The 144179-nt window shown below is 37.9% G+C and overlaps 2 protein-coding genes across 6 annotated transcripts in view; one reads left to right on the top strand and one right to left on the bottom strand.

Annotated features, from left to right (window-relative positions):
* FBXW12 (F-box and WD repeat domain containing 12) overlaps window positions 1-21500 on the bottom strand; it is a 31091-nt gene extending 9591 nt beyond the window's left edge. Inside the window, exons 1-10 of one of the 2 annotated variants that reach the window (XM_034437660.3) lie at window positions 20876-21500; window positions 19610-19647; window positions 18294-18454; window positions 17285-17406; window positions 14174-14383; window positions 13325-13486; window positions 11815-12019; window positions 10053-10228; window positions 9782-9906; window positions 2564-8959 (exon numbers count right to left, since the gene is read on the bottom strand). In XM_034437660.3, coding sequence (XP_034293551.2) covers window positions 8860-8959; window positions 9782-9906; window positions 10053-10228; window positions 11815-12019; window positions 13325-13486; window positions 14174-14383; window positions 17285-17406; window positions 18294-18454; window positions 19610-19647; window positions 20876-20968 — 1392 coding nt within the window. In that variant the 5' untranslated portion in view covers window positions 20969-21500 and the 3' untranslated portion in view covers window positions 2564-8859. Of the gene's footprint in view, window positions 1-2563; window positions 8960-9781; window positions 9907-10052; window positions 10229-11814; window positions 12020-13324; window positions 13487-14173; window positions 14384-17284; window positions 17407-18293; window positions 18455-19609; window positions 19648-20173; window positions 20416-20875 lie in introns of those variants that run through there. The other variant, XM_087887815.1, reaches the window with a different exon arrangement.
* A 17228-nt stretch (window positions 21501-38728) lies between these two features.
* WNT7A (Wnt family member 7A) lies at window positions 38729-91071 on the top strand. Of its 4 annotated transcripts, none has more exons than XM_034437701.2 (4): window positions 38729-41326; window positions 43341-43567; window positions 67164-67435; window positions 88634-91071. In XM_034437701.2, exons 1-4 carry the CDS (start codon window positions 41256-41258, stop codon window positions 89111-89113), a joined length of 1050 nt encoding a protein of 349 aa, XP_034293592.1. In that variant the 5' UTR covers window positions 38729-41255; the 3' UTR covers window positions 89114-91071. The 4 variants fall into 4 exon arrangements, with proteins under 4 accessions (XP_034293592.1, XP_034293610.1, XP_087743938.1 ...); XM_034437719.3 differs by lacking the exon at window positions 38729-41326 and adding an exon at window positions 41448-42330; XM_087887812.1 differs by lacking the exon at window positions 38729-41326 and adding an exon at window positions 41450-42317.
* Window positions 91072-144179: the final 53108 nt, after the last annotated feature.

The raw sequence follows: 144179 nt of genomic DNA, 5'->3' as shown, positions 1-144179 counted from the left end.
TTTATACCAAGTACCTTCTCCCTATTTTCCCCACAACAGTCCTATGAAGTGGGTTGGGCTGAGAGAGTGGCCCAATATCACCCAGTCAACTTTCATGCCTAAAGCGGAATTAGAACTCAGTCTCCTGCTTTCTATAATGTTAATATTACCTTTTTCAGATAGGTTACTTGTTTATCTGAAAAATGCAGATATTTTCTACATATTTATAGGACATGCTATGATAGGCTCTTTTAATAATTCTACCTTTGTATACATTTTTATGACATAGTCTGTTCTGTCCAGTCCTGGACCTTTTTGAATTCTGTCCCTAATATATGTTCTCTACTATGTATTAATTATAGTTGGAAGTGTCTTAGACTACAACATCCCCTGTAGATTGCCTTATAGAAATTATCAATCAAGCCGGTTAATGCCATCTCAATATCCAAATAAACAATTAGACTCTCCCCCCCAATATATATATATTCAAAGAGAGAAGCTGAAAACAAAGAGAGAAGCTGAGGACATAAAAAAGAGGAAGAGCACATGAGGATGGTGCTCCCTCTACAAAGAAGTTAAAAGTAAGGAAGTAAAACTAACAGCTTCTATTCCCCCATGTGAACTTCTGCTTTTTGTTTTTTTAATCTTTTGAAGAATGACTGCTTTCTTGGGATCTCATGCAAGGAAGAGGCAATAACTGCAGATAAAATATCACATGCTTTCCATAAGTAAACTTGTAAGAGAAAGAAGCATGTACCATTTAAGTGTTGAAAAGAAGCAATGGAACTGTTTAAGCCTTAAAGTCACGTGCTTTGAACATTTTTTTTACAACCAACAGTGAGCCCACAAATACAGAACATAATCCATTGCACATACTGTGTCTATTATGAAACAGCCCTTGTGCAGTAAAGTTCCCTGAATCTGCTATACAGAAATTAATTATTGTGTGGGTGTAAATTATGCAGTATAATTTTTGAAGATTAAATTTAAATTAGCACTTCAGTAGAGTAAATGACTTCTGCTTTAAATCTGCTCCCACAAGATACTTATATGCAAATTGCACAGTTATAGCAGTAAGAAAGCTGCAATCACAGATGAAGCAGCATCACGATTTTTCCCCCTTTTTCCTTCGTGTGGTCACAGATGACTTGAAGGCACCTAATCCATCGAAAGAATCCTACACACCTACATCGCAAAGCAATTTTCTTAGATTGCCGGCCTAAGTGCATCACCACTACCATATTGGCCTTTTATTACGCCCCTTTTCAAAACTGTCAGTTTGCTCGCAAAAGCGTCTGACCCAGTTCCAAACGCGCTTCCACAGGACAAATTCCACAGGACTCGGATTTCTTGGAAGGTTCCATTTTCCTAGTTTCCATTTTCCGCATGCCCGAGGTTGCCATGCCGTGTTATCACGCTGCAGCAAAAGTAATGGGAGCTGCAGTCCTATATACACATTTACCTGAGGAGTAAGCCTAACTGAACCCGAATTACCTGAACAATCAGAATATTACCTGAATAATCGGGTAAAATACAAGCGCATTTTACGCTTGTATTTTTTTACTACCTGATTCTCGAATTAATTTTCTGCCTTAGTGGCTTTCCGATCAGGAAGGCGATCCTTTTTTTTTACAGGGGATCTCAATGCGATTTGCAAGTAGGATCGCGAAGGGCGGGTCCTAATTTGGGGTTTTTTTGGGGGGGGGGAGTGCTGTGTGGAAGAAAAGAGCACAGATGTATTTCCGCGAATGCTGGCATCGAACCTCGCGGGATTCTGACTCATCTTCAAGGAAGGATGGGGTGATTATTTTACGGCGAGATTGATGCTCAGCCTCCCTCCCCCCCCCCCACGTCCCTGTCAATGGGAAGACATTCTCCCGCCTTGGCAAAAGACAAAAAAAAAAAAAAAGAAAGTGATGAATCGAGGTCCGCAGCATTCAAGCCCCAACCAGGTAAGGAAGCCAGCTGCTGCCACAGGAGCGCTCCTCTTGCCCAATCAGAACTCGCAATCTACCAAAGGGGCGGGGCTATCCCGATTCTCCGCCAATGGTTGCATCCAAACGGGATAACGGACAAGTGGCTTGCCCGCCCTCCCTAACTCGCCACACGGTCGGAAGGCGGAGCTTTCTTAGGCGCTTTGGGGAGGGGGTGGGAACGTCATCCGTTTTTTTTTTTCCCGTGATCCAACGCTGTGAAAGGCGGTAGCACTGCTGCAGTAGCGGCGCCGCCGCCGCTACCGAAGACGACTCCATCCGGGTCCTGGATGGTGCTGTAGAGACGGGAACCGCCGTATTACAGGTAACGGTCGTGTGATCGCGAGCAAGGGAGGAGAAAGGCGGGATCAGCGAAAGAAGATGTTGGCCTGTTCGCACGGGAGCGGGATTGTTTCGCCTGCGCGGGAGAACGGCTTTAGGCCTCCAGGCGATCTTTCTGCTACTTCTGAGGCGATAGGAGGGAGGGAGAAAAAGGGCGAAGTTTCCCCGCTCTCTTCCCTCCCGCCCTTTCTTCCTGCCCGCTTTCGCCCTGCATCCTTTCTTCCCCTTCGCCCCCCCTCCCTCTCCTTGCCGCGCCTTCCCTGACAAACCTGAAGGTCCGAGAAGCCCCGCCCACTCGGCGGCGACCGATTGGCCTCTGGGCTGTAGTCCTCCTCGCGATTGGCCGGAGATGCCTCTCCTAGGTGGGCGCGTCACTTCCCGTAGCAAGTTCGAGATGGGCAAGGGAGACCTTGGCTGCCGGGGAGGGATGAGGAAAGGGGGTGGGGCGCGAGATGATGCTGCGGCGGGGACTCCCAAGCACGATGGGCAAGCCCCGCCCCGTCTCTCGAGACGCCCCGCTTCCCGCCTATTGCCGGCCGAGCGCTGTCGCAGCTTCCTTCTCTGCCGCGCGCCTTCGAGCCCCCCCTCCCCCCCCCACTGGCTCGAGCACCGGACCACGAGAGCCCCGGCCGTTGGGGGGCGGGGGAGCGAGCGATGAGGGAGGGGAAGGCCTGCTGCTGGGCGGCGGGGACTCCCAATGGCCCGAAGCCTCTTGGGCCGGAGCGGGGCCAAAAAAAAAGAAAGAAAAGAAAGAGGTGGGGGCTGCTTCTTGGCAAGCGGCTTTGCTACCACGAGGCGCGCCGCCCTCTCCTTCCCGCGCGGTCTTTCTCTTCTGACCGGAGAATTATCCCGTCCACGCTGGCTTGGCGACCCCGCTCCTTTCCTTAGAGGGAGGCTTGCTTCTTTTTGGGGGGTGGATGGGAGAGAAACAGCCAGGAGGATCGGGATCTCCCAAGGGATCTGGCAATCAAATCTTTGGCGCCTCTTTAGCTGATTTGTACAGCCCGTCTCCGGTTGGAAAACTTAAAAGTGGTTTGAATTTGAAGCAGTGTAATAACTTCGTCAGAGACAGGGGGAGGGGTTTCTCTCCCCCCCCCTCTTTTTTTTTCTTTTTTTTCATTTTGTGGCGCTCCTTATTTAAGCCATCCGCTATTTTAATCGGCAGATCGTGTTGGGACTCGTTGGAGGTGCGAAAGCCAGAATGGATTTTGAGTATCGGGTTTTGCTTTTTTTTCCCCTCTTGCTAGCAAGTTTGCTAATTATTCTTTTTGGATTCTTTACCTCCAATTCAAATATTGAGCTATTTATTATACTCTGGCAGTTGTGTTTTCTTAATGGATGCCGGTTATCTTTTTCAGCTGCCCTTCCTGTATCTTCCTTCGGGTTGGAAGTAAAGTTGCAAAAAAAAAAATGTTCTTCTCTACCTAGTGAAATTTCATTACATGGGATGATGGTGGTATTACCTACTTGAAAGCTGACAAGGTGTATCTATTTCTGTGCAGCTGGGCAGGAAAAGAGGAGCATTGTCCTTGGATGGGATGACTGTGTTTGTCTTTGAAAGGAAAAGGCTACAAAACTATGTATTTAAGCCTTTTCTTTTGCCACTCCGGATTTTGGTCCTGTCAAGTTAAACTTAACTTTTCAAACTGACAGTTATAGTGTCTTAATTTGAAATGATGAGGGAATATAGATTTCCCCCCCTTTTTCCAGAAATAAGCCTAAAATGAAGTCTCTCAGAAAACTTTCAAGACAAAACATTAATTAAATTAATTAATTAAATTAGTAATTTGTTCAAAAAGTAACTCTTAACATTCTTTGAAAACTTATAACAGATATTAAAATAGAAATATATTGGTAATATAGTTTCATATAAAATGTTATAGCAATAAAATTCTGTACCACTAAGATAAAGTAACAAACCATGGAATAGACTGATTTGCTTTTACCTTAAACTAAGCCAGTCAGACTTACAAAAAGATTCCTTATTTGTATACAAGGAGGCTAAGACTGCTGACAGCTTTATTTCTAAGTCAGAACTTTCAAGAGTTTGAATATGTGGGGAATATGTTAATGTTAGTCTGAGATTCATGGAATATAAAATCATCCAGTTTACATAGCAATTTTCAAAGCACTTTTGGACCTTTAAATTTTAAAATACGCATTTCTGAGTAAGGATTCACTAAACAAAGCAGTTTGAAAGGGATTTGGTTTCATTTTAATTAGAGTAAATTAGTATATATGTGAAGCTTAGTTCAGGCAACTGTCAAATATGGGTGCTGCTTTCAGTGTGTTTGATCTTTTCCTAGACCTATAAAAGATTAAAGCACTTTCGAAATAACCAAATGGTGGATGGCTTTTGATTGTTTGCTACAAATACTGAGTGATTGCTGCTGCCAATAAACCTCAAGTGTTTATGAATATGTGCAGGTGTTGGTGGGGAAATTGACATTTTGTCTTGAAAGTGAAGCTAGCAGAGTGATGGGTTAGTGCTTCATTGAAATTTATGAATTTCAAGTAACTGGATGGATTAATTCAAATAATGACATGAAATCTGATCTATAAATTTATTAAATCAAAGTATTGAATACAAATAGTTATTTTGTAGGAATAAACTGTCATTCTCTCCTCTTCAGTTTTATATTTGTTCTTAGAAGAAGCAATTGATTGCAACTACCTTAGATCAAATATTTTATAAGCTTTTCAGGACTGTTACATTTGAAAAATAATTATGTGTATTTTTAAAAATTATATGCATCATAGACAAAGCAAATGTATTACAAAGCAAATGTAATATGTTCAATTTATTCCCAATGTACTAAAACACAAGCCATACCTTTAACATAGTAAATTTATTAAACATTTAGGTAAATTTACCAGAATATTGCAAGGGCAACTTGTCACATGGATTCTGATACCTACTCAAAGGAGTATAAGCATTATTCAACTGTTTTGATTATCCCACTCAAATATAGTAAACAAAGTTTAGATTTATTATGGGGCCCTATGGTTTTAAACTATGGATATCTCATAGTTTATGATATTTTCAGTGGACATATTTGGGATTCAAATTTCTGCATGACCCCTTTATTTACTGTCATGTTATTCATTTTCACCCAACTTGTCCCTGTCTATTTCTTAGTTTTGCATCAATTATCTGTTTGAGATAAGAGAAAAAAGTCTCTATAGTTCATTCAAAATTTCCAAAACTTGAATATTAGTATCTACCAGAGCAATTTTCATATAACAAATGCACAAAACATTCTTTATTTACAACCTGTGTTTTATTTCAATATAAAGAATAGTATTGGTTTCCTGTCCCATTAATGTATTGTTATAACATCTGGCATTTCTTATTGCTGAAATTGCAGTTGCATGCTTTTATTTATTTAGGATGGTTTTCATTAACTTTCCTTCCTTTTAGGTTTGAAAGTGGAATAGAATGAGGAACGCTATATAATAGTTGCCTTGCATCAGTATTTGAACTCAACTTAATTTCTTCATCCAAAGAAGTTCCCCAGAGTGAACCATTTGGATATTGAACTAGAAAGAACGGCTTTGAAATACCGCAGATAATTAAACCGGAGAGATGTTTGTTTTAGCATCCTTTTTAAAAAGACATTGCCATCTATTAAATGAAGATACTGCTCTGTGGGATGAGGTAGTAGGTTGTATAGTTTTAGGGTCATACCCACCACTGGGAGATAACTATACAGTCTACTGTCTTTCCTAAGGAAGCAGATAATCATCAGCAACATTAGTCTGATTTTATTCTGAAACTACTTGCAGTGGTAGATAATGTTCATAATTGAATATTATTTCAAGGAAGCAAGAAAGTAAACAAGCAAGCAACCAACCAACAGGGAACTTGCACTGGTGCCATATTTAATAGCATTTAAAGTTGGCTAATGGTATGGGAGACTTGAGAGGGAAATAACTCACGCAAAGGTAATTCAAAAAAGTAAATCTTTTGTGTTCAAGTTACTTTTGACCAGTTTTGGCAGTATTTCCCTATTCCTAGTACCTGTTTTCCATAATTCAAAAGGCCTTGAAGGGGGGACATGTGAACCCAAAAGTTTCCTGCTACATTTTTAGAATCAAATTCAAAGGAATATTCTCTGAACAAATTTACTTTCTAAATACATTTCTCTTATCAGGTTGAGGTAGTAGATTGTATAGTTGTAGGGTAGTTATTTTGCCCTCTTCGGGAGATAACTATACAATCTATTGCCTTCCCTGAGGAGTAAAAATTCTACAGTATTCGTAATGGATTATTTGCAGTTTGGTTTAAAATAAATTACAATTTTTGTTTTTACCGGCAAACTGTTCATGAGGTTGTAAGAATCATTTTGCTTTTATCTACTGAGAGAGATACTTGTTGAGGATGGAATAAATTATGTTTGTGTATTACTCATGTTCTTACTGAATGAATATTTCAAAAATACATTCTTGTGAAACTAAACTGTACTTTAAGAAAGTAACCATTCTTTTGTTTCAGATGGACTGGGGATATACTTATGTGTATACTAATCATTTGATAGGATGTCAAAATATTTAACACTTAAGGATGTTTCCTGTTTACCACAAATGAACAATGGTAATAAACCTGCATATGTTTTATACTGCATAATCTTTAAAGATGTGCATAACTTTTCACAATGACTTTTTTTTTTTAGAAGAATGAAGAAATGGTGGGGTTCCTAGGAAGAGGTAGTAGGTTGCATAGTTTTAGGGCAGTGGTTTTGCCTATAAGGAGTTAACTATACAACCTGCTGCCTTTCTTAGGGCTTTAATATCACAACAGGATCATAGTTGGTCGAATTCCATATTCTTAATCTAAATTATTCTATAAATTTGCAAGATTTACCATTACATTTTTGTCCCTTGAATCAAATAAACCAAATAATGCAGAAGTTCCTTAAACTACCTTGATGAAACATTCTTTCCCCTTTGCCAGAAGAATGTAAGAACAAGAACAAAAAAAAAAAAGTACCTGCATACTGGGGAGAAGTGTTGTGATTTCAAACTCATTTTAAGTCTAGTACTGCTCTTGTATGTATTTTCATAATAAAATAGAAATTCAGTTCTGCGAGAGATTGTGTTTCTTATGTTCCCTTCTAATATTTTCTGATTTTATCATCTAAATATGTCTTTATATTTCAATAAAGTCTCTGTATGTTTTAGAATAGATTAATTGTTGGTATGCCTAAGCAACTATGTTCTATGTAAAGAAGATTGAGATTTGACCTACATATCAGCAAAGTAACTTTCCTAAAATTGTACAGAACAGGACTATAATAGGTGTTAGAGAAGAATCAGATTCTCCTATCCTGGGAGAAAAAGAATCCCAAATTTTTGTTTCTCCTAATTTATTCATCTGGGAAGGACAATTGGACAGATATCTTGAAATGTTGTCAACTGCTCCATTCTAAGTCTTCCTCTTCTGGGTCAGTCTGACTCATGATTCCCAGTGCAGAATATAAATATGCAAACAGAAAACAAGAGAACAGAAATACAGGAAAGCACCCTTTTTCAAGCTCACATAGCTGATAAACTCAAGGAACAAGAACCAAGCAAATTTCAGAAAGCAATTGAAAATACCACTAGGGCAGTGGTTTCAAACTCAAGGACTGCGGGCTTGATCTGGCTTGCAGGGTGCTTAAATCTGGCTCCCGGGGCCAGCCTAGAAATAGCAAAGGACCGGCCCATGGTGCCTCTGGCAACGTGGTAGTGGGAGGCCACATGCAGCTCCCTGTGCCCTGTTTTGCCCAGCAGAGTGCTGCAGGAAGCCATCCAGGCCGAAAACAGTGCTCTGTGTCTCCAGGTTAGTAGGGCCCATCGGATCGCATAAGGTTCTTTCTCCCACACTGCCCATCTTTGATAGGTCTCCGTCAGTTTCCTCGAGGTGTACGCGCAGAGATGTAAAATACCTCTGGCATCTTTCTGAAGGAGGACCACTGCAATGGCCACGTCGCTGGCGTCTGCCTGGATCACGAAGGACTGATCTGGTCGTTCCCATCTCCCCTCCCTCCTCTGGCCGGCCCACGGAGAACTACAAAGCTGATCCGGCCTTTGAAGAAATCCAGTTTGACATCCCTGATCTAGTTCATAACCTTTGGTGATCCCTGTCAAATTAATTTTGAAATACACATTTTTCACGCAGTGAACAAGTTACCTGCTTATTTACAATGACCATATTTAGCCTATGAACGTTTTTTTTCCACAATGCACAGAGTATAATTTGAAGAGTATAATTTATATTGTACATTCAGATATAATTTTTAGAGTAGCCTTTATAAATGGAAAAATAGAAAAAGCAAAACAAGCATATATAAATACAGAATCTAAAATTATATACATGCACATAATAAGCTATAAGATACATTTAATAAAGCTAAACAAAGCTATTGTGGGCCTTTTTCAAGCCAAGTGGAATTTAGTTAAATTGGTTATTGAAAAGGTAATCGATCACTTCAGTCAATTAGTTGCAGTGGTTTCAATTATGCTTTTCATTTGAGTTGGACAACTGTGGAAAACGTTTAGAATGAAACAGAAGTGCATGGAACTCTTACAGATGAAAGGAATATGCTCTTAAAATGTCTTTGCCATCAATTCCAGCCACTATTCCAACAATGCTGACATCATCGCATGCCACAGATGTGAAGCCACTATGTGAATGAAATTTTTGTGTTAGTACTTGATTAAATAACAAGTCACATTGAAACAATTCAATATGTAAAGTACAAGAAATCGAAGTATGGAGCCAGGTTTTACATGGAATAGAATATTTCATTGCAGGCCGAGATATACACCAAAGCCTATATCAGTTGGCTCACTACATGACACACTACGGTTGATTCTGTAATTTGCAGTTGGAAAGTTTATCTTTGAATAATATATTTCATTGTAATCTCCAGATACAAATTCTTGTGATTATAAAAGAAAAAATTCTGTTAAAGAATTTTAAAATATACAGAGATTACTTGACATATCAAGGCTATTCTTGTTAGTACTTGGATAAATTGGTGAATAGATATCACTATAAAGAAAATAAAAGCAGTTCTATACCCTGTTGGAGATACACAATAAGAAATTAAACATTTTTAATCCGCCTTTTAAAGAGAACACCACAATTATCAGCAAATCAGGTTAAAATATTCTCTAAATAATCAGCCTGAAAGGGTCAGGTGAGGTTTAAAGCTGAATAAGAAAAGGAAACTTTCAACCTGCATGCAACAACTTGGGAAGGGATGGAAGAATTTCTCTGTGCAGAATACACAAAAGACTTCTCTGCTACATCTTAAGTAGACATGTTCAGGCAAGAGAAACTGTCAACTAGTTATCCGGGAGTCCTGAACAAGATAAATTGCCAGTGGGTGCTCAATACTATAATCACATTTGAAAATTACTAAATTAAATGTTAACATTGTGTGACTAGGCCATTAAAATGCCAACAAACCATAAAACATTTTTTAAAAGATGAGACTTACCTTGACCATCTGTGAGATCCTCCCAGTAAATGATAGCAGCTTGTCAACAAAGAGGATTTGTAATTTTTCCAGAAGTATACACGGAGTGAAAGGTCCATGGAAGATGTCACGACATGAAAAGGATCCTGGAGTAGGATGGAATGGCGAAAACAAGTTGTTTAGTTAAATACGCCAAATACCTATGCAGAACAGAAAGTAACAACTACTTGGAGGTTGTTGGGTTTTTTGCAAAATAATAGACTAAAATGTCTGTAAATAAGAGTCACCATACCACCCAAATAGATGTAATAATTTTATGATGATCCTTGAAAGCCATCAATACAGTCCCGCTCAGAGAGTATACTGTCAGTTCTGGTCCAGTTGCTATAAGAAGGGTTTGTTTGCCAAATCCTTTCATACTTGTCATCTGCTCTTGGGCTGGTAGTGTGAAGCTTGCAACCTGTTTAGCTTTTGCATAAAAACAACATAACACTCATTCTTGTGTCACATAAACGATTGAAAATTGTATTCTATTTTACCCAATAGTTCTTTGTCAACATTGATTAGGAGTTCTGAGAATTGCAATCCTAATACTGCCAAAGGTTATCAAAGGTGGGAAGATAGTTTCATATGATAGCATTATTTTATTACTAATTTTATTTATATCCTGCCTTTTATTATTTTTATAAATAACTCAAGGCAGTGAACTTATCCAATAGTACTCTTTTTCCCATGACAAAAACTCTGTGAAATGAATTGGGCTCTGAGAGGGACGGGCCCAAAGTCACCCAGTCTTCTGGTGTAGCATGAACAATGGGACTTCCCCATTCCTCCAGAGACATCTTAAAGGCTACCATCACCAGAGCCTCTACACTTGGGGCATAGGGCTGCATGGACAGTCCATACTACCAGCTCGGTCTGTATCATAGGCATTTAGACAACCATTAGTAAGCAAATCTAAGCTTATCTTAACTGAAAGAAATAAAAGAAAAAGAAAAGGCTTAACCAAGACAAGAGAGTCTGTCTGGTAAAAAATAAATAAATTTTATTTATTTTATTTAATACATTTGTTTGCTGCCCATCTCACTGCAAGGTAACTCTGGGCAGCTTACAACAAATTGCAAAGCATCACAATCTGTATATTACCAACCATCAGTTGAATCTAGGTAATTCAACTAATTATCTGCCATAGTTCTTTTACCTTTTTCTTCATTCCAACTGTCATGTGCTCTAGATTACCAACTATTGATTTAGAATCTGTATATTACCAATCATCTAGGCCAGTGTTTCCCAAACTTGACCCTTTGAAGATGTATGGACTTCAACTCCCAGAATTCCTCAACCAGGCATACTGGCTGGGGAATTCTGGGAGTTGAAGTCCATGCATCTTAAAATAGCCAAGTTTGGGAAACACTGATCTAGGCAATTCAACCTGCCAAAATCAGCTGTAGTTTGTTTACCTTTTTCTCCAACTATTACATGTTCTAGATTACCAACTATTTATTTTTTTGTATACATTCCAGGAGACTTTGTGGTAGCAAAGCAGGGTATGAGTATTTTAAATAACAAAGAATGAATACCCAAAAGGAATTAAACGCTAGATTTGCTACAGAACATCAAATAGAGTAAGTCATTTTAGAAGATTATGCAATCTAAGAAAGTATTCTTCTTCTAAAAGCTATCAGAAAGGATTTTTCCCAAAGAGAATTATTCAGGGATTAGGAATGTCACTTGAATGTTTGGCATAAATGATTTAAGAGAATGATTGCCATTTCATAATATTTCCCAGATTATTATCAAATAGAAGTTAAAGATAATAATGTAAAATTATTGATTGAGCAATATATGTGTAGTGGTCAAGCAAATATGTATTGAAAAGGATATATTTTATATACTGTTATCAAAAATAGTAAAAAGCTACTATTTGGATATATTTAGTCTTAATAATGTTACTGCCTGACAATAAATGTTATATTTTTTTTCCATTATGGTCCAGCACATTTTAAATATCCAATGGCACATCTAAAATTACACAACAATTTGATGAAGCCTACCTGTAACATTCTTTTTGTATTTAGACTTCTCAATTACTATATCAAAGCTATCAATGTGAAACATCTCATTTTTGTGCAAAATGGCAATTCTTGCTGATTCAGCTGGTAACCAGCTCATCACCTGACAATGATTTGTAATAGGTAAAGGACTAGATAGCATCACATCATCATCTTCTGGCTGAGTTGCATAATATGTGTTAAATACCTGATACGGAAAAAGAAAATAATACCAATAAGTTGGGATCCAAAGAATTAATTGATACTTTTTAGAAATATCAGTGTAACTTTTGAACTTGTATGAAAAATGTATGTCAATATATTAAACTTTCTAACCCAACTAATTTATCTCTGTGCTGTCTATCCATGAGATAAAAGAATTGGTATATCTCCATTCAGCTCTAGCCAGCATGGGCAATGGGAATTATGGTTCAAAAGTACGAAGGCTATTGCTTAACGCACTGTAAGCTGCCCTGAATCAAATTTAAAAAAAAAAAAGCTTGGGAAAGCACCTGGAATGTCTGGTTTATATTGCTTGGCAGCAACTTTCCAATAAATCCTTTCTAAACGTCTCTAAAATACTGGAGTTGAGCCTTTGATCTCCATGTAATCCATGGCTTCTATTATCTGAATTTGAATTATTTGAATTGCAAAACTCCATTCTGCATCATACATGACTTTTGAAACTTATTCCAAAATGCAAATCTTACCAATAAACTTAGAAGTACAGTTCTATGAGCCTAGGCTACAATCTACAGGTGAAAAACTTTTGACATTCAAGATCTGCTATAGGCAGATTACAAATTCATTAGAAAAATCCAAACATAATTATCCTTAGTTTTCTTTAGCAATTTGTTAAAGAAAGACAAAGAATAAAAATAGAGGAAATACAAATGCTTATTTTATTTACTCACTTAATAAGTCAGAGCCAAAACTCTCAGGATGACACACAATGTAGCACAAGACAGTAAAACTATAATGTTGCCACTGTAACTGTCCTCAGTCCCTATTAGCTGAGATTAATTTTGTGACTGAATTTCACAAATGTTTTTCCAGAAAGAACAACTGGGTAGAAGCAGTAGCAATCAGATTCAGAATGTTGATAATGTGAAGGAAACATAGAATTTAAATATTACGGCCGTTCCAAAATCCACTAAGACTGCTTCATGTCTGAAAGATCATAGAATCAAAGAACGTAACAGTTGCAAATGACTTTGTAAGTCACCAACCCCAAACCAATGCAGAAATCAATTATGTAGTAACCCTGAAAAATGGGCATCTATCTTTTGTATACACACCTCCTGTGAAGAAATGCCTGCTCCCACCCCTCGAGTTGAATCTCTTAACTGTTAAGACATTTTCCTTTCTGACCACTTGAATTCTATTTCCTTGCGATTCTTAACACTCTTGCTTTTTGACTAGCCTTTTGAAATAATTATGAATGCTTTTGTCCTGCTTTGCTGCAATGCGACAAGGTCTCAACAGACACATTTAATGATAATAGAAACCATACCTTTGGTGAAAAAGCAGTATCACTAGGACAAACGAGTATCCATTGCCCATCTGGTGAACACAAAGACAACTGTATACCACAGTTCTTAAACACTTTTTTGTATAAAATTTGGCTTAGATCAGTTGCTGCCAAGGTATAAAGTGAGCCTTCTTCAGTGCCCACCTAAATCAAAGAAAGGGGAAAAGCATGTAAAATACAGTGCCATGAACTTCAGAGATGCTAATGACTTCATAAAAATTCAAAATAACAAAATGGGGATAAGCAAAAGCTGCTTTACTACAGCCAATTTCTGGCAAGTCAGTATCTACAATAATTGCTAAGATAATTGGACCATAATCTAATTCCATCAACTATAAAAGCCTTGAACCACTGAACTACAAATAATGTATTTCTCATAGCTGACCAACAGAGTAACATTTGAGCTTCCTTGCTAAAGTTTCTTTCCACATCAAGTGGAATCCAGCATCTTCAAAACTTCCTGCATTGAGAAAGACACAATCCTATTCCTCCAAACAACTATGGAAAACACAGGATCGCTTTTGCCATTTAGGGAGAGGGGAAAACCACAGATTTTAAGAAGGGAGATGTGGGAGTTCCAAACAATGAGAAACCCCCCATGCTTCAAGAGGAAATGCTGCTAAACTGTGAAGTAAGAAAAAGGCTCAACTTCCCAAACTCCATGGATGCCCCAAAGCGTTCTGGGCATACCAAGGGATGGTACTGATTTCAGACTGACACAGCTGCCACAGGTAAACAGGCTACTTTAAAATGTCCTATTTTGTAAGTATCTGGCAATCAGAAGAAAGCTTCCTTGAGGATGGCAATCAACTCATTTAGTGTGCTATTTACCATCAAGAATGGGTTATTCTTTATTGTGTAGGCTACCATACAGCATGATGTGGATGACACTGAAAAAGTTGAAAGTTCTTCCCCTGTAGTCCCATGCCAGAGTTTGATTGTCCCTTGAGTGTCTGCTGTAGCTGCCAGGTTAAATGCAGGAAATGTGATAATATTCACTAGTGGAAATTCCTGTTGGGGACTAGACCAAATCTGTTTACCCTGATAAAAGCAAAAAAAGAAAAATGAAAATTCATTATATTTGATATGTATTTTTTTTTAAATACTCATCTTCCTGTTAGTGCAATTAAAGTTAGTGTACCATGCATTCTTTTCAATCTGAAATACTTTTCCATGAAAAGGTATCTACTTTCTGTTCCGATAAACTTGTTTGGTGAAAAAAACCTATGTTTTTATTGGTGTTAGGGGGAAAAAAATCTCAACCCCAAATCACGTTGCTTTTATCTTGTTGAAACTTGTTCACTTTATTTATTTCTCTATTATATCATGATAATGAGTCAGACTTTTCCATTGTATTTCAAAGCCCCAAGCTGTGGCCAAAAATTCCTAAAAGAATTTAGTTCATTTCACATAAAATAACAACTTCCTTTAGAACACAGTTGTGATATCTATGCCCCCCAAAACCATTCAATCTCATAATTTAAAAATAGCATTGTTGTGAAAACAGACTTGGGGGGTGGGGAAAGTGTCTAAATATCCAGATTTATAATACGTTATTTCCAATCATGTGATTTTTTTTGTTGTCTGTATCAGCTATTTTTCATGTACTGCATTCTTCAAGAAACAGCAGATTGTTTATATAGCTCACATTACATCTTCAAAATAACATTCCACTTTGAGAACTTTATTGGAATGTTATTTAATGCTGTTTCTTGAATGTGTTGAACAGAGTGGGTCAGCTTTCTCTTACTTGCATCTTAACACTATTATGAAAGAACTTCACAGAACTTATCCTTTCACCCGAATCTTGTGAGTCTTTTCTTCCTCTTCATTTGGTTCAAACAATTCCCTTGAGAGTAAATTTTCAATTTAGGGAAAAAATGGAAGTCATGTGGTGCCAGGTCTGAACTGTATGATGTATGGCATAAGACAGTGAGGTCCAACCTTGCAGTTGCATTTTGGATAGCTGATGAGGAGTCAGCTTTAATATTCCAACAAAATTTATTTAATGCTTCTGGACTCTGCTTAATTGGTTCAAAGTTTTGAATGTTACAGTGTAGCACTGAATAGTACAGTGTCAGGTTCCAGGAAAACTCTGTGAATAACACTATCCAAGTTCCCAAAAATTGTAACCATGAGTTTTCTTGCCAAAGCCAGAGTTTTGATTTTTTTTTTTAAGCAAGTGAAATTTAGTGATGATATTCCCTGAATGGGTGTGTCATTTCTAGGACACAATAATGATCCTGAGTGTCATCAACTGTCACAATGCTCTAAAGAAAGTCATCTTTATTCTCATAGCATGACAACATTGCTGGCAAAGTTCAACTCTTGACATTTTCATCTCTTCCATCAGCATACAAAGGATGCATCTTGCACAAATCTTGCAATGTGGAAGAGCAGCAATAATATGACCTATGAAAAGCTTGACATAAATTTCTCTTTTATCTGTTGATTGTTCATCAACTACTGCTATCAGCCTTTCTTACCCAAAACTCATCAGTTGCCACAGATCATTTGCCTTGTTCTTGATAACAAAATTCAATTTTCCCTGATTCACTATCTTTAGATTTTTCATCCAGCAATGCACAATGCTCATTTTACCATTATCCCCATAAACAAATCTATATTCAGTGGTGAAATTCAATTGGGGGGGGGGGTGTTCCTTTGGCAATCAAACATTTAATCATGTATATTGTTTAAGTGCATTGATGAGTACTCACTGTAGAATTCTGTTTCATGAACAATAGTAACACAACCTTTATTCACAGTAACTTCCTGCCAACTGAAGTAAAAGAAAAGATTTATAGGTAGTTCTTGCTTTATGAACGTAATTGGAACTCTAACTTTCATCGGTAAGTGATACAGTTGTTAGGTAAGTCACGTTTGATTTTACAATCATTTTTTTGTCATGGTCACTAAGCAAACCACAGTTGTTAAATAAATCTGCAGTCATTAAGTGAATCTGGATTCCCCCATTGACTTTGCTTGTCAGAAGCTAGCTGAGAGAACATTGAGGATGGTGATCATATGGTTTTTTGTCTATAGAAGTTAAGAAACTGAACAATATATATGCATACTACAGATACATCCCAAAATGTTTCCTTTTGTTCTAGAATATTCTTATAAGCTATAAAACAATTGTAAATACCATCTCTTCTGAGATCTCTGAAATTTGCCCAAGAGCATTCATTTCTACAAGAACCATCTTCTGATCTACCCAGGCCAATATTTTTTTCTTTTAGGATTTATGATTGTTGACTATGATTGATGTAGCTTTACCTTTTCTTTCATAGCACTGATCATTTGCATCTTACTATATAAAACTGAATAAAGTGTCTTATATTTTCTTTTCTTCTATCTTTTCTTTTGTTTATCTTTAGAAGCTGGTTTGCTTCTAAAGCAGGGATGGGGAAAATGGGCTAAATTCTCTATTCACATTACTGTAGATTACGGGCCAGGAGATGGAACTATAAAAATTATTTCTATATTTGCTTTTTGACCTTTCAATCATCAGAAAGGAAGCACATTAGGGGTCAGGGATAGACACCAGATGAGCCACCCCTGAAAGATAGGTGGTAGCAACAGGAAATTATCGAGCCACTACCCCAAAACAGGAAGTGTGTGAGGATGCAGAGCTCTTCTGGAAAAGGAGGTTTCAGACAGGAGGTTATTGAACAAAAAGCTCAATAATATGTATCGATGTTTTTTAAAAATTTTATGTACAGCATTTTTTAAAGTCTTTATATATTTATTCAATTTGATACCTCCTGACTTCAAATGACTTTGTCAGCTCACAATACACAAAAACAATACTGAATAAAAACAATACAATAGAGATAATCAAACACAATCAGACGCAGACAAAGAAAAAGACAAAACATCTTTATGGCTCTTCTCTGCAAGTCTTTGAAGTTATTTACTCCATATGCTCCTTTTTCTTACCTCTTGGACATTCCATGCCCTGACTGTGCCATCAGAAGATACAGTACATATAGTGGAATTTACTTTTCCTGTTGCAAACATATGCTCGTTTTCTGATAGATAAGCCATTTCATGTATCACTCCTGCGGCAACACAACAGATCTTTGTTTAAAAGCAAAGTATTTGGGGGCTTGATTATCTAGTTCAATGGCTGCAGAAGAACAAAGTTTCCTTATGAAAGCTAAACTATCAATCCCATGGTATTTTTACTTTGCATAATACACTGTAAATTTACAATCAACTATAAGTATTAGCAGTTGGATCAGCTCCAAAAGTTTGGATCACAAATGAGTAGAAAATTTTGGATCACAAACGTAGAGAACGTTTGCAATTTATTCGTTGGAATGGTCTGCAATGGTGCAATTGCAATGGTGGAATTGCATCCACAAATGCAATTGATTTTTCTTCCCTCACTCAATTTCCTAAATAGAAAATTGATTCCAAGCCCTGCTAGGTCATTCCAGCCAGGTTAGAACGTATTTTGGTAGATGATTTCATTAGGCTTTTTGAGTCAACAAATGTTTGCATTTAGAGACCATGACAGTAATGGAGGAGCTGAATTAGACCCATCTCGAGAAGCTATATAGGTTTCTACACTTGTATGAATGTAAGAGGATGGATGGACGGATAGATGGATATGGATTCACAATTTTCCAGAAAACTGATTTAAAATTCCATGGAGGCCCAAAACCTAGGATTGGCAAGCTACTGATTGGGAAAATATTTGGTAACTATGGTACATATATCAGGTGCATTTTCTCAGACTATGACCTTGTTTTCTAAAAATGCACACATAAGAGTTTTATAGGACCTTGTGCTTTTCTATTACTGCAGAAATGGAAGTTCTTAACTTTCTGAATACAAATCATATACATAAGTACAATATAATGCAAGTTGAGAATTAGAAATGATTTCAATATATTTTTTCTTCTAAAAATATTACTTTGGTGATCTACCACATTTCTCATACCATTGTGTCCTCTTATAGCTTTACATGTATAATCAACAGAAGGCTGTCCTGATGTCATCTTAGATTCAAGATTTGAGCGATGAAGATAGTACTTTTTCCAAGAGTGGATTCCTGGGATCACAGAGATATTGCAGAAAGCCCACCTTTTTAGACACATATTTCTATAAATATAAACAATTGCACTATTACTGTGAAATTTAAATTGCTTTCTCCAAATCTGCTTTAGTAAATATAGCAATTCTAATTTTTTAACAACTAACTTCTGTAAATATCATTTATTAGATTAAAAAGAATGTTGGAAGGTTTATTTTATTGTCATTTCTGAATACTTCAAATCTCAATTAGTAATAAGAAAATTAAAGTACTGTAAATATTGAGAGCGCAACAAAATATGAACTCAATAGTTACTAATTATATAGCAATCACCTACATTTCTTAACAGTCAGTGGAATAAACAAATATTTATATTTCTTCTTATATTCTTCCGAAGCTTTAAAATCATAAGTTTGATGCACAGCAATAAAATGTTAATTACACATTTAAGGAAATAAAAATAGCAAATATAAGCTGATTCAGGAACTAAAATGAAATTGACATTTCTGATAAAATGAGTACTTATTTGAACAAGATAGCCTTTATCAAATGCTGAAATGCTGTTAAATAGAAGACCAAGAAGGCCTTTTTCTTTTTGGCATCATCTGTATCTGTTAAATGGAGGCTCCTCAAATGGTGATCCTGTATTTGTATTATATGAAATATAATTATGTCCTTGATACAACTGGCTCAGCTTCCCTATCTAGACATCACCATGGAGTTCCCAGGCAGTGAAAGACCAATCAGGTTTGCCTAGTCTCAGCAGGTGGCAGCACCTGGCTAGCCTTTCTTATAAAAGGAACTTTTAAGGCTTAGTAAGCAAAAAGGTATGATTATACTACTTCCATGGCATTTACCAGGTACAGCTATTAACTGACTTTTAAGAGTGTACAGAGGTTTTCTCAGACTGAAAGCCTAGCTAGTCTAGCATTTTGTTGATACTGGGCACTTCTTATTGAGCCTGCAGATCTGGGCTACAAAAATGCAGGCAAATATAAGATGGCCTTTTGCTGGTCTGAACTTTTGCAGCTGAGATCTAGTAACCCTACCTCTAGGAAACCCACAAGCAGGATGTGGCAAAAATAACAAGTCACCCTTCCACCTAACAACTAGGAATAAATTGTTAGGAAGAAGAAGTGTATCTTCATCCAACAAGCTGTATCCACTAACATCTACTCTCCAGTGAAATCCAGACTTTTCCCATCATTTCTTGTTGCTCTCACCTCCAGAGAAAGGTGGTCTCTGCTGCTCCGTTCCATGCCTAAAATGGGAAGGAAAGGAATGGCAGGTTTCAGAAACAGCTTCTTAAGATTCACTGGACCAAAAGATAGAATTCACAGCTTGCACCAACTATGATTTGATTTAACCATGACAGAATAAAACATAACAACATGGCTCAGGTTTAATGCTGACTGAACTGCAATTCACGGTATACATGCCAAGTACAATAGCTGAAACCAACCACAATGCTTGGGTTCATGCCACACACTGAATCCCAAACATGCCTAACATACTGTGCCAACCCAATCCCTCTGATTAGTTTATGGTTGTGTGTGTCCTATAAACCCAAATGAGATTGAATAATTCATGTTTTAGTGTGTCACGCAACTAAAGCCATTAGCTATGGCTTAGTAAAAATTTAGGAACTCAACCAGTGATTGAGAAACTGCAAGATAGCTCAATAAATGTGTTTACTCAAGGATCCAAGCCTATTTTATTAAATATGCACCTAATTCCCAAGAAGATGCTACTTTAGGGAGAAACAAGAAAGTTTTGTTGAATTTTACCCTTAAAGAGTCCTACAAGTGGCATCAACTCAGCTGGTAAAGCTATTCCTGGCATCAGGTCAAGTGGGGCCAAATGCTTTACTGCCTTATAAAAAGCTCCGAAGCCCTCAACATAATATAGAGAAGCATGCTTCCAAAGTGAGCCCTCTCACGCAGCATCCAATGCTGAAGCACCCAAACGGGATCCAGCATGTAAAACCAACCAAAATCGGATATGCCGTCACGGTCAGCCGGGTTCCCTAGAAAGGGCGAGACTTCCGGCTCCCTTCTCCTTCTCTTCGGCAGCGACGCGTTGGGCGTGTCGTGACGGCGCAGTCAAAGGCTCTTGCGGTGATCGCGGTGTCCTCCAGCCCTCTATTAAACTAGTTGAAGATTTGTATTCGGAACTCCCTTTCATTTTCCTTCGACAATTTTAAGGCCCGTTTGGGATGTGTCCCCCCCCCCCGCCTTGAAAAGGCAAGAGCATTCTTGTTCGCAAATGAACGGATGATACGAAGGAAGGGTCGAAGTTAGCCTGATCTACACTAAGCAACCCGACCCGTGGATTGCAAATCTCGTGCCCAACAGCCAAGAGGGGATTTAGGTAGCTATAATATCAGCAGGTTGGGAAAACTGGTACTATATTGTCCGTGCCTGGACCACCGCGGTGTATCAGCCAAGTACGCACCAGGCTGCGGGGTCTACATTGGGGAGCGGGTGTACCTTATTCACTTGAGCTGCTCTGAGCAAATCCGGCACTTCCAAGTACGAGAAGAGATGGATAATGCAATCCAAAGTCATCGACTCGGCGCTCATCGTACTTTCAGGCGTCCACACAACCAACCTACGGATACGTTTTTCTTTTCTCCACGCCCCAGCCGAATGCAGCGCTGGAGCACTTCGAGGCGGGATTAAAGTTTCGGATTCCCCCGTGACTTGTTTTTGAGCTGCCCGTCAAGAATCAGAGCGGCAGACTTAAAATATTGTGTGCACCGAGGGGATGTGGAGGAGAACTGATCCGCTCAGTTACCGTATATCATCATTTAATAGTTCTTTTCAGGGAATTGATCACTTTTACAGGAACATATTTCTAATACCAAATAAACATTAACAGCGTTTATTGTAAAAATAAACCGTCATTATCCTGGAACTCTCTAAACATTTGGAGACTCCCACAATTTAAGACAATGGGGGCCTGGGAAAATGCAACTGCAGTTCATCTGGAAAATTGAAGAATGCTACAATACTGTCTTTTCCTAGTAATTTTTGTAAAAAAAAATGATGGATCTTATTTCTTTATTGAAAATATATAGTCTATCAAATTTTTCTTAACTGAAAGTCAATCCCACAGCAAACTGGCTAAGGGAAGAGGAAAAGAGACTTTAGATGTACTTTTGAACATAACAATTCTCATGGTTGAACAACAACCATGAGATGATGGTTCACAGTGGGCTAACCCAGAGTTTAATTATGATTTTATTATAATTTGCTGGGATCAAGCAATATGCTAGGCATAATATGTACAAGTTTTGAAAGTCTTGGCTCTTCAACTGTGTTGTACAGTACCTCCCATCCCCAATCACCCAACACTTTCATTTGTTTCCAGTTTAAACCAATGGAGAATCATGGTATGTAAGCTTTATTGTATTCTGTATCATATGTAGATGGGTGAAATCATGTCACTAGACTTGCTTTAATCAGTCATTGCCACCTTCCAGGGGAGGTGCTCCTATTTTCATGAGAAACAATTAATACATTATAATACGTATGCTTGCTATTCATCAGTCAGTCTGCATGTTCTTAATATATTCTCCCAGTCACTACCAATAAGGACAACTTATTTTGCTAGGTGGTAGGGCAGCTCCATAAATTAAGATAGTACATCATTAATATAAAAACAAACATAAGCCCCATAAATAAATAAATAAATAAATAAATAAATAAATAAATAAATAAATAAATAAATATATATATATATATATATATATATATATATGTATATATATATATATATTTTTTTTGATATAATAAAAGTCGAGTCACACTTTGCAGTGTTTCCTAACCTGGGCAACTTTGAGATGCAACTTCAGTTCCCAGAATTCTTAGCAATGGCCATGCTGACTGGGGAATTCTGACAGTTGAAGTCCATAGTTGCTGAGATTGAGAAACAATGCTCTACAGGACAGGCCGTAGGGAATAATAGATCTTGCTTTTGAGGCACTCACGCTTCTCTGGCGAGAGCAAATCTCTGCCCTATCCAAGCTCTTTTTAGACCGACTCTTAGAAATTCTTGCAAACGTTCATACCCACCCAGGCCCTTCGCTCAGGTGGGCTATCGTGCATCTGCAAGAAGCTGTATCTGCCTGTTTGCCGAACTTTTGCAATCTGCGGGAGGACGCATCCGGTGTCTCTCCCCCCCTCCCCCGCCCCTCAATCAGCCACTATATACATATTCTGAGCAGAAGTTGGTGCTTTCAAAAGAGATCGGCTTCACCGTCGTTTACAACCCCTGGCCTCATCTATTGAATTGCTGCAGGGGAGAAGCGGAAGAATCAACCCCCCAAAAAAATAAAGCGCGGGAGTCCTGAATACTGTTAGAGAATCGAAGGTATTCTGCATATTGTTGCAGATTCCGAGGTGCGCGCCTGCCTTCGAAGTGCTTTTTCGCAGACGGAAACGGGACGCAGGTTGGAAGCGGAAGTATTTTTTACAGAGCCAGGCCGATCACCTCTCCTTAAGCTCACAATTCCTCCCCTTCCGTCGGGCTTCCTCGTAGGCGATCCTGATTTTTTTTTTTTATCCGGTTCCCTTCTTTGCGACTCCTCGTGGCTCGTTGGTAAAAGTTGCAGGCACTCTGGGAAATGTAGTTTGCGTTGAATTGGGGAAGAGGCTGCGCCCCGCTTGATTTCTGCTCTGATCTATGTTTAGAAAGTAACGGGCGTAACCTCCAAAGGAAACCACGCCCTCATCCTTAGCAACAAGGCGTGGGCAGTAAAGAGGCATCTGCTGAGAAATTGCTTGTTGATTTACAATAGCTCCATTAGTTACCTTTCTTAGGGACTTAGTACGATTTTCTGTTTTCTTTTACTGTTGGTGAGAAGTATGGGGAGGACCACGTTGGCTGTGTTTGCAGGACGCTCTGAACCACGACAACCACATAGGGAGAGATTTTCTCCATGATGATCTGTCCCCTAAACTGGTCTTTCAGGTCTCCTACTGTAACTGAGTCCATCCTCTTTGGTTCTGGCGGTCCTCATTTATTTCCTTCCACCCTTCCCAGCACTGGAGCCTTCTCCAGAGAGCCAGGGCTTTACATAATGTGTCCAAAATAGGATAATTTGAGCCTGGTCATATGTGCTTCAGGTGAGAAGTCTGAATGTATTTGTTCAGTAATGCATTGATTTGATTTCTTGGTATTCTTAGGAATAATTAATGTGCAGTTCAGGGCATTTTGCAAGCTTGTGAGTTTCTCTACAAAACTGATGAGTGAACAGAGCCTAGGAAGGGATTTTTTAATTTGCAAGAACACTGTGGGATACGTTGGAGAAAGCTTGATTGGCCCTAAGTCACCCTGTGGGTTTCCATGGCGGTAGGTGCACTTGTTCCTGGACCTTTCCACTTCTTATCCAAGACCTGAACCGCTCCATTACAATTTTCTAAGAGGTGTGTTTGTTTATTTCTAATGTACATTTGTATGGCCACCTAATCCATCATAGACAATGGATGGCATATAATTAAAAACCAGAGAAAAACCTAAAAAAAACAATAAACCTAAAAAATTAAATTAAATATAACAGGGAGAACCACATATTACATGCATAGAGTGCCTTGCTCCATTCAGTTGCAGACCTCTGTTGCCCAGATTGACTAAATTTTGAATCCTAGGCAAATGAGGTTAAAAAGATAGACTATATTGAGTACAGAATACAGAGTTGGAAGAAACTTTGGAGGTCATTTAGTCAAACCCCCCTGCCCAAGCAGAAGAATGGCTGCCCAGTTTCTTCTTAAAAACCTCCAGTGTTGAAACACCCACAATTTCCGAAGGCAAGCTGTTCCACTGATTAATTGTTTTCATTGTCAGGAAATTTCTCCTTAGTTCTAGGTTGGATCTCTGGTATGTTTCCATCTGTTACTTCATGTGTTGTGCCCTTAAGAGCTTTGGGGAATAGGTTAACCCCCTCCTTTGTGACAGCCTCTCAAATATTGGAAGACTGCTATCCCTAGTCCTTCATTAGACGAGGCATACCCAGTCCCTGCAACCAGTCATTGTATGTTTTAGCCTCCAGGCCCCTTGAAACTTTTACAAATAGACAATATAGAATATTCAGAAACCAGCTCCACTAGAAAGTTAAATGTGATAGGTAATAGAGCACTTGTCCAATGGGAATGTACCAAATCCAGATGAAGTGGCTCTGTTGCAGGAGAAGAAACATTTTAACTGTTAATAGATTTATGTGAACACTATAAAACAAATGTGAGTTGTCTAAATTCTCCTCCTCTCTCTCCTTCTTTCACACACACAAATACCCACACACATTTTCCCTCACACCCACACAAATAAACCAAAGAAAGCAGATGCACGAGAATTGCACATTACTGATCTTTCTCACATAGCTTCCCTAGATCAGTCAGCCAATACTTTCCACAAATGCAGAAAAGGGAGAAAATAGGATCAAAGGCTGTTTTACTTATCTTATTTTTAAGAAGTGTATTTCTTAGAATCTGGTTAATAATAGCAGTAGCTATTAACTATCATGTTTCTCCAAAAAGAAGGCCAGGTCTTATTTTCTTCTGACCCCTGAAAAAAATGGCTAGGCCTTCTTTTTGGAGGGTTCTAATTATTGACTCACCTCGCGGCAGTGGCATCGACAGCCCCGCTCAGCAGGAGCCCGCTGCTGGCCCACTTCTTCTGCAGCCGCTTGCCGCCGCTGTCATGCATTGCCTCTGCCTCCGTTTCGCCTTCAGATGCCTGCTGGAAGCTGATAATGATTGATCCAGAGCTCTGTTATCAGCTGCAGATGCCTTCTGGCAGGCATTTGAAGGCAAAATGGAAGCCAGGGCGAAGCGTGCGAGTGGCAGCAAGCAGCCGCAGAAGAAGGCAAGACAAGTGTCTGGGTGTGCGAGGCCTGGTAAGTAGGGCAGCTCCACTCCCCCATCCCTACCTTAACTTATTTTTTACCTGTGTGCCTCGCCCCACCCCCTGCACCCTGGGGTGGGCGGGGTCTTAATTAGGGCTAATTTTGTGGGTGGGGCTAATTTGATCGTATACACTCAAAACTGATAGGGCTTCTTTTCAAGATGGTCGTCTTTTTGGAGAAACACAGTATAATAGGTCATAATTCATAATAAAGACGTTACTATCAATATTGGTGTTACTTTTTGCTTCTAGATAAGATTATAAAATTCAGATTAATGGATTTTGGAGGGAAAGAAGGATGGAAGGATGGAAATATATATTTGTGCCTTCAGGTCAGCTGGTGATAGCTGGTGACTGGACCACATTTTTTTCAGCAGCATTTTCAGAAGTGATTTGCCATTGCTTTCTACCTAGGGCTACAAAGAAGTGATGGGCTCAAACTGATTTCGTGCCTAAGGTAGGACTAGAACCCATGGTCTCTCATTTCCTAGTTTGATGCCTTAAGCACTGTACCAAACTGGCTCTCAAGGGTGGAAAATAATGTGTCAAATATCTTCTTATAAACACTGATGTGACTTTTTCATGTGCAGCTGAGAAAATTGCCCTAATGCCCACCTTCAACAAAGATCATAGTGAACCAAAATGGATTTTAATGCTACTACATGTTTAAAACTAACTGCCCCAATTGGCTAAGGTGGTGATACCAACCTACTTCTGCAGAGAATAAATTCTAATAAATTTAGTGAAACTTTTTAAAATAAATATATAAAGGCTTGCATTACAAAGCTTGCAGATCTACTCAATATGTTAAAAATTTCAATCTCTGTTATTTTTTCCTTTATGCATGCTCTGTTATGGAAACTGGAACAGAACACAAGTCTATACATTTATCATGATAATTATTGTATTTAGTAATTCTCTGTGCTGCTTAGGGAAAAATCTGAATTATATTTTATCTAGCTCAGTTTGATACATCTCAGTTTGTGTGAGGAGAAGTTCTTGGTTATATAATGTTTCCTTAAAGAACTACAATCCCCCGTACCTACTTTAGTGCTTATTGTGCATTTCTAAGTCAGTGCTAGACAATAATAAATGAGGCAAATTACATGTCAGGATGTGTTAGTGATAACTTTTTTCCACTAGAAACAGAAACAGTGAAATTTTCCAGCACAACAGCAGTACTATTTTCCTCTGGCCTTCCTCTGTGGGCCAACAATAAATTCTGCCTCATGCTGACTACTGGCTTAATTCCTGAAAATACCCAGTGATCTAATAACATCCTATTAGCAGCTCTTGAAATGACCTAGACACCAAAGAGGGGTTGGTTGACCTAGGGGAGACCGAACCTTTAACTTAATCTTTTCTTGTCTCTGTGTCCAAAAAAGATTTGCATGTATGGCTTGAGTCTGACCCAGAAATTATTACAGGGTGTAGAATATTTTGTGCAAATAAGGAAGGGCAGGGTCCACAAGATGAATCATTAAAACATCCATTATCCTAAGGAAAAACCTTTATGGGTGGATGTACAATGATAACTGCCTTTCCAAGGTAAAAAGCATGTTCTGTTAACTACCCAGTACTATTAGACAACCAAAATAAAATATACCTTAGATATTGATGAAAGAGCATTTAAAACCAGTCTTTAGAGCAAATCTTTTCGCAGCGATCAGGATATGAGTGAAAATAAATTTAGGACCTTGTACAGAAAATAAATGAAAAGAAAAACACTTGTTACAGTGGCAGGAAATAAGATTTTATAATAATTTATTTTTTGGCAAAGCAAAATTATTTTTTGGCAATTGAACTTCCTGAATGTGCATGGTTTTTTAAAAGGTAAAATCCTAAGGATGGCTTCTCTCTTTTCAGTTTCCACTGAAAATATTTGCAGGTGAAATCTAGTATAGACCACTTGGAATCAGGGGTGTTATTCAGCAGGTTATGACAGGTTCTGGAGAACCGGTAGCGGAAATTTTGAGTAGTTCAGAGAACCCGCAAATACCACCTCTGGCTGGGCCCAGAGTGGGATGGGAATGGAGATTTTGCAATATCCTTCCCCCAGGAGTGGGAAGGGAATGGGGATTTTGCAGTATCCTTCCCCTGGAGTGGGGTGGGAATGGAGATTTTGCAGTATCCTTCCCCAGCCACGCCTACCAATACACACCACGTCCACCAAGCCATGCCCACAGAACCAGTAGTAAAAATGCTTGGAATGCATTTCAGTTTTCTGAATTGAAGTGTGTCTTAAGTTGAAACTTTCAGAAACCAGGAGGAAGTTTGTAAACAAATGGCATGGAGCCCTAGGAAAATTTAAAATATTTGGTTTCTTTTGGGAGAGAGAATTTTTAAAAGAAACATAAAATAGAGACAAATATAGTAAATTGCCTAGTGGCAACATGATTCTATCCTGTGTTTTTTTAAAGTGTGCTATACATAATACTTTCTGGCTTATCTTCAATATTCTACATGGAATAGAAGGCATATTATCTATTTCCATCCAGTTTCAAGCCTGTTATTAATTATTTCATTTATGCTGGGAACTCGAGAGGAAGATGATCATCAGGTTCGCCTGATCTGCCAGTTGCGTCCCTTTCTGGATCGGGACTCGTTACGCACGGTCACTCATGCCCTCGTCACCTCCCGTCTGGACTATTGTAATGCTCTCTACATGGGGCTCCCCTTGAGGAGCACTCGGAGGCTCCAACTGGCGCAGAGTGCGGCCGCGCGGGTGGTGATGGGAGCGACGTGGCGCTCCCATGTAACGCCTCTCCTGCGCGAGCTGCACTGGCTCCGGTGGTCTTCCGAGTGCGCTTCAAGGTTTTGGTCATCACCTTTAGAGCGCTCCATGGCTTAGGACCTGGTTATCTACGGGACCGCCTGCTACCACCAATAGCCTCCCACCGACCAGTACGCTCCCATAGAGAGGGGCTCCTCCGGGTGCTGTCGGCCAAACAATGTCGACTGGCGGCCCCCAGGGGGAGAGCCTTCTCTGTGGGGGCACCTACTATTTGGAACGAGCTCCCCCCCGAGATACGGAGGATTCCGGATCTGCGTACCTTCCGTCGCACGCTGAAGACGTTCCTATTCCAGCAAGCCGGCCTGACCTAAACTTCTCCTCTTTTAAATGGGAATTTTAAATTTGGTTTTAAATTATTGGGGTTTTAAATATGGTTCAGCCAAATTTATTTAACTTGTTTTATTTCTATTTTAAATTTTGTATTTATATGTTTTATTTCATGGCTGTTCACCGCCCTGAGTCCTTCGGGAGTAGGGCGGTATACAAATTTAATAAAATGAATGAAATGAATGAAATGAGAGCCAGTTTGGTGTTGTGGTTAAGGCACCAGGTTACAAACTGGGAGTCTCTGAGTTGTAGTCCCACTTTAGGAACAAAGACAGCTGGGTCTCTCTGGCCTAGGCTTATCCCAAGTCTTAGAAAGGAGTTAATGGCAAACTATTAACTCCTTGTTAAACCTTACAACACCTTGTAAGTAAAAATGCAGAGATTTGTACAGACAATCAAAGTGAATGAAACACAGTTGAATGGGGGTGGGGGGAGATGATACTATAGTTTTGTTGGGTCTTTGGGGGTTTTTCCAGGGGCTTTAGATCTCATCCACAAAGGTATCCTTCTGGAACAGTCTGAGATAGATTTAAGACATACTCTTTTATACTTCTTCAAGAGGAGGTTTCAGAAGTTAATTCTGGGAAACATTTGATTGATATCATGGTCTTTGGCTTTTTATATCCCTCAAGGTTATGTTCTGTCCTCATCCCCGCATTGACCCTGCAACCCTTAGAAGATAATTTTTTTAAAAAACGTTGCAGTACTTGCTGTTAAAATTGCCCATTTTTTTTAATAACAAAAGATACTTTTAGTTTTGAATGTCTTAGGCATGAAAACCTTTTCTTTTCTTTCTTTCTTTCTTTTTCTTTCTTTTCTTTTCTTCTTCTTTTTTGCTTTAATTTATATGCCGCCCTTCTCCGGAGACTCAGGGCGGCTTACAGTGCGTTAAGCAATAGCCTTCATACTTTTGTATATTTAAACAAAGTCATCTTATTGCCCCCACAATCTGGGTCCTCATTTCACCTACCTTTGAAAGGATAGAAGGCTGAGTCAACCTTGAGCCTGGTGAGATTTGAACTTGCAGTAATTGCAAGCAGCAGATGTTAATAACAGTGCTTTAGTCCACTGTACTACAGGCTCTTCCAATGTTTTAAAATGTTTTAAAAACATTCTTTTTCCCAATATTCTGTTTTCATTCTTTTAGTACTTCCATTCCTTGACTCCATGTAATGGTATACATGCATGTACATATGTCTATAAACTCTTGCAAATATATATGCAAATAAGGACCAAGACTGGTGGAAGACATTTTGCTGCTTGAAGGGAAGACTATGTCTTCTCCCTCACTTAATCTTAAGTGAATTGGCTTGAGAGTTGAACCTTCCTTCAAAAGTGGTACTCCCACAGCATCCTCCCCTGATCTCTAGTAATGGAATACAGGGTAGGCCTTGGGGCAATTCTACTTTAGGCTGGCTGCTACTATTACGTCTGGATTAGTGTTTCTCAACTTTGATACCTTTAAGCTGTATGGACTTCAACTCCCAGAATTCCCCAGCCAATATGAATTGTGGGAATTGAAGTCCATACAGCTTAAAGTTTTGCAAGGTTGCAAAACACTGCTCTAGAATGTTGCCTCATAGTGTCTCACAGTATGTTATATGGAACTATGAGCTCTGATTCCTTTACAGTACAAATTAAAACTGTAGGTATTATTTGTGATACTGCAACAAGGTGGAACACTTGTACATGTTACTGAATTATCCCTCACAGAATCTTTCACCATTAGTCATGCTGCCTGAGGTAATAGGAGTTTTAGTCAGCAGCATCTGGAAAGCCACTTGTTTTAAACCCTTCTTTATGGTTTAATTATACTTTAAAATTAATTATTTAAAGAATTTATTTTAAGAAACTTCTTCCCGATCCTCCCTTGAAAATTGACCCAAAACAATAAGAGCAGCCAGCAACCGCAATTGCATCCACAATGTTTAAAAGGTATTGCCTTCTCGAAAATGGCTGCTGTGGAAAAAGATCTTACACGAGTGATCATCAGATATATGAAATACATGATACAAGGTATGACATCTTGGGATACTGATATCTGGTGAACCTTCCTTGCTGTCTTGAAATGTGAATATTTTCTGAATCACAAAGGGACATGTCAGTACTTGGCTTTTTTTTTTTATGTGGCATTAGATTGACAGTGTTCGCAATGATAGGTGATGCTTTCCTTTCATTTTCTTCTAAATTATTGTTTGGAAATAGGCCTTTTGAAAAAAAAACAGATGCAAATTAAATATCCACACAAGTAACTCTTGGCATAAACAAACATTAGTTTTACAGTTTTGTCCAGAATTTCAAAAGACATACTTTGATGAATCAGCAAAGCTGCCATCTGTTAAAGCAAGATTCTCAATTATCTTACATCATGGCCAATGTTTAATTATACAAAAAAATCCCCACAGTACTCTTTATAGAACAGGCATTCTGATGCTAATTTACAGTGGATGTAAAAGTATAACATATAAGCTCTGCAATTCAATTGAAAAACAAACTGAAATCTTTTAAGGGAAAGATAACAGTAAAAATGTACAATAATATGGTTGCAAAAGTGTGCACACATTTTTATAACTAGGAATGTGTGCAGAATTAACCTATCACATTCAAATTGATGTTAAATAATCAGGACACACCTGTCATCAATTATAGTGATTATAATCAAGCCCATATAAAGTTCAGCTCTTCTAATAGGATTTTTCTGACATTTACTCAGTTGCCTTGTATAGTAAAAGCCATGGTCTGCAAAGAGCTTACAAAGCATCAAAACAATCTCATTATTGGAAGGTATCAGTGAGGAGAAGGGTTACAAAATTTTTCCAAGGCATTTGATACATCATGGAACACAGTGAAGACAGTCATCAACAACTGGAGAAATCTATAACAATGACATTACCAAGAACTGGATGTCCCTCCAAAATTGATGAAAAAACTAGAAGAAAACTGGTTTGAGCGGCTACTAAGAGGCCTACAGCAACATTAAAAGAGCTGCAGGAATTCCTGGCAAGTATTGATTGTGATATATGGCAACAATCTTATGTATTCTTCATATGTTTGGGTTGTTGGGTAGGGCTGCAAGACAAGCCTTTTCTTACAAAGAGAAACATTCCAACCTGGCTACAATTTGCAAAAACCTACATCAAGCCTGACAAAAGCATGGGAAAATCTGCTATGGTCTGATGAGACCAAGTTGAACTTTTTGGCCATAATTCCAAAAAGTATGTTTGGTGCAAACGCATCACCAAAAGTACACTATACTCATAGTGAAGCATAATTGTGGCAGCATTATCTTTGTGGCTGATTTTCTTCAGCCAGAACTGGGGCTTTATTCAAGGGGGAGGAAATTATGAACAGTTCCCAATATCACTGAATTTTGGCAGAAAACCTTCAGGCCTCTGCTAAACTGCTGAAGACGAAGAGGAATTTCAGCTTTCAATAAAACAACGACCCAAAGGATACCTCCAAATCAATAAAAGAATGGCTTCACCAGAAGAAGATCGAAGTTTTGGAATGGCCCAACCAGAGCCCAGACCTGAATCCAATTGAAAATCTGAGGGGTGACCTGAAGATGGCTGTGCATAGAAGATGCCCTCACAATCTGATAGATTTAGAGCACTTTTGCAAAGAAGAATGAGCAAAAATACCCAAGGCAAGATAATCTGCTACTCCAAAAGACTAGATATAGTGATAAAATCAAAACATGCTTCAGCAAAGTATTAGTTTAAGGTTATGCACACTTATGCAATCATGTTATTGTGTTTTTGTTTTATTATCCACCCCCCCAAAGATTTTAGCTTGTTTTTTCAAATGACTTGTATAGCTTACATGTTATATTAAAGGTGGAGAAAAAATTCTGAAGTGATTTATCTTGGTCTGATTTTTTTTACACCTCAAAACCCTGGCATGTTAACGGGTGTGTAGACTTTCTATATCCACCATACGTATATTCACATTGATTGTATTAGGTAGTGATGGGCTGATTCTGCAGGAACATGTTGCTATCCTTGTACAATAAGACAGAAATAACTTGAAAAGGAAATGAGATCAAAGGTGAGCCTCTCACCCATTTTAATTTGTTTTCAGTGTGGATGATATCAGCACATAAAAAATAGTCCTATGGAGTAAAACAAAAAACCCTGCAAAAATATTATGTGTGTAAGAGAAGGATTTTTTTTTAACCTTCAGAAACTGAACTTACTTTCTTTTTAAATAAATCTATGTACTGTATTACTTTAAATAACATTTCATCTTTTTTATAGCCCTATATTTATTTCCTGGTCCTAAAGCTACGGTAGTTGCTTTTTATTGCTGTACCACATGAGGAAAAAAACTGTAGTCCCAAAGCTAAAGTCTGGCGTTCTTTTAAGACGAGCAATGTTGCACATGACATGTGTCCCTGAGAAATCTTGAAATATAAGGATCTTTTGCAACTTTAAAAAACTGAAAAAAGGTAGAAAACCTAAATATGAGGCATTTCCTTGGAATCTGACTATTCTGTGGACAATGCTAACCATAGAAATGAGGAAGAGGGTTTAAGGGAAGAATTAAAATATTTAGCTAAACAAAATATAGCTTCCAAGATACTTGGGTTATTGCTATTCTAAACACTGTTAACTGCATTGGCATTTAACTTTAACAGAAGCAAAACTAAAATTTAAAAAATCCTGCCATCTTGCTATTGCTATTTTAACAATTATAGGGCAATCGTGTTAAGGCACAGTGTCATGTCCATCAAAATCGGCCATTAGAAGTGATCAAATTTGCTTCCCTCTGGTATTTGTCCATATTTTTTCAGCCCACATATACCAGCTCTGGATCTATAGATGGAAGAAGAATAGATCCTGATACATACTGTAGATATGGATATGAAGCAGATATATTTTTTGTAATTATAATTGAAGATTATCTTTTGTTGAAATGGAAGGCAGAAGGGATGGATTGCGCCAACTAAAATGTCTCTTCAGCTGTACAGTACAAGAAGTTATAATAAGGTCAAAAAGAAATAGCATCATTGATTCCACCTTACAAACAAAAGAGGATTAGAGTCCAGAGAAATCTATGTCAAATTAATATTTTCATTAAATATTTCAATATTTCAATAAAATGTATTTGCTATAAAAGATAGATGTTACTTTAGCATATATTATCCCATATTCAACAAATAAGATGCCAATAAAGCACACACACACACACACACACACACACACACACACACACACACACAGTAGATATAACTTTATAGATGGAAAATTATTATGGCTGAACTTGACAACTAAGTGATCATCCCCCTTAATGTTATGACTCATCTATACACCCCTTGACTTCATCTTACCATTTATTTATTTATTATTAAAATTTATATGCCGCCCTTCTCCCGAAGGACTCGGGGTGGCTCACAACCATCAAGTAAAGTAAAAACCATAACAATAACAATAAATAAAGTTTAAAAATACAATTAAAATCCCACAATTTGATTACTACTCATTGCCATTTTTTCCATTAACTATTATTTCCCCTGTACATGGGAGAAATTATTATTCTGATCAATTCTCTTCTGAGTCATATTGTTATGTTAGGAGATAACTTTCACTGTTGCTTTCAAAATATATGGAGTTTCCAGATTGGACTTTTGTGACTGCGTGTCCAGCCTGTTGTTTAAAATATTAGAAATTGTAAGCTTTGTAAGACTTGCAAGAGAATCTCTATTAATAAGTTATACATTTTCTAGATCTAGCCAACTCTCATTGTACTAATATAACAGTAATGAGAACAGAAGTTACGTTGCTTCAATATTGGCTGGGTGATAATAGAAGGTTTTGTAAGTCATTAGAGTCCTTAGTTCTCAATGGTGTCACAGTGGCCCAGATAGAGCTGGTGTACAATTTGGAAATCTTCCTTGACTCGTGGGTCCTGTTTAAGGCACAGGTGCAGCCATGACAAGGAAGGCCTTTGCAGAAATTTATCTTGAACTTCCTATCAGGATTTTTTCAACTCTCCTGTTATGGTCATATACCTTCTTGTTTGATTCTTGTTTATTCATCTGTGATGTGTGTTTACTGTGGTAAAATACAAATTAGCTGAAATAACTATCAACATTCAATGAGAAAAAGATAGTTATGTGTATTTCAATGTTGCCATTTTCAAAAAGTGAAAAGAGTCAATATTATTAAACAAAGGATGATGGGAGAAAATAATTTGTTGGCATTTGAATTAATGTATTATTTTCCTTGATTCAGCAAGTTCAATACGCCTGTGGATTCAAACCCTGGTTAAAAATTGTGACGTGAAGTTCTGAATTGAAAACACACTTGCAGGAAAAGTCAACCAAAAATAAAAATCAATATGGCGAGACCTGACTTGAACAGAAACTCTGCTGGATAATCAGATTGGCATAATTCACAACTTTTAGGTTTAGACAGTATCAATTTTTATTGCATTCCTGTGTATTCTCCTTCTGTGCATTCATATGCAGGACTGAATTGCATGTCTGAGTATGTGTTTATTCTAACCAAGTTCATGAAGAAGTCCATACTTCATGTAAATGTGAAAGCCAAGGCTTCTATTCAGATTTCTTCTATTGGCACTTGGTCAGCAGAAGTGCCTGCCTCTCTCTCCCCTAGGCAGTAACCTAACTTCTCCAAAGCTCAAAATCTATCCAGAGACTGAGAGCAACGCATAATCAGCTTGGAACTGGAAGTACCTACCTGAGATGACTTCAGAGTCTGGTTAGAAATAATATTTGGATTTAGGCTGTTCTCCAATTAAAGATGTTTGCTTCCAGTCTTGGGATAAGAACAAACATAGCTTCTGGCTGCTTCCCCAGAAGATACCATTTCTGATATCATTTTTAAAATATCAACAATTTTTGGGAATGCTTGTTTTGGTATATAACAGGCCATGATCTAAATTGTCTGAGTTTATGTTCTAGAATTGTACAGGCATGTAATCCAATAATTGTGTTGATTATTCTCTTTCAGATGGGTGAAAAAGAGGGAAAGGAGATAGTTCAAACACCCAGCAACATTGGTGATAGCCTCCCAAATCCCGCCACTGAAAAAAAAAAGGCTTTCAATCTTAAGGAGGTGTTTTGACAACAAAACAGAAATGCTATGATTAGCTTGATAAAAGGGAAGGCCATTGATGGGAGGTATGCCTAGGATCCAGTTACAGAATGGGGTTTTAAAAACATTCTCTCTTGAATTCAAAGTGCAAGAGGCCAGTGCTCCTGAAGGATTTTTCTTTTTCTTTTTTGGGGGTGGTTTGGTTGGTTCATGTTGTTGCTGTTGCTTGAATCACTCTTCATACATATGAAAAATAAGACATTAATAATCCTGCCCAGAGCTAGTCATTGTCTGGGAAGTCATTGTGCAAATTTCCTTGTTCCTTGTACGACCAACGGATTTGCATCTTTACACTTAACAGCAGCGAAGAATCCCTGGTAAAAGAGGGGAACAAACTATTTCGTTAGCTACTTTTTAGGATTTGAGTTGCAATTTATTAAGGCTGATGTGTCTCCCAACTCAATCTAAGCATATCATCCTGACCTTGTAGCACATTAAATGGTTACATAGCCTCACCTCAAAGGCAACCCTGATAGAGAATTAACAATAGGGATACAAATGTGGAAACAAATGATAAATGACTTTTGGGTGTAGCTTTGGCTGGCTATCTTTGTTCAGGAGAAGATTATTGCTGCTAAATAAAGAGATGGAAAGTCAGTCTTGGAGAAGCCTCTGGTGACCATGCATATATGCAAGAAATGTCCCTGTCCTTGCAACATATCTCCTTTTTCATTTAAAAAGAACCTTTACAAAATAAACAAGTGAAGTTTGCTGCTAATACTGCTGATAGTACACTTTATTTCTTTCAAAGTTCTTGGAGAACTATCTTCTCATTATTAACTAGATTTTAAAATACTTGAACCTGCAAATGTTACACTGCAGTAAATAAGTACATTAAAGCCACAAAGGACTTCTAATAAATCCCAATGAGTTTAATAGTAAAACAAGTTTCTATGAGTAGCAGTGGGACTTAATATTACTTAGCTTTGGTAACACTCAATGGGCTTTACCCAATTTGGTTACTGGTGGTTGCTGCTGGAGACTGTTTCCCCCCCCCCCAATTATTTCCATTTATGAGTTCTAGATTATGATTTCAGACACACCCAACTCAGTATTCAATATTTTATTTATTTATTTATTTATTTATTGGTTCAATTTATATGCCACCCTTCTCCGGAGACTCAGGGCGCTTACAATGCGTTAAGCAATAGCCTTCATACTTTTGTATATACTTGCTTAGTAGGGCTTTTGGACCCCCCTAAGCAGTGTTCTTTTTTATACAAAGTCAGCTTATTGCCCCCACAATCCGGGTCCTCATTTTACCTACCTCAAAAGGATGGAAGGCTGAGACAACCTTGAGCCTGGTGAGATTTTAACTTGCAGTAATTGCAGGCAGCTGGTGCTACTTAATAGCACTTTAATCTGCTGTGCCACCAAGGCGCTTTTAATATTAAGTCTTTGGGCACGATCGACAGGCCATGTATCTAGTAAAAGTCCCCTTGAAATGAGCTTGTATTGTGAAGGGCTGCAGTTCAGTAGCGTAGAAAAGGCTGTACAAAAGTGTCTGAACAACCCTTTTTTAATGGTTTTTATGGTTTATGGTTTTTATGACACCTGAAGGCAAGACGAGAATAATGGATGGAAACTGGAGGAGAGATTCAACCTGGAAATAAGGAGGAATTTTCTGACAGAGCAATCAACCAATGGAACAGAAGTTGCCTTAAGAAGTTGTGGGAGTTTCATCACTGGAAGCTTTCAAGAAAAGATTGGACTGCCATCTGTCAGAAATGGTGTAGGATCTGCTTGGGCAGGGGTGGGTGGGTTTGGACTAGATGACCTACGAGGTCCCTTCCAACTCTGTTAATTTGTATCTATATACTTGGAAAAAGTCCTCTCTGAAACTTTGCATGCCTTTTTTTAGTTATTCCAGGCAACACAGGCTTAGAGGCAACAAGCTGGTTGGTTTCTCAAGGCAGCTTCCAGCATAAAAGGATCAGAGGAGCACCTATGCTCATTTTTACTTATGAGACAAGCGTATTTGATTGGTTGATTGAATGATTACGGGCTACCAAGTTGGTGTTAATTCTTAACAATCGCATAGATTTCCTTCGTCTGGCCTTCAATTTCAGGTTTTGCAATGATGCTCTTGTCCCTACTGTAACGGAATCCATTTATTCTGCTGTTAGTTCTCTTCGTCTTCTATTTCCTTCCACTTTTCCCATCCTGAGATTTTTTTAAAATTTTTTAAATTTGTTTTATATGCCGCCCTTCTCCGGAGACTCAGGGCAGCTTACAATGCGTTAAGCAATAGCCTTCATACTTTTGTATATTTATACAAAGTCAGCTTATTGCCCCCACAAACTGGGTCCTCAATTTACCTACCTTAGAAAGGATGGAAGGCTTTTTTCCCAGAGCTAAGTCTCTGCATAATGAAGAACAGATCTGGTTTCTTCCCAACTGTTCCTTGAATAATTTCTGAAGTGTTGATACCATTTTAGGACTTTGGCATCCAGAAGTGACTGCAGTATTAGTCTTGATGAAAGTGAAACTACCAGGCTTGCTTGTGCACTTGTGCACTGTGAAAACAGACAGCTGAACTACATGGGTCAGGAGTCCCTTCCCAGCAGGGTACAGTTTATGTTCTTATATTAAAATATACAATTTCCCAGGTTTGGAAACAACACTTCAGACAATTTTAAATATTATTTTAATAGGTTTGCAACATCATGTTCATTGCAATTTTTTTCCACCCACTCCTATATTTACACACTTTGTCCTTGCATTATGAATATTTCTCTTATTCCAAATATTTCTTTGGGGTGAGTGAAACTACAGTTTTAGTCTGGTCTCCTATTTGGGGGAAATACAAAACCAATCAGCACAAACCAAAGAAATAACCAGGTTTTTGTTAATTAATATTAACTGATAAAAGAACAACGTTGCACAGAATTCATTTTCCAACTGTTCAATCTGAATAAAGGGGTCTCATCAAATTTGCTTTTAATGCACCTTTATCAAAGGTCATCTCACCGATTCATCTTTAATTCCGCTAGATGGCGTATTTACAAAAACGAAACAAAGAAATCACTTCTCCGAATCATCTGAACAAACTTTAGAGCGCATCTTATGCTCTGAACATTTTTTTGTTTATTTTTATTAACGTGTGATGTTAAACAAAAAGTTTGATCGCTGGTTTGAAGGCAAATAATTCCCCCCCCCTCCGCACACTACCAAAATGTGATATCTTAGGTCTTAGCTTTATTCGAGATATAGACTGAAATAAACGTGGCAACAGGCAGGCAAGGACAGAATAAGGAAGTACTTGGCGAGCACTTTATACACTAGCGATTTACAGAGACTTAAAGCGTCAGTCAGTCACCGGCAAAGTTTCTGCAGCCAGGGTGAACTCTCTATGTAGGATTCTAAATAGGAAAAGAGCCCCATTTTCCCCGTCCCGCAGCCTTGACCGGCGGAGAAGACGGGAGCGGAGGACCTGCGGCTTATACACGCGTGTTTGGGACACGGACTTCTGCAGTAGTAACAGCTCGTCTTCGAAAGAAGAATGGAATATAAGCCTTCGCCAAGTGCTGCTTTTGTCCTAACTCTTGTCGAAACCCGCCGAAACTTTCATTCTGGTTCACCTGACTAGTTCACCCGAGGCGCAGCTCTCGTGGACCGAGGCTATTTCTGTTCTGTTGCCCCCCCCCTTTCAAAACCATTTACTTCACCGCACCCCCCTCCCCGGTTGTTCCCATGTGGCAAATCCTCCCTTCTGCGTGTGTGATATAGAAATCGGCCTCCGAATGGAATCATCCCCGGAGCAGCGTCCCGCGGTTAGCATCATACAAAAGCCCGGCGCAACGACGCCGGTGGCCGCGCGGTCTCCCTGGAGCGCAGGGCGGGAAAGCGGAGCAAAAGGGGGAGGCGGCTCCGGCGCTTAAGACCAGAGGGCAGGTAGTTTAAAAAAAGGGGGGGCCAAGAGGGAAGGCCCCCAAAGTTCATCGGAATCAGGGACTGGCGGCCTCAGGGGGGCGCCAAGCTTAAAGGTGCGTCCGGAGGCATCTCAGGTCTTGCTCCCTTCCCCAAGCGTTTCTCCCGACTGGGAAAGGGAGACGCCGGAGGGGATTTCGATAAACTCCGGCAGCAGCGCCACGATCCGCACCTGCGTGACACCCGGCCCAACGGCAGCTCTTTGGGCTGGGCCACAAAGAACCCTGCGGCGGGGTAGCGGACTGGCTGCAGTTGTGAGCGCCTATAGGGAGAGGGTTGGCGGGTAGGGGCAGAAATCTCTCCAAGGACAGTCGGTGGAAAAGCCGGCCGAGAGTTACACAGACCAAAACAGGGAGGCAGTGAAAGTCTTTTTCTTTGGGAGCTGCTGTCCGAGAGGTCTGGCAGCAGCGGCAGATAGGACTCAAAGGGTCCCCAGAGTCAGGCTTTCGGCAGCAGCGCTGAACAAAACTGACTTCAAACTTCCTAGCTTGCATTTCGCGGCGCTGCCGCTGATGCCACCTCCCCCCCCTCCTCCTCCTCCCCGCCCTTTAGTTAGTTAGGTGATGCTATGCATATTGCGGGGTGTTCATGGGGTGAAGCCGAAGCAAAGATATAGGCACTGCCAAGTCAGGCACAGGCTTCAGCCGTCCAAGAGGAACCCCTGCAAACTTGCTTCCAGGTGCTTCGCGCGCAGAAGGCGGTGGGTTTTTCCCCCCCTCTGCAGGGCGCCCGCGGGTTCCTAGGCAGGTAGAAGCCGCGCGTCCACCGCCAGGGAGAGGCGCGCTCCTCTCCTCTCCTCTCCCCCCCACCTCTCCCCAAAGGCGTGAGAAAATCGGTCAGCTTTTGGGACAGTTCAGAAACAGGAGAGAGAGGGATGGAGGGAGTAGGGAGAGACGCCAACCTGAACCGGCAGAAGAGAGTGGAACTGGATAAAGGGAAGCTCGCCATCAGAATCAGAAGCCAAGCAAAACCGGGTCTCGCTTAGAGGCTGGTCAGTGACTGGCTCCCGTTGCGGGGCGAGGAAGCGAGAATCGATCAGAAACCGATTCGGCGTTTAGGAATTAGAGACTTGTCTCGCTGCAGAAACTCAAGCGAGAGAGAGAAGGAAGCCACTTTCAAACAACTCCGGGATCGTTTATTATGATGGCTTTGGGGGCAAAGCGGGAGGAGAAGGCGAACAGGTGATCGGCGCGCGATTCTTTTTCCCGCTTCCACCCTTCGCCCCCACCCCAAACCATTTAACTTCTTTCCCTTCCCACCCCCACCCCACCCGGGCTGGACTACTCCCTCCTTTGGAGAACACGCCCCAGTATGCTGAAGGAGAGAGAAAAGCGTTCGAGACACCAACGCTGAACCTGCGGGGAAATTCGCTCGAGTTGCTGCTGCTGCTGCCGCCGCCGCGAAAGGGAGAGGAGACGGGAGAGTCCTTTGCATCCTTCCCCGCGCGCGCGCGAGCGAGCTTTCCAGGGCTGCGTGTGACAGGCATACAAATCCGGAATCGAGAGGGAGCGAAGAGAGACCCAGTGGAGGGCGATGGTGATTGCCTCTTGGGATTTACAAACACACACCGCTCGCTCCGGGTGGCTCCGAGCGCAGGAGGGCTGGACTGTTTTGTCTGAGCTACTTTGACCTGGCGTTGCACTGTCTGAGACACCGAGAAACCCACCAGGGCGCAGAGAGCGTGCAGGGGGGGCAGGCATTATTATCACTACCATTGTTATTTTAAATACACTTTAAAAAACAAAAAAAGACAGAACTTTCGCATGTTGATCTGAAAGCCAACGACGATCGAGGAATATGAACAGGAAAACCAGGCGCTGGATATTCCACATCTTTATGAGCCTAGGGATTGTCTATATCAAAATAGGGTAAGTCTCTCATTCTCTCTCTCCTTCCCTCCCTCTCTCTTTCTCTCTCTCTCTCCCTCCCTCTATCTCCCCCCCCACCCCTCATTTTTTTAAAGGCAAACACGCTGCGGTGGCTCAACCTGTCCAGACCTGTGCTAGCATTTAACTCGGGGGAAGTCTGAAAGGATTCTCTCTCCGTCTCTCTCGCTCGCTCCAGGGTGAGGCGACTATTTTTGCTACTCTCGTCCCCAGCGGAATTCTAAATGTGCGTCAGCTCTGGGGAAAGGCGAAAGTCCTCGCCTGGCCAGGCGAGAGGCATGACCAGAATGGCAATGAGCGCCAGGCAGGGAAAACAGGCGGTTTAGGGCAGGATCCGCGGACCTTGGTCCTTTTTACCCTTTCTCGGTGTCATCGCCTGGCCAATGAGGGGCCTGGACCGAGGCCTGCTTTTGGTACCCAGAAAAGGAACTGGGCAGCGGTCTGCGCCTGGCCACGGACTCCACGTTGTCCCACGTGCCACGACTAAGTTTCAGAACTGAACCCGCATCCCAGAGCCGAACTATTTCTGTGCGGAGGTCGCTCAGCGGAAACCTGCGCAGGTTCATTCAGCCCTTCTCCGGGGAGCTGACTTGTGCGGGATCTCGGGCCCCACTTTGATTCTTTTTCCCACCGCCGGCGGCGGCGGGCTGAGCACCTCAGCGCGCGCTTCCAACTGCCTGCACAAAAGTAACCTGGTTACCTGTAACCAGCTCCCAGGCATTTCAGAGGCTCTCGTTTCTAACTTCGCCGCGCCCAGGTTACTTGCGTTCTTCCCGTTCAAAGAACCCGCCTACGAAGTGCCGTGAAAAGAAAGCACCCCGCCCGAAGGAGTTCACGGCCAGGGTTAGGGTAGAGCCTCCCCGTCCTTTGGTAACGTCGGAACAAATCTTGTTGGGAGAGGAGAACCCGAGAAGGGGCGCCTACTCGCCCCGCTGGCCAAGCTTGGGATCATCCCTAGCGCCGACTTCGTGAGGTGGGACTGCCAGGTGCGTGGGAGGAGGCCTACAGCTCTCGGGGGGTGGGGGGGGTGGGTGTATTTTCGAGGCAAGGGAGAAGGCTGTGGAATTCCTACGCGCCGATGTTTGGAAGGGGGTTAGAAGCAGGATCCTGAGCACCTCCCACCCACCCACCCCCAGTCTATGCTTAGACGGGTTGCTAGTTGTCTTAAATTGAAAGAGAGGCCGGGAGGAGGATGGTCACGCATTGGCACCTTCCTCTCCCTTTCTCAATCCTGTAAGCCCCCTTCTTCCCACTAGCGTCTTTCAAATACTCTGGGCTACCATTTCCCCCAGTTCCCAGTCGCGCGATTCGTTGTATCTGGAGGGCCCCCGGTTGGGGAAGTCCGGAATAAGAGAGCAAACCCCCCCCACCCCCCCACCGCACGAGGAGATTGGGAGAGAGAAGGGAGGCGAGGCTCTCCTCGCTGTTAAATTGACCCAGCTCCTTTTTTCAGCGCCGTAGTCCGGAGGGACAGCGGACGCCGGCAGACGAAGCAGCCGAGCCGAGCAGCGCTGGGCTGGCGTTCTTGGCCGTGGGGGGCTCTTTGGTGGAGCAAAATGATGCTGCTGGCCCTGCTCGAGTATGTGCCCGATGGTTTTAGGGACACTTGTTACTGAGGATGCCGGAGAACAAAGGGGGGGGGGAAGGGCGGGCTGGCCGGTTCAGTGCCCCTTACCTATTTCTGCGAGGGAGGGTGGGAGTGGGGGTGGTTAGAACTCCCCCCCGCCCTTTCCCCCACCCTTGGGCTTGCTGAAAGCTCGCTCTCGTAGACAATCGGTGGAATAAGCGGCTGTCGAGCCTTGATGGGCAGATGAGCCGCTCGGAGGGCTTAAGCGGCATCCGGGCGGGCTTTGATGTTGAGAAACCTGCCACTTCCAGTTCGTACCGAGGGGCGCCTCAAAGAAGAGCCTTTTAGAGAATCGATTGATCCCGACTCGGATGAGATGATTCATTATCGCTCTTCTCCCTCTCCCTCTCCCTCTCCTTTTCTTCTTAGGGGTCTTTCTTCGGTCGTGGCTTTGGGAGCCAGTATCATCTGTAACAAAATCCCGGGATTGGCTCCAAGACAGAGGGCGATCTGTCAGAGCAGACCCGATGCCATCATCGTGATCGGGGAAGGCTCCCAAATGGGAATCAACGAGTGTCAATTTCAGTTTCGCAATGGTCGGTGGAACTGCTCTGCCTTGGGCGAGAGGACCGTCTTTGGAAAAGAGCTGAAAGTGGGTATGTTACCTCCTCCTTATAAGCTGTTCCAGGGGTGAGCCTGAAATCCACTCAGAGAAGAGTCCTTAGCTAGGGAAATAATGGAGCAGGTCCAACTGTTCAGGGAAATTACTTTCAGTGGTAGTTCTAAAACCTTGCTTAAAGCTTCCTTTTCTTTGCAAACATATATACAAGGCCTGGCCTTTAGAAAAGTTCCCAATGTGACTTCACTCCCAAGCTTACCTTTTAAAAAAGAGTTTTTTCCCAACTTTAAAACTTAAAAAAAGTTTTAAAAGTCCATCCTACAGCAATTCCTCATTGGAATCAAGATACTGTAAGTTGTGTCCAAACTGTAAGGCTACAGCTGAAACTCTCAATGTGTGGCCCTCCAGATGCTGCTGAACTGCTGCTGATACTAAGTCTAGTATCTATCACTTTAACCATTTAAAATGGGGATGTCAGGAGTGATAATAGAGCAACATCTGGAGAACTGACTATAGGTTCCCCACTCTTAAGACAAGGGAATAGATCTCCCTGACCCCTGGTATCTCCAAATAAATATGATTAGGATTGAAATGATGCTATTAATCAGGTTGGCTCAGGTTTGCACTTTTTTTTGTCAGTGTTGTGATCATGATGCACTTAGATAGAAAGTCATTAAAGTATCACAGACAAAATTCAAGCAGTGCATGCTTTACAATTACATCACCAACCAGTTTCTAATAATACTGAAAGATACAGAAGTTCTCTGTGTGAAAATGCCATGTAAACTTGGCACATTAAACATAACAGAACTTTTCATAGTCTTTGTGTGAGACATATAAACATCCTTCCAGCTAATGGACATTTCAAATTTGCATTCCAGGATCATAAAATGCAGGAAGGGAGTGGGAGTAGGGAATGGTGTAAATATCATGTGTGAAGATAATCTGAAACTCTTGGTCAGCCAAAGTAGATAGTTTTTTTTTTTTAAAAAAACACTAATTTGTGATAGTCAGAATCAGATTTTAATGAAATGGTAGATGACAGTATTGATCTTTAATTAAGTTGCCTATTATATAGTGGTTTAATTGTTGATACATATTTAAGAACAGTCCTATACATCTGAAAATGTCACTTTACTTTTTCTCTTTTCTAAAAGATTGCTTATTTATTCTTGTTGCTTGACTTGGAAGTCTTTGAAGTTGGTATCTGCCACATGTGTCCAAGAAACTTTTCATTCAAAGAGGCTGATTCCTGAACCATGTCAGCAGCCTGGGTCCATCAGTAGGAATTAACTAGAGCTAGGGGTGTTCCATGCTGAATAAGGAATGGTTATGTTTGCAAATGTCAAATGTTTGTTTGATATCCAATTCAGCAAAATTCTGAAAGTTTCACAATAGATTACATTTGAATAAACAGGAAGGTCCCAAATATAGGTGAAAATTGAAATTTGAGGACCTGTATGTGATTTGTCATCAATAAATACCAATAGTTATACTGTATAGTCTTCTATATGAAATAGTCAAGCTGTTTCAAAAACGAAGTGCACTTTTTTGTATATACATGTGAACTAGTTTGGGACACATGACAAATTTTCTTAAACAGATGTTCTTTGAATATATTTGATTATTAAGCTGCAATTCCCACGATTTCCATCTAGGTGGATCAAATATAGTGGCCATGCATAATGGGAAGGTATTTGAAAGGTGCCATATTAGGGAAGGGGCTATATGGTGCTCCTAACTAGGATTTATTTGGGTTTATTTTTTTTTATTATTATACAACTGAAAGTTTAACTTTAGAAAATCAATGGATATATTTCAATACTAATGTGGCTATCTTTGTAGAAGTGCTGCTATCTGTATTGACTTGCAGCCAGTCAGTCTTGAATTCCACCAAAATGCATCTACAGGTAGTCCTTAATTTATGACCACAATAAGTCAGATTTTTTTGTTGCTAACTAAGGTGTTTGTTAAGTGAGTTGCACCCAATTTTATGACCTTCAGCGAATCACTATAGTTTTAAAGTGAATCACACATTAAGGCCATCAAGTTTTCCCTATTGACTTTGCTTGTTGGAAGCTGGCTGGGAAGGTCACAGATATGATCACATGACCCTGGAATGCTGCAGCCTTCATAAATACATGAACTTTTTGGGGGGATACCTTCGTGACTTCAAATAGTCACTAAATGAATGGTTATAAATTGAGGATTATGTGCACGTCATTAACTTATTTACTGAAAAGTGGTAATCTACTGAGTTATAGTCCTATATACAGTGCAGCCCCACAAGAAATAATTCTATAATTTTATGCTTCTGAGTAGATAGCATGGATGTTACTTGTGCTAGTGCCACTTTTCAAGGAAGAATGTAGGTTTAAAAATCATAGCTGAAAAACATTGCAGATTTTTCTTAGTACTTCCAGTGCAATTAATGACAACTATTGCTAATGATTATTTTTTGTGTAACAAAGCTCCCTGCTGAGTACATCTGAGGTAAGGAATTCCTTGAGAGCATCTGCATTCTTTTCTCTTTAGAGGTGAGGTGTATTTGTTTGCTGTTCATGATTTCAGCCACTTTCTTGCTCATGAATAATCAGGTGGATGCATTGACTTTCTTTATTTGATAATTTAGCCTCCTCCCATCAATTTAGCATATGAGAAACATAATTATACAATGACTTCATTTTAAATGTGATGAAGCTGCAATTCAATCATTCCATGGTTTGTAACACCAAAAGATTCCTTACATGTTCTTTTCAACTGACAACAAGACATGCTAAGGGCATGGTTCCAAACATGTAATTGTATGATGCTTTTAATCCTTTATTCACAGCTGTTATTTCTAACAGAGATGACATGCTTACATCCATGTCCTCAGATTTAAGTATTCTTGGAAAGAAGCCAGTCAAAGTTCAAAGAGGATTTGGGAGAAAGAGCATTGACAGAGTCCTATAGTAGCCTAAGGGGCAGAATGTAAAGGCAACACTAAGAGGAAGGTGTGTCTAAGATGCAAGTTGCTTTGATTTGCTGGAAGAACTGATCCAGACCCATTTAGTCTTAATTCACCAATACTTAGATGTGCATTGAAGTCAGTACAGTACTGTGAACGGTGTATGTTTCTTATATACTGAAACAAACTATTGTACTAAGGACAGCCTAAAAAAAAATGCTTTGGCAAGTTTATCTTAAATAGATGTATGAATACTCCAAATTGCAACAGAAGTTTAAGATCTTCCTGAGTTCTGAAGTCATGCTTTATCTTTCAGGTAGATAGTTCTAGGTTCACCAAATGTAGCATTCCTGTTTTTTGTAGAGAAAACTTCAGAATAATTACACTCATTAAAATATTTTTAAAATATCTTCATGTATCTGTCTTGTGATTTAGAAGCTCAGATCGACTGCCTTCTTATACGTATATGTTACAATTTTATTTTTTATGGTTAACATATATATTTGGGTCCTAGAAAATACTGCTAGAGTGAAAGGTGAAAGGCTTGGAGTTTGTTAAGAACTAGAAGCTATTGGGGATAGTGTGAAAATTATTTGTTAGGAACTAAAAGCTATTGGGGATGGTGTGAATATTATCACCTACTTGACCAACTCTCTGCTATAAGTCAAAGGGAGTTCCATGTCGCCCTTTGAAGAACTTGGAAATACAGAATAATGCAAATACTTTCCAAGTTATCAAGATATAGCATAACCATGTGGATGCTATAACATCTCTGAAGATTTGGAGAAACATAATCTAATTCTGAAGCAACACCACCTCAAGACAAATAAACAGGCGTGTATTCTTTGTAGGAACCAATCTTTCATTCCTGTCAGATCGATTCCCAAGTTTTTATCCCTTTTATAACTTTCTTAAGCATTCATACAGCTGAAAATTAGCCTAAGATCACTGTGATTCTGAGGATAAAATTTACCATCAGATTCTCTGCTGCCTTGTCGTGAGTTTGTCACAGGATTTTGTGGATGTACGCCATAACCTTATTCCTAGCATAATGGTTTCTTCTCTTTAATTGCCAGATCTGTTCAGTTTTCACTAAATTTGAGTTACCTTCTGCTTAGGGAGCATAAAATGGCTATTGGGGATCCATCTGGGACCCTAACCCTTAGGCTAGAATAGTATAATCTCTAATTAGCAGTTAATTAAAGATTTTAAAAAAACTTTTGTTGACAGCAAATTTTAAAAGAGCTTCCAATGATATCATTGGAAAGTGCCTAAAACATGAAGGGTTGTTGAAGGATGGATTGTTCATTCCTAATGCGGCAAATCTGCTCACCTGCACTATATTGTATTATTGAATATATATACACTATATTGTATTATCCAGTTTTGGTCACCACACTATAAAAAAAGATGTTGAGACTCTAGAAAAAGTGCAGAGGAGAGTAACCAGGATGATTAGGGGACTGGAGACTAAAACATATGAAGAACTGTTACATGAACTGGGCATGGCTAGTCTAGTAAAGAGAAGGACCAGGGGAGACATGATAGCCATCTTCCAATACTTGAGGGGCTGCCACAGAAAGAAGGGGGTTAAGCTGTTTTACAAAGCACCTGAAGGCCAGACAAGGAATAATGGATGGAAACTGACCAAGGAGAGATTCAACCAAGAAATGAGGAGGAACTTTCTGACAGTGAGAACAATCAACTAATAGAACCGCTTGCCTTCAGAAGTTGTGGGAGCTTCATCACTTGAGACTTTCAAGAAAAGATTGGACTGCCATTTGTCAGAAATGGTGTAAGGTCTCCTGCTTGAGCTGTAGTTTGGACTAGATGACCTATAAGGTCCCTTCCAACTCTGTTAATCTGTTATCTGAGTAAAAAGAGCTACAGGTAGTCCATGATGAACAACCACAACTGAGATTGGAATCTCAGTTGCTAAGCAAGGTGGCTGTTACATATTAATTAGGCTGTGCCTAATTTTTTGCTATGGTTTTAAAGCAAATCACTGCAGCTAAGTGAATCAAATGGTCATGGAAATAAATCCAGCTTTCCACATTGCTTATAGGAAATCAGCTGGGGAGGTTGTAAATGGTTATCACATGACCCTGGGATGCTGTAACTGTCATAAATACATGCCAGTTGCTAAATGCCTGGATTTTGATCATGTGACCATGTGGAATGGATACTATGACAGTCATAAATGCAAGACTGGGTGTAAGTCACTTTTTTCGGTGCCATTGTAACTTTGAATGCTCAGTAAATAAATAATAGTAAGTTGAGGACTACCTGTACAGTATTTGAATTTTGGCCTATGTGTGTGATTTAAATAATCACAGTAGAGAATCTTCTAATACATTTTCTGAATATTTCAAAGACAATGCTTTACATCTTGCTACATAATCCTTTTTCCTTGCCCTCAACTCAAAAATATGTTCTCCAAGTGGATTTACTTAAAAAAAACCCCAAAGGATACAAAAATAGGAATTGGTAATCTTTCAAGCTTGGTCCATACTTTTGGATGGGTTTTCTGAGTTTCTGAACATTAAAAACATTCTCCTCATCTCTGATGCGTGCAGATGAAACCCATTTTGGTTAGAAACAGGAGTATATGAGGCAGCTGGATCTTGCTTCAAGGAAGCTTCTTATGATGTGGAAGGGACCAAGTTGAGCAAGAAGTTTCACTTGAAAGTTTTTTCTAGTGTTTCCAGTGGTTGACATGTGCAGAAGCCTCTGTTAGCCACCAGAACCAGAGATGAGGCCTCACAGTGACATGAAAGGAATCAACATGGCTGCTGGTTTATAAGTATGTGTCAGTATGTCTTGTCTGGCCAAACAGCTTCAAAGGGGCTCTTCATGCTTTGAAATGAAGCCTCCTTAAGAGCTTTACAAAACCCTAATACACAGACTGGAAAAAGTAGAACAATGGTAGGAACATTATGAGTTATGTAAATCCATCTCAATAATCCAGGGTTTTTATGTTCAATTTGTGAGTCAGGGTCAGAGGAGAAGAGTGTACCTTGTAGAATTACCCAATGCTGTTAGTCAATCCTCTATTGGGCTGAGATTGGCGGATGGGGTAGGCCAAAGGGCTGAAGGTAATTGTAGGAGCAGTGCAATTATTGAGTAAAGAACTTTGTGATATACCTACAGTATTCTATGTGATACTGTATACCTATAATGCTACAAGGTATGCTTCTCCTGACCTCTTCCCCCGATCCTTCCTAAATAAGGGTCTCACCTTCTCAAGTTAGGCAATTTGGCACGCAACTGCTTAAAAGTTTGACTGAGAGGCTAGGGCACTCAAATCTAATAAGATATATAAATGTGGCCTTTGTAAACTCTTTTCCAAATATGCCATTTATTTTTCAATGAATAAGTCTGGAATCTAGAGAGTTGAATGGGAATGATGGGCAGTTCAAAACAAATTAAGTTCCTAACCAATCAATATAGATTATGTTCTTGTTTCTTGATTTACCTTTTGACTGATCAGAAGTACCTCATGACTAATGTCAGACATTCTTGTGTAACTTGATCAGCATCTTAGAGAACACCATTAACTGAAGATCTAATTAACTGACTTTATGACCAGATATTTTATTATTAAATGTACAATTCAGTATGTAATCTGCTATTCCATGAAGACATCTGGATTCAAGAGAATTTTTGAAGTTTAAAATTTAAATATTGTAGAAAATATTTTGTGTTAGCTGATGAAGAAAGTAGCTAATCAAAATTATGGAAATAAAGTGAGTTTTAAACTATAGCCAAATATATCCATTTTTCCTCCATCCATATGCAAAAGCTGTTCTCCATAGAGTCTAGTATGATCTCTCAGAAGGCTCCTAAAGTTTTCAAAATGCTTGAAGGGTTGCAGATCAGTTGCAGAGTCCCGTTTTGTTTGTTGGACAAATCCCAGGTTTAATTTCTATCCTAACTCATTGTGGTTGGAAAGGACTCCAGTCTTTAATTCTATGCACAGCAGACAGAGACACTACTGATCTTAATAGACAAATGCTTTTTGATTCAGCGAAGGTACCTTTCAAGATTCTAGTCCTTTCTTTCTACAGTTACATACTTAACTGGATGTATATATAGTGCATTGTGGCTTTGCCCATCACTGAAAAATAGCTGTGGATGTTCATAACCTGATGTTTGTTGTTGTTAGTTGCGAACAGGGGTGGGTTCTAAATTTTTTTACTACTGGTTCTGTGGGCGTGGCTTATTTTGTGGGTGTGGCTTGGAGGTCATGTGACTAGGTGGGCGTGGCTAGCTGGTCAGAGTCATTTCTGGAAGGTCCTCGCACTTACGACCCGAGTCATTTGTTTGCTTTTAACACTGATCAGCTGTAGGACGGCCCTTTGAAGCCCCGCAGCAAGAGTTTAAACAGTTTTTTTCCCTCTAGTCATCAGCTGGGACTCAGGAGGCAGCAATAGATTGGGGGTGGGACCAAATAAAAGGTAAGAATAATGGGGGTGGGGGGGATGGGAGGGCAGGGGGGGAGAACCGGTTCGGTGAGGTCATATCGTCACCACTACCGGCTCGGCCGAACCGGACCGAACCAGAAGGAACCCACCACTGGTTGCGAAGTCGTGTCCGACCCATCGCGACCCCATGGACAACGTTCCTCCAGGCCTTCCTGTCCTTTACCATCCTCTGGAGTCCATTTAAGCTCATGCCTACTGCTTCAGTGACTCCATCCAGCCACCTTGTTCTCTGTCGTCCCTTTCTTCTTTTGCCCTCAATCTTTCCCAGCATTAGGCTCCTCTCCAGTGAGTCCTTCCTTCTCATTAGGTGGCCAAAATATTTGAGTTTCATCTTCAGGCTCTGGCCTTCTAAAGAGCAGTCAGGGTTGATCTCCTCTAGGACTGACCGGTTTGATCGCCTTGCAGTCCAAGGGACTCGCAGGAGTCTTCTCCAGCACCCTAGTTCAAAGAACCTGATATTAGACTAATCCAAAAGCCTGTTTAATAAATTAAAAGAACCAGGCAAATCTAGCTAGCTTCACGCTTGAGGATTGATCATTATGTTACAAATAAAAAGATCCAAAGGGGAAAAAAAAGTCTGTGGAATTTTGATTCTACTCCTCATTGGGGATGATTGAGTTAGATTTATAAATGACTCCATGGTTTTCAGGGAACCCCAAACACTGGTCACTGGCTTCCCAATGGAAAGTGCAGCGGGAGGATTGAAACCCTGCCTCCTTTTACATGCATGTAGTGTGTTTGACACATGTTAAAAAGGGGTGAAGCTTCAATTGCCTGTTTGTGTTCTCCATTTTGAAGCCAGTGACCATTACTTTGGATGCCTCTGATGCCTTTAAAAACTCTTTTAAAGATAAAGGGAGATATTTCTTTAATGAAAGAAATGTAAGATAAAAATCTATTTCAATTAATTATAAATCACACTGGTGAAATTCTAAATTAATTTATTTTATAATGAAATGCTTTCAGCAGAATATTATATGATAACCTATTAGCACTTGATGGATATGTAAACCAGTGTTATTAGAATAATTGACCTAGGATGAGGGTCATATACCTACAGTAACTTATTAAGTTACTTTAATTACCATTGTCATTCACGATACTGTTCACTATTTGGGATCGATTTACAAAGTTGGATTGTAATTCCTGATTGATATGAAAATCACTACCTTATATCTAGACGCAGTTAACACTGACTTACTGAGTGTCATGAATGAGTAAAATGGGTTATACTGTGGCCCAGTACTGATAATAACATACAGAATAAAATTTATCTTGCCCCATTGCACCAGAAGAGAGTATTTATTTATGGAGTGTATGGCATACAATGTCAGGGAGATCTACAAATGCTAGATACAATGCAGTCCTGAATTGCCTAAATTGCTAGTTCATTCTGTTCAACACTTGCATGCCTATCCTTGGTGCACCTCAGGAGGCAAACCAGCTTGTACCAGCTGACTAGAGGTACTGATGCTGTTTTGGGCTCCGCCACCGATCTCGCCTTGCCTTGTTTTGTGTTACCTTATGTCCAGCCAGGTCCAGCACCGTCTTCTGCTCTCTGCACATATGAATGCAGCTATGTTTTTCCCACTGAAGTGGTACCCATTTATGTACTTGCAATATTGCAGGCTTTCAGACTGCTGGGTGGGCAGGAGCCAGGGAGCAAGCAGTGGCAGCTCACTCCATCTCAGACAGCCAGACTCAAACTGCTGGAATGCAGACCATTTCTAGCCAGCAGTTCCAGCGTCATTAAACCGCTGGGCCACCACATCCCCAGATGCAGAAGTAGCCTGCTGTACTGCACTCTAACCACTGCGCCACTGCGGCTCTTACATTAAAGATAATTAAATAATTCCAATAGTAGAAAATATATGGTTGAGTTACAGGCAGTCCTCAGTTTATGACCACAATTGCGATTGGAACTTCTATAGCTAAACAAGGTATTTCTAAAAGTGAGTTGCGCTCAATTTTACAACCTTTTTTTTTTGCTGCAGTTGTTAAGTAAATCACAGTAGTCATTAAGTGAATCACATGTTTGTGAAGCAAATCTGGCTTTCCCCGTTGACTTTCATTGTTAGAAGCTGGCTCAGAAAGTCAGAAATGGTGATCATGTGACCCCGGTACATTGGAATCATCATAAATATATGCCAGCTGCCAAACACTCAAAGTTTGATCATGTGACCATGGGGAATGCTGCAATGATTGTAAGTGTGAGACCTAGTTGTAAGTCACTTTTCTCGTCTCTGTTTGTAACTTCGAATGGTCACTAAACAAATGATTGCAATTCAAGGACTCCCATATTGGGTTATTGTGTTCAGTTAATGGTTTTAGTGCAGGCAGTTCAGTGCACTGCTGATGTTATATAGGCTGATAATGAAACATTTGCAGGAAACCAATGAAACTCAGAGAATATGAAGAACCCGACAGGGAAATATTTGTAGAAAAAAATATTATTTTAGCAAGATTGCTTGCAAATCCTAAACAGACTAAGGAAAATTGCAAAGAAATACACATTTTAGTGGAATGTCTTTGTTTTTGGAAAAAGGTCAACTTCAGTGAACACAATAGATTTACAAAAATAAGAAAAGAGGGGAAAAAAAAACAAACTTTACACATTTGCAAAACTGAAAACTAAAGCATTTAATACACATGTTACCCGACTGCTTTTCCTTTCTGACCTGTAACACCTGCACGGAGAATAATGAAGTAATGACTGTCAGGAAATAAATATAAGTTTACTTTGATTTCAACAAGAACAAGATAGGCATGTTAAATAATTTATATATATGACATGGGGGAAAAGGCATAAGATGGTGTTGGGGTTTTTGTTTTGTTTTTTCGCATCCAAAAAAGAAAAAAAAAAACAGCCACCAAAAAACAGAAGCCAAGTTGGAAATTTGGCATGGAGTATCTAAAAATTAACATGATACTTTTTGCCAGAGTCAATCTTCTAGGCAGTGACTGTCATAGGCAGATAAAAACATTGCCCCAAGGTCACTTTTACAGGAATTTTCATTTCATACCTGCCTTCAAATGTATCTTGTGAGTACATGTTTTAGAGAAACAAAGGATTGCATTACCGCGCGTTAGAAGAGTTAGGTTCTTTAATGCTGATTAAAGTTCTGCTAAGAGTTTTCTCCAAAAGAAAACACAATTGCACAAAATGTATTCTGATGCTCTAATGGCACAGATAAGTTGAATAGTATCCTTGAGAAGCCACATATCAAGTCAGGATGATTTTGTAATTAAATAGTGACTTTTTTGTGAAAATACCTACGAGAAGACGTTAAAATGAAGTCAGTGAGCAGTAATATAGCACATTTGCACTACAATTTTTGCCCGTATTGTTCTTCTTCCTGCCGGTTATTTCAAAATGATGATGTTGGGTGAGTATTATGAGATTAATCCAACACTTTCTATGCAAAGTGCAGGTACTCCTCGATTTACGACCACAATTGAGCCCAAAATTACTGTTGCTAAGTGATGCTTTTGCTAAGCGAATTTTGTGCCATTTTATAACCTTTGTTGACACAGTCGTTAAGTGAATTGCTGTAGTTAAGTTAGTAACACTGTTGTTAAGTGAATCTGATTTTCCCCATTGAATTTGCTTGTCAGAAAGTTCCAAAAGGTGATCACATGATCCTAGAACTCTACATCCATTATAAATATGAACCAGTTGCCAAGCATCCGAATTTTGATCACCTGACTGCGAGGATGCTGCAACCGTCAGCTGAAAAATGGTTGCAAGTTCCTTTTTTCAGTGCTGTTGCACCTTGGAACAGTCATTAAATCAGTGGTTCTCAACCTTCCTAATGCCACGACCCTTTAATACAGTTCCTCATGTTGTGGTGACCCCCAACCATAAAATACTCCGGGGTGTATGTGATGGGGTTAGCGCGATGATGTGTTTTCCGATGGTATTAAGCGATCCCTGTGAAAGGGTCGTTCAACCCCCAAAGGGATCGCGACCCACAGGTTGAGAACCGCTGCACTAAATGAACTGTTGTAAGTTGAGGGCTACTGTTCCTGTACTCAGCAGCTCTACTGAGTTCAATTGGGCCAATTCCCTTTTAAGTATGAATGAAATGAATGGATTTACTGTAAGCATATAGAACATTGTGCTAGGTTCTGCCAGACATTTATTTTACCCTCTTCTTCTTTTTGCCTCATGATGAAATGGGCAAAAATCTCATTCATGCATTCCAGTGTATAAAGCTGCATTGCTAACATATTTAAAAGGCAGTGGTCTTTCTTTTGGAGCTATTTTTCAACTTGATACCTTGAGCCTCAGAACAGGCTCCCCGCCCCCATGAAGTCCAGGGAGATCTAGGAAACGTGGGAGGTGTTCTGCACCTTGCAAGATTTGACTGTTTATCAAGAGAAATGGGCATTTGATATTACTTTTGAGGCCACCATTTTTCATTGCACAGGTTTTGTTTAATGGTCATATCTATGCCCGGTAATGGAATTGAAGGAGGTAGATTTAGATAGTTGGGGAAAAGATGGGTTCTCATCTTCAATTTGCTGTTTATGAATTACGACTTCTATAGAGATGTGAAATAATGTAGTTCATGGCACATAATTGGCAAGCTCTGCTGTACTTTCCATCTTTATATTTTCACAATCATTGTATAATTCAGCACATGTCTCTTCAGATAACTCCCTCCCTGACCCTTGACCTTAAATAGCAGAAAATGTAACATATGTTTTACGGTGAGACAAATACAAATTTGTCTTTTTTTATTTTCCAGAATACCTAATTTATGACACAGCTAGTTTGATAGTATGAAGTATTTTCAAGTCTCCAAGTCTCTGTGCATATTTACCAAAGTACTATGATGGCTGTATTACTATTTATCCTCCTCCTCCTCCTCCTCCTCCTCCTCCTCCTCCTCCTCCTCCTCCTCCTCCTCCTCCTCCTTGCATGTATACCAAGAGCTTCTGCACTGGAGACAAATTCTTTGTGTGTCTAATCGCACTTGGTCAAATAAATATTCAATTGTGCTACATTGCATCCTTCTCATTTTGTTTTCTTAAATAGTTTAAACTTCTATTACTTTCTGCAACTAGTTGAACATAGATTTATTAAAATGGTGATTCATTGAAAAATGAAGACGTTGTCCCTATCCCTATAGCTTCTATATTTTATCTCTTCTTAACTGATTTTAAACAGTCATGATCATCCTCATCAAAATTTTGCATATGTTCAGGTTCTATGGTACCACAAGTTATACTCCTATTTTGGATGCTTGCCTCACATCTCCAAATCCTCTAGAGTCCTTTATATTATCTCAGTAAGCTGATTTAGCAAAAAAGTAAAATTGGGTATGGACTATCAAATTGAATCTCAAGACAAACAGACAAGAAGAGCATTAGGCAAACAAACTGAGATTAGCTAAGGTTCCTGTTAAAGGTAAGGTAGCATTTCTCAGAAAATTGAAATCCTGGATTTTATTTGAAAACAGAAGACATACGTTTTATTTAATGGTAAAAACTGTTTAGGAGTGCATGGGTCAACTGTTAAATAATATCCCATTCAACAAATTAACTAGAGTTCCAAAAAGATAGTTTGAAAAATTATCCAGTGGTTTGAAAAAATAATCCAGAACTGTCAGAAATCTTTCTAGTAATCTCCATAAACCACCATTTTAATGTCCCTTGTTCCTGAAGAAGATAAAAGTTGCAGTAGTTCTAAATCACTATTTATCTATCTCAAAGTGTCTGTTGGGTCTTTCCAAATATAGTTTCAGTATTTGTGCTTTGACATACTTTAACATACATGTATGCGTGTCCATCATGATGATCTACAATTCCACTGAAATGTATATCCCATCAAATGAAGGAGTCTTTCTACTCTACATTTTGAATATGATATGAACTTGCCACATATTTCTATTGGTTCTGTGGCCTCTAGAATTAGGGAAATCTTTAATCAATCTGATTTAAGTTTCCAGTGAATGTTAAATTACATTCTTTGATTGATGTAGGCTTTTTATGTTCCCTGAAAAGTCTTCAGGTTTTGCAGGTAACCCTATGGAGGGTTATGGAGCTATGGAGACATTTTACTGTATCTCATCTCATACCTCAACAGGCGCAACCTCTTCTTAAATGTTAATAATTTATTAGAGCATATTATTGTAAGTTAGCTTTTTGTGCTAAATTAAATGCCTATGGAGATTCTCAGTCATCCATGCCATGGTTGTCCAAAGCTACTTTTTCAAAAGGCAACTGGACTTTTGTTTTTCCTTGAAGATGTTTCGCTTCTCATCCAAGAAGCTTCTTTAGTTCTTCTTCTTTGTGCTAAATTAGCTTCTTGTCTTCTTCCCTGCCTGCTTTCCCCTTCTCCCCACTTCTTTGATTGTGTTGATTCACAATCAAAACATATATTCCAAGGAAGATGTATATTGAATTTGGATTTGTTGGATTACAGGTAGTCCTTAAATTATGACTATAATGCAGTCTGCTCATTATGGTGGTAAATTGTGATGGTCATGTGAGCAACCTGATTTTACAATCTTCTTTGCAGTGGTCGTTAAGCAAATGACACAGTTGTAAAGTGAATGTCATGGTTGTTGAAAAAATGCTAATAGTTGTTACATGCACCCAGGATTTGCTATGGGCTGGTTTTGCCGAAAACTGGAAGTAAATCTGGTTTTCAGCAAAGCCATCATAAAACATGGTCATGAGACCACGGGACATTGTAAAATGCCATAAATGTAGCCTGGTTTCTGAGGACTTGAAGTACAGTCACATGACTGCAGGGAGGGCGGGGCTACCAGACCTTCAAATCCAGATATCCCCCAGATAGGCCCTTTGTTGCTTATGGACTGATGGTAAATCAAGGATTAACTGTTTCATCTTTCAATACTAACAGTTTCATATTTACCATTTTTAAAAGCTTGATGCAGAGTTCAATGCTGAAGGGATTTGTATCCAAAGAGACACTGATTATAGAAATTTAACAAATTGGTAGCTAGTTGCATTGCTCCCATTTCTGCTATTTCCCGAAAGCATCTTTTAGATTGCAGCTTTGGAACTCCTGCTGTGTGAATTATGTCGTTTCTCTTTAACATAAGCACAATGTTTAAATATTTTATCTGTGAACTGCCTTGCAGAGCGTTCAGAAAAAAAAGAATATAAACTTTTTAATAACAGGTGAAACAGCTAGGGTGAAACTGATAATTTCTCCAAGAAAAGGAAGTTAACAGAAGAAATACCTTAAAAGTGGTATTTGTTTGATTTGCAGTAGAATGCAGCAAATGCAGCAAATTATTCCACTGCAATCATTCTGAACATTACTTTGATTGATTATGTGCCATCACATTATCCATTTTTAAACTATTCTTTAAAATAAATTAATCACACAAGTTTGAATAAATATGATAACTTCAGATAATTGTGACTGCAATTATATGCTGTTTGAGACTAACTAACCAGCAGAGCAATTCTTCTTAATAAAAATGCCTAGAGGTATATATTTGCAAATGGAAATAAGATGCATTGCAATATTATTTAAATATTGTTTCAAATAATGTTACAAAGATTTTGCATGATGCATAATTCTTCTCAGTGGTGAAACCCTCTCTTTTTTGGTATAATTTTAGTGGATTATACCCTCACAAATCAGTTCACCCATCTGGAGAAAATAGGAAACATAATTACAAATGTAAATATCACAAATAAACCAAAGGCCCATGTGGGTTGGTTACATAAAGCTCTTGAGATGTTTTGAACTGCAGCTCTGACAATCCATAGCAATTGTCCTTGCTGGCTGAGAATTTTCAAACTAGAGACCCAGTGTGGAGGTCTCAGACCCAGTGTGGCTACCTTGAATAACTCACAAGCAGAGTCTAAAAGCAAGAATTGTCTCCTATTTTGTCCCTTAGCAATCATATTAGTGACCTGTAATCACAACTTCATGTGACAAGAAATTTCTATCTTTCTTCTTTGCAGTATACATTATATAATATAATTGTAATTCTGTATGTAACACAAAGAATTGGATTTTTTTAAAATAGTCCTGGATCTACTGCTACCCAATATGTTTGGGATGTTTCCTAGAAGCAACTAATATTAAAAATTGGAAAAGCATTTTCCAGCTATTCCACCTTTGGAATAGATATTTTTCTTAGAGAAAAAAAAGACAGACTGGTGGGAAAGCACAGGAGGGTACCAAAGAAAGATGTTATTAAGCTATCTAGACTCCCCATAAAATGTTGAGAAGGAGACAGGCAATGGCATGATAAAAACCTTGGCCAGGAGCATCTCTAGTCATCAGCAAGACTTGTAATTATTCTTGGAGCTGTTTCTTGAACAAGATTTCCCCCTCCCTCTAAAAACAGTATTATTTGATTTATGCTTCATACTGTCTAAAATAGCTTAGGGTGGGAATTTCTTATACATAATTTCCTTTGGCATATTTATCATTTTGAGTTCAATTGTTAACTGGATATAGCTTTTTAAGGGTGGTGTTTTTTGTTTATTTTTGCTAAGTCATTGGTATGGGCAATGTTTTCTTCAACACAATTTCTTACACTGGCGCCTCTTCCTTCCTACTCTCTCTTTTACCTGCAATGATGGATCTTTCTTATTTTCAGAGTTTAAAAAACTTTCTAAAAACAATAACCATACACTGTTGCATACAACAGCAACTTAAAATTAGAAACTTGGGTTTTAAGAAAGCTAGCCTATTTTCTACTTACTTTACATTTTAAGGAAGAAATGCTTTGATGTTATAGCTCATGTGTCATCAGTAAAAACCACAAGAGTTTTCAAATTTAATGAAGCATGGGTATGATTTCTAATCAATATCTTACCAAGCTTTTTATAACTCTGGGATAGCAAATTGCTTTGAATCCTTACCCAATATGTCCTTGTTTCCGTCCTTTAAAACTGGACAGTTTTCATGAGCAAATCTAAATTTAAACAGGCGGATAAGAAAGAAGATTCAAGAGCGAGAAAGAAGATTCAATTGCCACTAAGGGGTAGGCAATTTACACTTTCTGTATGTTTTAACAGTACCAGAGTTGGAAGGGACCTTGGAGGTCATGTAGTCCAACCCCCTGCTCACGCAAAAGACCTGTACTAGGGATTTGAACCACCAAACTGCCGACCTTTCTAATTGACAAGCTCAATGTCTTAGCCACTGAGCCACCTAGTCAGATAATGTTTGGGCTAGAGTTTAATAAGCCCTTGTCATTGACTATGTTGTCCATGGCTGAAAGGCGTTGACATTGAAAGCTTTTAGAAAGGACCAGGCTGTCTTAGACTTAGACACTGCTCTACAGTGCTTTACAGTCCTCTCTAAGCAGTTTACAGAGTCAGCCTCTTGCCCCCAACAATCTGGGTCCTCATTTTACCAACCTCGGAAGGATGGAAGGCTGAGTCAACTTTCAGCCAGTGAGGATCGAACCCCTGGCAGTCAGCAGAATTAGCTTGCAATACTGCATTCTAACTACTGCGCCACCACTACATTGGTTTAAAGGCAATCTAATTACACATTTGTAAGTATTGTATGAATTTTAGAATGTTGTAAATAGTAGAGTACTGCAGCCCATGAGAGTCAATTCCAAAAAGCTGTTTTAGAGCATACCAAAATGCAAACATTGCCCCAATCAGTAATTCTTTAAAGCTGCTACGTCCCCTCCTAGAGCTGAGAGGCAACTTCAGAAAACGGCCTTGAGAGTAGCTTTCTATGAAGGGCAGTTGCATGGTCTCAGGAAAAAGTGCAGTAAAGAATTTCAGGCATACAGTATGTTATATATTGGTCTTCTTTGCTCTGAAATACCTTTTTCTTAGCTAAATCTGAAAGGCTATATAGCAGTGATGGCTAACCTTTTTGCCATCGCATGCCAGAAGTGTGGGGAGAGCGGAGGGGTCATGCGTGTTCGTGCCCACACCCATAATTCTATGTGCCTTGCCCTCCGCACATGTGCATGTGACCCCCTTCACACTCCCCCCGCTTTTGGCACAGGATGGCACGGTGGGCCCAGTAGGCCTGTTTTTCGCTCTCCCCAGGCTCCAGAGGCTTTCTAGGAGCCTAGGGAAGGTGAAAATGGCCTTCCCCACACTCCCAGAAGCCCTCCAGAGGCCAAAAACGGCCCGTTTCCCGAATTCTGGTCCCACCAGAATTTGGAAAACAGGTTGTTTCTGGTCTCCGGGGGGGGGGAGGCCGTTTTCGCCCTCCCCAGGCTCCTAGAAAGGCTCTGGAGCCTGGGGAGAGCAAAAATGGGTCTCCCTCCCCCTGGAGGCCATTTGGAGGCCAGAAACAGTGTGTTTCCTGACTTCTGGTGGGCCTAGAAGGCCCGAAAATCAGCTGGCCGGCGCACGCACGCACGCTGCAGCTCAGCTCGCGTGCCCACCAATATGGCTCTGAGTGCCACCTGTGGCACACGTGCCATAGGTTCGCCATCATGGCTATATAGGCTCCATTAGAGACCATATGTCAAAGAAGGAATTTGAAACGAACAGTTGGACAAAATCAGCATCCTTTTATACTGCACTGTGGAATTCATGAATCTGAAATAGACATAGATTATGTCTATTTCATACAGTATGTGATAGTCATTGATATGCAAACAAATAAGGGCACACAGCTTTCTTTTCTCATATCATTTTACACTAATTCTGTTAGAGAATACTTTGTTCTTTTTTGGCTAGGCCTCGGTATCTTATGCCAGCGGTCCCCAATCTTTGAGGCTTGGTGGCCTGGCTGGGGAGGGGACAGGGGAATTGGGCTGCATGAGCAGTGGGTTGGTGGGCCGTTGTGTGTGTACACATAGCCCTGTGTGAGTGGTAGGCCGGCGCACATGCACAGCTTGACTTGTGCAAGTGGTGGGCTGATGTGCACATGCATGAATGCTTGCCAGCCTGCTGCTTGTGCAAGTCAAGTGGTGCATGCATGTGCGCACTCCGTCCAGTTACTCGCACTGCTTAATTCCAAATAGGCCACGGCCTGGGGGTTGGGGACCCCTGTCTTATATTGCAATGTTATGACTAGAGACCAACCTTGAAAGTAATTTAAAATAAGGTAACCAGTACTAAGACAAACTAAGTCTAAATACAAAAATGTCCCAAGAAAAGGAAAAAACAAGCCTTTTCAATTTAGCAAATTGATTTGATTTCTTGATTCAGATTAGTGTTGAAAACTGCCTTGAACTGGATTCTCAAATCTATTCACTCGGTCAGTTTACTAAAAGCTGTCCCTACGCATGGGCAGGAGTGTCTGAATCATCCAGATCAATTGGGAACTTTGTGATTAGATTTGAGTTCCTCATCCGAGAAGATTTGACTTGACTTGTCTTCAAAGAGAATCTCTGAAAGGAGTTTTTTTTCCTCAGCCCTCATACTATGCAATTAGAGAGATAAGAATCTTAAAGCAAGATACATTCATTGATACACTAGATGAAACAACTCTAGAGCAACTGGGGCATAGATCATAGGTCATAATTTCAAAGGACTGAATGGTAACATTGAAATTGGTCACGTGTTAATGGAAAGCCCTCGCAAATAAAGCTCTATTCATGTATTACAGAGATTTGCGAAAATAGCAACAAAATCACCACTCCTGTGCTGACACATATAATAGTTCATTACTATTCTTTAATTAACTCACAGCCCTCTCAACCTTAGGTCTCACTTCCTGCTATATTTGATAGGAGGTAGCCAGAAATACTTACTCACAATGGTGAGCAGCTTTCTCTTTCTTACTGCGGATATAAAACAAGGCTTTTTGGATTAAAAATTTTGGTAACTAAATTGGACTATATGAGGCAACAGAAGAACTGAAGTCATGACCTGAGATGGAAAACAAACAAACAAAAAAGAATATTTGGAAAGGTCAGATGAGGTTAATAGAGTAGTCATATCATCAGTGGATAATTGGGTAGAAGATTTAATTCTTAACCCATCCTATACGCTCAGAGGTAAATTCTATTGTGTTCAGTCAAGTACTTTCTAAGATAATTGAATGCACCATGGAATCAAATGTACTTTTTAAAATAGCAGAAACATTGTTAAAATCCATCTGAAATTAGCCCTTATCCATTGGAAGGGACCTCAGTCAGACATCAAGAAATAGAAAAAGATTTTTGGGGAAATAAATTTGAACTTATTCTTTCCCTTGAAATTTGTCTACTGATCTGTCTGTCCATCTGTCCACCTATTTATGCTGGGTACAATTTGTCCTATATATTTATTTGAGGATTGAACCAAACTATAGTTATATTTGCATCACATGATATCTTTAAAAAGATTGTGAGTGATAACAACATACTCAATTTTGCATAAGTACTGGGAAAGTTGCCAAACTATAAATTCTTCAATCCAATAGAACAGCAAAATGCAAGCCACAAAAAAGAAAGAAAGAAAGAAAGGAAGGAAGGAAGGAAGGAAGGAAGGAAGGAAGGAAGGAAGGAAGGAAGGAAGGAAAACCAAAGAAATCTGGGTTAATTCATATAGCATAGACACATTTCATGACATCAATGCTAAGGGAAAACTGTTTTCTGAATTTAGGAATTTGTTTTTAGCATCCACACTGCACAATGCCCTCAGCTCTTCCACACAAACACCTTGGTAACTCAAGTATTTTTTTCAAATAATTTTATAATTAAGACAGGAGGGGAGCCATTTTCTGATCAACTGCAGATCTTTAAGAATTTAGTAACAGACTTTCCTTCCACCTACCCTATCCTTGGCAATCTATCTATATTGTCATGATACAGGGAATTTGGTTATGATGTGAAAAACTAGTGAGAATTACAATGGTTGTTAAAGAGGGATGGATAAGATTTCTGGGCAGTACTGGCTGAAATTCTTTTGAAAGGAGATGCAAATTACGGACTAGGAAAGAGGCACTGAAATTGGGCAGATATGGGGAACATGAAACAAGAAGGGTTGGAAAAGGAACATATCTTACATCAAGAGTTTAAACATATTCAGTACAGTTGTGTCTGATTCTTGAAGACTGCCATTTTCTTGGCAAAGTTTTTCAATAGTGGTTTGCAATTGTCTCCTTCCTAGGGGCGAAAGAAAGTTTGGTGGCTTGAGGTCACCAAGCTGGTGACCTTGAGATTAGAAGTCACAGTCTCCTGGTTTCTAGCCTAATGTCTTAACCACTACACCAAGCATTCTCTCCCTCCCTCCCTCCGTCCCTCTATCTCTCTCCACACACACGCGCGCGCGCACACACACACACACACACACACACACACACACACACACATGAAATAATGTTAAAAAATAAATGAAAAAGTGTATAAATACCGAATAGGGAAGAAAACTGGCACATATGGCCTTTCAGAGATAAAGTTCAGGACATTGGTGGGAAGATTCCTGATTTTTATTAAGTGCCATCAAGTTGTGTTGACCCATAACAACCATAAAGATAGACCTTCTTCAAACTGTACAGACAGACAAGAAGAATTAAGAATTCCTAGTTTTATTTTTAAAGGATCAATCTCCTTCTGAGCATTATATTTTCCCAAATAGCACAATATTGATATTTATCTTTGTTGTTATGAATGAGTTAACATCAAACCATGTAAATGGTAAGATGTTCACCTTCTCCTAAATCATGTGCAAAGTCTGTGAAACATCCTCCTGAGATGAAATATGCCAATAAAAAAAGCATACATATAGCTTGTTCTCTTAGTCTAATCTAAATCATACTTAAATTATTCTTATGTCAGAGATACTCCTTGGATAGTTTTATGTTTCTTAGGAATTTAAGAAGTCTAAAAGCACAACATTCTTCTATCTACACATGCAATAAAAACTAAACATAAAAAGGAATATGATAAACCCACAAAGGTTTCTCTTAACAGATTTTATTGATGTCAAGCTTGAATCTATTACAGTTTATCTGTGGCAAATAATAAGGAAACAAATATTCTCAGTAACCAAACCTTTTAGAGGCCAGAATTAATACATAGATCACCCAAGGAGAACAATTCTGCTGAGAATAAAGAACATGAGATTGCCTTTTCCAATATGATCCCTTCCAGAAGTATAGGGATTGAAAGACCCAGACGATTTCAGCAATAGAGTGGTCAATGCCTGGAATGCTCTACCTGACTCCGTTGTTATGGAGCTTCAACCTTAAACTGACTGCTGTGGACCTCACACCATTCCTAAGAGGTCTGTAAAGGGGGCATGCATAAGCGCACCAGTGTGCCTACCATCCCTGTCCTACTGTCCCCATTTATTTGTACTCATTTCATGTGCTCATGTCCATGTTTATACTTATATCTGTTATTTCATACATGTTTGACAAACTAACTAACTAGTTTGTGGTGGTATTCAGCCAGTTCGCACCATTTCGGGAGAACTGGTTGTTAACTTTCTGAACAGTTTGGTGAACTGGTTGTTGGAAGAAATCATTAGGGCAGAGAACCGGTTGTTAAATTATTTGAATCCCACCCTGTAAATAACTAAATAAAATAAAATAAATTCCCAGCTCCTATGGAAGACCAAATTAACTCCATGGGACTTAGTTTCTCTCTCTCTCCTTAATTGGGCAAGGACAGGCAATCACCTCTGATAACTGGCCTTTTTGCAGCCTGTTGTCTAAAAACACAGAGGAATAAGTCACCCATTCATGGAATTTGCAGAAGACTCCTCAGATTCTAAAACTCATGTGGAGTTTAATGCAGTCTAAAAAGCAACTACATGCCATGTGTTTCATCAATGAAGGGCACCAGCTACCTTATTTTTCAGAGTATAAGACGCACCTTTCCCCCGCCAAAAATAGGGTGAAAATTTGGGTGCGTCCTATACACCGAATGTAGCCCTGCCCAGCCTCTGAAACGGAGGTTTCAGAGGCTGGAAAAAACCCTCTGAAACCTCCATTTGAGAGGCTGAAAAAAAACAAAACCCTCTGAAATCTCCATTTGAAAGGATGAAAAAAAAAGCCTCTGAAACTTCCATTTGAGAGGCTGAAAGGCTGAAAAAAAAGCAAGGTGCAGAGCTCACAATCAATGAACCTGTTGCTAAAGTTCACTTCTGGGAACAGCTGATTGGGGGTATTCTGGCAGGCCGATCCACCCACCAATCAGCTTTTTTCTTATTTTCCTCTCCCAAAACTAAGGTCCCAGTGCGTCCCAGCACTGACAGGTGCGTCTTATATTCTGGTGCATCTTATAGTCTGAAAAATATGGTAATTATAGTTAGCAATGCTGTAAATTATTTTATGACATATGATAGATACTAGAGCTTGTGTAGTTCAACAACTATTCAGAAAAAGTCCTTTGACTATAAGTACAGGTAGTCCTTGACTTACAGCAGTTCCTTTAGTGACCGTTCAAAGTTACAACAGCACTGAAAAAAGTGACTTATGACCATTTTTCAAAGTTACCACTTTTGTAGCATTCCCATGATCATGTGATCAAAATTCAGATGCTAGGCAACGGGCTCATACATACGACAGTTGTAGCTTCTCAGGGTCATGTGATTACTTTTTGCAAAGTTCTTGACAAGCAAAGTCAATGGGGAAGCCAGATTCACTTAACAACCAGGTTACTAACTTATCAGCTGCAGTAATTCACTTAACAACCGTGGCAAGAAATATCGTAAAATGGGGCAAAACTCACTCAATAAATTCTCACTTAACAACATACATTTTGGTCTCAATTGTGGTCATAAATTGAGGGAGTATCTGTACAATATGTATGCCATGTACTTTGAAGATGTCATTTTCCAATCGCTGTGTTTGTATCAGTTACTGCAAGTAACTGGTAAGTGTAATAAAGTTTGTGCTCCTGCATTTCTATTCCTATTATTATGCTGAGTCTAAACCTCCCTGTACATTATTAAGTCACATGGTGCAACATTTCTCTGATCTAAAGTGTTCCAGCTGAGTATTTAAAAACCTCATTGAACTACGGGTTGCAATCTGAAAAAAAAGCAACCTTGTTTTGTATTATGAAGTATTTACCAACTTGACATTTTTGGGAAATGCTAAAAATATGCTGTCTCTACTAAAGCATGATTCTTTGGGGTGTGTCTGAGCATCAACAAAAGAAGAGTGCTCGGATATGACAAGAAATGCTTATGGCTGCAAATTTAAAGCATGTCTAATAATACCCTTGCAGCCTTTTTGTTGCATAGACTTGCACACTGTGTTTTTATTGTTATCGCTGTTTTGCTCTTCTTCTTCCAAATACAGCCTATCTTTTTTCTGAGACATGTAATCCTTATTGCAGGTAGTAGAGAAGCAGCGTTCACCTATGCCATCATTGCTGCTGGAGTAGCCCATGCCATCACTGCTGCCTGCACCCAGGGGAATCTGAGCAATTGTGGTTGTGACAAGGAAAAGCAAGGACAGTACCACAAAGACGAAGGATGGAAATGGGGAGGCTGCTCTGCAGACATCCGATATGGAATAGGATTCTCCAAAGTGTTTGTGGATGCAAGGGAGATTAAGCAAAATGCAAGGACTCTCATGAATTTGCACAACAATGAGGCTGGGCGGAAGGTAGGAACCTTTGCTAAACTCCTAATGTGGCCGAGCAAATTATTTTGTATTATGTATGTGCATGTGCTATGAAGGTAATGTCGCTTCCCATTTAACAAGGACGTGAATTTGCATATCAATGGACTTTCAGGAAATTATTTGCACCAGGGTTGATGTATCACAATAATAAACCAGAAAGCAACAAGAAGAAAAACGTATTCATAATGAAATAATATTTTGGCATTAATCATGTATGTAGCTCAGTGATCAGATCTTTTTCTTTACTCATGGTTTACTTATTACTCATGAAGTAATGAGTGGGTCATATGTGTAAGACGGTAAGATAAAAAGTTAGTACCAACCTATTGCTTTTAAATAATAATTCTGTTTGGGACAACTCAATGCAGGGAATAAATCTCATGGTTAGAATGTACTTTTCTCATTCTGTATAAATAACTGTAAAACTGGCAAGATGGGACTGAAAAAAATGATTATTGTATATCAAAAATAGTTTCTGTTTACAAATTAAGAATCCCCAGAATAATTTCATAATTTGATGTTTGATCAGAATGGTTCTCCAGAAATCTTTCATTTCTGTCACATGACCTGTTAGCAATAGCAATAGCACTTAGACTTATATTCCCCTTCACAGTGCTTTACAGCCCTCTTTAACAGAGTCATCATATTGTCTTCATTTTACTGACCTTGGAAAGATGGAAGGCTGAGTCAACTTTGAGCCAGTGAGGATTGAACTCCTGGCAGTGGGCTGAGTTAGCCTGCAATTCTGCATTCTAACCACTGAGACATCATAGCTCCTATTTCTTGGAAGCATGGCAGCAATCTCTCCCCCCCCCCAAGGTATAGCTATGGGAATATCCACCTGGTCTCTGTTACCACACACAAGGTTTAGGTTTTGTTAAACAGTGATTTTGATGATAATTATTTCTGCTTAACAGATTTTGAACATAGCACTTTGGGGACATCATAGGAAACTGAAAGACCTTTATTTAGGTCTTTGTATCATCTTTACCATTTGATATTATTTCTGTGATGTTTTTCTTCCTTATCTGGGAAAGATATCAAACTGAATGGAAATGGCCTGTGTACTTCTAAAGTGTAACATGGAATTAGGAGCTTCTTACACAACTTCAAAAATTAAAGCAAAGCACATAAACCAGGAAAAAGACTGTTCACCTAATATGAATGCATTTCTTATACTATCAATAGCCACTGTTATGAGTGGGTATAATGGTTATTTTCATGGGCAGTAAGACTATCAATGACAATCAGTCATGATACCAATATATCACTTTTAGGAAATATGCTTCTCAATGTCAGTTGCTGAGAAAGTGAGGAATTACTGTAGATACAGTAGTACTGAATAGAATAGAATAGAATAGAATAGAATAGAATAGAATAGAATAGAATAGAATAGAATAGAATAGAATAGAATTTTTTATTGGCCAAGTGTGATTGGACACACAAGGAATTTGTCTTGGTGCATACGCTCTCAGTATCTACTTCCCACTGGCACCCCAGTAGGAAACTGGACATGTAGAGAAGGCTTTTTTTAAAATCTACTTGCCATTTAAATGAAATGCAATTAGCAAAATTTATAATTTTTTGAATGCTATTTTCAACTGACCTTCCCATGTACATTTATTCTAAATGCATGTATATTGCATACCATGTAACATATGAGTTGCAATCTACTTTTGATCAAATAGAATGTAACCCATAAAATCTAATGTTATAATGTTATAAAATGCTTGGCCTTAAAATTCCATAGGACTTTTTCTTGTTATTTTTTACTGCAACAGGCATAACAATATTTTCCCTTCAAAAACAATACAAAGGTTCCTCACAATAGAACAGAACTAATACTGTACTTAAATGTTAATGGGACAATGCTCCTATACAGTAATGTCTATGTAACAGCAGCCTAACCACAATGTGACTGAAATGACAAAATGTGCATTTTGACACCTCAGTACAAGCTCTGTCTTTCTATGCTTTTGTTATAACATAGTCAGCAAATATGTAAGGAATTTGTGTCACAATGTCACACTGCACATTTTGCCACCTTACTTCCCTTACAGACATCTTTTAGAGTGGCACAATTGTGTATGTGAGAACTGTTCATGCTGGGGAGCACATGTGTTTGAAACTGAATTCAAAGCATTGCGTAATCCTAATATGTATAGTGAATATTCACATGTTAAACATTTCTTGAATATCATGTGAACAGATGTAGTCTTTGCTGTATTAATGCAAATTTCGGTAGAGCATTGGAGTCCCAGATTGTTGGTAGAAAAATTCCAACGCCTTCTAATAGTGGGATCAGATAATTGATAGAGAATGCTCAAAGTTCTACTCACAGTATTGCATGGCCAATCCATTTTTATAGAATAGAATTTTTTATTGGCCAAGTGTAATTGGACACACAAGGAATTTGTCGGTGCATATGCTCTCAGTGTACATAAAAGAAAAGATATGTTCATAAAGAATCATAAGGTACAACACTTAATGGTAATCATAGGGTACAAATAAGCAATCAGGAAACAATATCAATATAAATTGTAAGGATACAAGCAACAAAATTACAGTCATACAGTCATAAGTGGAAGGAGATGGGTGGTGGGAACAATGAGAAGATTAATAGTAGTGCAGACTTAGTAAATAGTTTGACAGTGTTGAGGGAATTATTTGTTTAGCAGAATGATGGCATTCAAATATGTAGAGTGTAAAGCGAAAGTGGCTGGTAGATACTTTGCATTTAATATTAATAATGACAACTTGAGCATGACAACTTTCACTTTGTAGAAGGCATTATTAGGGAAAATTGCATGTGTGCTGTCTTTGGCCCTATAATATTTCCCCCACAAATTTAAAGGCTGTTTAGTGGGCAGATACTTATATATTTGCCCAATGTGGAGCAATTGAATTGATTTTGGAGTTGTTGGCAATTTCTTGTTTCTATAATCCAGCACAAGACTGTTTAACATTATTAAGGAAATCCAGACAAGCTCATTTATGAAGATACTAATAACTTTGATGCTTATTTCTGCAATTTAAACGAAGGTTCACATAATATAAACATTGGTGAAATGGCATTTTTAAATGTAGAATTTACTTCATGGATAATCTTCTTCTTTATCTTTATCTTTATTTGATTTGTATACTGCCCTACTCCTGAAGGACTCAGGGCAGTGAACAGCCAAACAATGAAATACATAAATACAAAATTTAAAAACAGGATAAAATCGAATTAAACAATTTGGCCCAGACAAATTAAAACACCCCAATCATTTAAAAAACAGATTAAAATTTGCATATTAAAAAGAAAAGAGGGAAAAGATTAGGCCAGGCCTGTCTCGTGGAATAAAAAATTCTTCAAAGCGCGGTGGAAGGTGCGCAGATCCAGGATGCTCCGTATCTCTGGGGGGGGGAGCTCATTCCAGATAGTAGGTGCCCCCACAGAGAAGGGTGTCCCCCTAGGGGCCGCCATTGTTTGGCTGACGGCACCCGGAGGAGCCCCTCTCTATGAAAGCGTACCGGCCGGTGGGAGGCTATTGGTGGTAGTAGGCGATCCCGTAGATAACCAGGTCCTAAGTCATGGAGCGCTCTAAAGGTGGTAACCAAAACCTTGAAGTGCACCCGGAAGACCACTGGGAGCCAGTGCAGCTCGCGCAGGAGAGGTGTTACATGGGAACGCCATGTCGCTCCCATTACCAGCCACACTCTGCGCCAGTTGGAGCCTCCAGGTGCTCCTCAAGGGGAGCCCCATGTAGAGAGCGTTACAATAGTCCAGGCGGGAAGTGACAAGGGCATGAGTGACCGTGAGTAAGGAGTCCCGATCCAGAAAGGGATGCAGCTGGATAATAAAATATTTAGTATAAAAATCAGATCAAATTGCTATACCATTTGAGTCTTTTCAGAGTATTTGATTTGGAATATGATTACATGCCAAATGACCATTTAAAGAGATCAAAAATAGTTACAGCATAGTAGCAGGTAAAAATATGGTGTAGTGAACACACTAATCACAATAAAGCTCTCCTTAAATAGATTGGCTACAGAGCTTATCCAATCAGGATGCAGAATGACTCAGCAATGTTCTTAAAGCAACATAATACATTTACACAATACAAACATACAATGTTGGATTATATATTGCCTGGCCAACTAGTTAGGCAACGACCATTTCCTAACACTTTTGTTGTTGTTAAGGCATACCATAGTTATCACTGAGATTTGGAGAATTATTAGAATGCTCTACAATCAAATTCCATTAGTGCAGTTTTAATATAATTACATTAATCATTATTTGGTGGTGATTGTTAATTAGTGATTTCCGGTTCAGTACAATGCATAGTTTACTCGTTTGAGGATGCTAGGATATCTTAACTCATTTGAGGATAATATCTTAACCAGCTCTTTCCTAATCCATTAGGAAAGAGCTGGTTAAGATAGTAAGGAGAAGAAAGTATTTGATGAGCAGAGAAAGGCCAAGCAATTTTATATGAAGGTCATCATATGACACAATTCATTAGACTGTCTTCTTTTTCATGTTGTGTTTTAATTAGTGCTGTTTGGAAAATTCTCTCTCTCTCTCTCTCCCCCCCGCCACCTTATTTCAATTGGATAGATAATCTAGTTTGAATATTTGATGAAATATCATCAGTTGATGTTAGGTTCATCTGATTATTTGATTACAAGCATAATGGTGGAAGGGAATGTGTGAGGAATATTCTGTATTTCATGGTCAATGGTTTCTCAGGAAATATCCTTTCTTTCAGAGTTCTTTTCTTGTTACATTCCAGTAAGAGCAATATTAATAACTACAACATTTAATCAATGTCAATTATGCCATCTATTCCTTTATTGTGTATAGTAAAATAATCTAAGAAGAACTTTATCAGACCAGTTCAAAAAAGTTATTGTGCTTTATCCTAGTTTAGCGCCCACTAGTTGTCATTATAAAACTTCAAGAAGGATACGAAGGCATATCTTGTTCTTTGCCAATTATTCAGAGCTGTTCACTGATTTTTGTAGTATAATGAAGAACTATGGTTGATCATGATCTATCAATATTCAGCTTCATTGAAGGATGTTATACACTAGCCTCTTGGCTTCAACAATCTGAACCTCAACAGAATTAACTACTCACCTAAAAGCCAGAAATCAATTAAATTAAACATGAATCCAGCCAGGTAATGTTGATCCTGTACAAAAAAAGTATTATGGATAGGGCCCTTTTAAAGATCTATGATCATTATCACAATTAACTTTCTTTTCTGTATCACGATCCTGCATCTGGTATATAATGTGGTGTGTAATCTAAACACAACTCATTGTCAGTATTGATAAACAGAGAATCTGAGCAGGTGATACTGGAATTTTAAAAATACAATGTAATTTGGTAAACACACTTACCTTGCAATAAGTCCTATCTTTTTGTAGAAAAGAATAATATTTTTTTTAAATATTAAAAAAATTAAACCATCTGTAGTCATATTCCCGACTAAAGTAACATGAGCTGCTATTGATTAGCTTGGCCATGGTAGCTTTGATATGGTCATCAGGTTTGAGTTTTATTGATGTTCCCATCCTCTGTATTCTCTTGGTTGCCAATATGGGTTAAACTGTGAATCTTAAATTTGAACCATAGGACACACCCATAACTTTTCATCAAGTATAGTTTTGTGCAATTCAGTAAATATTTCCCATATCCTTGCTGTCTTATACTTTTACTATATAATATGCTTAAATTGTTAAAACTGAAGTATTCGCCAACATAACAGTTATCATTTTGAATATTTTTCTAGCTCTCAGAAGGAGATTTTTGAATAGTTCTGCATGTTGCCTCATTTTGGCCCCTGGCACCTTAGTTACTGTGGCAATAAAGCAGCAAGTTGAGAGCTAAATCAGTTCCAGTGCAGATCTCTGCCACAAGGTGGCTGCTTGAAAATCAGTTTGTGGTTAAGAAAAGCCTTGGCTTTTATCAAAGTCAACTTCCTTTTTAATCAAGGTCTTGTGAGAATATAGCAGAAGAAGTGTATTATTTAATGGATGCACTAGACAAAACAGAAGAGTATTTTCAAGCAGGAATTTTATAGAATAAGAGCGTGTGTAAGAAAGAGACAACGCTTTTTCAAGGAAAAACATTCGATTACAACTCTAAAGAAAGTATACTCTTTCTCTCGCTTGTTTTCTCTCTTGTGACCTTGAAATTCAATGAATGGAATTTTGCATCAGCATTACATCATATTACACATAACGCCACATTATGAGTCATTGTGATAAATTACGACCCAGGCTGCATTAGAAGACTCCTGTAACCAAGGACTTATCAAGGTGGCTTTTTATTTGATGTGCCTCTTCATTGCAGGACTTAGGTGAGCTGACTTAGTAATCCTATCATGTCGTGTGCTGGGAGCACTTTATATTTCCTTCAGCACTTGAATTGAAATCTGAGGCATCAAACAGTTGAAAGCGAATACAATAAAGAACAATGCAATGTGCAGTTATCAAAGATGAGGTCATAACTTACAATAGGAATACACACAGAAGTACCAATTTATTCTAAAGGAGATAAAAAAGTTAAGAGCAATTGAACTACCCACATTTTTAAAAGTGTAATGTGGCAATGAACAATTCTGTCCATGTAGCTCAGGAGCATTCTTACTATTAATGGCTTTCTAGGACTGAATTTGAATTCTTTACAGCCATGCCTAAAGGCCTGAGGGATTGAACCAGATACTCCTTCTGTGCACATGTTCTGCCCCAAAGCCACAGTTCTTCTCTTTGTATGTATATACATACAATCTGAGGATGTTTTGTAAAATAGGTTATGTGAATCTAGACTCTAAAGAAATGGACCCAGGCTTTTATCATCTTTGACCACATAAACTTTAGTAGCAGAAGAATTAATTAATGAGGAAAGAAAAAGAAACCAAAAGATAAATTTAAAAGTTCAATACATGATCAAACTTTCAAGGAATCTCCTCACAGGCTGTTCAAATGATCAATGACTTATGCATTTACATGTTGCACTCCTAAATCTGAATAATGTTATTGGTTTCATAAATACCTAGCCTAGCTTTTTTAAAAATACCAATAAGCTTTTTCTTTCCTGTCATTGCAACATTGCAATACAACCAGGGTTCTCTGTGTGTGAACAACATCAAAATGGCAGATGCAACTGGACAATGGAATGCTCTGATCTTTTAATAGATGTATCATGCGTGTTAAACTGCATTTTAATGTAATTGTCCTCCTCCATGGACGCACTGAATAGTATTGATGATGTGAGTTTTTAATTGTCTTCTTACCTTCTCTTTAGAGTCTTGCTTCTGATTTCTAACACATATTGCTTGAGAGGGCCATAAACTGCCATTTTAACCATGGAAAAAAGTAATTGTAAACCATCCTGTTGAACAAAAGACATATGCTAACAAAGCATGGTCTCCATGCTAGCATAGGTTCATGGAGATAGTATCACAAAAGGAAACTTTCCTCCCCCATTCTTGATGTGCCACTCTTAGTCTGGCCTTTAAGTCAGGTATCTTTGAAGAGAGAAAATCTGCTGTACTAGTATGGAAACCAAAAATATGTGCTGTAGCAGTCAGCTATCTCAAGTCATGCCAGCAGAAAAAGCTTTAAATGCCCTCATATGTTTGGAACGTTTGAAAATTGCCATAGACTCCAGGAAGTCTAGAAGAACATCCTCCTATTGAATAATTAAAAAAATGATGGAGGTTGCTCAGATACCTCTGGAATCAAGTGATATTATGGTATCAGCCACAAAGCCATCTAGGCCTTGAAGCTCAGGTGTTAATCATGCCATTTAAAAGCCATTTTCTGACTTTGCTGTTGTTTAACATTGCTGATCTTTGCTTTAAAGCCTTCAAGTGTTTGGCCATTATCCAACAGAGCGAGGTGTTTGTGTGTGGGAGAACTGCTTGTGCAGCTAGATGTTGATTTGATATCTTCCATGCAGCCTTTTGTATTACTGAAGACACAAGCCTAAGGTTGAAAATGCTCTTGGGTATAGTGTAACTATTACTCTACTATGCATATACCTTTCGGACCTTTGTGATCTTAAAAGATGCTACACAAAGAAGGAATTCTAATGTTATGTTTTTATTAAACAATCTAAATCTTACATGTATCCTTGCTTCCAATCAGTTTTATTTAAAAGCTAATCCCATTGATTACAGTAGAATTTGTTTCTAAGTGTGTATTGAGAAGGCATCTTTATGATGCAGAGGTGGCAATCCAGGGTCCATAAGATAACTGTGGATCTATGATGCTCTTATAACGTATCTTCAGCTCCTGTCATTGTGCTAATGAGGCTTGATGGCCTTGTTTGCTGCCAGAATTGGCACAAGGGTATATATTGAGAGCTGGAACAGTTTTTCTTGGCTGTTTTAAATTCATTTTGAGAAATTTGAGAATAAAGAGTTATATGATCTTTTAAATATTTTTTTTTCATTTTCTTACATCACAACCTCTCCCATTATTGTGTCCTGCAGCTGGAAAGAGTATGGATTATAATACTTGTACATATTACAAAGGGCAGAAAAATTTGCCATTTGTTTTTTCTGACTTTTAGCAATAGCAATAGCACTTAGACTTATATAGTGCTTCATAGTGCTTTTACAGTCCCCTCTAAGTGGTTTACAGAGTCAGCGTATTGCCCCCAACAACCTGGGTCCTCATTTATTTTTTATTTTTTAAAATTTATTATTAAATTTATACCGCCCTACTCCCGAAGGACTCAGGGCAGTGAACAGCCAAGAGATAAAATACATATAATACAAATGTTAAAAAACCATTTAAAAATACATTAAATACTTTGGCTCACAAACAAATTTAAAACACCCCAATTTATAAAACAAATTTAAAACAATTTAAAAGGGAGGTTAGGCCAGACCAGCCTGCTGGAATAAGAATGTTTGAGGGCATGGCGGAAAGTGCGCAAATCCGGGATCCTCCGTATCTCCGGGGGGAGCTCGTTCCAGATGGCAGGTGCCCCCACAGAGAAGGCTCTTCCCCTGGGGGCCACCAGTCGACATTGTTTGGCTGACATTTTACTGACCTTGGAAGGATGGAAGGCTGAGTCAAGCTTAAACTGGTCAGGATTGAACTTCCTGGCAGTTGGCAGAATTAGCTTGCAATACTGCATGCTAACCACTGTGCCACCATTCACCGACTTTTACTACATCCTATTCTCTAATTAACTTCCATTAGAATTTTGTTTCACTAACTTGTCTATTTTGATCAAAAAAATGAATTTGAAACATTTGACTCTTCTTGACTCTTTTTTTCCTTTTGATAATAATGGTGAAATGACAGACAACAATTCTTCATGTCAAGCTTTATTCTTTTTTAGTTGCCATTATCAAAAGGATTAGCAATAAGTGAGGATTCAAGGCAGCAAGACAGATCAGCATTGGTGGTGTTCAAAGATAAGGTTGGGAAAACATAGTTTTAATTGTAGAAAGCAAGTTAAAGGCAAACCAAGTTTGAAGACTAGTTAATAAAAGTGCTACATTTGAAAGCTTCCTAGAAAAGTTGCTATATAAGAATTGTATAGAGTTCTATATATTCATAGATACAAACATACATACATTCTTAGAACCTGAATATTTATTTTGGAATGATATGAGACCAAATTCCTACTTAAAATATTTAACTTCCAGTTTCCACTTTATAGTTAAAAAAATAAAATATAATATAATTTTATTTGTTCTATTTGATTTGGTTTGTCAAATTGATACAGATAAACAACTTAGAGGAATAGCGAACATTCTCACAATAAATTGTCAACTTATTCCCAGTGACATTTGTCTTCATCATCTCTTTGGAAAAGAGACTGTAGATGGAGCAGAGTCTAGTTTTTGGGATCCTTCTTGCTCTCTGAGGCTGGTTCCTTTCTTGCAGGACATTTCATTGCCCAACTACATGACATCATCAATTCTAGATGGAAGTTTGGTTTTCTCTCTGTTTATAGACAAGTGGCTTGCCCTGTCACTGTTGGTGTCAGTGTTTTTTTTATTCTCTCAATTCAGCTATTTACTGTTTGTTTGTCTGAGTAGGTAATTCCTTGATTGGACTATTGTGGGTCCTTGAATCATAGAATCATAGAGTTAGAAGGGATCTTGGAAGTCTTCTAGTCCAACCCCTTGCTCAAGGCAGGAGTCCTTATACCATCCAGAACAAATGGTTGTCCAGTCTTTTCTTGAAAGCGTCCTACAATGGAGCAGGGGTGAAATCCAGCAGGTTCTGGAGAATCGATAGCAGAAATTTTGAGTAGTTCGGAGAACCGGCAAATACCACCTCTGGCTGGCTCCAGAGTGGGGTGGAAATGGGGATTTTGCAATATCCTTCCCCCAGGAGTGGGGAGGGAATGGAGATTTTGCAGTATCCTTCCCCTGCCACGCCCTCTAAGCCATACTACCCCCACCAAGCCACGCCCACAGAACCAGTAGTAAAAAAATTTGGATTTCATCACTGCAATGGAGTAACCATAACTTTAGGAGGCAAGCTATTCCATTGATTAATTGTTCTCACTGTTAGCAAATTCTTCCTTATTTTGTGATTGGATCTCTCCCTCTGATGAGCTTTTGTTCATTGCATCTTGACCTACCCTCAGGTGGTATGGAAAATAAATTGATGCCTTCTTCCCTATGACAGCCCTTTAACTATTTTAAGATTCCTATCTTGTCTCCCTTAAGCTTTCCTTTTGTTAGGATAAACATACCTAGTTCTCTTAGCCATTCATTTATATTCCAAATTTGTTACCATTCTTTGTTGTTCTTCTTTGCACCTTGTTGGAAATCTGGGCAGCAGTAACCCAGAAAGCCTCTTAGAGTAGCTTGGAGCATGTAAGAAAGATATGGCAGAGAAAGAAAAAAATGAGAAAAGAAAGATGTTAATCTGAGTGTTTATCTGGTTAATCTAGATATTTATCTGGTATTTATCTGGGTATAGGTTGCTGGACAGGATGTATTCTGTATTGTTTCCTTCTTAGCTTTTTTATTGTTTCTTTTGAATGGTGTGTAATTGTGTGTAAAGCAATAACACTAGACAAACAATGAAGCAGAAAACAATTCCCTAATCAAGGAACTACCAAGGAGAAAAACTTCCCTTCACCAACACTGGCAAGGATAAGCTAGTATATATACAGTATATAAACACTTAAACAGAGTGAACTTCACACTCACTAGTACTATTTATGTTACCTGGCCAGATACAAAAACATCTGCAAGCAAGCAACTAAGCCCAGAGTGTATTAAGGATTCCACTTTCTCAATTGCTATATTCTTTAATACAGTTTTGCCTCCAAATCTACACTAAATTGACTTGTTAGTGCTGGAGAAGACAACAAATAGGCAAACCCACTAATGGTCCAGATGCCTCATTTAATGTTTTCCTCCTTTCAGTAGGGATGGTGAATTCCTAGAATTTAAGGCAGGACTTCTGGATCAGCATAGAAAAAAATAGAACTTGTGATGGGACTATTTTGAAGTGATAACAGATCCCAGGGATTTCTTTGCCTATACTACAAAAAAAATCTAAGCAGGAGAAAAAAGTTAGAATACTCTTCACCAATATCTGCTTCTTCACCTGAGTGAACCACAACAGTCTACTTTAAAGATGCAAATGTCAAGCGACTAGGATTAAAACAGAGTGGCATAGCAGGGTAGACAGTTTTTGATCTCCTTCTCAGGTTCTTTTCCTCTCTTCTTCTCAAAGAGAAGACATGAAGCTGGGCAAATATTGGACTACAAGATATTAACACAAATCACAAATTAAATGGATAAGAATTTGGTATTTGACATCCAGATGTTCATTCTGGTGGAATCTTTGCACATTGGCATCTTATGGAACACACATCCCCAAATAAGCTAACATCATACATTAATTTTTGCAGGACTTGGTACCTCCCACACCACTATAGTGTGGGGGTGGGCAAAAAGATTCATTATTGCTTTCTCCCACTCTGCAACAGATCAGTTTGGTGATGCTTAGTGTAAAAAGCCATACACATATTCATCTGTAATTCTGCAGCTTTCTTACAAGTGGCATCTTTGTTTCTTGTCTTTTGCTTTCTGGTGCTTTGGAAAATAAGTTGACCTCTTTGTGGCAGTCCCTCAAATATGGGAGTACTGCTATCATGTCATTCCTAGTCCTTCTTTTCTCTAGACTAGCCATACCCAGTTCCTGCAACCATTGTTCATATGTTTTAATTTCCAGGCTTTTAATCATCCTAGATGGAACCTTGTCATACTCAACTGCTTTCTTCCTTCCAGGTAGATGTAGTACCATTAAGAACATTGCGTATGGTTTGTTAGCCAGTTACAAATCCATCTGGTGGTGATGCTGTTTATAAGGAGAATTTAAACTCCAGTCATTTTCTGAATGAGGTCATTTCCCAGATGTTTTGTATTTGATCAACATCCTAAAAACATGTTGATCTGAAATAAAGTATTTTTCTGATATTTAGTTCAATCAATTAGTACAAGATTTTCTTCCAGTCTTCTCCAGTTCTTCCAGTCCAATCTTTTAAATACCCAATTAATGCAGCTTTTTCAGCAAAAATGAGTGTCCAGCCAGTAATAAATGTAGTTATTGGCCTTTTTCTAATCCAGCAAGTCAATTTTGTCAGTTCTGTTAATTTTGTCAGCTTTACCATCCATTCCTCCATTATAGGTATTTCACAGTCTTTCCATTTTTATGCATATAATAATCTTGCAGCAGTCATTATATGTAAAAAAACCATATTCCATAACTCTTCTAGTTATCTATCCATTACTGTAGTCCCAACAAAAAGAGTTCTGGTTTCAATTGAATATTCAAAATATTTTAAAAATTCTTTGTATCCCTGTATGAACCCAAAATTTTCTGACATTTTTGCAAGTTCACTAGGCAAAATAAAATGATCTTCTATGTTTTTTACATTTTCAATATAAATTTGAAGTACCTTTATCCATTCTAGATAATTTTTCTGGAGTTGTATAATAAAGGTCCATCATTTTACAAATATTCTCTTTTATATTATAATGTAAAATTCAGTCCGTTCAGTCAGACATTTTCCCATTTTATCATATTCTTTTACTTCATCTGTATGAAATTTCAACAAAAATGTATACATTTTAGCAATTATATGTTCTTTGTACGTAATTCAATTTCAAATTCTGTCTTGTGCTGTTATCTACCTTAAATCTTTCTCTTAACTGTGCCTACAAAAGCCACGAAAACGAAAGTCATTTGATCTCCTAATTGCATCTCATATTCTCCATGCTCTTGTTTAACAATTCTCAATAGATTAACTACCTCTCTTTGCTTGCTGTTTCTTTTCTATAAAATGCTTCTTGTGCTGAGACCCACGCAGGCTTTTTCAAATACAATCTGGGTTTGTATCTATTTCATATTCTCAATATGGTATTTCTAGTATAGCAATTTTTAAAAACTATTTAAACTTAACTTTATTATACCATAGAAAATCATGCCATCCAAACCTCAGGCTGTGCTCATCTAGTTCTTCAATTCTTTTATTTGTCAGCAGCACCCACACCTACATCCAAATCAAATAGCAAGCTGCAAAATACAATTTTAAGTCAGGCAGTTCCAATCCTCCTCATTCCTTTGCATCTTGGAGGATTTTATATTTGCCCTTTTGTATCTTCCCTTGCCATACAAAACTTAAATAAATCTTTTTGCCATTCAGTGCCATTCAGTCTCAGTGCCAAAATAGCTATATTGTTCAAAGCAAAACTATGATTCTCCATAATACACTCATTTTTATCACAGATATTCTCCACACCAATGACGCTTGTAATTTCTCTCATCCTTCTTAATATCCTTCCTAATTTCATTCCACAACTTAACATAATTGTTCTGAAACAACACATAATTTATATTTGTCAGCAATACCCAAGTATTTCATTTTTTCCTCAATCCTAAAACCATTAACTTTTTTGCTTTTTCATCTTCATGTTTTTTGTTAACATCTTCGTTTTCTCATTCTCTTTCTTTAAATTTTTTTCCCATAATTATCAGCAAACCATCAGCAAAAATTCATAATTTATATTTCCTTTTTAATCCTCATTCAATGTCTTTCTAACAACATTTGACTACCTTTCAGGGACTCTGAATCATACTGGTCTGATAACAACACATAATTATAAAAAACTTGTGCATGTGCAAATACAGAATAGCTTGGATAGCTCAGCAGACTAATGCATTGTAATTTAACTCCAGCTGTCTGCAATTAGTAAGTTCGAATCTTGCCAGGGTCAAGGTTGACTCAGCCTTCCATCCTTTCTAAGGTAGGTAAATTGAGGACCCAGTTTGTGGGGGAAATAAGCTGACTTTGTAAAAATATACAAAAGTATGAAGGCTATTGCTTAACGCACTGTAAGCCGCCCTGAGTCTCCGGAGAAGGGCGGCATATAAATCAAATTAAAAAAACAAAAAACAGAGTTGTAAGGAACCTTGGAGGTTTTCTACTCCCACCCTCTGCCCATGCAGGAGACCCTACACCCATTCCAGACAAATGACTGTCCAGTCTCTTTTTAAAAGCCTCCAGTGATGGAACACTCTCAACATCTGAAAGTAAGCCATTCCACTGGTTAATTGTTCTCACTGTCAGGAAACTTTTTCTTAGTTCTAGGCTATATCTCTCCTCTATAAGTTTCCATCTGTTATTTCTTGTCTTGCCCTCAGGTGCTTTGGACAATAGGTTGATTCCCTCTTCTCTGTAATAGTGCCTCAATATTGGAAGAGTACTATCATGTTACCCCTAGACCTTTTCTTAGTTAGACTAGACATAGAAATGTCTAGAAATGCTTCCGGTTTGGACCGGATCACGCGATCCGGTAGTGATGGCGAGGGTGGTTCGGAGAACCGGTAGCAAAAATCCCTGCGCCCCCCCCCCAACATGCCCAGCTGAGCCGCACGATCATCAGAGGCTTTTTTTTTTTTAACTTTTAAAAGCATTTTTTCTACAACCTCTTCGGCCGAAAAAATGCTTTTAAAAGTAAAAAAAAAAAAGCCTCTGATGATCGCGCGGCTCAGCTGGGATCTCAGAGACTTTTCAAAGCATTTTTTTCTGCAACCTCTTCTTGGGAAGAGGAGGTTAAAAAAATGCTTTGAAAAGGCTCTGCTGATCAGGCAACACAGCTGGGATCGTCAGAGCCTTTTCAAAGCATTTTTTAAAACCACCTCTTCCCCGGAAAAGGTTGCAGAAAAAAATGCTTTGAAAGTCTCTCTGACGATCCCAGCTGAGTTGCCTGATCATCAGAGAGTCTTTTCAAAGCATTTTTTAAACCACCTCTTCCGCTGAAGGGGTTGCAGAAAAAAATGCTTTAAAAGTCTCTCTGACAATCCCAGCTGAGTTGCCTGATCGGCAGAGAGACTTTTCAAAGCATTTTTTAAAACAATCAGGTAACTCAGCTGGGATCATCAGAGAGACTTTTAAAGCATTTTTTCATGCAACCTCTTCAGTGGAAGAGGTGGTTTAAAAAATGCTTTGAAAAGGCTCTGAGGATCCCAGCTGTGTTCCTGATCGGCAGAGGCTTTTCTAAGCATTTTTTTTGCATTTGCAGAAAAAATGCTTTGAAAAGTTAAAATAATAAAAAAAAAGTTGGCCACGCCCACCCAGTCACATTACCCCCCCTCTCCCACTAAGCCATCCCCACAGAACCGGTAGTAACAAATTTTACATTTCATCCCTGCTTCCAGCCCTCCTAATCATCTTTGTTACTCTTCTCTGCACTCTTTCTACAGTCTCAACATCTTTTTTGTATTGTGGTGATCAGAACTGGACACCGTATTTCAAATGCGATCTTACTAAGGCAGTATACAGTGGTACTAATACTTCACACAACCTTGATACTATTCTTCAGTTGATGCAGCCTAGGACTGCGTTGGCCCTTTTTTGGGGGGCAGCTGGAGCACACTGCTGACTCCTGAGGAGGAGGCCTGAAATTTGGAGACTTTACATCTGGCTTTGTCTGATTTCACATGCCAGTCCAATCTGACTTACAACTTTTTAAGTGTAATCACAATTGTTTGTCATTACACCTAAAAATCTTACAGAGATAGCAGTATTAAGATGGCTAAAAATCTGACAGAGGTCAGCACGTATTACGATGGTGATTTTGGCATTGGGTCAGGATGCAGTTTTGTATTCCAGGAGATGGAGTTAAAATATTATAGAAAAGATTAACAAAGTTAGGAAGCTGCCATTTCAGATACCTCAAACAATACATTTCTTACTAAGAACATGATTGCCCCGGCCCGGATGTTAGGCAGAATGGATGGGACTTGCTCCAGTTCCAAGTAAAAAGGGGAAGCTTTGATCTGGCTTTGAATGAACAGAATTGGGGCCACTGGAATACTCATTGTCTGAGCAGTGTGGAGAGGCAAATACTTCTACAGAATGTGCAGAGGGAAGAAAAGCAGATAGGAAGGAATAAAGCTGGGTAGAATATTTTATTCTGAAGTTCAGAAGAAGTTCTCTAGGGAATGTTAGTTGATTTAGGAATGAGCTTCAAATCAAAATACTTGTATACACAGTGAGAACTAGGAATTCACTTTTCTGAACCCATCAGAATCTTACACTATTAAGTAGTTCCCATATAGCAAATATTATATAATTATGGCCAAGTTTCAATGAAGTTAAAAGCACTTATTTTCCTTTTAGAAAAATCACGATTTAAACACTGAAATCTCTTAATCTACCTTAAATTAGGGAGGTCTCTTGACAGCAGGGCACATCTACAATAACTTCAATTTTCATAAAAATTGTTCACTAAGAAACAGAGACTAATTTATCGTGTTTAAACACATTTCAGAATCAACAGTTACAGGAACTTTCTGGTTTAATTACATGGAGCTTAGCTCCAAAACCACTGCTACTGCTTTTCAGAAACTGGGCAAAAGATTCCACTCAGAAGCATTTAAAATATCTGAACACTTAATTCCATTCTATAAAAAAGTTAAAAGGTTATGGTAACATGTGGAGTTTTAAAGGTATGGAATGGCTTTCATGAAGCTTTGAGCCAAGTATCTTTTTGAAATGCTTCAAGGAAGATGCTTCTTTTCACTTTACCTATGATACTGAGGCAACATACACATAGAGGTAGTCCTTGATTTATGGCCTTCCATATAGTGACCACTTGAAAGCACATTGGCACTATAAAAATTGACTTACAATCAGTGGTGGGATTCAAATAATTTAACAACTGGTTCTCTGCCCTAATGATTTCTTCCAACAACCAGTTCACCAAACTCTCAGAAAGTTAACAACCAGTTCTCCCGAAGCGGTGCAAACTGGCTGAATTCCACCACTGCTTACAATCAGTCCTCACATTTACAACCATTGTAGCATCACCCCGCTGAGATGATCAAAATTCAAGGACTTGGCAATTGGCACGTTTACAACAATTGCAATGTCCTGGAGTCATGTGATCTCCATCTTCCCAACCAGCTTCTAACAAGCAAAGTCAACGAGGGAAGCCAGATTCTCTTAATGACTGTATGGTTCACTTACCGACTGCAGTAATTTGGTTAACAACTGTGGCAAAATAGGTCGTAAAACCAGGCGCAACTTACTTAATAACTGCCTTGCTTAGCAAGAAAAATTCTGGTTCCAATTGTGGTTGAAAGTCAACGTCTACCTGTAATCAGTAAACAAAGGGACACGGTGGCTCAGTGGCTGAGCTTGTCGATCAGAAGGTTGGCAGTACAGCAGTTCAAATCCCTAGAGCTGTGTGATGGAGTGAGCTCCCGTTACTTGTCCCAGCTTCTGCCAACCTAGCAATTCAAAAGCACGTAAAAAATGCAAGTAGAAAAATAGGGACCACCTTTGGTGGAAAGGTAACAGCACTCCGTGCGCCTTTGGCGTTTAGTCATGCCAGCCACATGACCACAGAGACTTCTTCGGACAGCGCTGGCTCTTCGGTTTAGAAACGGAGATGAATACCACCCCTAGAGCCAGAAAATGACTAGCATGCATGTGTGGGGGAACCTTTACCTTTACCTTAATCAGTATAGCTCAACTCTGCCACAATGTTTTGGGAACACAGAGTACCATAATATACTGAGACTGAGAGGCTAGTTGAAGTAGAGCACCTCACAAAAGTAGTAAAAGCACTCTAAGTTCCATATTCATTAGAGACACTGGAAAAGGGGCAACTCACATTAGATTTGGATCTTGGATCAAATCAGGTAGTCTCTGATTTTTCCCAAGTTAAACTTCGCTATTTCACAAGATGAGAAATTTGTGCCTGACCCAAATCTTATTGTCAGTGCATATCCCTATCAGCAATATACATTTACAATGTATGTCTAAAATGTGTCTATCAAAACTCTCCAAAAAAAGGGAAAGGAACGTTTTCTTCAAAGTTGAGGTTGGGAGCTCGTGAAATTGGGAGGAAATATCAGAATGAATTAGAAAGGACTTGTTCCAGCTGGCATCAATATACAATCCGGAGAACAACAAGCTCAACATATGTCACGAGACTTTTTAGCTATTGATCCTCTGCAGCAGCTTACTCAGCTCTTTCAAATGGAGCTGTTGATTCCCTCTGTAGTCATGTCTCTGTCTATCCACGGGCTGAATTGGAACTTGGACACTGTAAAAGTGTAGTCTACTTTCATCAAAGCTGCAAGCTTAATCATAGTACAGAACTATGAGATTTTAAAATGAATGCAGATTAGGTTATTGCCCTTGTCACTTTTTGAGTATGTGCAAATGGAAAGGCGAAGGATGTAGCAAAGCCTGAAGCATAATTTATAACATTAGAATGTGATTAGAATAATATGCACTATGGTGTACATAAAGAAAATCATAATACTTAGAACAGCAGCATTAAATGGTTGCTCTCCCAATCTAAAATCCTTTTTATATTTCAAGGTATGTTTGGTGCTTCTGAGCATGCAACTTATTCAATGGAGGATAAACTGGAAATTTTATTTAAGTATCATTTAAATTGCCTATAGATACTAAGCTAGACTCTATGTGCAGGGTTTTCTAGTGATAGACCCTACTTTAGCTTTCCTACAATGCTCTGTTTTCAGGCTGTACATATTTAAAAAATGATTTGGAATGGCCTTAGAATTTTGAGTTTCTCTCTACTATTCTTGAAGGGAGCCAGGTTTTTTTTTTTTACTTCCTAATGATAGGGCTGCATGAATGTGTAATACAGATACGTTTTCGTTTCTTGACAAAACCTTGGAAAGTTATTTATTTTGTTATAAATGATACATAAAATGATTGTGATAGGTAAGAAATTGGGCCAGATATGACACCATAGCAAATCAATCAGTAAATCAATATTAAAAGAATGGTGATGTTTAGTACAATATAAGTAATATTTTATTTTGGAACTTCATACAGATTTAGAAAATGGAAAATAAAGGATGAAAATAAATGTAGAAACTGAAGATAAAATGGGTATAAAATGAGATTGATCAGGCAACAGTTAAAGATATATATTCCGACTTTGTTTCTATGCAACTTTCACTGTGTTCTGTTCAGTATGATGGAAGACAACAACTGGACATACTGTATAAGTATTGATTATTCTTAGGAAAGAGAAAAACTGACTAATTTGGGATTAGAATATTGTAAAAAAACCTCTGAAACATTCTATTCCAGGGGTGTCAATGAAACTTGATTTCATTGAGGGCCACATCAGGGTTGTAGTTGACCTTGGAGGGCCAGGGTGGGTGTGGCTAGCTTGATGTCACTCTTGTTGGGGGCGCCTGTGGTGGCCCACGTGCTCTGCCAGCAAAACCAGGCTCCTGAGCTCTATTTTCAGCTGTGACGGCCTCCTGCAACCCTCTGCCAGCAAAAACGGAGCTCGGGAGGACTGCGGGCAGCCCTCCCGAACTCCATTTTCACTGGCAGAGGCACCACTGGCCAGTCCTTTGCTGTTTCCAGGGTGGCTCCATGGGCCAGATCTAAGTACCCCACAGGCTGGATCTGGCCCCCGGGTCTTGAGTTTGACACCTTTGTTCTATTCCATCTCTGGAACATACTGAAACTCTTCTAGTCTGTGCTCTGGTGGTTTCCAGGAAAATATCTTCTGGATTAGAAGCCGTTTGAGATGTCTTGAAGATAGGGACAAAGTAAGCCTGGAATACCTCAACTCACTTCCTCTTTAGGGGATTTACTTCAAAAATTGCTGAACCATTCTCAAAATGCCTTGATCTATAAGAGTTTGGGATGGTTTGGAGGAGCGGTGTGAATGGAATATTCTGAAGTTCTCCAGAACATTTGGTTTCTAAATTGTGGAGCTTTTCACCACTCTATTTGCTTTTTAATGTTTTTTTGTTTGTTTGCAAAAATAAAGAATATTCCTTAGCATTTAGCCATTTGAACTGAATTGACAGTCAGTGTATTGTAATGGGTCACTTGGGCTAGGAACACTCAGATTCAAGTCCCCTAATATCTGACTTTGGACCAATCAGTTTCACTCAGCCCAAATTATCTCATAGTTGTTTTATATACATAAAACATTGTAGAAAGAGACTTTATGTCTATAAAAAGGAAACATGGCATATATTTAAATTTCTTCCCAAATTTCTAATATTTTTTGTAAGAAAAGGTATTGTTTGGTTGCTTCAAAATTTCCAGATTTTTTATATGTTTACCTGTACTTCACTTTCGACAATAGTGAGAGTTATGAAGATTTCAGCTAGCATAAAGTTTTCCTACTGCAAAATGGAATGTATATCTATCTGTAAGATCATTCACTATGGTTAGGTTTGTCCAACCTATTTTCATACTCAATTTATTTCCCATTTATTAGACTTGCTGAAAATAATATATTTTTAATGAATAAGCAGGCTAATTTTATATTTTAATATATGGAACAAATTCTATTAAAAAAAACATCAGAGTTGCAATACTTTTTTTGAACAGAACAATTTGCAAGGAGTTAAAATACAATTGAGCTAAATTTGCCATACCTGACAACCTGAGAACACAAATCATAGCACGACTGCTAGTATAGTGTGCCTGTTCTGACTTTTTAAAACATGTTCATTTTCATCATTAAAAGCATCATGAAGAGGGTGTAAAAACACAACTGTAGATAATTATACTGGATTGTGAGTTCTTCAATAATTTAATTCTGCCTCCAAATCTTCCTTCCTCCTTTGTTTCAAACATCATGTCTTCTTTTCTTTTCACTCCAGATCCTTGAAGATAACATGAAGTTGGAGTGCAAGTGCCATGGAGTATCAGGATCATGCACTACTAAAACATGCTGGACAACTCTTCCTAAATTCAGGGAGCTGGGCTATATCCTTAAGGAGAAATACAATGAAGCTGTTCAGGTTGAACCTGTGCGGGCAAGTCGTAATAAGCGTCCCACTTTTCTGAAGATAAAGAAACCGCTCTCCTATCGTAAACCGATGGATACAGACTTAGTCTACATAGAGAAATCACCCAACTACTGTGAAGAGGATCCTGTGACTGGCAGTGTGGGTACACAGGGCAGAATGTGCAACAAAACAGCCCAGCAGACCAATGGCTGTGACCTGATGTGTTGTGGACGAGGTTATAATACTCATCAATATTCCAGAGTCTGGCAGTGCAACTGCAAATTTCACTGGTGCTGTTACGTCAAATGTAACACATGCAGTGAACGAACAGAAGTCTACACCTGTAAATGAAAGCGTGGCTTTGGCAGGGGAACCTAAAGCCTTGGAGTACACACCTTTTTTTGCACATAAGCTCAGTGTATCTAAATAATACTGTAGCAAAGGCCCAAACGATTTCCAAAAGAAAATCCAGTAAAATAATCCCATTTCCCATCCCCCCCTTTTAACAGTGTTTATGTGGATATTGGTCAAAGACTTTTGGGAATAGCCCAAACACTACACCCAGATTTTTTAAAAGGAATCCAGAAACAAACTATTTGCCTAACACAAAACTTTAGCTAACATAAACTATACAAAAAAATAAATAAATATTCAATCTGGGCCAACCAAACATTATGGACTGCCTTAAAATTGTGGGGAAAATTGAATTTTCTTGGAGGAGGCATTCATGAGGCCAGATGAAAGTGAACAGAAGACCATGCAACGTGCCTAAAGTGTGATCTGAGAAAAAAAGTCATATTTTAAGAGGGGCTTTGTCCACAATTGGGCGACAATGCACCTGTGTGAATTTCCATTGAAAGAGTGTGAATTATGCAGTTGTAGGGATTTCTATATTTGTGAAAAACTTCTGTTGGTTGTTCCTTGTTGGTTGTTCCTTGTATTCCCATTCTTCAGCCTGTGCTAATGCAAGTAGACCAATGGGTGCTTCCCATATAAACACTGGTTTAGCTGCTTTTCTGCTCTGCTGCTGATTTTAGCACAGTGTGTTGGGAAATCTCGGCATAATAATTATAGCAATATTTAATCACTTTTGCAGATAAAACTAATATTAATTTATTTAATTAAAAACTCTCTACCACCATTTTTTTTTGGAAGCATTCTGCAATTAAAGTAGATAGCCTGCTTTTTTGTGGAATCATTTTTGTAGATTCAGTAGAGGGGAAAACCCTCGAGGTGTATATATTATTGTTTACTTAGGTATTTCTACTAGTTGCAAATGCAGGATAGTTTCTGCAGGTATTAAGTACAAAAGCAGGCATATTTTATAATTTTGGGCTGTATGCTGCTAGTTGTCTGGAATCTCAAATTGCTATTCATTCCTCTATATATCACAGTACACAATTTTTCCAATTTTTTTTTTAAAAAGGATCATTTCAAAAATCCAGTTGGAAATAACACATGATCTATAAATGCAAAACGCCAGACAAGTTTCCACCTTTGGAAAATGAACCATGGGATAAAAGAATATATTTTGTAAGAGACTATTTTTATATGAATATTTTATTTATACTATATCTGCTTGTAAAATTCTGTAACCTGTAATTTTTCTCAAAACAGGCACACCATTTGTAATTCATAGGCTATTTAACAATTAAGGCCAGTTACTTCATTGACATAAAAAGTAACAAGCTGGTGTATATACAAAATACAAAATGAATTTTCTCTCCGGATGTATGTACAAAGTGGCTGGAGTTCCTGTAGTTCAATTTGCAGAATATGCAGAACAAGAACAGAGTATGTAGCATCAGTTTTGTCACAAGGCTTGAATTGATGGTTGGAATTAACTGGATGCTCCTTTATCCCATTCAAAAAGAGAGAGAGAGAAAAATCTGAATTAGCTTCCCAGATGCGTCAGTCATTAAACTGTGGCATTATGACTAGCAAATGTGCTGTGTGTGCTGTCAGTTAAACCTCTATATTGTGCTACTGTCAAATTTGATTTTATCAGGGTAAGACTGTGGGCGATGACTATAAAAACTAGCATGACACACATCATCTGATTCTCATAGATAAGGCAAAAAGCTTACGGGTTTTGTCCAACTGGTTTTTGGCATTTCCCTTGCTCTTCCCTTCCCCTGCCTCCCAAATATTCTCAAGTCACATTTAGAAAAGCTTTCAATTACCCATCCATTTCTCCCACCCACTTGCTTCTTTTGTACTGCTTGGTTTTTACACTTTGGCATTTCCTTTCTTATCCCTAAGATTTTCTAGTGCAATTATGCTCAATTAAATAGTTTACTTTTGTGGCATCATTGTGATCATTCTGCCAGGATCCATTAGCATTTGATCCCCAAGTTTATAATTTATTAGTATTTCTGTCTCTCTGGCAAACTGATACCAAAATAAAAGAAATGGGACCAACTTCCATGTTATCACCACACAGGAGACAAACTAGATGTTTTGGTCTTTTTCTTTTGGGTATTTAACAGCAGGATGCACAAGAAACATATCAAAGGAAATTTTTAAAAAAAGAGAGAGAAAGAGAGAGAGAGAGAGAGAGAGAGAGAGAGAGAGAGAGAGAGAATCTGTTTCATATATTTGCAGAGTGATTTACATAGTGATATAAAGTCTTCTGCTAATGTAGTTTTGTGCAATCACAGAGGAAAAAACAAGAACATTGAGGAGCACCCTTCTGATTTTAGGGACCCAAAGAATAGAGTGCCTGAGTTGACATCTTTGTTGTACCTGGATGGAGTGTTCATTTCCCTTTCTCAAAAGAAAATTCCTTAATTTCTTAAACCTTGTAAAATGTCATTCTACTAAACTTTAAACTTTTCCTGAATATTGCTTTCCAAAAACGGCCCAGGTAAGGTTCTTTATATCCCATTTTGACATATTGAAAAGACAAGATTTTGGAACGGAGGTGAAATTTTAATAGGAATTGCATACAGTTCGTTGTATCCAACCTTTCTGCATTTAAAACAAGGCAAATAATACCTAAACCCATTATTCCAATTACACAGGTAAGTTTAATTAAAATAAACTTCTAAATAATGGTCCAGGACTGACATGTCTGCTTACCAATTGGGAGGTCAGTCTGTTCCATGAACTGTTAACAAATTATGAATCTAGTAGTTTATTTAGAGGCACTGATTAAAATAATGAACTTCAAAGTTAAGTGAAAATCAGCACAAAGCAAGTTATTTACGGGCCAATGTGAAAAAGGCCATTTTAAATATAGTTTTCTTGATATTTTAAAATCTGCTGAACCACAGAAATTGCATTTTTTATGATACTATGTAATATCAAGGCAATAATATACTATGTAAATCAGGGCAGAAATCAGGGCAGAAATCATACAATTTAATTTTATTGCATGTAAGCTTGCTGGTCAAGTTAAACTTTGATTGTTACTCTCAAAGGACCAGAGCCATTGACCATTTTAAACTCCGTGGAACGTAACATTTGCCAAATGCAACTACTCTTATTAAGATGTTAGAGAGCAAAGATGAGAATCCCTCAGAGGCAGAAGGCCTATTCTTTTCAGAATATTATCATTATCACTGAGGAAAAATAAAGCATAGAACCATCATAAAAAAATGAGAAATGGAATTTCTCTCTTCTCCTTCCTCCTCCTCCTCCTCCTCCCCCTCCTCTTCCTCCTCCCCCCTCCTCTTCCTCCATCTTCATCTTCCTGTAGTCTGGCTACTACTCTGTCTCTTGCATATAATCAGCACTAAACATTTACTTAAATTCTTTGAAGTTATGGTAGACAAGATTTTGGGGGTAAAGTATTCCAGAATTTAAGCACCACAGGTGAAAAATACTTTTAGAGGTGAGACGGAGCACTGAGAAATGTTTTCAGTAAAGATTCTAATAGTTGCAATTTAGAAGGAGGGGTATCCTTAGTGTTTCAAGCATACTTAAGTCTTTAAATGAAACTTCAAGACCTTAACTGGAATTTGACAACTGACCATTGCAGCCAGTGCACTGTTTTAAAATGATGAGTTATTCTCCACTAGCTTGATCCATTTTAAGATGCCACATTTTTGAATTAACTGTAATTTACAAAAGTGTACCTCAGACATACACAAAACACTACAAATGTAAATGGGTCATTAGCAAGATGCCTATTATTGTAGCCAAACATTCCCACCGAGAAAAAGGCTAAAATTAAAATCTAAGTGTGATTACTAAAGTCAGTTGAACACTCAAATCTGAACTGCTATGCTGGTCTATGAGCATAATAAATATTTTGATTTGAGTCTCTGAATTTTGACCTTTAAGAGGAAGTGAAACCCCATCCAAAAAGCCCACTTACTATTTAATCTTACAGGAGAGCAATGTATTTGCAATTGTATTTCTGATCTGAATTTAATCTCAACAAGCTCTAGTTTAATTTTTCCACAGTTTCATTAAAATCTGATAAAATACACTGATGGTGCCCTGTTCCATATCTGTAGTGGATGTATATTTCACCCACTGATTCTATATAGATTTAATGTTAAAATGACAGAATGAAAAAGTCTTAAAAAGTACCACAGAAATGTTCCACACCATCATTTTTGGGTATATTTGAACAGCCATCCCAATAGGAGTCGAGTACCTGGAGTACTATGACCCAATTGCCAATTCACACTTCACACTACTCCACAAGGATGTTAGGGATGGTTTTAATGACAACCGCCATCACCTTACATTTCTTCCACCCCCCACATTTCCCCTGAGATGGTCACAGAGGCCCCATCATGCTTTAATGTTCCAAACTGAGCTGTGATGATATATAGAATTATCTAGTTTTCTTAAAATGGAATGGCAGTGCCACTGTTTCCAGAAAGATCAGTGTAAGCCGTTTCATAAACATAAGAATAATGTCACATCTTATTTCAGTCCATTGATAAAACCAACACAATATAGAAGAAGCTCAACACAGAAACTATTTTATTTCTGTAATTTTCTTACTGCTATTGCAAACTTCACTATACCTGGAAAAACAGCCTCAGCATAAAACGAACTACTGATGCTTGAGTAGGTTCTGCACAGCTTATTCTATGTCCTACAAGGGAAGTAGCAGTTTAAAATAAACATAATTAACAACAGTAATGCAAAAAATTATTGTTGTGAATCATAGAGTGTCCCTTTTGTGTGATGTGTGGCAGAAAGAAAGGAAGGAAGAAGGAAGGAAGGAAGGAAGGAAGGAAGGAAGGAAGGAAGGAAGGAAGGAAGGAAGGAAAAAAAGATATCAGAATACTTACTCAACACAATACCTAAATACCATTACCTGAAACAAAAAGAATAATAAACCCTATTTTTAATAAATTAAAATTATTTATCCTAATGTTTATTAGCAGTATCCATATAATCTTTAATTAGAATGTCTATGCTCAAAATTATAAATTCATATCAAAACAAATAGGTAAGCTATTTTAATTTCAAGAGCTCATACTTGATTTAATGTGACATTGTGATTTTGCAAGAAAGGGCATCTAAAGAATGTGTGAACTCTCAAATGCAGCAATGAATATTCATGTAACAGTATTCTAAATTGGTTGCTCCTAGAAGCAAGCTAATTAGAAAAATATATAAACACATGAAGTTTAGGCAGATTCAACCCAGTGCTCTTCTTACTGGTCACAGTTTTGCCAACAAGCATTGATATGCAGCACATGCCAATAGGTAGCTCACAGTATTTAACACACTACTTGGGTTGTATCAAATGTCACGACCCACTTAGCTCAGAGCCAGTCTGAAGGATTTGATCTCTTTCTGTCGCCCACTCTCCTATTCTCAATTTTTGACACACAGAAATCCCCAATTGGTTACTAAGGGAGTAATCTGGAAGTTGTTTGTATTAAATGAAAATAGTATCAAAGCAAAAAGAATCAGAACATCCTAGAACAAACGTTAAAGCTAGGCAGAAAATTAGTGCCAGTGTAACTAAGGCATGGTTTGTTTACCTCAAAGAGAGTTGGGGGTGGGGAGGGGAGGGGTCTTGTGTGCTCTAGAAAAGTTGCCAAAGCCCTGCAGACAGCCAATTTTCTCACTCTTATCATTCCAGTGACACTACTTTTATTCTTAAAAAGTTTAGGCCTGGTGCTGAAACCTTTCATTTGGAGAAAAAAACCAGGAGTTTCTGTACACTGTGTGCTCCTGGAAGAAACATCAAAAAGAAACTTTTTTTAAAAAAAAAAGTAAATCAGCCTGGATCTGATAAGAAATCCATATCATGGTTTTAGTTAATCACTGCATGTTAAGGTAGCAGTTCATAGCTTTATTTTTTTTTCTAGAAGAGATCCTGATACATTAGCCTCTTTTTTACTTTTTAGAGGATTCAACTCAGTAGGGGTTTTACTTTTGGGAAAAATATTGTCAGGGAAATCTATCTATCTATCTATCTATCTATCTATCTATCTATCTATCTATCTATCTATAATCTATCCTCTCTCTCTCTCCTTCTTTGAAGGATTTGATTTGATTTGATTTATTAGATTTCTATACCGCTGTTCTCCCGAAGGACTCACGGCGGTGTACAGCCATATTAAAACACATATAAATATATAAAATTTAAAACAATTTAAAATTGACTATATAAAAATTTGGCCCATAAATTAAAACACACATACACCCATTCTAAAATTCGTATTAGGCCAGGCCGGCTTGTTGGAACAGGAGGGTCTTCAAGACGCGGCGAAAGGTACACAGGTCGGGGATGAGACAAATCTCAAGAGGCAGCTCATTCCAGAGGGCTGGTGCCCCCACAGAGAAGGCTCTCCCCCTGGGTGTCACCAGTCGGCATTGTCTGGCCAACGGCACCCTGAGGAGCCCCTCTCTGTGGGAGCGTATTGGCTGATGGGAGGCTGTTGCTGGCAGAAGGCCGTCTCATATATACCCTGGTCCTAAGCCATGGAGCGCTTTAAAGGTGGTGACAAACACCTTGAATTGCACTCAGAAGACCACCGGGAGCCAGTGCAGCTCGCGCAGGAAGAGTGTTACGTGGGTGCGCTGAGTCGTCCCATAACCACCCGTGCGGCCGCATTCTGGACCAGTTGGAACCTCCGAGCACTCTTCAAGGGGAGCCCCAAGGAGATAATATGTATAATACACATAGAAATATTATTTATATTTATATTTTGTATTTCTAAACCTCCCATCTCCTTCAAAGAGAGATTCTAGGCAGTGGACAGCAGAATTCAGCACAAATTACAGTTTGGAAAAGAAAATGAGTGCTAATATATATACATATTGATGAATGAAAAACAAGAGAAAGGAAAAGAAGAACAGCCCAGGCTGAGAATCAGACCAGTACCTCATTCTTAGGTACTAGAACAATTGGCTAAAAACCTCATACAATTAATTTATTAAAGAGATTATTTTTCCATCAATGCGCCTATAGCTGAGAAATACTTCCTAAACCTCTCTTCCAGAAACCCATCCCTTCTTTTTAAATGATGCCCATTTATGTCCTATGGACAGAGGCAAAGATTCCCTCGGGCAGAGCTTGGCTCTTGCTGGCTACATAGATGGAGCAGTGTAGTTTTTGTAGTGAGAGTGCAGCGGGGACTTGCCACTGCCCATCTCGGCAATGGTTTTCAGCTTGCCAGTCAAGCCTACAGCCTGGAAACTCCTGGTGATCTTGCATCCAAGGACTTAGCAGGTCCCAATTGCTTTAGATTTCTGAGATCAGCACAAATGGTGAAATGCTATTCTACAGATCACCCTTTACTGAGACTGAAGTGAGAGTTGAAGCCTGTCAGACTTCCTTCTCCCTAAGGTGTCTAGCATTATGATGGATCTAAAATCCCTCCTGTGTTGATGGAATGGATTTTTATCAATGAATGCAAAAGAATTTTCTTTTTCTATTCCCTCCCTTTCTGTTCTGGACTAACTCCCAAATCTTTTGGGTGAAAGATATGAGAAAATGCTGCTGTCCTTCTGATGGCAAGCTGACACAATGTTATACAACCCATAAATTAGGAATCTGGCTGGCTGGCCCACTCAGTGGGTCCAACCTGAAGGTAGAAGAGACCAAGCTTTTTGGAATCCTCCAAGCTTGGGACTTTCTTGGCTTTCCTGCCTACACCCCACAACAAAAGCTAGGAAAAGGGGAAGAAGGATTCTGTGGGAAGAGCTAATTCCAAGCATCCTTAGGATTCTGAAGTATAAAATCCCTGGGAGTTTGATGAGACCCTGCTTAAATCAGGGGAGCTGGAACCAGGTTTAACTCATGGGCCTGAACTTGTTCCCCATCAGGTGTCTTTTTTTCCCTTTTAATAGTAACAAAACTACATGAATGATTATACAATTAAACAAACCCTACATATATCAGTATCATATGAAGAACCTACATATATATAACATAACTATTACATACACAAGATCTGTATAATAACAATTTCTTATAAATATGGTATCACAGCTTACATTTATCATTAAAACTAGATCTTGTAGAAACAGATTGCTCTATCTTATTGTGCCCATTAACTGTAAGTAATACATAATAATTTATTTCTTATTTTCATAAACTTGTATTTTGGAAGAGAAAATGTTCATTCTTAGCAACGTTGTCTAATTAATTAAAACTCCTTTGTATCCAATCTTAGACTTAAACCTAATTTATTGATTGACTAAACAAAGAGTTGGGGTATGCACATGTAGAATTCTTACTAGTTCCAATCATGTTGGCTAAAGACCAGAGTGATGGAAACCCCATTCAGAAAACTCCAGATTCCCCATTGTTGGGTTAGATGTTTCAGACCTTCTGCATCACATTGTATTTTCCTGGGCAAAATTGTTAAATATTCATTATGCATGCATTTTTGACAAATACAAATCAGGATTTGAAATCCATTTCTTGTCACCATAATGATATGGTTGCAAAAATACATAAAGTTACAGTTTAATATTCTCCAATAATTGCCACGCTGAAGTCTAGGTTTAAGTAAATAAGGACTAGTAAAAAGTCCTTATCCAAGGTAGCTTAGATTAAGTTTATATTTCAATTGTCATTGCAAATCATCATCTGGAAAAAAGTGTTTATACCCAAGGAAAGAAGTGAGTAGAAACATGGTTCTATGTTGGCAAACTTTAGCCTCATTTGGAACCATGGAAAACGGGAGTTCTAAATTGAATGGAAAACCTCAATCAGGGCAAGTTCTCTGTTGGGAATAGGTGTAAGGCAATTAAAATTGTACAGAAATAGAGAGTGCTAGAGAGGGGTCCTGATTTTCCCCCTTCATTTGTTATAGAAAATGTTGTCTGAGCAGCACTCAAGATCAATCAAAGTGATCATATTTATTTTTTTATTTATTGACTTATGTGGCTGCCTATTTTATACAAAGACTTTAGGCAGCTCACAACAATCCATAAAAACATTATTAAAAACAATGTTGACACCCCTAGGTGCCAGCCAGGGGTGAAATCCAGCAGATTCTAACAGGTTCTGGAGAACCGGTAGCGGAAATTTTGAGTAGTTCGGAGACACGGCAAATACCACCTCTGGCTGGCCCCAGAGTGGGGTGGGAGTGGCGATTTTGCAATATCCTTCCCCTGCCATGCCCACTAAGCCACACCAAGCCACACCCACAGAACCGGTAGTAAAAAAAATTGGATTTCACCACTGGTGCCAACCAAACATCCCTGATGGCGGAATCCCCACCCTTGTTCAATGCTTATTCTTGATATTGTACCTTACATTCATCAGCCCTTATAACATTTATACCATTTTGTCAGTTGTATGATTTTTTTAAAAAAGCCAAGCCAATCTTTATTTAAACTCACAAATCCTACACTTTTATTTCCTTCAGTGATAAGGCAGGGTTAATTTTTCTGATGAATGACACATTCATTTATTAAAACAAGTTACAAATAAATTTAGAAAGTCATATGTATACTTTTTTTAGTCAAATAGGAATTAAATGCTTGACTTAATTTATCAGTTAAGACAATGAATACAGGAGAAGAAATGCAATTAACTTTTCAAATTTCTGCCCAATTTGTTTCATTTTAGTATCAAGGATTTGTATTACTTAAATAAAAAGAAATTATTTCTTGGATGATGTCTCCAAAGTACCATTTATGTTCTGCACTGGCATGTTTTTGCTTTCTTCTTGGAATACTAATCTCTCTCCCTCTCCCTCCCTCTTTCCATTCTTTAGTTGCTACCATATGGAGGACTCTTAGCAGTATCAATCAAAAAGTATTGTGTGATTATTCTGTCTTATTCATCTTAATGTATTTGACAGAAGGGAAAACATGGAATAATTATGAAAGGACAGCCAAATCATCCGGCCTTCTATAAAATTCCATGAATGAGGCAAATGGCTGTGTGATGAATGCTTTGTGTAGGAGCAACAATTAAACCATTTGGGAAATGGTCCATGCAAATAATGTTACACAGCACTATTAAATACATTCTGCTACTGCATTGCCACAGTATGCAAATGGTAAAATGGGGTGATTCAACCCGGGTGAATAGCTCTGGTGAGATTCTCAGAAGAAGAGAAAGGCCAAATAGAAGGAGCCCCCTTTTTTTCCCTCCATTTTTGTTCAAAGTTAGAAAGACAATTTATTTAACTCTCTCACTGCTTTTGTATAAAGTATGGGCATTGGACAGATTATTCTAATGCCTGCCCATGTCTAATTGCATGTTTAATGAACTGAATTCAGATTTAAGGCTGGAGAAGGAAATGTGTTAGAATAGATATTGTGTTTATTTAGGCCAGACTCTTTTGCGAGAAAGTGCAAAATCAATCACAGACTAAAGGGAGCTGGCAAAGAGTCAGTCTCTTAGTGGGCTCTTGCTCTTCCCTTGGGAAAGACACAGGCAGCGACTGACACATTCTTAACATTAGTAGCATAACACCAATTTATTTCATAACGAGAGGACTAAAGGTGATCCGCGGACCCTAATTGATGGCAGTGGCGGCACTAACATTGTCATTTTGATGACTTGTTTTGGGCAGGAGGAGTGGCAGTATCTGGGTGATGGATCGTTCTCTCTTTAGCCGACCACAATGACATCTGCTTTATTCACAGATCAGCCACCAGTTGCTACAACAACGCCAGGGTGCATTTGAAAATGTTGTTGAGCTGCTGAGAGAATCTTGGCTTCCCATTAGCAAAATGTTAACTATGCATAACCAAAGAGCATTGGCTTGTGTTGTGTGAAAAAAACAGAGTCAATGCTGGGCAAGAAGTAAGAATGTCCAAAAAGAATTTACATTCAAAAAGTAAAAGGAAGAAAGGGGGTGGTAACCCATGATATCACCATGATTCAAAAATCCCCCCTCCTCCCGTATTCATTAGTAAGGTCAGAAGAGAAGAGAAAAGATATAAAGAGATTAAAACAGAAAGAACAAACAAACGTTCCAAAGAAACAGCTTGTTATCTGTAGCACAAGGCCATGGATGCTGCCCTCCATTTTTACTGGAAGCTTGTTTTTGTACTCTTTCACTAATAAGCCTTCCCTCCCCCCCCCACAATCCCACAACAATTAACAATTTTCAGATCTGCACCTTGACAAAGACCATGCAGAGCAAATGATGTGGTGCCAGCAACTGAACAAGTCTTGTCTTTTGTGGATCGGAAGGACAGGCAAATTCCACAGACTCTACAGCCTCCCAAACAATGATCAGTTACAATGAAGGACCAAATCTGAAAGTCTTGGTACAACATACGGCTGGCTCATATAATTTGGAGGGAGGGAGATGTCATGTCAAACATCATACTGGAGAATCTTTCTAAACTTCAAAGCACTATATTTGTCCAATATAGTAAAAGTGCTTTGAAACAGGAGGTGCTGACTAAGATCACACTTGTAGAATTACAAGAGAAAATGCATATAAATGAAACATATGGCAAAGAACAATTTTAAGAAATATTCAGGACAGGAGCTTTTTTTTTTTTTTTTTGCCTTGTAGCATTTCCACAAAAGCTGGGTATTTTGAAAGAATAAATTGGAGCTTGTCTTGTCTTCAGTGGGAGGTCTCATAATCAAAACATATAAGACATCAAAAGATGTGCAAACATTTTCCCCATAAACATGTAATCTTTCTGCTGATATGGGGACTTCCTGGGTTCAGGAGCTGCTTTCTTCCAAGGAGCTGATCTTTTTCCAATTCAAGAATCAGAGCTTTGCAAAAAGGGAAAACTAAACAAAACAAAAACAGGAATGTATTTCTTTCCATCTCTCCCTGGGAAATCCAACAAAATTGTTAAAGAACCACCTCCTAGTTGTGAATCTGACTGGTTTATTATTTATCATACTCTAGCTATTTTACTAAAACAATTAGCTAAATCAGTCGAATTGCATTGCTGCTCATATAAGAGTCTTTAACAAAAAGGACCAAAATAATGGTAAAAAAAAGTCTGTGAAGTCTTTAAACCCTTGGAGAGTGACATCCCTTGAGATAATGAAATAAATCACTTCTGCTTTGTACAGAAAGAACATATCTAGAAGAAAAATATTGCATAACTATTTCCATCTGGGGTAATCACTCTAGTGCAGTGATGGCGAACCTTTTTGCCATCATGTGCCAAAAGCAAGGGGAGTGTGAGGTGGTCGTGTGCACACATGCTCACACCCATAATTCTATGCGCCCTGCCTCCCCACGCACGCACATGTGACCCATCCATGCTACCCACACTTTTGGCATGTGATGGCCTGGTGGGCCTGGTAGGCCCGTTTTTTGCCCTCCCCAGGCTCCAGAGGCTGTCTAGGAGCCTGGGGAGGGCAAAAACAGCCTTCCCCACTTCCCTGGAGGCTCTCCGGAAGCTGGAAACAGCCCGTTTGCCAACTTCTGGTGGGCTCAGAAGGTCCAAAAATCAGCTGGCCAGCACGCGCATGCATGCTGGAGCTAAGCTAGGGAAACAGTCGCGTGCCCACCAATGTGGCTCGGAGTGCCACTTGTGGCATGTGTGCCATAGGTTTGCCATCATGGCTCTAGTGGTTCCTTACCTCCCAGGTACAATACCAACCCCCTGCTGAGTTGAATCCTCTTGTAAGTCTCTTCCTCTAGCTTTGACTTAGCCTATTGTTCTTCTCTTACTTGCTCATCTTCTCCATTTATATCATTCTTTTGTTCTTACTCATTAAGCTTTCCCATCTTTTGGTCCAGTTTTTCCTCTCTCATTGCTCAGTCTATTCTTAAACTTTCTTCCATCTTGTCATTATTTTCACTTCTCTAATTTTCTTATTACTCATGTGTTCTTTGCATTTTTCTCGCATCTTTTTGTCTACTGCCATCACCTTTTTTCCCCCTAATAGCTACTTGAATATTTTCATATTTTACTTCGGACACTAGTACTCTTTATGATGATGATAACAACAATTTCTCTTTTTCTACAAAACCATATTCTAAGCCTCTGGCTATATGATATATAATGAAAAACTTACATTATGGGATAAATTTAGATTTAAAATAGCTACTCCTTTAAATAACATTACTTTGAACCAAGTCAGTTATGATGAAACCATTTTAAGTCAGTTATGATGAAACCATTTTAAAAAGTTTTGTAGAATTTAAAACCAAACCTGACTTGTCTTATAATGCTTATTCATGCTTCATAAAACTAATTGATAAACTGAATTTTTAAAATCTGGATATCGTTGATAGTAATTTCAGATTGCATATTTATCAGTCATTTTGGAAGAAGCATTGGTAGCTTCTAAGCAAAAAAAATCTATTTTTATAAGAAGTTGAATGAATGTTATTAATTCAATACACAGCCTTGAAATAATGCAGCATATTGTCTCCCAGCATTCAACAGGTTTATATCAACCATCACCTAGCATTAAATGCAAGTTGTCCATGAAGCCATGGAAAAGACAGAGAAAAAAGCAAGACTATAAGAAATGGCAATCCAATTTATCCCACTTAAAATGGTTTCATCTTGGTTATTTATTTGTACTTGGTAGCTTTTGTCAAGTTCAAGCCAGACATCAATGATTTACTTGCTAGTGAAGCTTTAGTATCTAAGCATTGCTATAGCACTGGAATGAATGCTAAAAACCACCACTAGTTTGCAATAGATAGAAAGGCAAGTATGATAATTTGTTTAATCAAAAGCTGGAAAGACCTGTGTATGTGCAAGGTTTACTTAATTCCTTTAGAGGAAACTAATCTGGATTAATGGGATCTAATTCACATACATAGACAGCCTATCATATATCCTTGAGATTGTGGTACAGGAATACTGTAATTATTCCAGTTTTTAAAAATGAAAGAAAAAGATCTTCCTAATGAATGTCCAATCAATTTATATAGTATTTTTAAATTCTATTAGTAAGACCTATACAAAATACCTATGTATGAAGTTGACAGCGTGAATAGAGACAGTGTTCAAATGGAAGAGCAAGAAGCAGATAAAACATGAAGTTCTGTTAAGCAATATAACAGAAATATTAACAGCACAATACAGTATCTGGATCATATGTTCATATTCAAGCAGATATTTGACCATCTTTTAATGGGAAAATTAAGAGGCAGATACGGTGTGACCCCAGTTGAATAGGGCTTATTTACATTTATTTACAAAATATATGAGAATGTTAATCATAAAGGTGTAATAGAATTGGTCAACTTTGTAGCTCTGGACCTATCAGAAGACAGGTAAGGTATGTGTTACTGCATCAAAACAGAATTTCATCCCCCTTCCTCAATTGCAATAGGTATATCACCGTGCTATTATACACAAGTGACATGGTGATTTTTTTTTTTTGGCAAACATTAATAGGGCTATAGCAGGGTCTATGCTCTTGAATATCTTTTTACAAGGAGCAACATCTACCATGAATTATGACAAGATTAATATAAGTTTTGCAAAAGAATTAAGACTTGGATGATTAATGGAAATGAATTGCATAGACGGCATATTTCAATTCCTTGGGGATGATTTTTCATACCTCTGGAAATTGTAAACTTTCAATTCGAGGCAGTTTCCTCCTTCCCCTGAAGGTACAAAGAAGCATTGTGGCCATCTTACCCTCTTTTTCATGCAATGGGAACTTAGCATACAGCAGCTGCAAATTCTTTATGGCACAGAATTTGATTTAGAGAACAAAACAGTAGCAATAGCAGGGGTGAAATGTAAAATTTGTTACTACTGGTTCTGTGGGTGTGGCTTGGTGGTGGTGGGGGTAATGTGACTGGCTGGGCGTGGCCAACTTTTTTTTTTTAACTTTTCAAAGCATTTTTTCTAATGCTTTGAAAAGCCTCTGCCGATCAGGCAACTCAGCTGGGATTGTCAGAAAGGCTTTTTAAAAAATGCTTTGAAAAGTCTCTCTGACGATCAGGCAATTCAGCTGGGATCATCAGAGACTTTTCAAAGCATTTTTTTTACCACCTCTTCGGCCAAGAGGTTGCAGAAAAAAATGCTTTGAAAAGCCTCTGACGATCCCAGCTGAGCCGCGTGATCATCAGAGGCTTTTTGTTTTACTTTTAAAAGCATTTTTTCATCGGAAGAGGTTATAGAAAAAATGCTTTTAAAAGTAAAAAAAAAAAGCCTCTGATGATCGTGCGGCTCAGCTGGGCATGGTGAGGGGGGCAGGGATTTTTGCTACCGGTTCTCTGAACAACCCACCGCCATCGCTACCAGATCGGGCGATCCAGTCCGAACTGGGAGCATTTCACCCCTGAGCAATAGAGATCTTACCATCCAAGTTTATTTATTTATTTATTTATTTATTTATTTATCTATCTATCTATCTATCTATCTATCTATCTATCTATCTATCTATCTATCTATTTATAATTTATAATTTATAATTTATAATTTATAATTTATAATTTATAATTTATAATATAATTTATAATTCATAATTTTGTATATACCTGCTTAGTAGGGCTTTCGCCTTCGCCCCCCAATGATCTTTTTTATACAAAGTCAGCTTATTGCTGACTTCCGGCATCCCGATATAGTCAGCAGGTGCCATCACTGACTATTGGGGGTGAATCTTTGCTCCCCACAGAGAGGGCTCGCAATCTGGGTATCCTCCTTGATGCATGGCTGTCTTTAGAAGAGCATATGATGGCCGTGGCCAGGGGGGCCTTTTATCAGGTTCGCCTGATTCACCAGTTGCAACCCTTTCTGGATCAGGACTCCTTGCGCACGGTCACTCACGCCCTTGTTACCTCCCGGCTGGACTATTGTAATGCTCTCTACATAGGGCTCCCCTTGAAGAGCACTCAGAGGCTCCAACTGGTCCAGAATGCGGCTGCGCGGGTGGTTATGGGCGCAACTCATGCCCATGTGACACCCCTCCTGCGTGAGCTGCACTGGCTCCCAGTGGTCTTCCGGGTGCGATTCAAGGTGTTGGTCACCACCTTTAAAGCACTCCATCGCATAGGACCCGGGTACCTTCGAGACCGACTTCTGCCACCAATAGCCTCCCACCGGCCAGTTCGCTCCCACAGAGAGGGTCTCCTCAGGGTGCCATCGGCGAAGTTATGTCGGCTGGCGACACTCAGGGGGAGGGCCTTCTCTGTGGGAGCCCCAGCCCTGAATGAACTGCCCCCGGAAATACGTAAGATCTCCGACCTCCGGGTATTTCGCTGTGCACTGAAGATCCTGTTGTTCCGCCAGGCCGGGCTATCAACATAATAATTTTAAATTGGGGTATTTTAAATTTCTGGGGTTTTAAATTGAGCCGAATTTATTTAATAATTTTAAATTTTTAATTGATGTTTGTCTTGTGTTTTTAAATAGGCTGTACACCGCCCTGAGTCCTTCGGGAGAAGGGCGGTATAGAAATAAAATTATACTTATACTTATACTTATGTGGGGGCAATAAGCTGACTTTGTATAAATATACAAAAGTATGAAGGCTATTGCTTAACACATTATAAGCTGCCCTGAGTCTCCAGAGAAGGGCGGCATATAAATCAAATTTTTAAAAAAAGGGTTAACCCTTTAATCCTAGCTGATAACTTTCAGGCATCATAGGTGTAGGAGTAGAGACAAACATGGCTCACATGGGTTTCCCTTATAGATGCTTCTAGGTTGGAATTTGAAGCTACAACAGTGCTAAAACAGAGATAATTGATGCTGACCCACAGATACCTTCGTATAATTTCAAGATCTGTGCTAATTGGAAATAGGATGTTCAAGGTATTTGGAAAATGTTTTTATAGCAAAATGGTTGTAGTATTTGTACTATTATTTGTCTAATAACAGTATAACATTTAACTTGGCATACTATAATACCCATCCCACCATAGTTTTCGAAGGCCTAGAGACAGTCTTCAACATACAACATAGGAAGGTTACTGTTTAAGGAGATGGCTTTTTCTAGTCAGTAAAATATAGCCATCAGCCTAGAAGGCCAGTTAATTTACATCCGGGAAGTAATTCTCCTTCCAATGGCAATACCACAGGTGAAAACATAATGCTTTATGTTTTATTGATTTTATTTGCTTTTTTACTTGGAGATGTTCCTAAGGATACTTGGGAGGGGATATTCCTAAAAATCCTTGGGAAAAGTTTTAGAGCTCTCTAAATAAGGCCTGAATAGATATGGAGAAATGCTACCCTCCTTGGGATCTGGGTAGTCATAATATAACATCCATAAGTTAGCTAAACTATGACAGCTGTAGAATGTGAGTATGAAAAACTCTCATAGAAAATCATTTAGGAAAATAGTCCTGCCTTCAATTGTAGTATTTTTTTTTAATTTGTCCATATTTTCTTTTGTCATCCAGCATAAAGTGTTTTAAACTCTGTTTTTCTGTTCAGTTTTCAAGGATTAGAAACGTTGAACTTGCTGCCATTTATAGTTGACTTGATACTGCAGATTTTTAAAATATATATATCTGTAGGTTGTTACCATATTAAACCAAGAAAGGTCCTGCAAAAAGAAAAAAAAGAATCTAAAGTGAATGAACCTGAGAGTTGTTTTTAGGCATAATAAAGTGCCATTCATAGTGCAAATGTTTTTGCATATTCCCTTCTGAGGTCCTCATTCAGAACTGCCCACAAGAACCAAAGTTGAAATATCTTTGTGAATAGTTTGCTTTCGTGACTCATTGTTCTCAGCAGATGAGGGAGTCTGTTACCAAGGTTGCACTTCTCCAAACTCTATGAAAAATGTGGGCCTTATGAGCAACATTGCATAGGTTTGTGCTTATGTTTGCTTCTTTCACTAATGATCTAATATAAACTCTTCAGATTCTCACCACATTGAAATCCCTTTCACTTCCAAAGATCATACAATGGCTTTAATTAGTGTGTTCTACAGCTATTTTATGCTTAGAGTTGCAGTTCCATAGCTGACTTGTTCTGCATGTTTCATTGATTTAATTTAATTTAATTAATTTAATTAATTTTTATATGCCGCCCTTCTCCGGAGACTCAGGGCGGCTTACAATGCGTTAAGCAATAGCCTTCCTACTTTTGTATATTTTATACAAAGTCAGCTTATTGCCCCCACAAACCGGGTCCTCATTTTACCCACCTTAGAAAGGATGGAAGGCTGAGTCGACCTTGAGCCTGATGAGGATTGAACTCGCAGTAATTGCAGGCAGCTGGATGTTAAATGCGGCCTTAGTAGGAAGCATTAGCCTCCTACGCTACTCAGGCTCCCATTGGAAGGTTTCTTCTGTGTGCATCAGCCAGGAAGCTATCAAGCAAGCAGCATTAGGTCTATAAAGCATTCCCTACTGAACTGTTTCCAGGATTTATTAATGGGACATAACCATGGTAGAGAAGGCGGAATAACTAATAGAGTCATTGCTGTATTATTTAATTATCAACCAAGGAACTGGTAAATCCACAGTAAATAACTGACCTGGTTATGTGATAGCAGACCTAAAAGCCTTTCCAGAAAGACTAGCCCCATACATAGGTCTCAAGTGTGTGTGTGTGTGTGTGTGTGTGTGTGTGTGTGTGTGAGAGAGAGAGAGAGAGAGAGAGAGAGAGAGGAGGGAGGGAGGGAGGGAGAGAGATATTATTCCTTGCCTGGCCTTCAGGTGCTTTGAAAAATAGCTTGACTCCCTTCTTTCTGTGTCAGCCCCTCAAATATTGGAATACTGCTATTGTGTCTCCCCTGGTCCTTCTCTTCACTAGACTAGCCATGCCGAGTACTTGCAACCGTTCATCATGTGTTTTAGCCTCCAGTCCCCTAATCATCTTGGTTGCTCTTTTCTGCATTTTTTCTTTTTTATAGTGTGATGTGGTGACCAAAACTGGATGCAGTATTCTAAGTGTGGTCTTACTAAGGCCTTATAGAGTGGTATTAGTACCTCAGTTGATCTTGATTGTATCCCTCTGTTAATGCAATTTAGGATTGTATTGGCTTTTTTGGCTGCCGCTGCACACTGTTGGCTCATGTTTAATTGGTTGTCCAAGTAAGACTCCAAGATCCCTCTCACAGTTACTGCTATTAAGCCTGGTTTTACCCAGTCTATATATATACTTTTGGTTTTTCTTGCCTAAGTGTAAGACTTTACTTTTCTCTACATTGAATTTCATTTGTTAGATAGGGCCCAGTGTTCAAGTCTGTCAAGATCCATCTGGAGCCTATCATCTAGGATGTTGGCTATTCCTGCCAGCTTAGTATCATCCACAAATTTGATAAATTCCCCTTTTATTCCCTCATCTAAGTCATTTATGAAGATGTTGAAAAATACTGGGGCTAAGACGGAACCTTGTGGTACCACACTGCTTACTTCTCTCCATATAGATGTAGTACCATTAAGGACTACTCATTGAGTATGTTTTGTCAGCCAGTTACAAATGCATCTGATGGTGATGCTATCTATCCCACTTTTTTCTAGCTTACTAAGAAGTAGGTTGTCATCTGCTTTGTTGAATGCCTTGCTGAAGGCTAAGTATATTATGTCCACAGTATTTCACTGATTTAGCCACTGTGTTGAAGAATGAATTAAGATTGGTTTGGCATGATCTGTTTTTAACAAACCCCCCAAAAGAAGGAAGCATAGTCAAAATAGAAGCCTGAGGAGAAAGCATGATTCTACATTGTTTCTGCTTAGACTTGGGCCCTCTGCCAGTGTGTGGACATCAGCAGCCAACCTATAGTGCTGATTGCTGAAGTTGGGTCTGGCATTGAGCCAGTCGCTTCAGATTAATTGGGCTTTGTGAGTCTGCCTGAGATCAAAAGATAATTTCCAATGCATGAAACGCTTTTTTTTTTTTCCTGTGCATTGTCATGCCTAATACATTGTATAACCTCTGTCCCCGGAAGTGCCTTTTCTTTGACATGGTGGATTCTTTTAATATCATTAAGACCTATTGTCAAAACTACTTAGTTCCAGTGAAGAGTATCTGATTATCTATTTATTCATTTATTTATCCAAACTAACACAAAAGGAGCCTACTGAATTACAAGCCAGATAAATTAACAAGAAATGTGATTCAAGCTGGGGAGGTTCCTCTAATTTCAGTGAGATTTCAGTGAAATATACAGTAGGTGCTTTCACTCACAGAGACCTTAAAAACTGGCTCTTGCACACATAAGAACAATCATGTTGGTAAATGATTCATTCACCCAGTTTAGCCCACTGTTTTGGCATCACTCTAAGTCCCTCTTGCAATTTCCAATTCTATTTGACTCCCCAGCTCCCATTTTTTGTGGTCTCAACATCAGTCACTATTTTTAAAAAAAACAAACAAACGATGCTGTAATATTTTTAAATTTCCAAAAGGAAAGAAAAGAAGGACTGAAAACTCAGCCCCATTCTTCTTGGTGATGTTACTCCTATGTTGCCCTTAGAAGCCAAATCAACGTCTAAAACTCTGGCTCCTGGCTGCAAAAGGATTGCCTGCCTTTCTTTTAAGTTATGCCTTCCCTAAAACATTTGAGCAAATGCTGGCTATTGCCAACTAGGTCAAGCTTTTGAAAAGTCTTCCCGAATTTTTCAGCTACCAATTCCTGTCTTGAGGCTGCACCATGATGGTTGGTAAAAATAAAACAGGTTGCTTGTTTCGTCTCCATTACTTGATGGCTAGATGGCTGGAAGACCATTGCCTGTCAAAATGTAAACACACAAACAAACAAGACTTCAAGATGCAGTTCAAGATAATGGTTTTCATTGACTTTGAAGTATTTCATGAATCAAGACCTGGGTAACTATGAGATTGTCAGCTCTGCAAAATCTGCCTGTCCAATAGGGAGAAATTGCTGTGGATTTATTTAGCTTTAGGTTTAATGATTTGTATGACCAGCCACCTTAAAAATGAATCTGGGTGGCTCATAGTGATAAACATCTCAAGACAATGTCAACATCCCAACAATCCCAAGACAATGTCAACATCAGGAACATCAGTGATGAAAGAGGCTTCTTTCTCTGAAATAGTTTGCCAATAGAGATAAGGATGGCTCTTTCTCTGTTAGCATTTTGAAATTCTGGCCCTTCAGAAATTCCATTCTCTTTGGAAGTGGGAAAGAAGACCGAGAACTGTTCCTGAATTTAAAACACCATGTGTGAGTTGTTGTTTTTGTTTGATTTTGCATGTTTTTAACCCGAATATTGAATTGAGATTTCTGTAAACCTCTCAGCATTGATGGATCACAAACCCAAGTTGCATGTATAATACAAATCAATAATAACAAAAAAAAAGATTAGGCAATTTTCTGTATTCCTACAGCTGCAGAGGTTTGAGATTTGGGGTTACTGGCTAGTATCTGATCTTGCATATAATTAGTTAGGTTCTAGACAATAGAGAACAAAAATGAATCCTTCTTTCCAGAGTATATATATACTGTATAGGGTGGGACTGGAGAGGGAGGCTTTAAAAAGAATGGCACACATCTTGCTAACTTTGATGTTCCATTTAGTACATGTTGTTAAACAGAGTGAATGTGTAATTCCTGCCTTCACTTCCAATGTATTTTTTTCTTCCCAGCTGGCATCCCATACAGCAATTCCAAATCTTTTTGAAACTCTTCATGGCATGGCCATAACATCAGGAGGCATTTTTTTTTTAAATACACCAATGCATATACTCCCATTTATTTATGGAGAATCTAGCACAAGCCGCACTACTCTGCCCCTTAGTGCCATATACAATGTCACAGTGCAAGTATAAAGGGCAGAACCATAGTGGTTAGGAATCTACTCCCATGGACTCCTGAAAAGAAAGATTTACTATGTAACTTTTTTCACACCGAAACAGAGACATATTGAAGTATCTAATAGCTTAACTGTCTTTTCATGATTCTTTTGCCACTGCAAAACGTAATTTTTAAAAATAACTTGTCATGTGGACTTGGAAGACAAAGAATGTGCCCATCCACAGTGTAGTGGGTAAGGGAAACATAATTCGGGGGCAGGCAATGCACTCTTTACAGATCTTTAGGACTTTAACTCTTCTGTGAGCTCCAGACAGTGTGGCCAAAGGCAATGAATGATGGCAGTGGCAGCCTATATCATCTACAGCTAGTTGTCTCCCCATGTCCTCATTCCTTATGGGATAGATTTTTTTGACTTCTTTCCTTATCTGATAAGGACTTTCACTCCTTATCAGAGTGAAAGTAAATTTGTTTGGAATGATGTTATGGCCCTCAAAGTCTCTCTCTCTCTTTTTTTAGAATCCCGATTTTATTGGAAGAAATATGATGCAATCATGCTCACAACAGAATCTACTGGTTAGACATTTCTCTGGCAAACGTTTAATTCTAAAAACAATAATGATCAGACAGACCACACTCCACTTAATGATCCAAAATGAGACAATTGTGTTCCAGTGACATTGAGCATTACTCAAACCTCAAGATGCAGTTATTGAATCTTAATGATTTAATTACTAAACAGGAAGTGGACTTCATTGCCTCTTTGTTGGCAAGGACTAAGACTGCCATCTGAATCACAGTATCAATGACAGGGCAGCTAATGGAGAATGGTGTGAAGACCCACAAATTTACCAACAATGTTAAAATGAGGTCAGATTTTTGAAAGGTTAGCTGGCAAAGAAAGAGATGTGTTAAATGAATACCCAGGGTAATGTGACCAGGAAGATAAATTCCCAGCAATTAGATGAGTTGTTCTTAGCTTTTTAGGAGCATGCTGTGATGCCTTTTTAAAGCCAAGGCAACATCAAGAACTCATTATTCTTTTCTCAATTGCTTTCAGACAAGAGTTGCCTTGGGTTCCCGCCTGTAATAAGCAATCGTTCCCTTTCTGGATCTTTCTTTTCCCCATTGGAAAAATGAATTAAATGAAAAATAAGATAATTTAACTTATTTTTTCCTTAACAGGAAATCACTTTCCTCTGAAAGGTGAAAGAATGATGCTGAATAAATTCTGTCCTCAGCTGGCATTTTAAAATTTTGCATTTTAAAAAGCTAATTTTATTTAGTATTCTAAATAAAACAGGATTATCTACTTACTTATCATTCCAATTTAATTGTTCATAATATGCAACACAAATCTTCAGTGTATATTAGAGAAGAGAATGATTTGCAGCAGAATGGATTCTTCTTCTTTTTTTAAATAAAAGGCAACTTTTTTCTTAAAATGGCTAGAGAACAGAAATGTCAAACTGCAAATACTTCAGTCTTGCATTTTAGCTTACCATGTCATTTTTTTAGTTATAATGAAGCTAGGAAACAAAAGGACTAATATCATAGTGTCACAGTACATTGAAGAATAATGAAGCATAACTCTGGACTAATTAAAACATGTGTTAATTAAATGGTACAACATTAAAACCAAATTAAGAAATAAGGTGAATTTGAGATCATTTCTATTTCTAAGACATATTCTTAGTTGATTTTCAAGGTCAAAGTGGGAAAAGCAATGTATTTTGACACGATGGAAAACATTTTCTTATAAAAATAAAGTAAATTCTTCATAATTGAATGAAATAGTTAAACCATTTTATCAGCTCCAAATATTCCTTGTTAAAAATCTAATCAGATTTTTTTCAAAAATTATTTTATACAATTATAGAGCAGTCACAAAATAATTTAGATTTAAGATGGACAGAATGTTATTATCGGCTAATAAATATTTAGCACATTTTAAATAATTAACCAAAACTATTAGCACATTTAACTATTAAACCTTGTGAATCAAGAGTAGTATCGAATGAAAGTAGCCATTGCAAAAATTCATTGCCAGATGTGGAAGAGAGGATGTGTTAATATATGCAACAGGATTTGAATGAAAATCAAAAAAAGAAAGAAAATCGCCCAGACAAATATCTTGAATGCATTCTGTCCTTGTGTCTCATTGCACCTGGCAAACTGAAAACTAAAGCAAACAGTGTGGGATCTCTAAGTTCATATTACTGGAGCAAAGAAAATAAGGCAATTTCCTTCATCTCGCATTCTAAGTTTGCATTATTACACTTTCCCAGGGATATTCCATTTTAGTTGTTACTGTCCTTCACAGGCATTGTTTAGACAGCTTGTAGAGCAATGCTGGTTTTGCATTCAAAATGTGGAATAAAAATGCATCTTGTGTCTATTGTTCTGGTATACAAATTTAATAAAATGAAATCTGTTTCAATTCTACACGTTCACCATTGCTTCTGAGTCACTGAAGTATTTTAGCCATAACTGAACTTTAAAGTGTTATTATATCTTAGCTCTCTGATTTGTGGCATTATATTTACAAACTGACAAGAACAGATACGAACAGTGATTATTCATCTGCACAGTGAAATCAATTAGAAATATTATTTCTTTCCCAGGTTTAGTAAATGGTCCATTGTATTTTTCTAATACATTATGAATAATAAGTGACAGTTTAGATCAAGAACATCTCTTTAAGTTATGTGTTTTATAGAATAGTAATAATAATAATAATAATAGCAAGCCAGTTTGGTCTAGTGGTTAAGCCACCAGGCTAGAAAGCAGCAGATCATGAGTTCAAGTCCATTAGCAGAACGGAAAACTGCATTTGCTATGTTGGTTATTATTTATTGACTATAGCAGTCAACCTGTACAGCTTCAGAAGATAAACTTGAATCTGATTCCAGTGATGAAACTATTAACAGGATGGAGGAGAATCTAACTACCATCTCCATTCTAGTCAATAAAGAGCTACGCTTTAAGGTTGTGATTTGGGCAAACGATTAACAATTTTTGAATGAAATCTATTTGCTTTGGTCTTGATAGAACTTTACCATACTAAAACTGAAGGAAAACTACCCGGATGAAGAATAATGACAATTAAAATCATTTTAGACTGTTGTCAGTATTACTGAAGATATTAATGACAGTTCATGATAACAATGTCATTGTCCAGTCCCAAAGGTGCCTTTTCAAGAGGCAACTGGGCTTTCTTGTTTTTTTCTTTGAAGATGTTTCATTTCTCATGCAAGAAGCTTCTTCAGAGTCAGAGCTGAAGAAGCTTCTTGGATGAGAAGCGAAATACCTTCAAAGACAAAACAAGAAAGCCCAGTTGCCTCTTGGAAAGGCACCTTTGGGACAGCCGTGACCTCTACATCTCAGAATCTCCATAGACATCATTGTCCAGTATTATTGTTACGGTATGAAAACCTTTAGAAAAACCAGTACATTGTAAAATTTGCTACAAATATATTCATAACACTTTACAAATGCTATAAAATGATTCTAAAACCAAACCACCCTTTTATAAAAGTTCAAAAATATGTCTATAGTAGATGCACCATGTGATTTTTGCTTTTGCTGTAATATTTCTGACTGTATGCTAAGTCAGAATTGATGCATGTTGCAGTGATCATTGCATAACAGAAAAAAAATGCGTTCTTTAAGCTAGTGTAAATGAGAACAGAATGGTAAAACTAATGCATTCATTTTTCTCCATATTGAAACGGAAAGAAGGTACGTTATAGAGACAATCTGAAATGTTCATCATTGGAATGACTAAGGTAAGTATATGCCAGGACCTGAAACATGGCATTGTTTAGAAGTAGTTGAAATGATAAAACTTGAAATCATACAAAGAAGTGTGACCAGGCTCTTTGCTGGACACTGTGTAAAGTGGGCTAAATGGCAAAACACTTACTTGGCAAATTTAGAAACAGAACCCAAGTCTCTGCCCACTCCAGTCCCAGGCAATTGAACAAAGGCCGTGTTTCATAGGCAGTGTAATTTAGGCTACCTGAGTTAGCAAGAATGGTCAGGTGTATAAAGAGGCCTCATGGAACACTAAACAGAGAGAAATTCACATGGAGTAAGTGAAGCACTTTGCTGGCATGTGGGCATAGGTTCCAGGGGCTATTCCCAATACAGAAGACAATCACTGGCAGGTAATAAAGGAGGCATTTATGTGATATGTCAGCGGTTAGTGCAAAGCTTAAAAGAAATGAGATCATGTGGCAAGATAGCATTCTCTGCCTCTCCCTAAGGGGAAGAAGCATTACTGTTATTACTATAAGCCATTGTTAATGCTACTTCTTTGAAATAAAATGTGACACAGTATTGTCAGCCGATACTTGTGCGATCCTAGCTATCATAAATTGTGGTTTTCTAGCATATTAATCTCTGGTTACATTAGGCAGCTACTATACAGATACTGAATGCAGATTTCTAACAGGAAGCAAAAAAAAAAAACCACCCACCTGCACAAAGAGCATCTCTTAATTTGATTCTTCTGAAAAGTGATATAAACCAAAGATGTGCATTTTATTATGAATGGCATTGTGAATTTGAAGAAGGATATGTAATAAATCTTACACATGCACAACACTCATACTAAGAAGAAAATAGGTAATTACAGAAATAAAAGTTTGAAGCAAAGCTTCAAAGCTGAGGTGGCACAGTGGTTAGAGTGCTGTACTGCAGCTACTTCAGCTGACTGCTAGTTCAGCAGATCAGCAGATCAAATCTCACCGGCTCAAGGTTGACTCAGCCTTTCATCCTTCCGAGGTGGGTAAAATGAGGACCCAGATTGTTGGAGGCAATATGCTATTAAGTATACTGTTGATTGTTGTAAGCCGCCCAGAGTCCTCGAAGAGTGGGTGGCATAGAAATATGATTAATAAAATAATAAAAATAAAAGGAAGATTTTTATGATTTTTATTATTAATTTTATCTTATACCTTTCCTCAGAAAGCATAACTATCACTTTATTTTTACAACACTAACTCTATTAGGTTGGCCTATATAGGACAGTGAACTTCTTAATTAAGTAGATGACTAAATCTGGGTCATCCAAGTCCAACACACTGAGATAAAATATATTATCATTCAAGGTCTGATAGAAATATTAAAATCAAAATAAGAGAGAAAAAACTTTGATAAGCCACAAGTGAAATTTTTTAAAGAGATGCTAATATATTTAAAACATTTTGAGTGATCTATGTTGTGTAAGTATGTAATTAATTGACAAAACTGACCTACATAGATGGTTTATTTCCACATATTAATCAGACTGGATATTGATAAAAATATTTCTGTAGTTATCTTTTCCAAGTCCTCCATAACAATAGGTTCCAATATTTTTTAGAATGGACACTGAAAAATGCATAATCTGCATATTACACTTATACGATATATATAGGTAATAACATCATCAGGAATGCTATCACATCTCCCTTCCAGTAAGATCAAGGGTAAAGCATTGAACTGTTCTAAAATAGACTTTTTTCTCTGGTTTGCCCATGTGCTGTTAAACAACTAGTCGATAACAAATGATCTCTCCTATCCAGATTCTTTTTAAGGAGAAGAAGAATGTCATTCCATCTTTCTGAGAATCAACATTTTAATAGCTGCTTCACAATTTCCAATCCTAGTCAGGTCAAGAACTGAGAAGACAATCTGCAGTTGTTCGTACTGTACTCCCTTCAATTTCTTAAATTAAAACCAGTTTCCAGGATTGGAAATGCCAAAGATGCACTGGGGAAAAGTAACATTTTCTACCTAGTTCAGACTTAGGCTATGGCAGCTACAAGTCAATATACGAGGGGTGGGGGGGAATGGAAATAGGGGTGTGCAGTGTTTTGGATTCAGTTCTGTGATTTCTTAAAGCAGCCCTGCCTCTTTGCATAATTGGACTGGTCAATTGCAGGGGTTTATAGCTTCTGAAAAAGGTGTCTGCCCAACACATGTTGCTAGTTATTTAACATATGTCCACTGTCACTTTTCTCTATATTCTTTCCCTCCAAGAAAATTGTGTGACAACACCCTTATACCTCTTAAAAAAATATAAAAGTCACTTTTCAGACAAAGAGTATACCAGGAATCTTTCTATCCTAACACTTTGAACATTCAGCACTGGGCCATAAAGGGATGGGGAAAAGGAGCCACCATAAACAGGTTCTTGTTCCACAACTAAGGAAGGCTGGCTTGTGGTTTTACAGAATGCATCTTGCTATGTTGTGCTGAATGGTAAAAGATTAATTTATTTACCTCTGCAAATATGCTGGTATTGATCATGGCTAATGCTGTATATAGTAGGCTTGTTCCACATCCTCAACTCCAGACAACAGCCATTTCTGGGAAAATAGTTTTATAGCACATTCACATTCTTTTAAAAATGAAATCTTTGAGGGTTTCTTTACTTGAGAGCCTACTGCCATAGCATCATTCCAGGTTATAGAAAAGTCCAGGGTTATTTGCTTAACTAGGAACTATTGAGTCCTTTTTTCTATTCAGTGTGTAAGCTTGAAGAGTTGATAATACCATATTGCAGCTAATCAAGGAGATGTGGAGGCAATTGCATGCCCAAATATATGTAATCAAGGAGGCTGACCAGAAGGTCTCAAGTTATAGCCAGTGAAAAGATCATATCCGTGCATTTGCTTTGACTTTGACTGTCATAGCTGAAAATAAGAAGACCCTGAAAATTCTGTTTAAAGATTTGTCAGAAAAGCAATGGATATTTCCTACTGAAGCTAACAACCAATCTCCAGATTCTGTTAATAGTTTCCAATCAACTATATATCAATTTAAAATAATTTTGTTCTACCTTTCTTATAAGTGGTGTACAAGATTATAAAATAAAAAAGTCAATTTTAATTAATTCAGAAGTTTAAATAACTAAGCAGATGAGCAATGAAATGTAAAAAGTTGAGAATTGACAAATGGCCAAGTAGTGAAAAAGATTTTTCTAAACACTGATGTTAACCCATGGTACAAGACATCCTGGGAGAAGACAAAGGAGAAGCCCTAGGAATAAAGTTTCAGAAGCTAGCAACAGCAATGACTTCTCATTCAATGGCAAAAGTTGATTCAATGTGTAAAAAGTTGATAAATGAACTAGGACATTAATAGAAAATCATGAATTAATTAAATAAATAATTTAAATAAAATCAAATTTAAATTTCAACTATGTTAGAACCATAAGACTGAAAAAAGATCTCTGCTTTGCAGATTCTTGAGTAAAATTGCAAGGACAGTTGTTTGGTAAAGTTGATGCTTCTATGAGAAGATGAGTCCAAAATATATGAGCCTTAATAAGCAAAGACAAAATTTGTTGGCAGATTTTCAGATAAAATATCTGGAATGATACAAGATAGGTCTAAGTCAAACAATATATTTTTCCACATCTCTTCTTAAAATGCTTGGCAATTTGTAATTGATAAATATGTATCTCAGACCCAAAAAGACAAGAGAATGATTGCTCAGTAGTGTACTGTATTGAGCAGAAATTGCATTAGCCATAAAGCATTTTAACTTTCATTGCATGAATATGAAATCCCCAAACAGGAGTGTTGAATAATATATTGTCGTAAGTGTCAAGAAAAGAAAGACAAAACTAAACTGTGATAATACACTAATCTTATCTATTTGTTCACACGCAATCCTATATCATAGATTTATCTCCTATAAATGTATCCCTTTTTTATAATGTAAGATTGCGTGTAAACAAATAGATAAGATTAGTTTGTTTCTCATTTCTCCCATTTCCTGAAAGCAAAACTACATCTGTCATAAAATGACTGATGCTGTTGATACAATTAGCCTAAAATGCTATCAGATGTTGCATCTTACAGATTTTTTTAATTTTTAAGAATACTCCCAAATGTCCTATTTGGATTATTTCCTTGTTATTTATTTCTTCATAAAGAGTATAGGTTTAGAGAGTAAAGTTGATAAATACCCTACATTTACAATAGTTTAAGAAATGCATTCTTAATGGAGATGTGCAGGAGTTGTTACCTAAGCAAGATAGGGAAAAGCATTTTTAAATCCAGAACAGCCAGATAGCATTCAGAAGCTGTTTAGATAAAAGTCTCCCTAATTAATTGAACCATAAATACTATGTTTCCCCGAAAATAAGACCCTGACTTATATTTTTTTGAACCCTGAAATAAGTGCTTGGCCTTACTGCCATGCGCTTAAAAGCCTGATTGGGCTTATTATCAGGGGATGTTTTATTTTGGGGAAAACAGGGTGGGAGTAGGACAATTACAATTAGGTAAAGCACAATTAGACTTTCACAAATCTGTTATAAGCCCATCTCAAAAAGAATAGTTTTAGCTTTCTTGTGGAGTTGACTTCCTCATCTGGATTACCTAGTGGAGTTGACAAATACGGTTTGAATTTCTTTATGTGTAAAAACTTTCTGCTTCAGTAAGGTTTGTGCAGTTCTACGTGCCAAGGGAAAATAATTTTGTGGTGGCCAACAATTGAGCGATTCAAATTATTTGGGAAGTTGACCATTTGGTCAAGGATAGGCTATCAATGTTATCATGTAAGTAATTAGGTTCAGAAAATGGAAGTGTGTGCTCTTGAGTGCTTCCACTCACTTTTTTCCATGCATTCAGACATTCGTACCATTCTTTTTATTTTACAGACATGACCCAAGAAACAATGGTAATTTTGTTCAAGTTCATTCACTAACTTTCATCTGTGCACCTCCCTGCATTTAAGAGTGGATCAATGAGACAAGTTAGCTGTGATTAATTTAAACCCTGTCACTTTCTGTGACTCTATTAAGTACAGTTAAAGCACAGATCTGAATAACGAAACTCAAGGCTGTAGAATGAATATCACATTCACAAAAATGCAGACATATATATTTAACTGCTACATTTTCCACACAGATTCAGAAAGTAAGAAGAAAACAAATCTCAGGCACAGTCTGAAATTAAATAATTGACATTTCTCTGAGACTTTGAGGGGAAACTTCAATATCTACAACTGGGGTGTCAAACTTGCGGCGACATATTGGGACTTTTCCCCCCTTCACTAAACCAGGTGGGGACAGGGCCAGCACGTGATGCATCCATGGGCCGCAGGTTTGACACCCCTGATCTAGAACATAGGTATGCATGCAGATCTTAGTAGCACAAATCATACTTCAATATAATTGGGACCCCCCCACACACCCCATTCTGCTCAATCAAATCCAATTCTTGGAGACTGCAGTTTTCTTAGCAAGACTTTTCAGAAGTTATTTGCCATTGCTTCTTTCCTAGGGTAAAGTGAAAATAACTGGCCCAAGATCACTCTAGCCAGCGTTGTGTCCCCAAGATGGGACTTGAACTCATAGTCTCCCAGGTTCTAGCCTGATCCTTTACCAGTACAATAAATTGGCTTTCTCAATTGAGACTTAGCAACACACACATATTTTTCTATTGTGATGGAATCCATAAAAAGTTTATTATTTCTGCGTAAATGGAAATAAAGGATTGCAATTGCAGCCCTGAATTCAAATCACATCTAATTTTCTTTGGCTTGCAGCTCCTCGGCTTTCTTTCCTTTTCATAGTTGTTTTGCTAGGAGCTCTTCTGCATATTCCTATGAAACGGAAGTAGCTCAGCAGTAATCCTCAGCACAGTGTTGCTTGGCAATGCAGCAGCGGACCTGCCTGTTTGCAGAGTGATGGAATTTCATTTACAATGAACTTTTTTTTGAGCCTCATAGAATATTCAGATCATTCAGTGAGGGTTTTGTCTTTCTTTTCTTTTCTTTTCTTTTTTTTAAATAAAGCCTAGGTTAAGCTTGCTGTTAATAAAACATCTCTTCTTTTTAAATGATAAGAAACAGCAAGTTTTGAAGGAGATTACTGTTAAAATGCAGACTTTAGCAAGAGACTCCTTGTCTCCTGCTAAACAACAAGTGCTTTCATTATAAAACATGTAACTCATTTTGTGGTCAATTATCTTTCTCTGGAGTCCATGGCAGTGGTTTGCATAGAGAAACTTTACATAACATTATTAAAGTTACATGGAATTGAATCTGAGGCATGCGAACCTGCACTCTGGCAGGTGATGGTGGACCTAAGGTAATTAGGGAAAACTAAGTAGGGTGAAAATCTTTGCCTCTGCTCGAATTGACTCAATGGCTGCTTCTAAAATGAGAATAGCTTTAAAGTTGCTTGCATGACAAGGATATTACCTGAGGGACCATCTTTTTCCAAGAGACTCTACCCATCCAATTTCATCTAGCAGATTGGGCAAGCTGCAGATCCCGTCAGCCAAAGAGTGTCAATGCTCTTTGTAATTTTGCTATTTGTGGCAAATCTATTTAGAAATTTTACTAAATAAGTTGTTAAAAAATGAAGTCATGGTAGATAGAACCTTGTCACATTCTTAACTCATTTTCGACAAAAATGTCACATAGAACCTTGTAATTCTGAGGTAGCGAATGGTAGAGACTACAAGACAGACTTTTTCTGCAGGAGCCCCTGCTCTGTGGAATATCCTCCCCCTCGGAGATTAGAATGGCCCCAACCCTGTTGGCCTTTCGTAAGGCTTTAAAAACCTGGCTGTGTTCCCAACCCGGGGAGGGGGGGCTGAATGTGTGAAGGGCCCATGTTTCTTGGCTTTACTGTTAATCAAGTACCTTGGCTGCTGTATATATTTATTTTAATTGCTTTTTGTATTGTTTGAACCCTGGAGGTTGTTCCAACACTGGAGGTTTTTAAGAAGAGATTGGACAACCATTTGTCTGAAATGGTATAGGGTTTCCTGCCTGAGTAAGCAGTTGGACTAGAAGATCTCCAATGTCCCTTCCAACTCTGCTAGTCTGTTATTCTGTTTTTTGTTTTTAATTTTTTTAAATTTTTTTTATTGTTTTTATATTTTTGGAATTGTAAGCCACTCACTGATTGAGATGAAACTGAATAAAATAAAATAAAATAAAATAAAATAAAATAAAAAATATTCTGCAGTCTAGGCAATGTTTATTACCTCTCTAGGGTGTCTGTGACCTTTCATTGTGTTCTTCTTCTGCTTGCTAATTTGCCAGATTTTATTTCCAGCAAAGGAAATAATTTAGGAACGATTCCTGCTAAAGTAACCACGGAGATATAGCGCTACACAAAGTGATAGCCTAAAAAATGTTACACAAACTAAGTTTCTCAGCCAAAAAGCACCTTTTGTATGAGACAATTCACCTGTGTGACAATTTGCTCAGTAAAGCGTTCCCTCAACACCAGATGATTATTTTAAACTCATTCATACTAGTTGTGACAGACGATGTGAGAGTTATCATTTATTTTGTATATTTAGAAAGCTATTTAGAAATATTTGTACCAATTCCATTGTTTTATCTCTTCTTCACAGAGAAAGTTCAAGCAAAATTGGTGCAGATACAATGTTTCTGTTGCATGTCCAGCAGGACTTTTACTGGAAAATTATTGTTAAATATCTCTATAAAGAAAACTAAACAAAAATGTACATTTTTTAAAGTTTCCAAACTAATGAAAAATGTAAAATCAAACATTCAAAGTGCATGTTTTCCAAAGTAAGTGATCTATTAATTCGGTTTAGTACCATTTATTGTGGAATATTTCTGGCATGCCCATAAAAGTTGGACATTGGGAAATGAGGTCTTTACTGCCTGAGTAGAGGGTTTCAGTCTATTTGCCAGGAAGAAACATGGTTGAGATAGTGTTTTCTGCATTGTGGAGTTCTCCCATGATATTTAACATTTACAGTAGGATAGGATAGGATATGATAGAATAGGATAGGATAGGATAGGATAGGATAGAATAGGATAGGATAGGATAGGATAGGATAGGATTTTTTATTGGCCAAGTGTGATTGGACACACAAGGACTTTGTCTTGGTGCATATGCTCTCAGTGTACATAAAAGAAAAGTTCATCAAGAATCATAAGGTACAACACTTAATGATAGTCATAGGGTACAAGTAAGCAATCAGGAAACAATATCAATATAAATCGTAAGGATACAAGCAACAAAATTACAGTCATACAGTCATAAGTGGAAGGAGATGGGTGGTGGGAATGATGAGAAGATTAATAGTAGTGCAGACTTAGTAAATAGTTTGACAGTGTTGAGGGAATTATTTGTTTAGCGGAGTGATGGCGTTTGGGAAAAAACTGTTCTTGTGTCTAGTTGTTCTGGTGTGCAGTGCTCTATAGCGTCGTTTTGAGGGTAGGAGTTGAAACAGTTTATGTCCAGGATGTGAGGGGTCTGTAAATATTTTCACAGCCCTCTTTTTGACTCAGACTTGGATCTTAGGAGTCTTTTCTAACACCAAAGTTCAAAAGTGCCAATACTCTTTCTAAGTCCAACTTTCACTACTAGAGAGTGTCACAAGGGAAACAATTTCCTGCACTATTTTTTATCTTTGGAAGTACTGACGCTGATATATAAATATCTTTTCCAAAGCCTTTATTGCTACCCTATCAAGAACTGGTTGGCAGCATATTTTTTTGGACTGCTGATTACTGTAAATAAGTGATCCTAAAAAGCAGAAGCTTTTTACCACTTAAATATCTTGTCAGTTATAAGGCTGGTTGATCTATCTGTTATCATTAGTTTGTGCATTATAGTTATAATTGTGCATTATATGACCATATAAACATGTTATAAAAATCAGAGGGAATAAATTTATTTGTCCACGAGTGAAAATCCAGTGGGAGATTCCTGTCATTGGAAATTGTTATGGCTGATGGAATAGAAAAACTCCCCTTGCAGACACTTTAAGCCTATCAGTTTAGGCTTGGATTCTGCCCGAAAATAACAACTGGTCCCAAAAACCTGAGTACTGGTTTTTAGTAAACCCCCATCTGTTGTCCAATTTCTGCTACAAGGGAATGTGTCTGATTACAGAAAGTGGCACCAACAGTCTTAATTTTTTCAAGTCTTTTAAGAAGAATTTTCTTAAGGAATAGTTGATAGTAACACAGTTTACAATAAATTGTTATCATTAGTAACACCTGGATAATTCAGTTTAGTGCTGTAAACCTAGTGTGAATATAGGTAATTCAACTCAAATCAATCAGAGATTATCTATACAATATTTTGGTCCTAAAGTACATTCACTTTCTTATTCCTTCTCCCTAAACCTACTTTTTGTTTTAGGCTTGCAAAAAAGGGGATTGAATAAACTTGCCAATTAATAAAAATATAATGAAAGTGTGTAAGCCATCTTGACTATGTACTAATAACTATCCTTTAATATAAAAAAAATCACCATCCAATTGTTTTAAGCTTAAACACATATCAAGATTTGCAGAAATTCTACTTGCACACATTCATCACTTACAGGGACAGCTCCTGCAGGATTACAACTTCCCTATTTACACACAGAAGTCCTAATTATTCTGCTCCCAATTTCAACCATGATATTATTTGTGCTTGCTCTTACTAGTAAAAACTGTGTATCATTTGCACTCTTCTATTTATCAGATACTCTTTTTCTCCTGTATAAAGTTTGCTGTTTTCTTTTAGAGCACATACTCATTTGACATCCTTCTTTTCCAAAGCAAGCATTGAGGATAAAAAAAAAAAGGCCTTTGAATTTTAAAGGGCATGCCTTGAACCTTCGAAAAGTCGAATCGAGCTGCCTTGTCCTGCTTTTGAAATCCTCTTAGGAAAGTCGGGAATACCCTCACACAATAGAATGAAAATCCGTCTTTAGGACTGGCAAACCATTCAGAGTTCTGTCTAGCTGCTTAGCATAGACTGTGCTAGGCCTCAATGCAAGAATAGCCCCCTAAAGAAGCAATAATTTTCAGATTGTTGTGTACAATGCAGTGATAAAGCTGCCTGTCACATTTTTCTTCCCGGTTACTGAAGTTCCTATTCATATGAATTGTCACAGCTTCTTCAGTCCAAACAAGTACCCTTCCGGCCTTGTTTGCATTAAAATGTGATAAAACTAAAGGTGACTTTAGCACAGCTGTGCAGAAAACCGGATTAGGTCAAAGTGACAGAGTTTGTTAGGGGCTTGCTACAAAGGTGGTTCAAGATTTGTCTAGAGAGCTAATGTGGGAGAAGCAGAGGTTCCTTAAACCCAGACATTTGGAATAAGACTACAAACAAAAACCGAGCTCATTTTTTTCTTCTTCCATCCAAGCGTGGTTACCACTGGCAGTCCGCTTGTTGACCTGTTGTCACACAAAAATTTGGAATGGCAGAGACATTTGAAAAAGTGCCTCAAGTTTCCCTCCTTCCCTCCCCCCTCCTTTTGAAGCACCACTCTTAGTAAGCATCTCAAAGGCCAAGGACCAGCATCTTTTAAAAGCCGTTCAAAGATAGTAACTTCGGATTGTTTCCAAGATTTTTTGCCACAGCAGAATGTTATTTAAAACTTCTCTGGACATAGAAGTATGCAAACAGCATTTTACTTACTCATGATGAATTATTGATCGTTAACCTTTCAGCAGGATGGTGTTTTCACCTCAGAATCTTTTGATCTCCTAGTTCTGTGATCTCCAGAGAAAGGCAGAAAAATCCTCTCAAAGGAAATAGCATCTTCTGTATGCCACCTGCTGGCACTACAAAGCGGGCAGAGTGCAATTATCTCTCTTTTTCTCCCCCTCCCTTTGGAGAAGCTAAATTTTATTGGAGGCAAAGTGGAGCCAGTATGATGCAGCTGCCAAGCAAAGTGAAACCCCACCAACAACGCTGTCAACATACGGTAGTGATTGGATTTCCTGCTTTGGCTGAGTTTGTCGTCTTGGCAGAGTACATGAGGACACGCAAAAGGGGTCTGCATACAGCCTCTTTTTGCTGTGTCATGCCTTCTCTGGGCAAGCAGCAAACAAGCCAAGATGAATCATAGTTTTCTATTACATCTGAAATAGGAACTATCCAAATTTGCTAGGATCCTTAAGATCTGAAAATCATTCCACATCATTCCTCGCTGCAAGATCCTAAAATGATACTGTACAAATTATATTAATCCAGATGAAAATATACAACCATCTGTCATTGCTGGTGTTTTGTTTCGCATCCTGGAAGAGTAGAGATGGCGATGACTGGCAAATTTGACTCCACTGATGCATTTGCTATAATGGATCATGTCATTGGTAGTGTGCCATGTACCACATTCATGATACCATGTTCATGATGCCAATAGCCATGCTGGCTCCTCCTTTGCCATTCCTTACCTTCCTTGGGTCTCCACTACTCTGCTTATCTTATAGGAGAGGACCTGGTTCCCATAAGCCCTTTATTTATTGGGAACTTTTGAAAATATCTGGAAGGGTAAGGTCAAAGACATGTCTCATGTGAAGTAGAGAAAATAGTGAATGCACTAATTTTTAAGAGACCACTTATACCCTGGGAATTTGAATAGCTATTGCTTGACATCTATCTAGAAGTGGGTTTCAGCAGGAGAACCAGTAGTGGAAATTTTGAGTAGTTCGGAGAACTGGTAAATACCACCTCTGACAGGCCCCACCCCCATCTGTTCTCTGCCTCCTGAGTCCCAGCTGATTAGAAGGAAATGGAGATTTTACAGTATCCTTCCCCTGGAGTGGGGTCGGAATGGAGATTTTACAGTATCCTTCCCCTGCCATGCCCACCAAGCCATGCCCACCAAGCCGCACCCACAGAACTGGTAGTAAAAATTTTTGAAACCCACCACTGCATCTATCCTATGTGCCTTCTTTGGGAAAGCTTTTCTGGCATAGAGCCACAGCTCAGTTGCATCACCTGTAGGTGAAACCAATTTCCAAATTATAAGTTTAGGGAGTGAGTTGTCTTGCTTGTATTAGTAAATGGCCTGTACTGGTTGATAAGTAGCCAGGGAATGCATGGTATCTTTTTTTGCTATAACATAATTCCAATCATTTTTCTCTAGAAGATAGTTCTTGGAAACTTGCTTCTTTGCTCTGTAGCTGCAGATATGAAGTATTAAGATTCTAGTTTTTCTCCCACAGTGCTTAAAATTTATGTGAAGTAGCTAGATACAGTTGCTTCAGGACATAGGTTTACCCTGATTAGAGAACTGCTATTGCATAATATAGCTAAGAAGTTGGACAAGGAACAAACTAGGTTTATGTCTAGGTCCTCAGCCATGGAAGGTAACTGGATGACTCAGACCAATAGCTAGGTGATTCAGGCCAATAATACTCTCACAGTTCTACTTATTTTGCCATTTACCATATTACCATACACCCCGGAGTATAAGATGCACATTAGTTTTTGGGGAGGAAAATAAGAAAAAAGCTGATTGGTGGGTGGATCGGCCTCCCAGAATACCCCCAATCAGCTGTTCCCAGAGGTGAATTTTAGCAACAGGTTCTTTGGTTGTGAACTCTGTGCCTTGCTTTTTTTTCTGCCTCTGAAAGCCTCCGAAACAGAGCTTCAGGAAAAAAAAAAGGCTTTTTTAATGAAGCTCTGTTTGGAGGCTTTTTTTCTTAAGTTTCTTTCAGAGGCTTTTATTCTGAAGGACTATCTGTACTCTGTTCAATCTCCTTTCTTTGGTATTGGTATATAGATTAACCTCTTCCGATCTATTGGTTATTGTGTCATTCTCCAGATTTGTTAGCATAGTTTGATTAGAACCTTTACTGATTCTTCTTTTGTTGCTTGCCATATTATTTTAGATAAAAGCCTTTCAGAGGCTTTTTTTTTTTGAAGCTCTGTTTGGAGGCTTTTTTTCTGAAGCTTCGTTTCTGAGGCTTTTTTCTGAGGCTTCTTTCAGCCTCTGAAATCTCCATTTGCGAGGCTGGGCAGGGTTACATTCGGAATATAAGACATACTCAGATTTTCACCCTCTTTTTTGGGGGAAACTGTGCATCTTATACTCTGAAAAATATGGTAGTTACTATGAGGAAAATTTGGAGGGAGTTTTTATGCACTGCCTTAAGCTCCAGATCAGAGATGAGCAATTAACTTTCCCAAGGGATCACATGAGAAACTGGGATTGTAATTTATTTATTTATTTATTTATTTATTTATTTATTTATTTATTTATTTATTTATTTATTTAAATTTGATTTATATGCCGCCCTTCTCCAGAGACTCAGGGCGGCTTACAATGCGTTAAGCAATAGCCTTCATCCTTTTGTATATTTATACAAAGTCAGCTTATTGCCCCCATAACTGGGTCCTCAATTTACCTACCTTAGAAAGGATGGAAGGCTGAGTTAGCCTTGAGCCTGGTGAGATTTGAACTTGCAGTAATTGCAGGCAGCTGGTGCTACTTAATAGTACTTTAGTCTGCTGCGCCACCAAGGCTAATGAAGGGCTATCACTCCCCCCTCCCCCTGCAGGCTGGTCAGGGGAAATCAAAGGGTCAGATGTGGCTCATGGGTTGATAAATGTCCAGGTCTACTCCAGGTGATCTGGATTAACTTTATCCAAATACTAAACATGTAGCAGTTAGCTCACCATACTATCAACTTATAGGCATATAAATCAAACCAATAAACAATAAACAATAAACCTAAAAGAGATCTGATCTGTTCATTGATATTTAAAATATGCTGAATTCTTTTAATTCTGCTTTTTTACACATCTCCACTTTGGGGATTGCTTTTATGCAAGGAAATATGATTAAGAAAAGAATAATTATAGTCATTGCTGACTCTTGCCTGTTAATGCATGCCCGTAGGTCAGTAATATATATGAGCTCTAATCATGTTGAGATGACTCAATTTCTAGTTTTCCAACCCCAAGGCAAAATGTCTATTTCATCACTAAGGAATGGTGCTATTTCAGTATGATCAAGTCTAAATACTTGAAATGTATCTGAAGAAAGTAAGTTATTATTCAATCTTATACATGTCTATTCAAAACTAAACCCCACTGAGGGGTTGAGAGGGACTCAGACACATGCATACAAGGATTCAGCTGCAGGGAGTAAATGTTATGAGCCAAAGTGTGCATAGAAATGAGTGTCTAAAAGAGAAATAATTCAAGGAGGATGCAAATGTGTTAGGTATGCAATCTTTATCCATGTGAGTTTCCTTTAAGACGTTATATCAGATCTGCATAAATTAGCACTGTGAGGCTCCAGTTTATCTACAATCTCCTTTCATAATTTATATAAAGATGAAGAAGATGAATACATATGCTGTTTCTATTTTATGTTTATTTCTAATAACTATATTCTCATAATAAACTGATCCTAACCAACAAGGAAGATTTAGTAGACAGAGAAAACAGTTGGAACATAGGAAGAAATTATACCATACTGAAGATGATTGCAAGGGAAAGTAAAGGAAAGTTTTGGCATTTGCTTTTGTGGATTTCAACAAAGCAGATCTTAAGAAAGCTAGATTTAGTAAAGATAAGGTTCAACAACTGGAAAAGCCAATGAGAATAGAATTTAATGGGTTTGAATTCTTAAACACCATATGGACATTCTTCTGGAATTCATTCTAAGCCCTTTACCAGCAGGGACTCTAAGAAGTGTCTATTTTACTCTGTCTAAACTAAAAATCTGAATTGGTCTCTCCACACATCATCCTTGGTGAAGCATGCAAACCAGTGTCTTTATTTCCTGCGTCGGATGAGGAGAGCACATCTTTCTCCTTCTGTCCTGGCCACTTTTTACAGAGGCACGACTGAGAGTGTTTTAACAAACTGCATCACTGTTTGGTTTGATGGTAGCAGTGCCTCATATAGAAAGTCCATACAGAGAATGGTAAGGACAGCCAAGAAGATTATAGGAAGCTTGCTTCTTGTTATTCAGGATACAGATGGTTGCAGTGTCCTATCCAGGGGTCACCTTCTGACAAGCAAAAGCAACGGGGAAGCTAGACTCACTTAACAACCATGTTACTAACTTAACAACTGCAGCAATTTACTTAACAACTGTGGCAAGAAAAGTTGGAAACTGGGATAAAAGTCACTTAACAAATATCTCCCTTAGCAATAGCAATTTTGGGCTCAATTGTGTTCTTAAGTTGAAGACTACCTGCATTGCAATAAGGAGATGCAGAGGATTGTTATACTGGAAGTTATCTTATGGATATAGTATCCTGAAAATAAGTATTCTGATCAGTTGCTTTGCCTTCCTACAGGCATTTCATATTTTCTATGTTCTGAAAATAGGATTCAGAATGAGATACTGTATCTCTAGGGGTTCAACTCGTTTGTTCTGCTAGGAAAGAAAGGGATGCATTAGTGGTGGTTTGATTATCTTTGTGTCAGTTGATTTGAAAGCAATAGTATCTATTTCAATATCCAGAGCCTCAGTAGGTAATTTTTTAAAAAATGCATTAACCTCTATATCCTTCCTTCTAACTCTGAAACTGGACATCACCCAAGTATTGACTTGACAGCCGTGATGGAAATGCTTGAAAGACAATTCCCAAATGCAGTGAGCATGATCTATAGAGATTTTAATGTCAGCCCCCCAGATATGAGAAATATTGGAGCACTGACTTAGAATTAATAGAGATGCTAGCCATGGGATCTGCAGAAAAGGAAAAGATAAGCATATCTTTAATGGAATTCATAATCTCCTTCATCTACATAGCAGAGGAGCATATATTTTTATAAGAAAAACTAAAAGTTTGCTCTTCCCCTCCTGATTGTAACATGGTTAAAGTCAGAGATCAAAGTGATTACTTTCCTGGCACTTCATATCCCAGGCAACATAATCAGACAATCCATTAGGCCCACATGGTGGAACACAACTATTTGTCAAGACAAACTATATGTACCTGCTTTTTGGGTAAAGTAATTTCATTAGCAGATTGTAGGAATGCTATAGACATAATATATCTTGATTTGAAAAAAACATTTGACATTGTATCTTGTGACATTCTGATTAGCAAACTAGTTAAGTATAAACTAAGTGACATAACAACTGATTTCAAATTATAGTCAGAGTGCTCATCCACCTTCATTACGATTGAGAAGGGAGGGGTAGCCTTGTGTACTCTTGAACATTTTTATTAGACTTGGGCAAAAAGATAAAGGGAATGCTTACCAAATCTGCGGACCCTACACCTAGCCTAGCCCTTCACCTGAAGAATTTTCTAAGGAAACATATAAACAGCTCCCTCTCTGATTGTTTTTAATGACTCTTAGAGAATATGTTCCATTGTTTTGGATATTCAATATATTTGATGATATCCTGACTAGCTATCAGTGCTAATATGGTAAAGAAGAATTTTTGAAAAAGAAGATGAAAAATTGCTTCCAACTACTGCTGGCATCACCCAGAGAATCAATACTGAAGATGTGGACAAAGCATTTATGTTTGCTAAGTAAGCCAAAACTATCGATTCTGAAGAAGCTCTGAAATAATTTTGCTCTCACCCATCATTTTTTAAGGCAAAAGAAATAAATGCATCAGAACAAAAAAAAGAGGACTCAGTAACATCTAAGGATTGGCAGATTCATTGCATAGATATAGAACTGCAAAGGATTGGGTTGAACGTGAGATCCTCACTGCCTCCATGTGCTTTGTGTTTTGTTTCATTTGACATTTTATTTTATTTTATTTTATTTTATTTTATTTTATTTTATTTTATTTTGAATTTGTATACCGCCCTTCTCCCTGAGGACTCAGGGCGGTGAACAGCCAAGTAAAAACATCAAGTACAAATATTAAAATACAGTTAAAATATACATATATAAATTTGGCCCCATTAATTAAAAACAATAAACAAAACACTTAAAAACACTTTAAAAATTAAATTAAATTAAATTAAAAACATCTGTGTAAATATCAAAATATCAAAATATCCTTAACATGCTAATTTTCTTGATAATCTCTGGATGCCCTATGTCATTAACACTAACTGTATTGCTGTTGAATTTATTTTCTGTACCTACCTGTTGAATTTATTTTCTGTACCTACAATACATTTTTTGAATTTTCTCTTTTCTGCTCTGGAGGGCTTATCAATTATTTCTGTTTCATTGATTATCTCCAGTTACATTCTATCAGAAAATATTCCTGAATAATAATAACAAAGAGTGAAGTTAAATATTAATAAGAGTTTATAAAAACAGTGAATTGATAATATTCATAAAGGTTCTTACAGCTTTCTATCCCTTCCAACAGAATATATGAGATGCAGGCTTTTGTCTACAAAGGTATTAGTTATGAAGACATAAAGGTAAATTTTGAAAGTAATATATGGCTGAATGTTTAGTCACAAAATTTCCATCAATATCAATTATTCACTTGCCTAAATCCTTATATATTGCTTTGAAAATATGTTTGTAGGGACTATTCTGCCTTGATATATAGGGATTTAGAAATCTTGCTTCCCTTAATGTTAAGGTTAATGAGGTAGTCTCTCTTCTGCTTGTTGATCAAGCTCTCTTTCTTTTTCTTTCTCTCTACCTCTCTCTCTCTACCTCTAGTACCTCTGTAAACTGGTATTTTTAAAGTCCTGAAATGGCTGTTTGGGTCTAGGAAAAGGAGGATCAATAGGCTCAAAAAGGGTTTCTTTTGAAATATTCCTTCTATTTTTATTGCAAGAATACTTAGCAAAAAATATTTGAAATAAATGTAATATCTCCAGTTAATACTAATACTAGGTGCTTCTGGGTTGAAATGGTTAGCATCACCATTGCCTAGGGGACAACCGAGGAGGCTCCTTGCATGTACCCAGAGTGCAGAGAAGAGCAACAAAGATGATTAGGGGACTGGAGGCTAAAACATATGAAGAACGGTTGCAGGAACTGGGTATGTCTAGTTTAATGAAAAGAAGGACTAGGGGAGACATGATAGCAGTGTTCCAATATCTCAGGGACTACCACAAAGAAGAGGGAGTCAAACTATTCTTCAAAGCACCTGAGGGTAGAACAAGAAGCAATGGGTGGAAACTAATCAAGGAGAGAAGCAACTTAGAACTAAGGAGAAATTTCCTGACAGTTAGAACAATTAATAAGTGGAACAACTTGCCTGCAGAAATTGTGAATGCTCCAACACTGGAAATTTTTAAGATGTTGGATAACCATTTGCCTGAAGTGGTGTAGGGTTTCCTGCCCGGGCAGGGGGTTGGACTAGAAGACCTCCAAGGTCCCTTCCAACTCTGTTATTCTATTTCTATTTCTACCCAGTATTTTCCAATCAAAGTGGTACTTATTTATCTACTTGCATTTGCATGTTTTTGAACTGCTAGGTAAGCAGGAGCCGGGACAAATTGATGGGAGCTCATTTCATCATGTGGCTCGCTCTCAAATTTTTAACTACTGAGCTGCTGAGCTTTCAACAGTCTTCTGATTTAGCATCCTAACTACATCAGTCACTTGGCCTCTATATATTTGCAGTTAAAGAGGTCATTTAGAAAAGAAATTCCAGGGCATTTTAGTTAACCAAACCAAAATGATAACTGAAGATAAAACTGATATGGTTCACTTTTAAAAAATGTTCCATCCATTGTTTCATTTAGAGTTATTTTTCATGAGTATTCCACTCAAATTGTGCATATGAGTCGTGGTGGCGCAGTGGTTAGAATGAAGTTCTACAGGCTATTTCTGCTGACTGCCGGCTGACTGCAATTTGGCAGTTCAAATCTCACCAGGCTCAAGGTTGACTCAGACTTTCATCCTTCCGAGGTGGGTAAAATGAGATTGTTGGGGGCAATATGCTGACTCTGTAAACCATTTAGAGAGGGCTGTAAAGCACTGTAAAGTGGTATATAAGTCTAAGTGCTATTGCTATTGATATATTAATGCACACATAACAATACTCCCTGTTACTTCCTTTTCAATAACATAAGTAACATTAACCAAAGCACAGAAAATGAGTTAGAAATAGTAAATTAAAGAAATTAAGGAATAAGATAAGACAAATGAAATGTAGTTACATCAGGTTTACACCAATATCCATCACTGCACCTCCCCATACTTTTTTGTCTATGCATAGATGGGGGAAGAACCAAAAATGGTTTTATATCCCTGCAATTTATCTTTGCTTTCATCACATTCATATATTCCTTGATTTTGTTGTCTTTTGTTCTTTAAACTTTTCACCTCTCTCCTTTTGAGTATCTCTTCATCCCCATTCAGCCATGACATTTTGGTCTTCCTCTTCCTCCTGACTCTTCGCTTTCCTTTCATATACTTGTTTTGCAATTTGATCCTTATTCATTCTCTATATGAACAGCCATCTCATCAACTTTCTTTCATGCTTGTTCATTTCTGTATCCAATCTTCATTCATTCAGCTCCTATTCATTCTTAATTCTACTTCTTCTTCATTTACCATTCATTCTTAAATCACTCATTCTACCAGCAATCAACTTTTATGTTTTCCTTGAACTACTCAATTCCCATTTCTGTATAATATTCATCCTTTTGACTTCTTTTCAACAAATAATTCCTTACAACAGTCCTCATACTAATTTTTTAACCTTTCTGCCAGCATTTGCATGCCTTAAAGAAAACTCACCCAATGAATCCAAAGATAGTAGAGGATTCTGTTTTTCAAAGCTAGCACATTACAGTGAGTTGCTGATTGCTTACACTCAGATGAGCCAAGAGCAACAGCTACAATGCCACAGTATACTCATGCAAAATTAGAAGATCCCATCAAGGAATTATTGCTTAGCAACTGTTAAGGGAACAGGATAGCCATAAAGAGAGAGATCAGAGATGGGTTTCTTTCATGGTGTGAAAACATGGAAGACACATTCCTCAAAAGGCAATATAGCTATGAGATGGCAGGGGTCTAATTTCTATTCTGAGTCTGAATTTTATTATGGAAGGAAGGAGAGTTATTAAGAAAGAGGATTACACATCTCTAAATTTACTGCCTCCTTTCAAGGCAAACATTTTATAATCAAGTGGTCACTAAAGGCACAAGTGACATCACAATAAACTCAATTCTTAAAGTTCCTATCAGAGAAATACAACTAAGGGCATATATGTAATACTTTCTAATGTAAATAAGCACATGGTTATAAAATTAATTCAGATTGAGCTCTTATTCAACTCTTTATCTTTTATATTTATAAACATTTCCATTATATATTCAAATTCATCTGTTCAGTCTATTCACCATATAAGCTGCACTTCATTCGTCAGACTTTGTGTATTGTTATCTCTCATACTTTTTCAATCAGAATTCTGTGAAATAATTTTTCAGACAAACTTAAACGGATCTTCCTTCAGTTTAGTTTATGTGTTACTCTTGGTATCTTCTCTTTGTAAGATAGAACAACAACAGTATTCTTCCAACTATACCTTAAGGTCACATGTGTTAACATTTACATAGCTATTCTATCAGCAAGTCATACCCATATATTAAAAATTCATCCAGTTTTTCTTTAGTAAAAATTTTCAGAGTATGTACAGTCAGTTCTTAATCCATCTATGTGAATGTTTAAAGAGAATTATATATCACAATCCATATATATTTTCACTGCTTGCTGTTCCTTAACCTGGTGGTCCAATTTGGAAATAATTATCCAAATTAACTGGAGTTATCTCCAAATTATCTGGAGTTTTGCAAAATGAAAGCTATAGACTTATTTCTAAACTTTGCTTCCTCCAGTGTAGACAATGATGGTTGCAGATGAGAAATCATCTAATTTGCTTATAGCTAAATTGCATCAGATATTTTTTCATTTTTGGAAAATCTCTATTTTTGCTTAGATATTGCAGGTTTTTATATACCTGGTGGTTCTGACTGCTTTATCTGCATTAATAATAATGCTGATCTCTCATGATCCCCATCATTGATGGTTGGAACATAGCAAGCCCAGAGCAACTAAGGATGCGGCTGTATTAGAACTTGCTTCTGTTATCTTGAATTAGCATATGCCCCACAGTTTCTTTTCCTCTGACTCTGGCTAAGTTAGAAAAGACAATATCTGCAAACAGACTATGACTTCATTCCAAGTGCATGAAAGTTCAGCAGGCATTAAGTAGCAACTACTTAATGCCAAACTCTCCCAAGGATTTGCAGGCAGCAAAATAAGGGATGGGATTTTGATGAATATTCCTGGAATGGAAGATAACATTATCCAACAATTTATGAGGTGGATCTCATTATTAGCAGGATCCTTGTCCCCCCCCCCCCCCAGGTTTTTGCTTTGTAACAGCAATGGAGTTCCTCTGTAGGAAACTTAGTTTACAAGAATCGATCCTATTAAATATATAGTATTATAGCAACAAGTGTCCTAAATCTTACCATTATTTTTTTGTTATTATGGAAAAGTGCAATCAAACAAGCAAAAATAATTAACGAAAAAAACGGAGAGGGAGAAAGCAGGTTTTTTTCTTCTTAATATTCAAAATCTGATGCCTAGTTCAATGGACTCTGATTCTTGAAGGACAGTTTAATTCTGCTTAAGAAGACTGCAAATATTCTACCAAATTAAGCCTTGTTAATTGGAACAGACTTTTATGGAACTATAATATGGAGCTTCCAAAGATGGCGTTTTATTTGTCAGAAAAAGATGGTTAGAAGAATCTGAATTAGAAGAATTAGCATTTTCTACCATTATTCTTGCTTATTTTTGAAAAATCTCACAGGGAAAAGAAAATGAAGTTTATCTCATCTTCCTCCTCTACTCTCTCTTATTTTGCTTTTGTTCTATTTATTCTTTGAGCCCTTTTAACTTTTCCCCAAGATTTTCCTACAAAACCTTGCCTTGACTTGGATATAAATACAATGAAGAAAATGTAAATACATCACAATTTGGAAGTCTTTTTGATTGGATTGATCCAATGAGTGTTATTTAGAAAGAGAGGGAGATTCAGGTAGAGACTAAGAATCCTATCGGCTTTAAGAAGAAATCTACAGTTGTACTCACAATTAAATATGAACCATACTGAAAAACATACAGTTCAGATGATTATCAGGTTGATTCTCAGTTCTTGGATCCTGTGTGGCTCTTTCCTGAGAATAGTTTGAATCAATGTTCTAAGAACAGTTTATACTTTTAGATGTATAATGCACTTTTCAAGAATTTATTATTTTAAATATATAATATTGTAGCAATAGGATTTAGTTAGAACTAACTTTCTGGGTTAGTTGAAACCAGGATGCCAATGGTCACCAATGCATCGGATAGCTGATTTGATGTTCATCGGTTTCCCTGTCCTACTATTTATATTATTTTATTATTTTAAAAAGCAAAGCTAACATGCTGCAAAGCTTTAGCTCCAAGCAAAATCTGCCTTGCTGATGGTACTTCTGTATCCTGCATAATTTCAAAGGTATTTCATAAAATAAAATGACAGATGTCAGGAAAAAGATATTGAAAAGAAGGCAACCATTTTGAAAACAGATTTATTACCTTTGATCAAAGTTTGCATTGTGTTTACAGGCTCTAAAAAGTTGGGTCCCTCTGTTTCCCTAACAGCTAAACAATTTGGAATCTCATTTACAAAAGAGGCAGAAGATAATTACCTTATCTTGGATGTGGATATTGTGGACATGTAGATAATTGTAGATGTGTGTGTTTATTCCCTTAAGGCTCTGATATTTAATGGCAAGAAGTGTGAGAAATTTCATATGGGTGGAAGCCTTGATCTGTAGAATGATATAGCAAAGACTGCTGGTGAACCGAAATCATAGATAATGAAGTATATATGTGAGACTGGCCAATTAGGAATGAAGGAATAGAAATGTTTGTTTCCACCAACTTTAGAGGAGGTAAAATATGAAATGAGATTTATTAAATGAAAGAATAGTTACAATGAAAAGTCTGAGTTTAGTGATGAATGATTCCTGTCTAAACTACAACTGAACCTGGAAGATATCAAGCTTTCAAAATATAATTGATTTTTTAGATTTGTTCTGAGAAGTCTATTTTGGTAGGCTAGGGAGTTTAAGTATAAGATTTTATATACTTTTTGCATTTAGATAGTCATCATGTTGAATCTGCAAATTCTGAGTCCTGGACATGTGATATGTGAAGATCCATTTCTACTGGAAGTCTTCTTGAACTCTGTATTTACATGGAAGAAATGACCTTCTCACTGGTTCCATCTCAACTATGAAACTGTTGTCCTAGGCAGGTACATGCATACCTTTTTCATGAATCCTTCCTGTACCAATTTTGTGTATTATTTTGAAATTATGTCATCTTAATATTTCTTTCTTTAAAAGAGTTATATAGCTCTTTATCTTATGTTGAATAACCCTAAGTGACACACAAACTATAGTGGCTTGCTTAGTTATATTGTTCTACTAAAGATAAGTACATCATTGGAAGAAGTAGGAAGAGATCATCATGGAGAAAATCTGTCTATGTGGCTCCTAAAAACTGAAACTTACTTGATGGCATATAATCAAACTTATTGAAGAGATCAAGCATAATGTGGGCTGTAAAAATCCTTATGACCACCAGATGACAGAAAATTTAGTTTCTTGATTCACTTTGCCGGATTAATCTACAAAACTATATTAAATAGATTTCTCACAAAAATAAACCACAAAACTCTTGGTTCAAGATCTCCATCTTTTGAGGACAAAAATGTAGGTTCTGTAAAATTTCTCAGAAATAGGATGTTGCCACCCACATTTTAAAAGGTTTTTTTACTTCCATATTTTAATTATTGTTAAAAGTTATATGTGTGTGTGTGTATGTATGTATATGGAGTGTATACACACACACACACTATATGCATATAAAAATATAAATAAGTAGGTAGTTTATCAAAGAGACATTACCAATTCTTAGAGTGGTAAATGAAATGGTGTTGATATGAATGAAAAAATAGTTATGAAATACAGTGGTTTTTACTCTGAAAACAGAGTAAAAAAATAATAAAATGTGAATCTGTGTTTTGCATTTTCATCCGTCTCTTAATAATGGTAAACTATTCTATTCTATTCTGATTCTGACAAAAATTGATTTTCCTGGCACAGAATGAACAGTAGCAGATTGCTCTGAAATCTTACTCATTCTATTCTAAAATATTATTCTATTTTCTATCTTACTTTCAAACAGCAAGCAGTTTTATTTTTTCTTGTAGAGAAAATTGATGTCAGTAGTACTAATCCATCAAAAGGGGAAATGAAAAATAGTTAATAGTTAATGCATTAATTGTGGTTATTTTCATTGTTAGAAAGGAATGCCAAACAGTTTTTTTTCCCTTGGGGGTCTGATCCTTTGACTGGAAGCCCCACTGAAAATAGCAGAGTCTACTTCCAGGTAAATTTTTTAGGGTCAAATGTCAGAATCCAAGCATTTACTGTAACTAGAAGGAAAAATTTCATTGACCTCAGTGAGAATTACTTTCAAGTAATTGTGTTTAAAAGAAGGCTGGGTGCCAAGTGGCAATTGCTCTTTTTGAAGAAACATGAAAAATTGCATTCCTTGTGGATGAGTTTTGCAGCTCCCAAACCCCTATTAGTTTCTGTTGTTCATGGAAATATGTGAAGGTTTACAATGTAATATACTAGGTTTCAGGCAATGCAGAAGAGAATATGTCATAGATAGGAACAAAGAATTATTGTAAGTCTTTTTAAGAGTTGTAATCTTATGCTTTGTTTATTGGCTTTTATATTGGATCACTCAGTAGTTTAAATATATTGAAATATTTTTTTTAAAAAAATGGACAGCAGTAGCAGGAGTACTTAACCCATCTGATAAACGTGTATGATTATAAATCCCCTTAAAACAGGGCAAATGCAACCTAAAGAACGTTAAATAAGAGTAACTTAATTCACGACTTGCTGAAACAATGTACTTGATAGTTCTGTAGCATGTAGGGAAATGAGGTTTGGTTTAATTCTTCCATCCCCAATCAAAGTGTCCACTGTTATTACTTTGGTTCTTATCAAAGATAACTAGAAAATTAAAATTAAAATGGGATGTCTTTAAGAAAAAGATAAATCCATGGGAAATAAGTCATCAGTCATTATTTTGATTATCTACCACCCCAGCATCAGATACACTATTACTCTAAATACCAGTTGCTGGGGGACACATGTTAGAGGATACTACTTCTCCAGTGTCCATCTTGTGGGCTTTCCATTTGCATGTGGTTAAGCTCAGTGGAAATGAAATGCTGGATTAGACAGATTTTTACTGCGATCTGGATTCAGCCTTTATGTTTTACCTGGCTGGTTATTCTAAATTGCTATGTAAAAATGGGAGTTTTCCCCTCCCCATCTGCTGTTCAGTTATCCAGATTTTGATTTGTGTTCTACATGCTTCAATAAGAGTAAAAAAGAACAAGAGGTAAGCTTCAGTTGACATATATCCCATGGTTCATCTAGCAAGATGTTGCATGCCAACACCAGATATTAACTCAGATGATGTGGATCTATCAACAGACAAGAGGTTATGCAAGAACTAGTCAAACAAGTAGCTTAAAGAAAGATTAGCAGGTAGCTAACAATTGTTAAGGACTTCTAGATTTAAACTAGACTTCTTTGAAAGTATACAGATCATTGCATCATTAAAAATAGATGGAATCATACTTGGCTCTTTCTAATCTCATTGCACAGAACAATTCACTTCTAAGCCAATGAGCCAAGGAGAGAAAGGATTAAGTAATACATAATAGGATGGATTCGTTCACATACCATGTACCATCCTGAAGCCTCAAAAATGAAAATTCAGGATCGGGATAAAATTCAGACCTCTTCCACACATTGACTTGTTTCAACTGTTACAGCCATGTTTTGGTTAATTCAAAAATGTACTCTTCAGAAGAATGGATGGTGAAGTTAATGGAATTGGATGAGATGGCCACACTGACTACTCTGATTAGAGAAAAGCCTTTGTCTAACTTTGTTTCAACTTGAACTGTTGGACTTTTTGCTAGAAACTGAAAGAAATGAAAATTTAATTTTGGGATTTGACAAGTAGAAATACTATTATTGTTGATTTACTGTTGATTTTAGACTGAAAGTTTAATATATTTTATATCTGAACAAAAAAAGTAGGAAGCTATTCTTTTTTCCTCTTCCTTTTTTTCATTCTCTTTGTACTATTCAATTTGCTTTTTCTTTTTTCTTTCTTTCTTTCTTCTTCTCTATCTCCACATTCTATAGAGTGATGGGGACTCAAATATGGTTACACCAAATAAACTCTATTCCAAGGACTCTTTAAAATAAAATAAAGTAAAAGGACTCTTTAAAATAAAAAAGAAAGCTTGTTCAGTTTTCTAAAACATAATCCTAAACGATGCCTGCATCCTGCAAAGAATCTAAAAAGTAACCTGAAGTTGGTACCACATTCCTTTATCTTATTAAGGCTGCATTGGATCCTTAGGTGGAGACAAATAAAATTGATCATCCTTACCTTAAATATCCTGGTTTTATTGATATAAGGGTCTAACATTTATTATCCCTAGTGAAGTTGTGGATTATAATTATTCTGTTAGCACAAGAATAATTTGGCATTTAACAGCCATCTAAGAGGCAGGTTAGTAGACTAAGGTTAGATAAAGGGAAGAATTGGGAAGGAAGAAAAAAATAGAATCACTCTTGTCTGCTCATTTGTTTTATCTGAGTTCAAATGAACAGAAATAGGACATGAAATCCACCAAAATATTAAATTATTAAATCTGTCTTATTTCAACTCATAATTTGATCTGTGCACACATTTATCAAACTATTTATGAACTCCATCTGGGCTGAAACCTTCTGCAGGCTGCACAATGTTTTATTGGTATAGTTTTAATTCCTTGAATATATTATTTCCCTGTCACAAATAAAAGATGAAACATCTGTGCAAATACATGTTACAGTAAAAGGAAGCCAGAATGTATTTAGCACATAGGAGAAAACTCAAGTGATACAGAAGTAAAATGGTAATTCAGTTGAACTTGTAAAGGTGAACCATCATTCAAGTGGTAGAAATTCTGTCCAAAGCAAATCAAGACAAATTGTTGAATATGCTTACAGTGAGAGCAATGGAAAGGTAAAAAGAGACATATTTGCAATGCTAGAATTATTGATAGGATGGCTATCCCTTTTTATGATTAGAGTCCTAATTACATATCTGAGAATCACTCATTTTAGGAGAAATGCTTTATCTCTACAAAAGGTCACTAATTATTTATTTGTTGTCAACGTACTACCTAATTTGAATTATAGAGTTTTCTCTTGCTAGCCTTTGGTCTGATGCCATTGAAGTACCTATATTTGTTTTCAAATGACACTGATTAGTATATCCTTAACTCCTTAGAATCAATTTGCACAAAGTAACAGCTGATGGAATCCTAAACTGCAGACTGAATGTTTTGTTCCTTTTGTTTTGTTTTATTTTGTTGCTTTATTGCATAGAATCACTGAATGGAAATTGAGAATCACGGCAAACAAACCTAATTTCACATTAACACAATCTATGGCAGCGTTCTGCTGAACTCTTGACAATAAGTTCTTTCAACTTTCCATTTTTGGACTACTTGTAAAGAGATGCTATAATATAGTAAAGCTAAAACTCTACTGTTAGAAGTGAATAATCAACATTTCAACCTATTTCTGAGTTTTCTGCTTACTAATCCTTTTCAATTTACTGTTGGGGAATAATAACAATAAGTATACAAACTTTGTATAGATATGATAATGTTTTACGGTAGTATATGTTACCGGTGTATGCTCAAAATAACATGCAGAGTTGAAAAATACCACTACTCCCATTTAATTGTGACTATAGTATAGATTATAGAATCATAGAATCATTGAGTTGGAAGGAGATATTTAGACTATTCAGTCCAACCCAGTCCTAATGATGGACTCCAACTGATATGTTCATTGGCTGTGTGGTATATTTGAACCCATCCAGTGAAGGAACAATTGGGTTCACTGTCAAACTCTTCAGACCGCTAGAACACATTTCTAACATTCCACTGGCATCTGTCTTCCTGTAACTTGAGTTCATTTACCTATTTCCTGCATTTTGGGATGATAACGAAAAGTCTGTGGCATTCTTTTGTGTGAGATCGCCTCAAATTGTTGAAGAATGCACTCTTACCCTCAGTCATTTTTTTTCTCAAGGCTAAATGTACTCAATGCCTTCAGTGTTTTCATAGGACTTTATTTCTAGCTCCATGAGCATCTGCTTGCTGATCATAGCCTAAAGGCATCAGTCACCTTGTGGTTAGGTCCCAGCTTGATTGATTGATTCTTCTTGCAGCCCATGGTACACAGTAATTGTCTCCAGATCCATAATTCTTCTTTCTCAATGTCCAGCTTTCAGAGCCATACATTACTATTAGGAAGACCCACTGTTTTAACTATTCTAATCTTTATTGTCCTAGAAATAATTCTTAACTTTCATGATCCTGTCTAGGTTTGCCCCTGCCTTCATCCTTACGATTAATTTATTCTCCAATACTCCATCTATCTTTATTTGAAACTTGGGAAAAAAAACCCTTTCCACTTTTCCACTTTTAACTGTAAATTCATTATGCACAAGAGCTGACATTATCTTTGACTTTTAAATATAATCTTTTTTCACTTTCCATTTTTACTTTCCTCTTGGTATCTTCTAAGTTTCCTTACTTCTTTTTAACAAAGTGTTTTTGTCTACATATACCAAATTGTTAATGTTTTGGCATATATTTTATTCCTGTCATCTCTTCCAGTGCTATCATTCTTCCATTTGGTCTGTAACTCCTATAATTACAAGAATAATATACATTCTTTTCTGAGTGACTCTGTTTCTCCAAATTTAATTCCTACAGTACTTCTTGTTCCTTGTAAAAAGTTTCTAAGAAGTAAATACAGGACTTTTGGCAGAACAATTGGCTGTAATATATTCCCTATTTTTACCTGATATATGTGATCAATAAAACAAAGATAAATTGACTTCTTATAATCTCTTCCTCTCCTATTTGTTTTTCTATTTGCATTTTCTATACTGCTTGCTGGGTAATTGATGTACAGTAAAACCATTGATAAAATGTAACATATAAAAATATTTTCCCAAATCTATTATAACTAAATGTAACAACCCATAAATAATAAGAAAAAAAATTGCCATATATTCCTTGCTAAGAGCTAGAAGCTCGTTGAAAAAGTAAAGTATATCTAGCTTACTTCAGTTATCTGCTCTCATGATCCTTTATCATTCTAAAATGTGTTTATTTTTATTTTTTAAATTTAAATTTATCTTTTTACATATGGTTATATACTTGTTCATAAGTTCTTGGCAAAAACCATGAGATATGGTTTGGTAGTGTGCATGTTTTCTTCAGTGTAATTATACAGACTTTTCAAATGTGAGAGTTTTCAAACATGAGCCTATGCAGCCTTGATCCATAGATGTTAACATAGAGCTGTTAGCACTTGAACTTCTTCCTTTTCAGCAATTGTTAATAGTTTAATGGGTATTTTATCTGCACCTGGTGTTTTCCTTTATGACTGTTGATCTATTGCTTGTCATATCTCACTTTCTAATTGGAGCAGACACCTAAACATATTATCTCTCTGCAAATTTATCTATCATTGTATAAACATCTGTCATGCTTCTTGTTTTTTTCCTCTATATT

This window comes from Pantherophis guttatus, chromosome 2 (genome assembly GCF_059756535.1).
Source record: "Pantherophis guttatus breed Tessera chromosome 2, ASM5975653v1, whole genome shotgun sequence".
Taxonomy (NCBI): domain Eukaryota; kingdom Metazoa; phylum Chordata; class Lepidosauria; order Squamata; family Colubridae; genus Pantherophis; species Pantherophis guttatus.
The sequence above is the reverse complement of the archived record's forward strand: the minus strand, read 5'-3'. Positions and strand labels throughout refer to the sequence as shown.

Coding starts and splice junctions, on each gene's coding strand:
- WNT7A (XM_034437701.2), top strand. CDS start 41,256: ATGAACAGGAAAACCAGGCGCTGGATATTCCACATCTTTATGAGCCTA. Junction 41,327..43,340: donor ATTGTCTATATCAAAATAGG/GTAAGTCTCTCA, acceptor TTTTCTTCTTAG/GGGTCTTTCTTCGGTCGTGG. Junction 67,436..88,633: donor ACAATGAGGCTGGGCGGAAG/GTAGGAACCTTT, acceptor TTTTCACTCCAG/ATCCTTGAAGATAACATGAA.